The 115,560-nt window shown below is 44.1% G+C and overlaps 2 protein-coding genes, 1 long non-coding RNA gene and 1 pseudogene across 5 annotated transcripts in view; 1 reads left to right on the top strand and 3 right to left on the bottom strand.

The window, feature by feature from the left end:
* Positions 1 to 8,073: 8,073 nt before the first annotated feature.
* On the bottom strand, positions 8,074 to 41,033 carry LOC708725 (prostaglandin reductase 1). 2 transcript variants are annotated; one of them, XM_077968341.1, is made up of 10 exons: positions 40,668 to 41,033; positions 38,684 to 38,799; positions 36,368 to 36,413; positions 35,116 to 35,172; positions 31,497 to 31,664; positions 27,203 to 27,320; positions 23,844 to 23,999; positions 19,728 to 19,836; positions 15,230 to 15,348; positions 8,074 to 8,332 (listed from the first exon to the last, which is right to left on the bottom strand). In XM_077968341.1, the coding sequence occupies exons 1-10, from the start codon at positions 40,817 to 40,819 to the stop codon at positions 8,222 to 8,224; spliced, it is 1,152 nt and encodes a 383-aa protein (XP_077824467.1). In that variant the 5' UTR covers positions 40,820 to 41,033; the 3' UTR covers positions 8,074 to 8,221. The 2 variants fall into 2 exon arrangements, with proteins under 2 accessions (XP_077824467.1, XP_028690820.2); XM_028834987.2 differs by having other exon boundaries at positions 40,989 to 41,033.
* Positions 41,034 to 54,022: 12,989 nt separating this feature from the next.
* Positions 54,023 to 89,468, bottom strand: LOC711690 (prostaglandin reductase 1). The gene is made up of 10 exons (XM_015117105.3): positions 89,331 to 89,468; positions 87,075 to 87,190; positions 84,606 to 84,651; positions 83,364 to 83,420; positions 77,937 to 78,104; positions 74,678 to 74,795; positions 69,430 to 69,585; positions 66,060 to 66,168; positions 61,352 to 61,470; positions 54,023 to 54,280 (listed from the first exon to the last, which is right to left on the bottom strand). The coding sequence occupies exons 2-10, from the start codon at positions 87,178 to 87,180 to the stop codon at positions 54,170 to 54,172; spliced, it is 990 nt and encodes a 329-aa protein (XP_014972591.2). The 5' UTR covers positions 87,181 to 87,190; positions 89,331 to 89,468; the 3' UTR covers positions 54,023 to 54,169.
* A 20,051-nt stretch (positions 89,469 to 109,519) lies between these two features.
* LOC100423664 (iron-sulfur cluster assembly 1 homolog, mitochondrial pseudogene) lies at positions 109,520 to 109,885 on the bottom strand (annotated as a pseudogene).
* A 3,091-nt stretch (positions 109,886 to 112,976) lies between these two features.
* LOC106993652 (uncharacterized) overlaps positions 112,977 to 115,560 on the top strand; it is a 19,568-nt gene continuing 16,984 nt past the window's right edge. For both annotated transcript variants that reach the window (XR_001439935.3, XR_013405653.1), the window contains exon 1: positions 112,977 to 113,107. This is a non-coding gene — a long non-coding RNA (uncharacterized LOC106993652). The remainder of the gene's footprint in view (positions 113,108 to 115,560) is intronic.

Here is a 115,560-nt window from a genome sequence, read left to right as displayed (position 1 = left end):
GAGGCTGAGGTGGGAGGATCGCTTGACCCCAGGAGTTCAAGGTTGCAGCGAGCTGTGATGGCACCACTGCACTCCAGCCTTGGTGACAGAGTGAGACCTGTCTCAAATATATATGTATGTATATGCATATGTATGTATATGTGTGTGTGTGTGTGTGTGTGTATATATATATATGTAATAAGTATGCTCAACTTCCAGTTTCTGTTCAGCATGAAAGGTGCTTGGTCATTGTCACCCCACCCTAACAACAAGAAAAATGTCAAATTAACTGAAACATCAACAACTTTTTCTAGATGCAGCAAAGAACTGAGGGCACAAAGTGGGGAGACAGACAGGCAGATACGGAGAATTACAACTTACTGGAATAAAAACCCAAGAGCAAAATTCCACAGGAAACAGGCGGGCATGGTAGCTCACGCCTGTAATCCCAGCATTTTGGGAGGATGAGGCAGGCGGATCACCTGAGGTCAGGAGTTCAAGACCAGCCCAGCCAACATAATGAAACTCTGTCTCTACTAAAAATACAAAAATTAGCCGGGCATGGTGGCACATGCCTGTAGTCCCAGCTACTCGGGAGGCTGAGGCAGGAGAATCGCTTGAACCCAGGAGGTGGAGGTTGCAGTGAGCTGAGATTGCACCATTGTACTCCAGCCTGGCGACCACGTCTCTACTAAAGAGATTGTCTCGATCTCTTGACCTCATGATCTGCCTGCCACAGCCTCCCAAAGTGCTGGAATTACAGGCGTGAGCCACCGCACCCGGCCTATTTATTTATTATTTTACATGGCATCTCACTTTGTCATCCAGGCTGGAATGCAATGGCTCGATCTCGGCTCACTGCATCTCCCCCCTCCCAGGTTCAAGTGATTCTCCTGCCTCAGCCTCCCAAGTAGCTGGGATTACAAGCACCTGACATCATGCCCAGTTAAATTTTGTATTTTTGTAGAGATGGGGTTTCACCATGTTGGCCAGGCTGGTCTTGAACTCCTGACCTCGGATGACCTTCCCACCTCAGATGACCTTCCCGCCTCGGCCTCCCAAAGTGCTGGAATTACAGTCGTGAGCCACTGCGCCCAGCCTGCACTTTTTATTAAGGCTTTCCCTCAAGAGAAACTATTTTACTAGAGCCTAACCAACCTAGAAGAAGGGAAATACCCAATGGCAGCCTTCTTGGGTCTTCCTGTACCACATAAAGGTGGGGAGTGACAGAGAAGCCCTTGTAAAGGTCACCACACAGGGACATGGCCCACTGAAAGGCTGAGACCTTATCATAGAGAACACCTCCTCTGCCAACACTGCATCTATAGGGCTCCTGTACAACAGGGGAAACCACATCTACAGGGCTACTGAACAACAGAAGAAACACGACAAAACCCTCCAGAGGAAATTTTTACCCCTGACAACTACAGCTAGAACAAACCAGGATCATTAGCATTGTATCAGGTGCCATGCAAATTTGATTTGTCTCATTATTATTATTATTCTTTGGAGAGAGTCTTGCTCTGTCTTTTGCAGATACAAGCAAGAACCCGCAGATATGGGCAAGAAGCCATATCTGCAAAAAAATTAAAAATTAGCTAGGGGTGGTATGTGCCTGTAGTTTCATCTACTTGGGAGGCTGAGGCAGGAGGATCACTTGAGACCAGGAGTCCGAGGTTGCAGTGAGCTGTGACTGACACCTTGCCTCTTAAAAAAAAAGAAAGAAAGAAAGAAACAAAACAATAACAAAAACAATATTACTGATGAACACAAAAGAAGCCTTGAGGCCGGGCACAGTGGCTCATGCCTGTAATCCCAGCACTTTGGGAAGCCTGGGCAGGCAGATCACAAGGTCAATAGATCGAGACCAGCCTGGCTAGCATGGTGAAACCCTGTCTCTCCTTTAAAAAATACAAAAATTAGCTGGGCCTGATGGTGCACGCCTGTAGTTCCAGCAACTCGGGAGGCTGTGGCAAGAGAATTGCTTGAACCTGGGAGGCAGAGGTTATAGTGAGCCGAGATTGCGCCACTGCACTCCAACCTGGGAGACAGCGCGAGACTCCATCTCAAAAAAAGGAAAAAAAAAAAAAAGAGGCCGGGCACTGTGGCTCGCACCTGTAATCCAAGCACTTTGGGAGGCTGAGGTGGGTGGATCATGAGGTCAGGAAATCAAGACCATCCTGGCTAATGGGGTGAAACCACATCTCTACTAAAAATCCAAAAATTAGCCGGGCATGGTGGCATGCACCTGTAATCCCAGCTGCTCGGGAGGCTGAGGCGGGAGAATTGCTTGAACCCAGGAGGCAGAAGTTGCAGTGAGCTGAGATGGCGCCACTGCACTGCAGCCTGGGTGACAGAGCAAGACTGTCTCCAATAAAACAAAGAAGACGAACATATGGAAAGGTACCATGCTCTTGGACAGGAAGATTCAATATCTTTTTTTTTTTGGAGACAGAGTCTCACTCTGTCTCTCAGGCTGGAGTGCAGTGCGTGATCTCAGCTCTCTGCAACCTCTGCCTCCCGGGTTCAAGTGATTCTCATGCCGAGTGGCTGGGATTACAGGCTTGTGCCACCATGCCCTGCTAATTTTTGTATTTTAGTAGAGATGGGTTTTCACTGTGTTGGACAGGCTGGTCTTGAACTCCTGGCCTCAAGAGATCTGCCCGCCTTGGCCTCCCAAAGTGCTGGAATTACAAGCGTGCGACACTACACCCAGCTGATTTGTCTCATTATTGATGACGTTAACCTTGACCACTTGATTAAGTGGTGGTAGGCTTCTTCACTTTAAACTTCTCCTTTACTCTTGGTAATTAAAAAGTATTCTCTGGAGAAGTAATTTAAAACTATGAAAGTAGGGCTGGGGGCGGTGGCTTGTAATCACAGCGCTTTGGGAGGCCGAGGCAGGCGGATCACTAGGTCAGGAGTTCAAGGCCAACCTGGCCAACATAGTGAAACTCTGTCTCTACTAAAAATACCAAAATTAGCCAGGTATGGTGGTGCGCCTCTGTAGTCCCAGCTATTCAGAAGGCTGAGGCAGGAGAATTGCTTGAAACCGGGAGGCAAAGTTTGCAGTGAGCCGAGATTGCACCACGGCATGCCAGCCTGAGTGACAGAGAAAGACTCTGTCTCGGAAAAAACAAAAACAAAAACTGTGGAAGCACTCCATTCCTCATCAAGCTTTCAGCGTATTCAGGTATTTATCTCAGTACAGACTCATGGTTTCCCTTTTTAATTCAATGGTATATAATCTGTAATTATCATTGTCTACATGGAGCTCAAATTTTCCATGATTTGTCTAGTGGGAGCCCTTTCAAACTGCTTGTGTTCTTTTGACATGACCTCATTATTCTTTGAGCATTCTTTGTTTTATGGTATAAGATGCTCCAGGCTGGGCATAGTGGCACATGCCTGTTGTCTCAGTCAACTGGGAGGTTGAGGCAGGAGGATCACTGTACCCTGGGAGTTTGAAGCCAGCCTGGACAATATAGCAAGACGCCTCTTAAAAAAAGAAAACTGAAAATGTTGCAAGTTCATCTTGTATCTTCCCTACCCCAGCCCCAGAACAAGCCATTTCTGGTTCCTTTTAGTAGAGAATAACATAAAAGTCACAATCTAGAATTTAGGTATGCTCATTGCTATTGGAGTGTCACTACTTTCAGGTCCTCTTAGTGGACAGAGTTATATATATATATGTACACACACTTTCATTTATATGTGTGCCTATGTACATATGATATATACACACACATCTATTTTTTGTCTCATATACATTGAAATTCATGAGTTCATACCAATACCTTCAATTCCAATCTAACGCCACAAGGTTCTTCCCATGTTTGTAACTCCCTTCTCTGACAGTGAGAAACTCTGGCTTCCCTTATCTTTAATTTACTTGTTTGATCAAACCTTCTGTATGTAACCATCTTCTGTCGCCACCACTACCCCCTCTCCTGCAGATGCTCCTCCATTCCTCTCAAGCTCTGACATCCTGCAGCTCCCAGCCCCTACTCTTGCCTCCCCATGTGGTTAGTCTTTCCTTGCCAAAGCTCTGTCCACTCATGCTGGGCCATGCTGCCAGGTAGAAGCTCCCCTCAGGCTCTGCCCTCCGTGCCAAGCTATCCATGCATCAGTACCTCCTCAGCCTCCTTGGGATCCAACCACCCATACCAGGTCACTCACTCCCAAGTAATGCCTTCCTACTGCTTCTAGGGATCACATACTCCACACCAGGCCACCCCTTCACATGCACACCTTCCTTATTCTGGGCCCTTACACTCCATGCTGAGCTGCCCCCAGGAGCGATGCCTTCCATACTCTGTGTGGACTTTGACTCCTCACACCAGGCAGCCCTGCGATTCCAATGCCCTTCTCACCCTACTTGGACTCTGACACCCTCAATCAGGCCCTGCTGTCACTCCCCTACCCACACTGATGACTTCACTGTTCTTGGGCTCTGATACACCATCTGGGAAGCCCCGCTATGACTCGAGCCATGTTCATTTTGCTTAGGCTCCAACTCCCCTCATCAGGCCACAATGCACTGCCCAACCCCTCCTTCTTCCTGCTCACCAGTGCCACACACACACTCACACACACATATACAACACACACACATATATAACACATACACACATACAACACACACACACACAGCGTTGGGCTATGACTCCCTGTGCCAAGCAGCCAGCCTGGGTGCATGACCTCTTTGCTCTGCTCTGGGCCATAGAGGCTCTCCCACCCCAAACCCCAGCAGATAGTCACCTTCTTGGCTCCCTCTAATGTCTTTAGGATGGAATAGTTTGATAAGAAAAGAGGACATGGGCAGAGATTTTTTTCTCTTATCCCTGTCCTTCAGGCATTCCTTAGTTATCTTCCTTGAAGACAAACCATATTAAAAGTTTATTACATCTTTCCAGAGCTTTTGTACAGACACTCTTTTCCCCGTTGTTTCATTGCACTATAATTTATTTAACCCCTTATCTCTATGATGGCAGAATTGATCAATAGAATTGACATCTTCCTGACTGATATTGAATCTTCTGGCCGGGCACGGTGGCTCATGCCTCCAAAAGTGCCTCATCCCAGCACTTCCGGAGGCCGAGGTGGGTGGATCACCTGAGGTCAGGAGGTTGAGATCAGCCTGGCCAACATGGCGAAACCGCATCACTACTAAAAATACAAACATTAGGCTGGGCGCGGTGGCTCACGCCTGGAGTCCCAGCATTTTGGGAGGCCGAGGCAGGTGGGTCATGAAGTCAGGAGATCAAGACCATCCTGGCTAACACGGTGAAACCCCGTCTCTACTAAAAATACAAAAATTAGCTGGCCATGGTGGCGGGTGCCTGTAGTCCCGTCTACTCTGGAGGCTGAGGCAGGAGAATGGCGTGAACCTGGGAGGCGGAGGTTGCAGTGAGCCGAGATCGGGCCACTGCACTCCAGCCTGGGTGACAGAGCGAGATTTCATCTCAAAAAATAAAAAAAATGGCCGGGCACGGTGGCTCAAGCCTGTAATCCCAGCACTTTGGGAGGCCGAGACGGGTGGATCACGAGGTCAGGAGATCGAGACCATCCTGGCTAACACGGTGAAACCCCGTCTCTACTAAAAATACAAAAAATTAGCCGGGCGTGGTGGTGCGTGCCTGTAGTCCCAGCTACTCGGAGGCTGAGGCAGGAGAATAGTGTGAACCCAGGAGGCGGAGCTTGCAGTGAGCCAAGATGGTGCCACTGCACTCCAGCCTGGGCGACAAAGCGAGACTCCGTCTCAAAAAAATAAATAAATAAATAAATAAATAAAAATAAATAAAAAATAATAAAATTAGCTGGGCGTGATGGTAGGTGCCTGTAATCCCAGCTACTTGGGAGGCTGAGGCAGGAGAATCACTTGAACCCAGGAGGCAGAGGTGGCAGTGAGCGGAGATCGTGCCACTGCACTTCAGCCTGGGAGACAGAGAGAGAGAGAGACCGTCTCAAAAGAAAAAGAAAAAAAAAAAAAAAAAGGACTGTGTGCAGTGGCTCACACCTGTAATCCAAGCACTGGGAAGCTGAGGTGGGTAGATCACAAGGTCGGGAGTTCGAGACCAGCCTGACCAACATGGTGAAACCCCGTCTCTACTAAAAAATACAAAAAATTAGCCAGGCGTGGTGGCTCATGCCTGTGATCCCAGCTACTCAAGAGGCTGAGGCAGGAGAATCGCTTGAACCTGGGTGGCAGAGGTTGCAGTGAGTGGAGATCTCACCACTGCACTCCAGCCTGGGCGACAGAGTGAGACTCCATCTCAAAAAAAAAAAAAAGATATTGACTCTTCCTGTCCAAGAGCATGGTACCTTTCCATATGTTCAAGTCTTCTTTCATGTTCATCAGTAGTGTTGCTTTAATTGTTGTTTCGTTTTTAATTTTTTTTGGACACAGGGTCTTACTCTGCTGCCCACGCTGGAATGCAGCGGTACAGTCACAGCTCACTGCAACCTCGGACTCCTGGTCTCAAGTGATGCTCCTGCCTCAGCCTCCCAAGTAGCTGAGACTAGAGGCACACACCACCGCGCCCAGCTAATTTTAAAATTTTTTGCAGATACGGGGTCTTGTTCAGTCTGGTCTCAAACTCCTGGACTCAAATGATCTTCTCACCTTGGCCTCCCAAACAGCTGAGATTACAGGTGTGAGCCATCATGCTTGGCCCCTCAGTAATGTTTTAAATTTTTCTTCATATAAATCGTGCACATTTTTGTAGATGTATAGACATTTCCATGTGTTATCTTTTGTGCAGCTCTTGTGAATGACAGATTCCTTCTTTGATCTGTTGTATAATTAGACTCATCTGTAGAGGACCAGTACGGACTGGCTGTAAGACCCTTGTACACCTGCAATGATTATTTCTTCTGGCATGATCACAAGCAATAGGGGTGGTAATCTTAAGACTTCAAAATCACTGATATCGGCAGGGAGGTAGCTAACACTTACCTAATATATGCCAGGCATTACGCTGGTGTTTTTTGTTTTGTTTTGTTTTGTTTCTGAGACAGAGTTTTGCTCTTGTTGCCCAGGCTGGAGTGCAATGGCACGATATCGGCTCACCGCAACCTCTGTCTCCTGGGTTCAAGCGATTCTCCTGCCTCAGCCTCCTGAGTAGCTGGGATTACAGGCACCTGTTACCATGCCCAGCTAATTTTTGTATTTTTAGTAGAGACAGGGTCTCGCCATGTTGGCCAGGCTGGTCTTGAACTCCTGACCTTGGGTGATTCATCAGCCTCCACCTCCAAAAGTGCTGGGATTACAGGTGTGAGCCAACGCGCCCAGCCTATGGTGGTGTTTTAAATAAATGTATAACATGTATATGAAACAGATGTTATTATTCTCACTTTAAAGATGAAAAATCAGAAGTCTAAGGTCACAGAAGCAGTCAACTTTTTTTTTTTTTTTGAGATGGAGTCTCACTCTGTCATCCAGACTGCAGTAAAGTGGTGCACTCTTGGCTCACTGTAGCTTCCGCCTCGCAGGTTCAAGTGAGTCTCCTGTCTCAGCCTCCCAAGAGGCTGGGATTACAGGCGTGTGCCACCACGCCCAGCTAATTTTTGTATTTTTAGTAGAGACGGTGTTTCACCATGTTGGTCAGGCTGGTCTTGAAACTCCTGACCTCGTGATCCACCCACCTCAGCCTCCCAAAGTGCTGGAATTACAGGCGTGAGCCACCACGCCCGGCTAACTGTTTTAAAATTTAATTTAATTTAATTTTAAGTTCTGGGATAATTGTGTGGGACGTGCAGGCTTGTTACATAGGTAAACGTGTGCCATGGTGGTTTGCTGCACCTATCAACCCATTACCTAGGTATTAACACCCGCATGCATTAGCTATTTATCCTGATGCTCTCCCTCCCCCCGCCACGCTTCCACAGGCCTCGGTGTGTGTTGTTCGCCTCCCTGTGTCCATGTGTTCTCATCGTTCAGCTCCCACTTATGAATGAAAGCATGCAGTGTTTGGAAAACCTTCACATTTCAAAGCCATTATTTTCTACCACAACTCAGAAGAAGCTGTAGTGAACAGTGAGGTGACTGGTTGTTGTTGATTGTGAAACTTCCATCCTCCATCACTAATTACATACCACTTAAATGTATTTTATTAAGTAGATCAAACTCATTACCAGTACTGTTTCTTAGACATTTAAGGTAGTATACATTTTTGCTAAATGGTGAAAAACAAATTAAGTAATCATCTAAATGGCCTCCAGATTCCATTTGTCCTTTTTTTCATACTTTCACTATTGTTTTCCCCAAATTATCTCCGTTCAGCATTCCCATAAATGCAGCTGGCATGTTTTCAAATCCTTTGATGATATATTCCTTGTCCTGGATTTTACCCTGTATCAAAGCAATAACAAATTTCAAAACTTAAGTTAATATTCTCAATGATATACTGTTCTCATCCTAGCAACAAATGTATCAGGTACATCATTGGAAACCTTGAAAATAAGAGATGGAGGTCCTGTCCTCCATGAACTTGAAGTCAAGGGGGGGCAAGATCCACTTACACAGTACATGTAAAAGATTACAAAGTACACCTAAGAAGAACTTAATAATAGATGTCAGATCATAGTGTGAAGTGTCATAAGGCAGCGATTAAGCAATTTCTTTTTCTTTTTTTCTTTCTTTTTTTTGAGACGGACTCTCACTCTGTCACCCAGGCTGGAGTGCAGTGCCGCGATCTTGGCTCACTGCAAGTTCACACCATTCTCCTGCCTCAGCCTCCCGAGTAGCTGGGACTACAGGCGCCTGCCACCATGCACGGCTAATTGTTTTGTACTTTCAGTAGAAATGGGGCTTCACCATGTTAGCCAGGATGGTCTCCATCTCCTGACCTCGTGATCTGCCTGCCTTGGACTCCTGAAGTGCTGGATTACAGGCGTGAGCCACCGTGCCCAGCATGATTAAGCAATTTCTAAGTAAGCTGCACAGTAAAGTTTAATAACACAATGATCTCAGAGGAGGTGGAAATAGATAGAGAAAGGAGCACCCTTCATTACCTCTGGCCCTGAAGAGGCAGGTCCTATTCAGGAAATACAAATGGCAGGACACTCTAATAATCTGTCTCCCCTTTAAGCCAAGGTTCTTTCAACATGTGTTTAACCTTTTTCTGGGAGTGTGGGACGGAAGGGTGCATGTTAGTGAGGAAGGATCTTCATTTCTCTTTCTACTACAAGGCACAGCCTGCTAATGGGAACTAATTTACATTTTCAGATTTTTTGAAGGGGTCTTATACAGAGACCTGAGTTACCTGGTACAAGCTTTTCCCTAATGCATTCCAGTGATGGCTTAGCACTCTTTATGGATTTATAGACAAGATTATTTGCTTGAAGTCAGTCAATTACAAAGTAGGGAAACTGAGATTTAAACTTTTATTATTATTATTATTATTCTGAGACAGGGTCTCACTCTGTCACCCAGGTTTGAGTGCAGTGGCACAATCAGCTCAGTGCAGTCTCAACCTCCTGGGCTCCAGTGATCCTTCCACCTCAGCCTCCTGAGTAGCTGGGACTACAGGGATGTGCCACCATGCCCAGCTAACTTTTTTAGTTTTTGTAGAGATGGGATCTTGCTAGGTTCACCCAGGTTGGTATCAAACGCCTAGGCTCAAGTGATCCGCCCACCTCAGCCTCCCAAAGTGCTAGGATTACAGGCATGAGCCACCGCTCCTGGCTGAGATAGGAACTTTTGACTTGAAAGCCCCAACTCATTCTTATTCTTGAAAAAGAAAGGAATCTGGATAGTGTGGAAAGGTAGAATCCAGTTCAGAGGTTAAAAATAGAGAACGATTACTGTTATGGACTGAATTGTTTGCCCCCAATCCAAATCCGTATGTCTAAGTCTTAATCACCAGTGCCTGACAATGGGACTGTATTTGGAGACAGGGCTTTAAGAAAAGCTAATTAAGAGGCCGGGTGCAGTGGCTCACGTCTATAATCCCAGCACTTTGGGAGGCCGAGGCAGGTGAATCACCGGAGGTCAGGAGTTCAAGTCCAACCTGGCCAACATGGCAAAACCCCGTCTCTACTAAAAATACGAAAATTAGCCAGGTGTGGTGGCGTGCGCCTGTAATCCCAGCTAGTCAGGAGGCTCAGGCAGGAGAATTGCTTGAACCTGGGAAGCAGAGGTTGCAGTGAATGGAGATCACACCATGGCACCCCAGCCTGGGCAACAAGAACGCAACTCCATCTCAAAAAAAAAAAAAAAAAAGTAATTAAGGTAAAATGAGGTCATATAGGTGGGCCTTAATCAATATGACTGGTGTGCTTATAAGGAGGTTAGGACACAGACACACAGAGAGAAGGCTACGTGAAGATGCGGGGAAAGGAAGCCATCTACAAGTCGAAAAGAGAGAGGCCTCCAAAGAAACAACCCTGCTGACACCTTGATCTTGGACTTCTAGCCTCCAGAACTGTGAGAAAATAAATTTGTTTAAGCCACCCAGTCTGTGGTGCTTTATTTTGGCAGACCTAGCAAACTAATACAAATACTAATGGAAAATATTAATAGGGGAAATTAGGGTATAGGATGCAGGGTATATGGGAGCTCACTGCACTATCTTCCCAATTTTCCTATAAATCTAAAACTTCTATTTTTATTTTTGTTTTTGAGACAGGGTGTTGCTCTATTGCCAAGGCTAGAGGACAGTGGCGCATTCAGAGTTCACTGCAGCCCTAGAACTCTTGGACTCTGGTGATCCTCCCACCTCAGCTTCCCGAGTAGCTGGGACTACAGGTGTGCACCACTGCACCCAGCTAATTTTTTTACTGTTTGTTTTTTGTAGAGTCTCATTGTGTTGTCAGGGCTGGTCTTGGACTCCTGAGCTCAACCAATCCTCCTTCCTCACCCTCCCAAAGTGCTGGGATTATAGGCATGAGCCACCACACCCAGCCTAAAACTTTTCTAAAATAAAAAGTGAATTTTAAAAAATAGGGAATGAGATTAAAAAGGGAGGATGAGAAAGAAATTAGGCCAACTCACAACTTAAAACCCAACTAGGGCCAGGCGCCGTGGCTCACGCGTGTAATTCCAGCACTTTGGGAGGCTGAGGCAGGAGAATCACTTGAGGTCAGGAGTTTGAGATGAGCCTGGCCAACGTGGTGAAACCCTGTCTCTACTAAAAATACAAAAAGTTAGCCAGGAGTGGTGGCAGGCGCCTGTAATCCAGGCTACTCGGGAGGCTGAGGCGGGAGAATCACTTGAACCCAGGAAGTAGAGGTTGCAGTGAGCCAAGATTGCGCCACTGCACTCCAGCCTGGGCGACAGAGTGAGACTCCATCTCAAAAAAAAAAAAAAAAACACAACTAACTATGATCAGCTTCACTTTGTTAGAGGGAAGCATTGGGGACACCAGCACAGTGGTTTCCTGTTGTCAACTGTGATCACGGATGGGCTCCATTAGATTTCACCAACCGGGACAACCTAGATTCAGCTTTTTGCAGCTCCCTGGAGAGAGCCCAGCCCAGCACTCCAAGTGCTAGACTGGGAAGAGCGCCAAGCTCCAGTGGCTGCCGGAGGAGCAATGTATTCCTTTGAATTGGGAAATGATCACTGCCCAGGGATTAGGAAGTACGGTATCATTTTTCCCCTGTAAAACTAAAATAATGCAACTTGATTGTTCAGATTTCTGTTGACTAAAACTTTACATGGTGTAAAGTTTGAAAATTATCATAGCACAGGACTAGCGGATTGTCTTCTTTGCTACTTTGGACCTGGAAGAGCCATGGTACATGTATGCTACCCTCTAACATTCATTTATTCAGCAATATTTATCCAGTGCCTACATCACTTCATCTACTCTTCTGGGCGCTGGAGATACACCAGAAAGCAAAATGTATGAACGTGCTGCCTTCATGGAGGTTACATCCTCAAGAAGGGAGATGGGCAATAAATATAAATGAATAAGTGAATTATAGTATATATTATATAAAAGATGATTAATTGCTATGGATAAAAGTAGGATAGGAGCTTGGGCAACATGGTGAAAGCCCATCTCTATGAAAAATACAAAAAAGTTAGCCAGGTGTGGCGGCACATGACTGTTGTCCCAGCTACTCAGGAGGTTGAGGTGGGAGAATCACCTGAGCCTGGGTGAAGGCTGCAGTGAGCCATGATCATGGCACTGCACTCCAGTCTGGGTGTCTGAGTGAGACCCCGTCTCAAAAAAAAAAAAAAAAACCCAAAAAAACAGGGGCTGTGGGATATGGAAGATCAAGAATGAAGTGGGAATGCAACTTATAATAGGGTCATTTAAAAAGTTGCCTCACCCAGAAGGCACTCCCTTTTTTGTTGTTTGTTTTTTTGGTTTTGAGGCAGAGTTGCGCTCTGTCACTGGGCTGGAGTGCAGTGGCACAATCTCGACTCACTGCAACCTCCGCCTCCCACGTTCAAGTGATTCTCCTGCCTCAGCCTCCCGAGTAGCTGGGACTATAGGTGCATGCCACCATGCCCGGCTAATTTGTGTATTTTTAGTAGAGACGGGGTTTCACCATGTTGGTCAGGATGGTCTCGATCTCTTTGCCTTATGATCCGCTTGCTTTGGCCTCCCAAAATGTTGGGTTTATAGGTGTGAGCCACCATGCTTGTCCAGAAGGCACTTTTTAGCAAAGACTTGCAGGATGTGAGAGAGTTCAGCAAGCAGTTACAGAGCGGTGGAGTGGTGGAGGAGACTGGGAGAAGTAAACAAGGCAGTGAATACTAAGAAATGAAATCAGAGAGATATCAGGGGTCAGATTTTGTGTAAGCTTGCTGAATATTCGCACTTTGGTTTACGCTAAGTGAAATGCAGAGCTTTGCATGGTTTAGATCATAAGAACGGCAGGATTTCATTTGTGCCTTAACAGATCGCTATGGCCACCACATTGGGAATTGTCTATAGGGGTGCGAAGATGGGAGTCCAGATAGAGTCCACTACTGCTGTGGGAAGTCAGGGACCCCAAACGGAGGATCCGACTGGAGCCATGGCAGAGGAACATAAATTGTAAACATTTCATTTTAATATGGACATTTATCAGTTCCCAAATTAATACTTTTATAATTTCTTATGCCTGTCTCACTTTAATTTGTTAATCCTGTTAACTTTGTAAGCTGAGGATGTACATCACCTCAGGACCACTGTGATAATTGTGTTAACTGTATAAATCGATTGCAAAACATGTGTGTTTGAACAATATGAAACCAGTGCACCTTGAAAAAGAACAGAGTAACAGTGGTTTTCAGGGAACAAGGGAAGACAACCATAAGGTCTGACTGCCTGTGGAGTTGGGCAAAATAGAGCCATACTTTTCTTCTTGCAGAGAGCCTATAAACGGATATGCAAATAGGGAAGATATTGCTAAATTGTTTTCCTAGTAAGGAATATTAATAATTAATACCCTGGGGAAGGAATGCATTACTGGGGGGAGGTCTATAAACGGCCGCTCTGGAGTGTCTGTCTTATGCAGTTGAGAGAAGGACTGAAATATGCCCTGGTCTCCTGCAGTACCCTCAGGCTTATTGGGGTGGGGAAAAAAATCCGCCCTGGTAAATTTGTGGTCAGACCGGTTCTCTGCTCTTGAACCCTGTTTTCTGTTGTTTAAGATGTTTATCAAGATAATACGTGCACAGCTGAACATAGACCCTTATCAGTAGTTCTGATTTTCTCCTTGTCCTGTATCCTCAGAAGCATGTGATCTTTGTTCTGCCTTTTGCACTTTGAAGCATGTAATCTTTGTGACCTACTCCCTGTTCATACACCCCTTCTCCTTTTAAAATCCTTAATAAAAACTTGCTGGTTTTGCAGTTCAGGTGGGCATCACAGTCCTACCCATATGTGATGTCACCCCCAGCGGCCCAGCTGTAAAATTCCTCTCTTTGTCCCAGCAGCCCAGCTATAAAATTCCTCTCTTTGTACTCCTTCATTTCTCAGCCAGCCGACACTTATGAAAAATAGAAAGAACGTACATTGAAATATTGGGGGCGGGTTCCCCCGATACACTACAAACATCCAGGCTAGATGGCACAGTTCCTGGACCAGGGTGGTAGCAGGGAGGTGGGAGAAGTGTTCAGATTCTGATATAATTTTGAAGATAGAACCACCAGAATCTCCTTAGAGATTAGACATGGGTACGAGAGAAAGACATCAAAGAGGACTCCAAGGTTTTTGGATTGAGAAACTAGAAGTATAGAATTGTTATAACTGAGATAGTAAAGTCTGAATATGGAGCATGTAGAGTAGGAAAGATCAAAACATATTTAGCTTTCAAGATGTTATGTCAGAGATGTGTATCAGGCATCCAGGTGGACATACTAATCTAGAGTTAAGAGGAGAGCCAGGCTGGAGATAGAGCTGGGAGCTCTCAGCATACTGAGCCCAGATGAGCTAAATAAGGGACAGCTCGAGTGTGGATAGACAAGAGAAAAGGCCCAATGACCAAGACCTGGGGCACTCTAATATTTATTTGGAGAAAAGAAAAGCGAGCAGGAGTCTGAGGAGGACCAATCAGTGAGGAAAACCAAGAGTTAAGGGAAACCAATGGAAGAAAGCATATCAAGGAGAGAATGATCACTATTAAATATTTCCCATAGCCAAGAGGCTAAGAATCAACCAGTGGACTTCACTATGTAAGGGTCCCCTGTGACCTTGACAAAAGTTAATTTTGGCCAGGTGTGGTGGCTCACATCTGTAATCCCAGCACTTTGGTAGGCTGAGGAGGGCACATCACTTGAGACCAGCCTGGCCAACATGACGAAAACCTGTCTCTACTAAAAATACAAAAAGTTAGCTGGGCGTGGTGGTACACACCTGTAGTCCCAGCTACTCGGGAGGCTGAGGCATGAGAATTGCTGGAACCCCGGAGGCAGAGGTTGCAGTGAGCCGAGATTGCACCACTGTACTCCAGCCTGGGCAACAGAGTGAGACTCTGAAAAGCCTGATATGTTGGTTTCAGGAAGAATGGAAAGAGAGGAACGGCAGACAGTGAGTGTAGACAGCACTTCCAGGTATTTTGTTACAAAAGAGAGAGAAGGGAAATGGATCTGCATTTGCAGTGGAAATGAACTTTAGAGAGGGTTGTTTTGTTTTCCTTTCAAAGATGGGAAAAGTAAGAATATTTATATTCTAAGCACAAGGACCGAATAGGGAAAAACTGATGTTGCAGCAGAGAGAGGGAAGAATTGCTGGAACAAAAGACTTGAGATGCAAAAGGGAATGGGACCTAGTGTACAATTGGAAGGGGTGGCTCCGGAGCTCCTTACCTCTGAGACCCATTTCAGCAAGTCCTTCAGAGCTTTTTGGCGGACATCTCCTTGCCAGCGGTAGACGACAAAGCCTTGTATGTGAAGCTCCTGAAAGATAACAATCTCTGGGGGTGGACCTGTGAAGAGAAGGGCACATTTGGGTGGCAGGATCCAGGGAGGTGGTTGCAGTGAAACAAGTAGTACAGGTCACTGTCACTACACTTGGTGCTTGGAGTTTCCTGGTGCTTCTCTCATTCTGTTTCCTCCTTTCTGATCCACGTGACTGCTGGCCCATCAACATGCACTCTGCAGCAGGCAGAATAATGGCTCCAAAGATGTTCATATCCAAAAACCCCAGAACCTGTTACCTTACGTGGCAAAAAGGACTTTGCAGATATGATTAAGAACTTTAGTGGGGACGCAGTGGCTCATGCCTGTAATCCCAGCACTTTAGGAGGCCAAGGCGGGCAGATCCACAAGGTTAGGAGTTCGAGACCAGTCTGGCCAACATAGTGAAACCCCCATCTCTACTAAAAATTAAAAAAAATAAAAAAAAATTAAAAAATCTGGGCATGGTGGTGGGTGCCAATAATCCCAGCTACTTGGGAGGCTAAGGCAGGAGAACTGCTTGAACCTGAGAGGTGGAGGTTGCAGTGAGCCAAGATTGTGCCACCACACTCCAGGCTGGGTGACTGTATGAGACTCTGCTTCAGAAAAATAAAAATAAAAAAAGAACCTTGAAATGGGAAGATTATTCTGCACTATAAAGATGGACCCAATATAATAGCAAAGGTCTTCGTAAGGGAATGAGGGACACAGGAAAGTTATAGTCAGGAATGGAATATGGGGTGATAGAAGCAGAGATGAGAGAGAGGAGGAGAAGGAAGATCCTATGCCACTGGCTTTGAAGACAGAGGAAGGGGCCACATGCCGAGAAATACAGGCAGCTGCTAGAAGCTTGAAAAGGCAAAGAAACAGATTCTCCTCCAGCGTCTTCAGAAGGAATGCAGCCCTGCCAACCCACTTTACTTTTAACCTCCAGACCTCCAAGAATAAGTGTGTGGGGTCGGGTGCATGGCTCATGCCTATAATCCAGCATTTTGGGAGGCCGAGGCAGGCAGATCACTTGAGGTCAGGAGTTTGAGACCAGCCTCGCCAATATGGTGAAACCCTGTCTCTACTAAAATACAAAAATTAGCTGGGCGTGGTGGCACATGCCTGTAATCTCAGCGACTCAGGAGGCTGAGGCAGGAGAATCGCTTGTAGCTGGGAGGGGACTGCAGTGAGCTGAGATTGTACCACTGCACTCTAGCCTGGGTGACGGAGCGAGACTCAGTTTGAAAAAGAAAAAAAAGAAATTTTTTAGGTTTTTTGTTTGTTTGTTTTTTTTGGTCAGAGATGAGGTCTCACTCGACCTGGTTTGAAACTCCTGGGACAAGCAATTCTCCTGCCTCGGCCTCCCAAAGTATTGGGATTACAGGCATGAGCCACTGCACCTGGCTAAGAATTGGTATCTCTAATAAGCTCCCAGGAGATGGTGATGCTGCTGGTCCTTGGCCCACACTTTGAGAACCAGCACCCCAGAAATAGCACACAGCTCTCCTGCTGCCTGTAAAGAAGGTACTCCCCTTCTGTGTGTGAGAAAGAAAAAGTTTTTTGGTTGCCTGGTTGATTTTCCCAAGTGTCCTAATTGACTAGAAACTGAGAGAATGACACCTGAGCATAGGCTTTCAAGTTCAGGAAGTCAGGTGAAGATGCCTAGGGAATATCAGAGCCAGCGGTGCTAAGACGAGTGGTGGAATCTAGCTTCAGCATCTTTGACCACTGGCACCACTCAGCCTAAAGTTCCCACTCACTACTTTGAGGAAAGTAACATTAGCAGTTGGAAATATGAAGCTTTGTCCTGAACCAAAAGAAACTAATGCAAGAGAATGAGACAGAAAGAGTGTTTCTTCAGAAGACCCACGTCAACTATTCTTTGTGAGTGAGCGATTGGAACTCTCACTTCCTCATCTTAAATGAAAGTGGGCTGGGCATGGTGGCTCATGCCTTTAATACCAGCACTTTGGGAGGCAAGGTGGGAGGATCACTTGAGTTCAGGTGTTCAAGACCAGCTTGGGCAACACAGAAAGACCTCATCGCTTCTAACAAAAATAACGATTGGCCAGGAGCGGTGGTTCACGCCTGTAATTCCAGCACTTAGGGAGACCTAAGGGAGTGGATCACAAGGTCAGGAGATCAAGACCATCCTGGCTAACACGGTGAAACCCTGTCTCTACTAAAAATACAAAAAATTATTCAGGCATGGTGATGTGTGCCTGTAATCCCAGCTAGTCGGGAGGCTGAGGCAGGAGAATCACTTGAACGCGGGAGGCAGAGGTTGCAGTGAGCCGAGATCGCGCCATTGCACTCCAGCCTGGGCGACAGAGTGAGACTCTGTCTCAAAACAAAACAAAAAACAATTATCCAGGTATGGTGGCACATGTCTGTAGTCTCAGCTACTTGGGAGGCTGAGATGGGAGGATCACTCGAGCCTGGGAGGTGGAGGCTGCTGTGAGTCATGTTTGTGCCACTGCACTCCAGGCTGGGTAACAAAGGGAGACCTTGTCTCAAAAAACAAACAAAAACTCCAGTCTGGGAAACAGAGTGAGACCTTGTCTCAAACAAACAAACCAATAAACGAAAAAGCAAAATGAAAGTGAAATGCTGTTTCTGGGTTTATGCATGTTGATGAGAATGTCGGTTTTTGTTTTCTTACTGAGAGCAAAAAGGCAAATGTGGCATTAAACATGGAGGAAATCATTGCTTGCCTCTCACCTATCCTAACACTGGAATATGTTAGAATTTCTGGGAATCTGTGGCAGGGCAGAATTCCATCTGATTAAAATGGAATGGACAAGGCCAGCTGACATCTCAAAGTGCTGTCTGAGCAGCTGAGCTTCCAAAGACTAATTGCTAAAAAGACTAGGTCGAGTTACTGTATCCAAAATAGCTGGCTCTTCCTAATTGGACTGTGGTTAAGAAAAGGCCTCCTGCAGCTTTGCTCAGTTGGCAGGCAGACAGTTTCCCATGATTCCAGCTTAGCACCAGTTAGAAAATTACAGAGGGAAAAAAAGTCCCTAACAGTAAGATTGTCAAGTAAATCTGGAGTTTCCTTCTGGTAATGGTTTTAATTTTTCACAGCCTAAGAGGGAGTCAACAAGTTGCCCTTTGTCAGCCCCTTCCTCTGTAGCCCCCATCTCCATACGGTTGTGGGACGGTTAACTAGCGGGGCCATAAGGTTTCATTCCCTTTAGTCAAGCTCATCATAGAATAAATAACCAATTGATTTATGGTTGCCTGGATCCTCATTAGAGTCTGGAACATTCCTTTCTTCCTTCTTTCTCCTTTTTTGGGGGTGATCACAGGTAATTTGTGATCTCTCTTAATAGCACAGGATCATTGTAGCAGAAACAGACTCTAAATGAGGCGCTTAGAAGACTGGTCTTTGTTTTGAGTCTGTTGCCAATAGGAGTTAAAGAGTCTCTGGTCCTCTCGGCCATTCATCTCCCCACCTGTAAAACGAGCGGCCTGTACAAGGCATCTCACAGGACAGGGATTTAATGAATATGGTTCTCCGGTTGATACTGCGTTTGGACCTCAGAGTGTGGAGTGGGAGGGGCGTGGTTTCAGCATAAGAGAGTAGGGAGTGGGGAATGGAGTACATGGCAGGGCACCAGAGAAATAAAACAAGGACACTCGAGGAATGGAGGGAAGCTGCTGCCGCCTTCCTGTTTAGTGGCAATTGTCAGCCTGCTGAGGCCAAGGTGCCCTACTGCTCCAAGAAGCACTGCCCAAGATTTCTGAAGGACATGGCAACCTGCCCTTCCCTTCACCCACAGCAAGTCACCCTTTATTCCTCTCGCACCTCCAGCAATGTCTCTCATATCCAGAGGACCCTGAATATTTTACCAGCCAGACCAAGGTGTTCTGTTTCTAAATCAAATCATCACTGTCTTTTTACAACTTTGCATTAAATGATAGGTAAAAACTAAAACTTTTAACAACTGTTTCTTCTATATTTGTGGATCCTGCTATTTCTCTATATAAAAATCAAATATAAGCTGATTTAGCACAAAATACATGAAATTGTTGTTGTTATTATTATTATCTTGAGACAGGCTATCACTTTGTCACCCAGGCTGCAGTGCAGTGGCACGAACACAGCTCACTGCAGCCTCAGCCTCCCAGGCTCAAGCAATCCTGCCACTTCAGCCTCTTGAGTAGCTGGGACTACAGGTGCACACCACCACGCCCGGCTTAGTTTTGTATTTTTTTGTAGAGATGGCATTTTGCCATGTTGCCCAGGATGGTCTCAAACTCCTGAGCTCTCTCAAAGTGAGACTCTATCTTAAAAGAAAAAAGAATATATGAAAATCTTTCTAATAATTTCAGAGTCACTGGCCTATGGCATATCTGTGAATTTTCTCCTTGTGCAGCCTTGTGACATGTGGGATCGTGTGCATGTGCTCATTACCTGGGGGAAGTGGGCCGGTTCTGTTATATGTAGAGATGGCTCCACATATGGCAATCCTTCCAAATTTCTTCATCTGGCCGATAACAGTGTTTGAAAACTCTCCACCTACCTAAACAGACAGGAAATACAAAACCAAAGACAAAACGTTAAATCGTCTAAATACTAGAGATTCAGGAAAATCATTGAGTCACAATCATTATTTTAAAATACTCGTTTTAGCAGCAACAACACTGATTGAATGAGCCCAACTGTGCAGAAGGTTGCAATGAGAAAAAGACATTAGAAACAGGCATTTTCGGCCGGGCGTGGTGGCTCACACCTGTAATCCCAACACTTTGGGAGGCTGAGGCGGGTGGATCGCCTGAGGCGGGTGGATCACCTGAGGTCAGGAGTTCAAGACCAGCCTGGCCAATATGGTAAAACCCTGTCTCTACTGAAGATACAAAAAATTAGAAGGGCATGGTTGTGGGCCGCCCTTAATCCCAGCTACTTGGGAGGCTGAGGCAGGAGAATTGCTTGAACCCGGGAGGCAGAAGTTGCAGTGAGCTGAGATCACACTACTGTACTCCAGCCTGGGCAACAGAGCAAGACTCCATCTCAAGAAAAAAACAAAAAATAAATAAACAGGCATTTTCATTTGACTCTAAGACCATACCTTTTATAACTTATACATTTTACTTTATTATATATTGAGGTTCTCTGATCAGTCCAATAACGTCATTGTCTTATAATTTAAAGGTATGTAAAAATACTCAAAAGGTGTATAAAGAACAAAGCTGGAAGACTGGCATTTTTCAATTTCAAAACTTAATACAAAGCTAATTTAATTAAGATAGGGTGAGAATAGAAATATAGATCAATGTAACTGAATCACGAGTCCAAAAATGAACCCTCACATTTATGATCAATTGGTTTTTTTACAGAAGTACTAAAGCAGTTCAACAGAGGAAAAATAGTCCTTTCAACAAACGGTGCCCAACAACTGGATTTCCACATGGAAAATAATGCAGTTGGGCCTCTTCCTTATACTACACACAAAAATTAACTTCAAATGCATGGTAGACCCGAATATAGGAGCTAAAACTATAAAACTCTTAGAAGAAAACACAGGAATAAATCTTCATGGCTCTGAGAAAGGAAAAGCCTTCTTAGGCATGACACCAAAAGCTCAAGGAACAAAAGAAAAATAGATTAATTGGGCCTCATCAAAATTTAAAACTTTTCATGCTTCAAAGAATACCATCAAGAAAGTGAAAGCCAGCCTGGGCAACATAGTGAGACTCCACCTCTACAAAAAAAAAAAAAATTAAAAATTAGCTGGGTATGATGGTTCATATCTGTCGTCCCAGCTACTTGGGAGGCTGAGGCAGGAGGATCACTTGAACCTGGGAGGTCAAGGCTGCAGTGAACTGTGATCACACACTGCACTGCAGCTTGGGAGACAGAGTGAGACCTAGTCTCAAAACAAACAAACAAACAAAGGGCAAAAACAAAAACAGAAAGAAGGTTAAAGGCAATTCACTGAATAGGAGAAAATATTTGCAAGCCATACAGAGTTGGTCCTCATTATTAGTGGATTTCATATTTGCATATTGTGAACTACTTGCTAAAATTGTATTTGTAACCTCAAATCAGTACTCACTAAGCTTTCCCTGGTCACTTGCAGGCATACACGGAGCAGAAAAAAAGATGCAGATATTCGCTGAGGCTGAATAAGGCCATGCTCTGCCTTCTTGTTTCAACTGTTACACAGAGAAGACCAGAGGATGAGGCCACTGCAGCATAGTTCAAGAGGCTCTGGTTCTGGGAAGAGTTGGATGGGGTATGAATCCCAACTCTGGGGGTATTAGCTAGTGGGGTGGCCACAGGCCTTTTGTCCTTCATAAAATAAAACCATAAAATAAAATTGAACCTCCTTTTGTCTTGCATAAAATAAAAGCTACTGGGATGAGTTGTTTTAAGGATTTAAGATTATAGTCTATGTGAGATATGTACACACACGTACATATTTCCCCTAGAAGCAATGGTTCAGCTTTGGTGGTGACCTTATAGAACATAAATATTGCGAATAATGAAAATCCACTGAATCTAAAAAGGGACTTGTAAGATGTACAGAACTCTTGGCCAGACGTGGTGGCTCATGCCTGTAATCCCAGCGCTTTGGGAGGCCAAGGCAGGTGGATCACCCGAGGTCAGGAGTTCGAGACCAGCCTGGCTAACATGACGAAACTCCATCTCTATTGAAAATACAAAAATGAGCCGGGTGTGGTGGCTCATGCTTGTAATTCCAGCTACTCAGGAGGCTGAGGCAGGAGAATCACTTGAACCCAGGTGGCAGAGGTTGCAGTGAGCCAAGATTGCGCCACTGCACTCCAGCCTGGGTGACAGAGCAAAAATCTTTGTCTCGAAAACAAACAAACACAAAAACAAAACTCTTACAACCTCACAAATAACCTAACTGAAAAATGGGCAAAGATTTTGACCTGACATTTCTCCAAAGAAGATATAAAAATGGCAAATACATACAGTGAAAGATCCTCAATATTGTTAGCCATAGGGAAATGCAAGTCAAAATCAAATCACAATGAAATATCACTTTGAACCCACTAGGATGGTTATAATAAAAAAGACAGACAATAGCAAGTGTTGGTGAGTATGTAGAGAAGGTGGAACCCTCATACACTGCTGGTGGGAATGTAAAGTAGTGTAGCCACCTTGCAAAACAGTTTGACAGCTCCTCAAAATGTTAAACATGAAGTTATCATATGACCCAGCAATTTTACTCATAGGTATATACTTAAAAGAAATGAAAACATCCACACAAAAACCTCTGCATGAATTTTCATAGTAACATTATACATCATAGCCAGAAAGTACAAGCTGATACCCATCAGGCTGGGTGTGGTGGCTCACACCTGTAATCCCAGCACTTTCGGAGGCTGAGGTGGGAGGATCCCTTGAGCCCAGGAGTTCCAGACCAGCCTGGGCAACATGGCAAAACCCCATCTCTACTAAAAATATATAAATTAGTTGGGTGTGGTGGCACAGCCCTATAGTCCCAGCTACTTGGGAGGCTGAGGTGGAAGGATTGCTTGAGCCAGGGAGGTCAAGGCTGTAGTGAGCCATGATCACACCACTGCACTCCAGCCTGGGTGACAGAGTGAGACCCTGTCTCAAAAAAAGGGAATAAAGCACTGATAAATTCTACAATATGGATGAAACTTGAAAACATTTTGCTAAGTGAAAGAAGCCAGTCATAAGAGACCACTTTTAGTGGGGAGGAGGGTGGGTAATGGAGAGTGACTGCTAATGAGTAGCGTTTTTTTGGGGGGTGATGAAAATATTCTTAAACTGGTTGCGCGATTTTGCCAATATAGTAAAAATCATTGACTTCTACACATTAAATGAGTGAATTACATGGTAGATGAATGATATCTCAATAAAGCTGTTTTTTAAAAAAGGCATATATACTTTGTTCATGTATCCCAAATGCAAACTCTAGGAATATATTTCCTTGTATCAGCGGTCCTCAACCTTTTTGGCACCAGGAACCAGTTTCATTGGAAGAGAATTTTTCCACCGACTGTTGGGCGACGATTTCGGGGATGATTCAAGTACATTGTGTTTATTGTGCACTTTATTTCTATTCTTATTACAATGTAATATATAATGAAATAATTATACAAGTCACCATAACATAGAATCAGTGGGTGAGTTTTCCTGCAACTACACGGTCCCATCTGGGGGTGATGGGAGACAGTGACAGATCATCAGGCATCAGGCGTCATCAGGCACGTGAGTAGTGCGATCCCCATAAGGAACACACAACCTAGTTCCCTCACATGCGTAGTTCACAACGGGGTTTACACTCTTATGGGAATCTAATGCCGCCGCTGGTCTGACAGGAGGCGGAGCTCAGGCAGTAATGGGAGTGAGGGGGAGGGGCTGTAAACACAGATGAAGCTTTGCTTGTTCACCTGCCCCTCACCTCCTGCTGTGCATCCCAGTTCCTGATAGGCTATGGACCACTAACCACCCATGGCCCAGGGGTAGGAGACACCTGTGTTATATAATACTCCATTAATAAATCAGATATTAAGTCCAGTTGGTACTTACATTATCAAAATAACAATCGTAACCATCAGGAGAGGCTTTCTTCAAGGTTTCTTCCAAAGACTCTACTGTCTTGTAGTTAAAGACAACATCAAATCCAAGCTTTTGAAGGTAGGCAACCTTTTTATCAGACCCTGCTGCTGCAACAACTTTGCAGCCCTAAATAGAAACAAACAAAAACAAACAAACAAAAAAGAAAACCATGAATAAGCCACAAGCACGGACCATGGACCAACACTACTTTCCTGGTCCAGCACGCCTAGGTTCCCTAAGAACACTCTGTTAGGTGCTGAGCCACATATATAAGGAATACCATAATGGGCCAAAAGATCCCATAGGTGAAATTCATCCCTGGACCATCCTACAACTCAGCTTCAGCTTGCTTCTGACCACCCAGCAGGTCTCTTCTGTATTTATTTGGTTCATAGCTCCACCAGCTGGTTTAACAACCGATCCATTTGACTTCCTTGGTTCTTGGTTTCTGGGCTTCTCTTCCTGCAATGCAGTGTATGCCATCTCTTGGTACGGTCCTTCTTCAGACTATTATTTTGTCTCAGCTCTGTGACTCCCACATCACAAACGGTCCTCCTGATAACTGCCCCCTTATCCTTTCTTGATTTTTTAAATGTTTATATTTTTTTGAGACATGGTCTCACTCTGTTGCCCGGGCTGCAGTGCAGTGACACAAACATGGCTCACTACAACCTTGACCTCTTAAGCTCAAGTGATCCTCCCACCTCAGCCTCCTGAGTAGCTGGGACTACAGGTGCATGTCACTATATCTGGCTTATATCGTTTTAAATTTTCATAGAGACAGGGTCTCACTATGTTGCCCAGGCTGATCTTGAACTCCTGGGTTCAAGTGATCCTCCTGCCTCGGCCTCCTAAAGTTCTGGGATTACAGGCATGAGCCACGGCACCAGGCCCTTTGATTTAGTCCAAAACACCAGACTAGATGCTTCCTAATCCCAGAGCAGCTAGGAAGCATTCTGAAAAGCACTTTCAGGATGAGACTATAGATTATATTGGTTCATAGAAACTATTGCAAGAGAGCCATCCTTGGTCCTTTTTCCTTCTAAGACTATGGACTATCATAGGATGATCTCTTGTACTCTTATGACCTCCTTTAAGGAGATTATTAATTCATCTATTAATTCTATCTATTAATTCTAACCCATTGTTCTCTCCTGAGTTCCAAATCAGTATTTCCAACAACCTATAGATGTCCTCACACTTGGATGTCCTATAGGTCCCTCATAATTAGTGTGTTCAAAAGGGAATATACTTTTTTCCTTGCTTCTTACTTATTTTCTATCCATTATTGTAGAGAATGATATCACCCAGTTATCCAAACCTGAAGCATGGCTCAAAGGAGAAGCTTTCCTTTGTCTTATGATCCATGTCCAGTCACTTGGTTTTCTTCCTCTTTTTTAACCAAACACCGTTAAAAGCTGACTCTGGGCCAGGCGCGGTGGCTCATGCCTGTAATCCCAGCGCTTTGGGAGGCTGAGGCGGGCGGATCACCAGAGGTCGGGGGTTGGAGACCAGCCTGACCAACATGGAGAAACCCCGTCTCTACTGAAAATACAAAAGTAACCAGGCGTGGTGGTGCATGCCTGTAATTCCAGCTACTTGGGAGGCTGAGGCAGGAGAATCGCTTGAACCCAGAAAGAAATAACTAATAAATGAAAAACAAAGTAAGATAATATAAATATGACCAAACATTCCAGTTATGACAATTAATATGAATGGCTTAAATTTAACTATTACAACACTGAGACTTTCAGATAGGTTAAGAATTAAATGCAAATAGCTGCATTTTACAGAAACACACATAAAATGGACAGAAACGTTGAATATAAAAGAATAGGTTTGGCCGGGCGCGGTGGCTCAAGCCTGTAATCCCAGCACTTTGGGAGGCCGAGACGGGTGGATCACGAGGTCAGGAGATCGAGACCATCCTGGCTAACACGGTGAAACCCCGTCTCTACTAAAAAAAAATACAAAAAACTAGCCGGGCGAGGTGGCGGGCACCTGTAGTCCCAGCTACTCGGGAGGCTGAGGCTGGAGAATGGCGTAAACCCAGGAGGCAGAGCTTGCAGTGAGCTGAGATCCAGCCACTGCACTCCAGCCTGGGCGACAGAGCGAGACTCCGTCTCAAAAAAAAAAAAAAAAAAAAAAAAGAATAGGTTTAAGCGCAGGTTCTATCAAACTTACAGGATAAAAGCCCCTTATGGCTTTAATAGGATATTTGAAATTGGAATATTTAGAAATAATCCTAATTCATTTTGTAATTTTAGCATAATCCAAGCTTAGCTAAATTCCAGAACAAAAAGTAAACTTTAAACCAAACTCACTTGTGAATATAGATGCAAAAATTCTTTTTTAAATGTTGTTAAGTCAATTCCAAAGGTATAAGCCCATAATATAGCATACACAGGTAAAGCTTATTCTGGAAATGTTAGAATGGTTCGACATTGGAAAACTAATGTAATTCATTCACTGAGATGTGAACCTGATAAATGTTGCAATGGCATTTGATAAAATTTAATATCTATTCCTATTTGTTTACTTACTTAAACAAATTATTCTACAACTTCTATGTAGCCTCATATTTGTATTCCAAGCTCCTATTAGCACCAGAGACCAGTCCAAACCCTTGGCCATTGGTTGTAGCCCTGTACTCATCTGTACCCCATCTAACTTGTCCCCTAGGATCTAGGTCCTGAATCCTGCATCCCAGCCTTGGGCAAAGGATCAGTCAAGCCGCATCGCCTTGCCACTATGTAATAACAAATCCCTACTGTGTCTGAGTTGTCGCCTACTCTATACACTCACCATCAGATTGGATCCCTTGAGCAGACATCTGCCTAAATTAGAGCCAATGTTTCCTTGTCCTAGGTACTGCCAGGAGTTAGTTCCCAAGCCATGGCCCCACTGCTCCGGGCTGAATGCCCATTTCTTTCTGGTACAACAGCCTTTGCAGTGGGGCCACGTGAGTGATGACTCTTAGTTGGCTGATCTCAAGTCCCTTCTTCTGTTGCTAAGGACAATCATGAAGAAAGAAGATTAAGCTGTAGCGATAGAATGTTCAGTAGAAAATATGAAAATGATAAATGCTGATAAACTCACTACTCTAGACAGAGGCCATTTCTGACTTGATTGTCTACAATGTTATCAAATAACAATGTTCAGCTTATCTTTGGTCTAGTTTTCCTCATTCTTCCAATTTCTCAATCTCCAACTTCTAAAGAAGACCACTGGACTATAAATTCCCTGAGGCCAAGGAAGATCTGCTGTGTTCACTGTTGCATTCCCAGTGGGTTTAGAATACAGGCTTGTTACTGGAGAAAGGCACTTACCTTGAGCTTTGCAATCTGCCCCACAACAGAGCCCACAGCTCCAGCTGCTGCATTAACCATCACTGTTTCTCCACCCTTCACACCACAGATTTCAAGTAGGCCAAAGTAGGCAGTCAGGCTAAAGGAAGAAAATTAAGGATATATGAATAGAGTTGTTTCTTTCCTCTATAACTCATTTATATAAATCTTGTAGGCCTTCTCAATGGCCCAGTGCCATAGGTCTGAGTAAAAGACAAAAATATAGGAAATAAATATTGCCAGTCACTGTTGCTTTACCTCCTCCATGTCTACTCTCAGATAGGAGTAAGATGATGTGAACTAGGGAGGGAAGGGAGAGTTGGCTAGAAAGGGGCTGTATCCTGTCCATTCACAGGCCAAATTTCAGGGACAAAAGATAGATCATCTTTCTCAAACTTTGGGGATTCAAGAAGAGAGAGCTATGCATCATTCCCATATAAGTTCTATGGAGATGATGAGCTTCATGGGAGAAGCCCCTATGTTATCATGGTGACATAGCCACAGATAGCTACGATGTGGGATATTAGGCATGAGAGGGTCACAGGGAGCATCTGGAGCTTTCCATGACTCCAAAGTGGTCTGGAAGACCTTCCAGAATTTCTCCGTATTACCCTAAGTAAGATGTCAAAGTTAGCTTGCAGGAAAAGAGCTACTGGATATACAAAGATGCAGCACTGGCAGTACTGATGGGGACTGGGTGAAGACACCACCACACCTCTTTGGATTGTGAGTTTGGAAGGTGATAGGATTGAAGACTCTCTTCACCACCAAAGTTTCCTCGTGTCTCCCTTCACCTCTTCTCCCCTACACCTGGTTCGCAGTCCAGAGGGAATGATGGATAACAGAGGAGAACAGAGAGGAAGAGCCTTCATCCGTAGAGGGTGCAAGGCAGGCAGGAAACACCCAGAAGTGCTGGAATTGTTTAGTGCTCACTAATTTCATGGAAGATGGTATTCAGCATCCTCTACTTTCACAATGATGTCCTTGGCAGTGGCAATTTTGAGGAGTTCAAATTCAAAGTGAAATATGAATTTGGGGTACCTAGGAGTTGTGTTTGTTTAGAGTCTGATCATTTGATGGTATATATGTATTTCCATTTCATTCCTCAGAAAACCTTCAAAGTGTAAAAAAGGAAGGGGAAGGAAGGGTGGGAAGAAGGAAGGGGGGAAAAGATCTCAAAACTTAGAGAAAGGAAGTAACTTTGAGCAGGAGACCAGCTTAAGACCAGTACAGATCGAGATCAAGAAATTGTTGTTGTCCCTCTTCTACTGACACTGAACTTCTATTATCCTTGGAGCTTTGCAACAAACCCAGGGAGAAGAAAAGAGAAATCCTGAGTTTTATATTTGAAATGATGTGAGAAATCACTGAATTCAACTGAGGTTTTCTCTTATTACACCAGCCAAAAGGAGGGGTTGAGATAGAAATGAAGTTCAGTAGTGGACAAGTTAAGCTATATTTTTGCAGCCCTGGATCTGAGCCAATAAAATCCGGACCCATTATAGTGATTGTTAAGGCACTTGCAGAATTTCAGACAAATTCATGTAAAGTTATTTCTGCATTAAAAAAAAAAAACAACTACATGTTGACATTAGTTAGCTTATACAGCCTCTGACTATATTTGGGGCCCATGAGAGGTTGGCATTGAATAGAAGGCAGTGACAGGCACAGGCACAGGCAGCACTTTTTCTGAGAATCCAAATATCTCCCTTAACACAATGTTTTTCAAAATAGCGAGGCAGCACCAGGTGTCTCAGAATCACCTGAATTGTTTTTGTTTTTTTTTTTTTCTTTAGACAGAGTCTCGCCCTGTTGCCCAGGCTGGAGTGCAATGGCGTGATCTCGCCTCACTGCAACCTCTGACTTCCGGGTTCAAACGATTCTTCTGCCTCAGCTTCCCCAATAGCTGGGATTGCGGGCATGTACCATCACGCTCAGCTAATTTTTTGTGTCTTTAGTAGAGACGGGGTTTCACCATGTTAGCCAGGCTAGTCTCGAAGTCCTGACCTTGTGATCTGCCCGCCTGTGCCTCCCAAAGTGCTGGAATTACTGGTGTAGGCCACCGTACCCGGCTGAAATGTTTGTTTAACATTTAGATTCTCAGGCCTCACCCTAGACCCACTGATTCAGAAATAATCCAAATGTTAATAAGACTCTAGGTGATTCTTATGAATGCTAGCAATTCAGAACTACTCCCTTTACAAAAAAAATTTTTTTGAGACAGGGTCTTGCGCTGTTGCCCAGGCTGGAGTGCAGTGGTGAAATCACAACTCACTGCAGCCTAAACCTCTAGGGCTCAATGGATCCTCCCACCTCAACCTCCCAAGTAGCTGGGACTACAGGCACATACCACCACACCCGGCCAATTTCTGAAATTTTGTAAAGACAAGGTCTCACTATGTTGCCCAGGCTGGTTTCCAACTCCTTACCTAAGACGATCCTCCTGCCTCAGCTTCCCAAAGTGCTGGAATTACCAGCATGAGCCACCATACCTGGCTGGGATGGGTCAACTCTCAAGAATGCTAGCACTTCTGATATAGATTAAAAGAGAAGTTGAACTTTGAAACCTAGGGTGTCTTTTAGCTGTCCAGACTCCACAGATTTAACATTCCCCCAAAGTTTTGCATCTTTTCCTTCAATTAAGTTGGAAGAGCACATGTATTCATGTATTTGCTCTCCAAACCACTGATTCTATTAAGTCCTTCTTAGTCCAAAGTACAACATTCATTTTCCCTCAAGGATTTCTTTACTTTTGGCTTTCTTCATCTTATCTCCATTTTACTTTATTTTATTTTATTTATAATTTTTTTTAATTATATTTTTGAGATGGAATCTCGCTCTGTCACCCAGGCTGGAGTGCAGTGGTGCAATCTTGGCCCACTGCAATCTCCGCCTCCGGGGTTCAAGTGATTCTCCTGCCTCAGCCTCCTTAGTAGCAGAGATTACAGGTACATGCCACCATGCCTGGCTAATTTTTGTATTTTTAGTAGAGACATGTTGGTCTCTGCATGTTGGTCAGGCTGGTCTCGAACTGCTGACCCGGTGATCCTCCTGCCTCGGCTTCCGAAAGTGCTGGGATTACAGGCATGAGCCACCGTGCCCATCCTCCATTTTATTTTAAAAGGAGATAATGTTTGGGAAAGGCTTTGTGTATCTTAGATCAGAATATATAATTGAAAGCCAACTCTGGAAATATCTAGAAGGTATATTGGGAGAGGGGGATGCTGGTTGTCACAGGTGGAATAACTCAATCAGAAAGTATAACCTCTGCTTCTCTTTTGGGGTTAGGTGAACTGGCCCAGAAAACTCTGGCATTAGCAAAGAAGACCCATCCCATTGGTCAGTGACTCATAATGACAGGAATTCTCATTGAAAGGGTGATGTGTTGCCAGAGGATTCTTAGAAACGGGCATGTATGACTCCCCACCTCGGTCACTGAGAACCACTGTTGTTTAGAGTAAACGTACATTAACATGCACTCCTTAGTGGCTTGGATCAGATGAATAAGAAATATACACGAGTGAATAAATCACCTTCTCCTTCAGGAGTTAGGATCTCCTAATATATTACAAATTACCTTCTCAACAACCAAAGTTTCCTCGTGTCTGCCTTCACCTCTCCTCCCCTACACCTCGTTCACAGTGCAGAGGGAAGGATGGGTGGGATAACAAAGGAAGAGGAAGAGCTCTCACCCGTAGAGGGTACAGGGAAGGCAGAAAAGAACAAGAAGTGCTGCAATTGTTTAGTGTCCACTAATTGAATGTAAGAAGGTATTAATTTTAGCAAATATTAATTACTAAAATATTTGTTCATGCCAGGCATGGTGGGTCTAACTGAAATTTTGTATCCTTTGACCAACATCTCCCCAACCCTTCAGCCTCCCGGCCCCTGGTAACCATCATTCTACTCTCTAATTCTATGAGTTCAACTTTTTTAGATTCCACATTTAAGTGAAATAATGTGGTATTTGCCTTTCTGTGCCTGGCTTATTTTCCTTAACATAAAGTCCTCCAATGGTGTCACAAATGACAAGATTTTCTTCTTTTTTAAGGCTGAATAGTATTCCACTGTGTATATAGACCATGTTTTCTTTATCCATTCACCCATTGATGGACACTTAGGTTGATCTTCCTGCTTAGTCCTGCCATCTTCTCTAATCAGCCCCTGAGCCTATCGTGCATCAAATATCTTCCTGTTGACCAAGTTCTGAACAAACCATTTTGGAAAACCAGAGTGTCAGACATTCAAACAAATGAAATATATTCATGAAACTCACCCTGGCATGCCAACTGTCCCCAGAGCCAAAGACACTGGTATTGTGTCTGGCCACTCTGTCAGCAGCTTTTCCAGATCTTTCCCATCAGAAATGGAGTGTGTTGTCCAGCCTGGAGAAGTCAGTACAATAGTTCCTTTTGGTAGGTCTGCATTTTTACTTTCCACAACTCTGAAAGATAAAGCACATTAAGACATTAAGGCATGGGACATGTCTTCCCTTTCAAGGGAGTCAGGATGCTGTGGGGTTAGTGTTGACAAAAGGGCACTGAGGTTGATATTCCACGACTGATAGTCCACCACCCCCTCCATCTTAATTCTTAGCCATCGGCACAGGGATCATCAGAGAACTCTCAACTTACCCAGCCACTTGAGGAGTGGCTCATGGGGTGAGGAGCGCCTGTTCTCACCCACTTCTCTTCCTTTTAAGCAAGAGGCCTCTGTCCTCTGGCTCAAGGTGACCTGGACACTAGCCTTCTCTTCTTCAGGTGTCACTCTCTTTCCCTTGGCCTTCCACTCTCCAGAATCTTTGAGATTTTCCTCTCTACTCTCCCTTTCACTCAACATATAAGTATGCTCAACCCTGCCGTCTTATAATCCCATCCCTCCCCTATCTCCTTGCTCCTTCATCTTCCTTTTTCAGCCCAACTTCTTCACTTTCCATTCATGTGCTAACCCACTGCAACCTGCCTTCCACCCCTACTACTCCATTAAGGTCGCAAGAACCTCCTGAGCACAAAATCCAGTGGATATTCCTTAATCATTGTCTGGTTTTACTTTTCCACTCTCTCCCCCACCGGTCTCTCTCTCTCTATCTCTGTCTCTGTCTCTCTCTCTCTCTCTCTCTCTATGTATATATATATATGCTTTTTTTTTTTTTAAGATGGAGTCTTGCTCTTGTCGCCCAGGCTGAAGTGCAATGGTGTGATCTCGGCTCACTGCAACTTTCACCTCCTGGGTTCAAGCAATTCTCCTGCCTCAGCCTCCTGAGTAGCTGGGATTATAGGCGCCTACCACCACACCAGGCTAATTTTTGTCGTTTTAGTAGGGATGGGGTTTCACCATGTTGGCCAGGCTGGTCTCGAAATCCTGACCTCAGGTGATTCACCTACCTTGGCCTCCCAAAGTGCTGGGATTACAGGTATGAGCCACTGCGCCCGGCCTACCCTTTTCCACTCTATTAACACAGGGTCACCCAAAAGTCTCCCCTCATTGGTTCCCAGGATACTAATGATCTCTGCTGGCTTTTTGCCTCCTCCTCTAAGTGCACCCTTTCTGTCTCATTTACTGATTCCCTTTTCTTCATCCAACTCTTTATCCTTCTTTACCATCTTTCGTCCCCAGATCATAAAGTTATATAACACATATTTATTCTAGAAAATTTTAAACATATAAAATAAAAATATCAGTTCTAATCTCACAGCACAAAGACAACTGCTAACATTTGGGTATATTTTATGTCAGTCTCAATGGTGAATTTTAAAATATGTACTATACGTATTTTTTAATTTTTTATGTTTATTGTTTGAGACAGAGTCTTGCTCTGTCATCTGGCTGGAATGCAATGGTGCCTTCTCGGCATACTGCAACTTCTGACTCCCGAGTTCAAGCAATTCTCCTGCCTCAGCCTCCCGAATAGCTGGGACTACAGGCGCCCGCCACCACGCCCAGTTAATATTTTGTATTTTTAGTAGACACGAGGTTTCACCATGTTAGCCAGGATGGTCTTGGTCTCCTGACCGTGTGATCCGCCCGCCTTGGCCTCCCAAAGTGCTGGGATTACAGGCGTGAGCCACCGTGGCCCTCCAATTTTTTTTTTTTTTTTTTGAGACAAGAGTTTCAATCTATTGCCCAGGCTGGAGTGCAATGGTGTGATCTCAGCTCACTGCAACCTCCGCCTCCCAGGTTCAAGCAATTCTCCTGCCTTGGCCTCCTAAATAGCTGGGATTACAGGCGACCACCACCACGCCCAGCTAATTTTTGTACTTTTAGTAGAGACCAGGTTTCACCATGTTGCCGAGGCTAATTTAGAACTCTTGACCTCAGGTGATCCACCCACCTCAGCCTCCCAAATTACTGACATTACAGGCGTGAGCCACTGTGTCCAGACTTTTTTGTATTTTGTTGTAGAGATGGGGTTTACCACGTTGCCCAGGGTGGTCTCAAACTCCCAGATCCACCCACCTCGGCCTCCTGAAGCGCTGGGATTATAGGAATGAGCCACTGCACTTGGCTCAATACTGTTTCCTTAGTCAGGATTTCTATAAATGGTATTACTAGGTCAGAGTATTAAAACGTTTGTAACTCTTGCTGCATGTTGCCAAATTTCCAAATTCCTTTCTAGAAGGTTGTGCCAACTTCCCCTTCCACCATCTATGTATGAGTGTATCATCTCCATTACTATAATATTTTTAAAAAGTTTGCCAATCCAGCAAGCCTAAATACATGTTCATTTCTTTAATTGTTAGCAAGAAACATATAAGACCTACATGAAGAAAACTGTTAATAGGATATAAGACAAAATGAATAAATGGAGAAGCATACCTTGTATTTGGAGAGAGAAATTGTAAAGATGTCAGTTTCCTCTAAATAGATCAGTAAGGTCATTGAAATCCCAGGAAATATCCATGTAAGATTTCTACAAATGGTATTATAATAACTGGCTAGTCATTGAGACACACAATTTAAAAAAATAAAGAATGAGATGCTTGGTTTTTTTTAGAGACAGGGTTTTGCCATGTTTCCCAGGGTGGTCTCGAACTCTTGAATTCAAGCAATCCATCCACCTTGACCTCCCAAAGTGTTAGAATTACAGGTGTGAGCCACTGAACCTGGCCCCACTCATTATTCCAATATAAAAACTAAATGACTCAAAATTTTTATCGTAAAAAATTAAACTATAAAATACAGAAAACATGAATAATTTTTTTTTTTTTTTTTTTTTTTGAGACAGAGTCTTGCTCTGTTGCCCAAGGCTGGAGTGCAATGGTGCGATCTCTGCTCACTGCAACCTCCACCTCCTTGGTTCAAGCGATTCTCCTGCCTCAGCTTCCCAAGTAGCTGGGATTACAAGCGCCTACCACTGTGCCCAGCTAATTTTTGTATTTTTAGTGGAGACGGGGTTTTGCCATGTTAGCCAGGCTGGTTTTGAACTCCCGACCTCAGGTGATCCACCCGCCTTGGCCTCCCAAAGTGCTGGGATTACAAGCGTGAGCCAACGTGCTGGCCCACAATTTTTGAAATAATAATATATTATCAATAGTTGTCTTTAAGGTTCAGATGATGGGGGAACTTTCAATTTCCAAGATAAAAATTTTTGTTTTGTTTGAATTTTTACAATAATCATGACCTGGATGAAATTTTTATTTTTTATTTTATTTTATTTTTTAGTGATTAAAAGTAAGGATAGCAAAGCGAAGCTGAAAAAATGACAATTTCACATCCTTCCCTCCTTTCCAGCTAGTCAGGAAGAGAACAGGATTTCCCAAGTTGATTCTAAGATCACACAGTGAGTGACCCACACAGGCTGAAGAAATTGTAGGAGTGATGGACAGAGACAGGATGCAGCAGGAGGTAAAGAGGAGACATATTTTCCAAGCATTGGGACAAATGGAAATAATTACCTGGCCACTTGCTGCCCCATCATTCTATCACCTTCTTTCAATGTTTTGGCTAAAATTCTGAAAAAAAAAAAAAATTCCATTCTTAATACATAAGAGCATCGGGTGACTGTTTTGAGTTTCAAGCTAATGGAAAACTGCTGGGTAAGTGTATGCGGCAATAAAACCCAGACAGACGAAGGGCTACAACTAGGTGAGATGCAGGAGGAAAGCTGTTAGAGGAAGTTCTGCTCTGTGACCTCAGATAAGCACTCCGATTGGATTTTTTAATGAGTGAACACAAAAGTCTTACCGCCATGTTCCAGTAAAGATGAATTTCTACCAATGACTTAAAAAATATAACCCAGGCACCACTGCATAGTTATATTACCCAAAACACTAGTTACACAAAAAGATGCCAATTAACATTTTTAACTGTGTTTTCCACTTCAGATTTGAGTCTTTATCAATGAGCTATGAAAAAAATGTAAAAGAATGATGGCTATGTTATTTACCTGGGCAAAAAAATACTGAGGACTTAGTGGTCAATAAAGCCTTTTGATTTCCTCCCCTCCCTGAGTTGTTTGCTGAATATATAAGTTTGAGTCAACTGCAGATTTACCTACATTAAAAGAATACAGGTAAATGGAAGGCCAGAAAAGCTGATTTTAATCTTAGCATCTTCCTCTATCCAAATTATTTGCCAGTAGTGAAATAGACAAATTTGGATTTGGCTTCTTTTTTCTTTATGAGATGGGGTCTTACTCCGTTACCTAGGCTGGAGTACAGTGGCACGATCTCGGCTCGCTGCAACCTCTGCCTCCCAGGCTCAAGTGATCTTTCTGCCTCATCCTCCTGAGTAGCTGGGACGATAGGCATGCGCCACCACGCCCAGCTAATTTTTTGGATTTTTAGTAGAGACAGGGTTTTGCCATGTTGTGCAGGCTTTATTTTTCATTTTTTTCTTTTAAAGTTTTTTTTTCTTTCTTTCTTTTTCTTTTTTTTCTGGAAGTAATTCTGTTGAGCAGCGAAAGGCAAATTGTGCAGGGCAGATAGGAGATGGTTGGGACAAAGGAACCGAGGTGATCCCTCACTAAGCTACTTAGACCTTTGCCTGCAAAAGATGAACGTGCATGAATCCCATCACTGTTACTGGCTGGGAGAAACAGAGGGAAAGCGACAATGTTTTAAGTCAGTTGGATATTTTAAAAGACGGACTACTTTCAAATAGCATGTAACACAGCATTAGCCATATGAGGGGAGAAATAAATAATACCTCATGTAAGGATCCACGGTGAGGAACAAAGCTTCAAGCAGGACCTCTACAAAATAAAGCATTCCATAGGCAATTAGAAACTCAAGGCCTGAGAGGAACAATAGACACTAAGCACCACTAGAAAGGGCAGGGTGAGACCGGGACGAAGGTTGAGAAACTACCTATGAGGTAGCATGCTCTCTACCTGGGCGACAGGATCATTCGTACACCAAACCTCAGCCACATGCAATTTACCCATATAACAAGCCTACATATGTATCCCTAACACTAAAATAAAAGTTGAAGGATAAAAACAGAACTCAAAAAACAGAACTCAAGGCCTGATGCCTTTGTTTGGCATTTTTTTTTTTTTTTTTTTGAGACGGAGTCTCGCTCTGTTGCCCAGGCTGGAATGCAGTGGCTTGATCTCTGCACACTGCAACCTCCATCTCCCAGGTTCAAGTGATTCTCCAGTCTCAGTCTCCTGAGTAGCTGGGATTACAGGCGCCCACCACCACACCCGGCTAATTTTTGTATTTTTAGTGGAGACGGAATTTCACCGTGTTGGCCAGGCTGGTCTTGAACTTCTGACCTCAAGAGATCTGCCCGCCTTGGCCTCCCAAAGTGCTGGGATTACAGGCATGAGCCACCACGCCCAGCCTCTTTTTGGTATTCTAAAACAACACAGATAATACTCTGCTTCGGGAATGTCTTCCTATCTGTGCTTCTATAGCAGACACAAGAAGGGGTTCTCGTTTTTGGCCCAGCCCAGTTAAGAATAACAATAATAAAAATAAAAATAATAATAATAATGCTATTTACTCAGCACTCATTCCATGCTTTACATGAATTATGTCATTTGATATTCAACAAATATTGTTTCCATTTTATTTAAGGTTAGGTTAAGTAACTTGCCCAAGGCCACATTTAAACCATTATGTTCCAGTGCTCACCATATGGTTTCACCACCAGCCCCAGTGAGTGTTAGAGAACATGCATTTTGCTGGAGTGACGCTCATGTACACATTCTTTGGAATTTTGAATTTGAGTCAGAGCCATCACAGCTTAGATGGGACTGATCACTTTGCCATGCTACTTGATTGCATCCCCTTTTCTCAAAAGCTTATACCTACCTGTAAACACTCCTTAGAGACTCCTCTTATAGTCTGAACTCTTCATATAGCTACTGGGCAGTGCTTACCTCACTGCCATCATCAGGCTCATGAGGATACAGAGGACATCCTCCCCATAGTCTGGTCAAAGCCAGGAAGAGTAACGCACTCAAGCATGAATTTCAATTATCAATGAAAGCAGGGGAATCCTGCCACGTGACATCGAGGCTTCACACAGAAAACCCTGGAAAGGTCTATGTGGCATTTGCAAAATGGCCACAAATAAGTCCCACCCTTGTGTGCTGGTCTCCTTGCCATTTCTCCCATCAAGAAATCTATTTTCTGCCTTTCAAATCTGAGCTGGTTTTGTGATTTGCTTTCACCGTGGGATACTAGCAAACGTGGCACAGGTAGAGGCTTGAAAAGCGCTTGCACAGCGGGGCATGGTGGCTCACACCATTAATCCCAGCACTTTGGGATGTCGACGCGGGCTGATCATCTGAGGGCAGGAGTTCAAGACCAGCCTGGCAAAGATGGGGAAACACCGTCTCTCCTAAAAATACAAACATTAAGGCCAGGCACTGTGGCTCACGCCTGTAATCCCAGCGCTTTGGGAGGCTGAGGCAGGTGGATCACCTGAAGTCGGGAGTTCGAGACCAGCCTGGCCAACATGGTGAAACTCTGTCTCTACTAAAAATACAGAAAAAAAAAAAAATTAGCTGGGTGTGTTGATGGGTGCCTGTAATCCCAGCTACTCAGGAGGCTGAGGCAGGAGAATCACTTGGACTTGGGAGGCAGAGGTTGCAATGAGCCAAGATCATGCCAATGTACTCCGACCTGGCCAACACAGCAAGACTCTGTCTCAAAAAAAGAAAAAAAAAGTGCTTGCACATTGGAGCTTGCCAATGTTCTTACCACTATAAGAACAGAGCTCAAACTAGCCTGCTAGAAAGGCCACATAGATAAGAACTAAGGCATGCACCCCAACAGAAAGCCTGCTAACCAGCAGACATGTGAGCAAGGCCCATCCTAAATTCACCATTTATCCCAGATGAGACCTAAGAAGAACTACCCAGCTTAACTCAGCCCAGATGGCCAACCCAAAGATTTGTGAACTAATACACCTTGTTGCTTAAAGTCACTAGACTTTGGGGTAGCTTGCTATGCAGCAAAAGCTAACTGATACAGTCCCTTCCAACTCTGAAATATTTTGAGTATGGCTTACCTCCATTTTTTAAGGGTGGTAGCTCAGCTGTCTTCAACTCAAAGTCACTCTTAGTAGGATGGCCAACAAAGTGCTTCTTCAGGGTCCATATCTTAGTACGAACCATCCTGAAGCTCCTAGAACACAGTAAATATGTAGTCAACTGCCATGCTTTCTAACAGTTCCCTCGCCATCAAACTGAGCCCAGATAGCACAACTACAATATCCTCAAATCCCATCATTATCAGATAACGCCAATCACATTCATTTAATATTTACTATGTTTCTGGTGCTGTGCTAAGCACTTCATACAGATTACCTCATTTTATGCTTATAACTTCCCTATAAGATAGACATTAGTATCATTGCCAGTGTAGGGATGAGGAAACTGAGGTTTAAAGAAATCTTCAAGACAAGGAAAAAATATACATCAGCAAAGAAATTCTTCCCAGCCACTGCTAGGCTAGAGTTTCTTTATGGCACTGAACAGTTACGGGGAGTGCGAATATTCCATTCCGTTTCAAATCTCACATGGAGTGAATTCTAAGAAAAAGCATCAAACACAAAGAACCCCATAGAAAGAAGTCCATGCACCTCTTTCAGAAAGAAGGAGCCAGACATTTCAAGGCAGTCTCAGAACTCCCGAAAACCACCGGGGGGCGCCGCTGCTCCGCTCCGTTTTCAGGTGCGGTTTTTTTGCTTGTTTGTTTTCATTTATTATTATTATTTTTAATACTTTTCTCTCTCTTTCCTGTAGAGAGGAGCCACACTGTGTTGCCTAGGCGATCCGCCCGCCTCCACCTCCCAAAGTGCTGGGATTCCAGGTGTGAGCCACTTGAACTCAGCCATTGGATGCGAATTTTCTTTGGCCCAGGAGGGATTTGAGTTTAAACTGCACACCAAACCGATTTTGAGCTTAAACTCTACACCAAAGCAAGCGAAGATGATGAAGGCTGCCCCGAGCTGGGGGTTCAGGACGTTCTGCTTGGACCGAACTCGGCCGCATCACTTGGGACCCGCGCCTTCCCGCGTGTGCATCCGCTACAAATAATCCAGTATCAAAACGTTCTGGAGCTGCCGCTGACCTTCCCAGCTCCCCACCGGTGCCGCGGGGAGGGGACACGGGTGGCTGGGAGCCAGGGGGGCGGTCCGATCTGCAGCCCGGGGTTGTTCCTTCTTGTTTTTTCTTTTTTAATAAAGACTTTTTTTTTCTTTTTTCTTTTCTTTTTTTTTTTTTTTTTGGTGACGGAGTCTCGCTCTGTCGCCCACGCTGGAGTGCAGTGGCGCCATCTCAGCTCATTGCAACCTCCGCCTCCCGGGTTCAAGGGATTCTCCTGCCTCAGCCTCCTGAGTAGCTGGGATTACAGGCGCCCGCCACCACGCCCGGTTAATTTTTGTATTTTTAGTAGAGACGGGGTTTCCCCATGTTGGCCATACTGGTCTAGAACCCCTGAGCTCTAATGATCCGCCTCGACCTCCTAAAGTGCTGGGATTACAGGCGTGAGCCACCGCGCCCGATCCTAAGTATGACTTTTATGATGAGACATTTGAAGTTTGCTCTTAGTTATTTTGAAATCACATTATTGGCTCTAGTCACCCTGCAGTGCAACAGATCTCAGAACCTACTCCTCCCGTCTCTGAACTTTGTACCCTTTGACCAACAAGCTCCCATTCACCCGCGAACCCGCTCCCAGCCTCTGGCAACCATCATTCTAGTCGTTACTTCTACGAGTTGAACTTTTTAAGTGTCCACACATCTTTGTCCGTTTTTCCTAGAAAGCAACCGCTGGACATTCCAAACTCGCTACAAGTCCACAAGCCCTTCTGGAAAGGGTCTGGCCCCAGAGGGGCGAGGTCCCGGGAAGGTCTCGTCCGCCCGAGGAGGGGGCCTGGCGCGGCGACCGGCCTTTGCCCGCTCGCCCTTTGCTCCCACCCCCGCCGCCCGCCACTCGTCACCCACCGCCTGCGTGCCCATTCCCAAATCCCCACCCCGATCTTCTTCTACCCTCGCCGAGTTGTGCGGTCCCACAAGTTCCCTGGCCAGCCCCTTGCCGGGTGCAGGCAGCTGCCGGGTGTCCGGGATTGTAACCAAGCTTCCCTCCTGCGCGCGTCTCCAAACTCTCCAAGGAACTGCAGGGCCGGGAGGCGTCCGGACATCGGCTCCCAAGATCCTCGGAGTGCAAGACTCAGCGGTCATTTCGGCGTAAGGGGAGGAGGGCTAAGCGCAAACCTCCTCCACTGGCGCGTCTAGAAACTTGGCAGGAAGAAAGCAAGGGGGTTAAGGGAGGGAGAAAAGCGAAGGAAAGAAAACAGGAGGTCTACTTACAGGAGCCCGAGGGTTCCACTGCCTGGGGAAGGCGGCTGGGACGGCGCGGCCGGGCGCCCGAGGACCGCTTTATGACAGGTCCCAGGAGAGGGTGGGGCCACTCCAAGGCGGGGCTGCTTCTGGGGGATGAGAGCCCCGCCCCGAAAAGGTCTCAGGAGGAAAACCAGGGTCCGGGGAATCTGAGTGCGTTTGTGTGTGTGTGTGCGCTTATCTGTGTGTGCCTATGTGCATGTGCGCGAGCGTGTGTGTGCATGTGTGTGTGTGCGCATATGTGTGTGTGTGTGTGCATATGCGCGCGTGCGTGTGCATGTGTGTATGTGTTTGTGTGTGTAGGGGCGTTGGGGACTTCTGATAGTAAAACCCCTAACAGAGCTTTGTCCAGGTGACACTGGACCTGCGCCTGGGGTCCTAATTTGGAGCCCTGCGGAAACATGACCCGTGGGGGAACGAGCCGAAGGGTGCCCGGCAGGCCAGAACGGGCCAAAGGCAGGGCCTGGGGCGGCCGCAGCCCTAATCAGCCCCCGGTGCTGGTTCCGATTCCCGGGCTCCTGTAAGGAGTGCAAGCTTTCGCCCAGGGCTGGGGTGCAGACACTCTGCCTGTCCGTCCCCAGTACACCGGCTGAACACCTACTCGCCTTCTAGGAGCCAATTCAAGGTCACCTCTAGGAACCCTTGCCAGACGCCCCCAGGCAGGAGTGAGCGCTCTTGCCACTGAGGCACCCCACACATCACACCCTAGCAAACATCAGGCCTTGACCCGGCCTCTGCAAGGAGAGGCGGTATCAGGCAGGGGTTGAACGTGAAGCTAAGTGGTTGGTATTAGACGGCTGCAGGTTCGAAGCCTGCGCCTGCCACTCACTAGTTGTGTAGCTTTCCAAGACTTACTTACCTTCTCTTTGCCTCACTCAGTTCAGCCATCAGAAAGATGGGGATAAGAACAATGCCTAACTCCCAGTCATTATGAAGATTCAATGTCTTTTATTTATTTACTTAATTTTAATTATTTTGAGGTCTCGCTCTGTCACCCAGGCTGGAGTGCAGTGCTGGGTATCACAGCTCATTGCAGCCTTGAACTCCTGGGCTCAAGTGATCGTCCTTCAGCCTCCCTAGAAGCTGGGATTACAGGCCCACCACCACACCCGGCTCAATGTCTCTCCTTGTGAGGGTACCTGTCATGTTGGATTAGAGCCCCACTTGTCAGCCTCAGTTTAGCTTAATCACGTCTTCCAAGGCCTTGTCTTCAAATACTGTCAAATGGATTAGGGCTCACTAATATGGCCTCATTTAACCTTAATTACCTCTTGAAAGGCCCTATCTCCAAATACAGTTACATTGTGAGTACTGGTACTTGGAGACTTCAACACATGAAATTGGGGAAGACACAGTCCAACCCATAACAGAGTGTGTGGACCAAGTGTGGTGGATGCATACCATGGGATATATGCAGCATCAGAAGCACTGGGATCGATGTACATAAAGCGACTTGGATGGACCCTAAAAACAAAATGCTGAGAGTTGAATTCTTCATACTCATCAGAGTTTGTTGCACTTTATCCCCACTGGGCTGCCAAATTCTTTCTTTCTCACTCACTCTCTCTCCCTTATTAATTTATGTAACCTAAAATAAAACAAAACAAAATTCCATTCCCAGGCTGGGTTCTTTGGCTCACGACTGTAATCCTAGCACTTTGGGAATCCAAGGCAAAAGGACCACTTGAGGCCAAGCATTCAAGACTTGCCTGGGCAGCATAGCTTGAACCTGGGAGGTGGAGGCTGCAGCGAGCTGCGATTGTGGCACTGCACTCTACCCTAGGTGTCTAAGTGAGATCCAGTCTCCAAAAACAAACAACAACAATAACAAAAAATAACTCCGTTCCCTACTTTTCTTCTCCTACTATAGGTAACTACTGTGATTTCTTTGATGTGCATAGAGTTTTGTTTTGTTTTTTTTCCCATGTTCTTACATAATGTGCACTGTGGGCGTATACTTTTAATTTATAGAAACAGTATTGGGTTACATATCTCATTCTGCTTGTCTTTTTTTGTTTTTTCTTTTAAAATATCTTGTTATAGAATCACTCTGTTTCTTTTGGATATTAGAAGTGTTAATAAAATTGCAGGCATAAAAAGTCTTTGTAAAGTAAGAATAACAGAAAAAAAGTGCCAGAAACACAGAGTGGCTCACATATTTACTCACTTGTCATTAAATAGAAGATGTCGATAATACTTGGCAGCACCAGGACAAATAAAATCTCTTTCGCAATTATTGACTCAGTCAGTCTTAAAGGCTGCAGTTTGTCAAGTCATGGTGATCAAGTTAATCATGACTGTTACATAATCACACACACAGTCAGAATATGGAATAAAGGATCAACGAAAAAGATTTTTCTTTGCTTTTCCCTGAGACAAAACTCTATTCAATTCAGTTCTCTGATCTTAGGTTTCAATGAGTTCTGATCTAACTGTGGAGGGAACAGTTCACTTAAAACAATAAAGTAATAACAAACAAGTAATTTAAAAATGCTTTTTATCAAATAATTCAGACAATACAGATGTGTATAATATAAAAAACAAAAGTCATTGTTATCCGTTTGGTGGAAATTTCTTCTGGATCTTTCTTGTACTTTAAAAACAGACAGACTTAGTCAGGGGTGGTTGCTCACACCTATAACCCCAGCACTTTGGGAGTCCGAGGCAGGCGGATCACTTGATGTCAGGAGTTCGAGACCAGCCTGGCCAACATGATGAAACCCCATCTTGACAAAAATACAAAAATTAGCTGGGCATGGTGGCACGCACCTGTAATCCCAGCTCCTCAGGAGGCTGAGGCTGAAGAATCACTTGAACACAGGAGGTGGAAGTTGCAGTGAGGCAAGATCATGTCACTGCACTCCAACTTGGGTGACAGAGCAACACTCTCTCAAAAACAAACAAAGAAACAAACAAAAACAGACAGACTTGTCGCCCACTTTCTTCTCTACAACTTCCATTTCATTGGTCAGGTGAGATAATGCTTGAGAAATAATGATAACAACAAACAGTAATATTTTTCTCCTAATTGTAGGAATTCCTGAATACAGATGGGACACTGCATTTGGAGAGAGATTGATTATCCTCTCTGCACAGCACAGAGGAGATGCAACCTTGCACTAGAGTAGCCCTTGGTATCCCGTATTTGTAGTCCTTATGACCACCCAAGGAAGGGTTATGTTATGGGACCAACAAGTTCGTATGCCCACTGCATAGTAATAGACCAATTACACTAAGACAGCGGGGATGCAGCAAAGAAAGAGTTTAATGATCACAGGGCACCTAGCAAGGAAGTGGAAGGAAACCCTCAAATTCATCTCCCAAGAAGTTCTGGCCTGGGGCGTTAAGAGGATTGTGGAGAGTGAGGGGTTGGAAAACCGGGGTTGCTGGTTGGTTGGGTCAAGGGGGATAAAATCATCATAAATTGGAAACTATACGTTGGTGAGGTAGCCCCTCGGGGAGTCCTTCAGGTCAGCTGCATCAGTGGTTTCATCTGTATGCAGGACCTGAAGGAATATCTCAAAGTGAAAACAACATTTCATAATGTTCGAGTTGTTATTTAAAGAGCAGTTAAGGGAAACTATAATCTTGTATCTAGGTCTAGTGATTCTAGGAAAACAGGCACCAAACTGTAAGGAAGCAGATCGGAGAGTGTGCCGACTTAATGATGAATGCTGGACATGCTACCAGCTTGGTTTCTTTTTGTTTCTCCTTCCCTCCTTCCCTGATTAATTTTATGTATTTTTCGAGATGGAGTCTTGCTCTGTCTCCCAGGCTGGGATGCAGTGTCATGATCTCAGCTCACTGCAACCTCCACCTCCCTGGTTCAAGCAATTCTCCTGTCTCAGCCTCCCGAGTAGCTGGAACTACTGGCACATGCCACCACGCCTGGCTAATTTTTGTATTTTTAGTAGAGACAAAGTTTCACCAATTGGTTAGGCTGGTTGTGAACTCCTGACCTTAGGTGATCTATCAGCCTCAGCCTCTGAAAGTGCTGGGATTACAGTCATGAGCCACTGTGCCTGGCCTACATTTATAAAGTTTATAGGGGCAGTTTCAGAAGCACATATTACCATCGTCTTCCTTGGAGCCTCAGGAAACTGAAATTCTGAGAAGTAAAACAACATAGACAAGATTGCATAGGTAGTCAGTAGCAGGGTTGAGATTTGAATCTTATTCCATGTCAAAGTCCTACACTTTTCTCTGTTCCATTCAATTCGATTGCCCAATTCTGTCGCTCTTGGGGGTGCCACTATGCCGCAGACCTATTGGACTGAACAAAGGGGGCAAAAGTGGTAATAAAATACAAGAGACAAAAGAGTATATTTGGAAGAAGGGGTCGGGGGCACCTTGCCTCTACTGGACAAGGGCCCTGAGCTTTACACAGCCCTCCGTATTTATTAGACAAAAGAGATAGCGAGAAGTGGATGTGATTGTCAGGTAATTGTCAGTCGGCCGTTTGGTTCACAGCAGGCTTGCGAGACTGCATCCTTTGAACCATAGGCGTTAATTTTCTCAGTAGATTACTTCAAGGAGCCTGGCACCAGGGAGTGATGGCCCTCAGCAAACATTTTGGCGCCAGGGGAGTGTGAGTTTGCCGGCAGCCTGCATTCATGATAAACAGTTTGCTGTTTGCTCATATAGCCTCCAGCAGAATACTGAGTTGGTTACTTCCCATGGGCCTTCTGCTCCCTGCATATCCCCCTTTTTGTTTATGTATTAATTGAAAGAATGTAAGGCTAGGCTGGGCAGCTCTCATTCTCCAAATGGCAGTTAATCCGATTCTACAGCAAACATAGCATTAGAACCGTGTCATGACTCTGGTCAGCCTTCTCTCTGTCTTTGCACTCAGTCTCAGCTGGTTCATAGGTCGTACCAGAGGAACCATGCCCATGGTTGGCCACTCTGGGTTCTTCCAATCTCCTGTTCCCGTTCCATGGTCGCATGCATCTTGAGGACACCCACGCAGTTTGTCCATCTCCTGTAAACACACAAGCACACCCTCTTCCCTTGTCAGTAAATCCACTGGACATTTCACTGTCCTTCTTTTGGGGATTTCCATAACACTTTCGGATAAAATTTTCTCTTTTCCTCTAACACTTGCCAATATCTTTCTGCTGGAGCCTTACCATCCATACTGTAATGTCTAAGGTTCTTGCCTAGCCACGCCAAAGAATTGTGTGGCGGCTGACCGCGGCAAGTGATAGAGACACAGACCTAGAGAGAGAAAAAGCTGTAGGCTTTATTGAGCAGAGTGAAAGTACAAAGCTTCCACAGCGTGGAAGGGGTCCCAAACGGGTATCCAGAGTTAGATTACGTAATTGCCTTTTAAACTCTTTAAGGCGGGAAATAAGTGTGGCAAGAAGATGTTACCAGAGCGAGAAACAAAGGCAATTAGCCATTTATGAGATGTCTTAGATCTTGAGAAAAACTGGACTTGCAAATTAAGTTTTATCTATTTCATGACCTTGCAGCAGCATGGCAAAAGAGACAGGATCTTACAGGACTTCACAAAGTATGTTCACAAGGAATTGGAATTGGGAGGATAGATAAGGTCTGCTGGTCACAGGAAAATGGACAGTTAACATTCTTTTTAACTTTAGTTTCGGGGGATGGGGAAGGGAGAGAGGGAGAGATGTTGCGGGAAGTCAGGGACCCTGAATGGAGGGACTGGCTGGAGCCGTGGCAGAGGAACATAAATTGTGAAGATTTCTTTTTAATATGGACATTTATCAGTTCCCAAATAATACTTTTATGATTTCTTACACCTGTCTTACTTTAATCTCTTAATCCCGTTATCTTCATAAGCTCAGAATGTACATCACCTCAGGACCACTGTGATAATTGTGTTAACTGTACAAATTGATTGTAAAACATGTGTGTTTGAACAATATGAAACCAGGGCACCTTGAAAAAGAACAGAATAACAGTGATTTTAGGGAACACGGGAAGACAACCATAAGGCCTGCAGGGTCGGGCAAAAAGAGCCATATTTTTCTTCTTACAGAGAGCCTAGAAACAGATGTGCAAGTAGGGAAGAGATCACTAAATTCGTTTCCTAGCAAGGAATATTAATATTAATACCCTGGGAAAGGAATGCTATCCTGGGGGGAGGTCTATAAATGGCCGCTCTGGGAATGTCTGTCTCATGCGGTTGAGATAAGGACTGAGATATGCCCTGGTCTCCTGTAGTACCCTCAGGCTTACTAGGGTGGGGAAAACCCCGCCTTGGTAAATTTGTGGTCAGACCAGTTCTCTACTCTCGAACCGTTTTCTGTTGTTTAATGTGTTTATTATGACAATATGTGCACCGCTAAACATACACCCTTATCAGTAGTTCTGCTTTTTGCCCTTTGAAGCATGTGATCTACTCCCTGTTCTTACAGCCCCTCCCATTTTGAAACCCTTAATAAAAAACTTGCTGGTTTGAGGCTCAGGTGGGCATCACGGTCCTACTGATATGTGATGTCACCCCCGGCGGCCCAGCTGTACAATTCCTGTCTTTGCACTCTATTTATTTCTCAGCTGGCTGACACTTATGGAAAATAGAAGGAACCTACATTGAAATACTGGGGGCGGGTTCCCCTGATTGAGAGAGGGAAAGAACAATACAGGGAAACATCCAGTAAAATTTTTGCTGTTTATAGTTTTCTTGGGGAAGAAAACACATGCACAAATCCTGGTGCTAGGAATATTTTAAGCATATACCTTCAATATTATTCATCCAGAACCAAAGCAAGCCCTGATGCAGGAAATGAGTGAGTTTCACAGCTTTCTGAGCCCCTACTCGACCCAGGAAGCCCAGCTGGCACCTCCTCTCAGTCCCCCCTCTAAACAAGACACCCCAACTGCTGTTGGGAGCTGGGCAGCGGTTGTTCTGGCTACTTCCTGCTGGTTAGGGGTGAAGAAGGGGCTCTGCAGTTGTGGTGTCCTCCAGAGGGAACTTTCTAGGCCAGTCAAGGGACCAGTGGGTCAATCTAGGGTTCCTCAGTAGAAGCCATGAGATGAGCTAATTTGAGGTTCTATTTGTAAGACTATTTGTAGCTTGATGGCCTCAATTCTGGAGGCAACAAATTTGACAAGGAGGTTAAAAATGCAAGGATTAAAAGTGAGTAATAGTAGGATGGCTGTCACAGGGCCTAGAAAGGGAAGGAGCTAAGGTATCTATTGGTTAAACTTGTTTCAGGGTCCTGAGTGTTCAAGCTCCATTTTCCTACTTTTTATCAGTTTTTTTTTTTTTAAATTTCTTTGACATTTTCAGTAATGATTCTTGACTGGTTAACAAAATAGCAACATTCTTATGTTAAGAGGCAGGTTCCTCCTTTTTCAGCTGTTAATATGTTTAGGGCTCTTCAGTTTTGGAGAACTACTGCAGCTAGAGAATTAAGCTGGCTTTGTAGGGTCCCTAGGGAGTCGGCAACTCATTCTGTCATCATTTAATTTTTGTGATAATTTATAATAGAACTGGGTGGAGGAGGGTTATACCTACAATTCCAGTACTAAGCCCACCTCGTAATCTGGCTCCTACAATAAAAGGGACAATAAAGGCTCATGTGTGGTAGGATTGGGGTATAAGGAGACTTTGTAACTCTTTTTCACTATATATGGACATGGGAGGTGCTAGAAAGGAGAGAAAGATAGTTCTTTTGGAGTGCCATTTAGGCATTGATAGACTGTGTTATCACAAATGAAAATGATGCCTGAAGTTAGACAGGTGAAACCTGAGGTTACTGATATCCAGGACTGACATCGGGAGGTGTTCTTATTGAGAGTCATGCTGAAGTTTATGCATGTGAGATTTGAGGCCTGTGTGGCTGGTACATTGGGGGACTGATTAATTTGGCGGTGTTTAGGAGTGGGGTGGATAAGTTCTACTGTCTGGGGACAGGGACTGGGACATATGGTTGAAAATGCAACGGGAGATACATCTAAGAGTTGATTGGGTTCCTAGGAGAGGCCTCTTTTATTCCTCTAAGGGTGGTGTTAAACAGCCTCTAGAGACAAGAATGAGAGTTAAGGGTTTCTTGTACCCTGGAAAGGTCTAATTTCTTGTATGGACTGGGAGTACTGGAGAGCTGGACTAAGTTTTTAATCACGTGTTGGATATGCCAATCTTTAGTACCATCTTGGATGCCTCTTCTGTCAGACATAGCTACATGGGTATGATATGTCTGACAAGCACTGGCCCCCGATTTCTCAGGGTGGTCAGCACGGATCATTTTTCCTTGGTGATATGTATAGCTATTGTGAGAGCAGAAAGAAGCAGTTTTATAACGTTTTTTTCTCATGTAAGTATACGCGGCAAAAGATGCAGGTGCTCGGAAAGGGCTACCTAATCTCTTAGAGTTTCTGAGAGAAGCCAGTTGACTCCTCCAGGGGAAGCACAGTGACACAGCATGTCTGTTATAGTTGGAGAAAGGGACATAAGTAGGAAGAGGGTGGCCAAAACCTCAGAGGAGTCATGACATGTTGTAGGTGGAACAGTTGTAGGAAAGAGGAAGGAAAAAGGAGTAAATTTTCATTAGAAGGAAGGACGATAGAAGAAAGGTTGATGTAATTGAGTGCTTTGTCCCGGCTGGAGCTACAGTATATAATCCTACTGCAAATAATATAGTTAGTATACTGTTTTATAATGTAACGAAGCAGTAGAAGGATTCTATTAAAGAGAGCAAGGAGAGATGTCAAAGATCATGCAGGTTTTCTATTTATCCTCCTTTAGGTAGGGACAAATTTCTCTTCAGGATTAACTGCAAGGAGTCTTTTTAGTCTGAGGTGTTTTCTTCCAAAATAGGAGATGCAGGTCCTCTGGTGGCTGACAGGTGTATTGAGGCTGGTCTGGCTGACCTTGTGTCGCTTGAGTTGATGATCCTGTAAGTTCTTCAGGAGGTGTCCAAGGTTTAACTCGGGTGTGGTGAATCCAGGATTCCACCCCTGCCACTTTTACTGCAGTGGGGATAGAGAGGATTACTGAGTATGGTCCTTCCTATAAGGGATCCATAGATGGAGAGGTAAAGGGGACCAATTGACTAATATTAGATCTGGTTGAACAAGTCTATTCCTTCTTCCTTGTCACACTTTTTGGGTAAAGTATTAAGGTTTTGTTGATATTTTGCTAGAGATGTTATGTCTTTGACTAAATTGGGCATTTCCTGATTGAGCAGGAGGTCATTTGTGAGAAAGGGATGTCCACACAGCATTTCATATGGAGTGAGCCTCATTCTGTAAGGGGAGTTTTGAATTCTTAATAAGGCCATGGGCAAGAAATTGGGCCATGGGAGATGAGTTTTTTGCTCTAGCTCTAACAACATCCTGTAATCCTTTATGAACTTTAGACCTTAAGGGATATTGCCTTTGATAAGGAAAAGTGGTGGGGTCTTTTAACCTGATTTGAACTGGATGGGCATTTTTTGCTCTTCCAAATTGTCCTTCTCAGGCCTAGACTTCAGAGTTGATTCTTTCTTTAAGTAGGGGACAACAAATCGGTAATTTTTCCTCATGTTTATGTAGATAATAGCCCCAGCTTTGGCTAATATGTCTCTCCTTAATAAGGGTGTGGGACTTTCGGGCATAACAAGAAAGTCATATGAAAAGAGCAAAGTCTCCTAATTGCACCTGAGGAGGCAAAAGAAATACCTGGTTACTGGCTGTCCTAAGATTCCTCGGATAGTAACAGACTTTCAGGACCGTCATGTGGGGCAGGAGATTAAAACTGAGAATGTCATGCCAGTGTCCAGGAGGAAATCAACTTCCTGGCCCTCAGTGGTCAGACTTACCCGGGGCACTGTGAGGGTGATGGCATGAGCTGGCGCTTGCCCCAGGCACCCTCAGTCCTGTTGCTGAATCATCTGGTTGGGTGCATCTGGTCCAGAGGGCCTTTGTCCTCTGGGGCAGTGTGCCTTTCAGTGACTACCTTGGCATATTGGACATGGGTGAGGAGGTGGTTTGTTTCTTGTTGGATAATCTTTCTTAAAACGTCCTTGCAAACCGCACTGATAACAAGTCCTCATAGGCAATTGACCTGCTCTTCTTTTGGTCACAACTGAGCCACCAAGGTCTGCCATGACTAAGGCTTCAGCCTTTCTCTTTGTTGGGAACAGGCCCCCAAATCTGGCCAAAAACTGGCCCCAAAACTGGCCATAAACAAAATTTCTGCAGCCCTATGGCACACTCGTGATGGCCAAGACACCCACACTGAAGGTTGTCAGTTTACTGGAATGAGGGCAAGGAACACTTGGCCCACCCAGTACGGAAAATCGCTTAAAGGCATTCCTGAACCACTAACAACAGCATGAGCGATCTGTGTCTGAAGGACATGTTCCTGCTGCAGGCAACTAGCCAGACACATCTCTGTATTTCAGCCCATGCCTTTATTTCCTGTAAGGAATACTTTTAGTTAAGCTACAACCTGTAGAAACGATGCTTACCACTGGCTTGCTGTCCATAAATATGTGGGTAAATCTCTGTTCGAGGCTCTCAGCTCTGAAGGCTGTGAGACCCCTGATTTCCCACTCCACATGCTATATTTCTGTGTGTGTGTCTTTAATTCCTCTAGCGCCCCGGGTTAGGGTCTCCATGACCCAGCTGGTCTTGGCACTCTTATCTCGCTTTTCCCTTTTGGCCTGTTCTTCTTGGTCCCTGTTATAGAACACTAGGTTGCTAGGTTTAAGAATGTCTCCAAATTTTGTTTTGGGCCTAAGGCAGACTTTGGGAGTTTTCTCCTAATGTCAGCTGCTGATTGGGTGAAAAATTTATCTTTTAAAATAAGTTAGCCTTTTACAGAATCTGGAGTTAGGGAGGTGTGCTTTCTTAGGGCCTCCCTTAGCCTTTCTAGAAAAGCAGAGGGGTTTTCCTGTTTTCCTTGCATAATTGTGGGTAGCATTGAGTAGTTCATAGGCTTTTTCCTCGTCTCCTTCAACCCTTCTAACATGCAAGTTAGCAAATACCTGTGGCTCTAATCCCCACAATCTGAGTCAGTATCCCAGTGAGGGTCTACAGTGGGGACCGCCTGTTGCCCTGTGGGGAGTTTTTCCCTCTCCTCCAGGGCTTTTGGACTGTTTACCTGGCTCAGGTACCACAGATTCCTAAATTGCCAGGCTGCTGCTAAAGCTGCTTCCTTATCAGTAGGACTTAAGGTCTGATCAAGAGGTAAAATGATATCTCTCCACGTTAGATTAAAGGACTGCCCCAATCCTTGCAGGACATTTATGTAGTTATGAGGATCATCGGAGAACTTCACTAAATGTCCCTTCATTATCAGTAATGTTTTAAATTTTTCTTCATATAAATCGTGCACATTTTTGTAGATGTATAGACATTCCCATGTGTTATCTTTTGTGCAGCTCTCGTGAATGACAGATTCCTTCTTTGATTTGTTGTATAATTAGACTCATATGTAGAGGACCAGTATGGACTGGCCCTACAACCCCTGTACACCTGCAATGATTATTTCTTCTGGCATAATCACAAGCAATAGCATGGTAATCTTAAGACTTCAAAATCACTGACATAGACAGGGAGGTAGCTAACACTTTCCTAATACATGCCAGGAATTATGCTGATGTTTTTAGTTTAGTTTAGTTTTGTTTTTTTCTGAGACAGTGTTTTGCTCTTGTTGCCCAGGTTGGAGTGCAATAGGCACGATATCGGCACACCACAACCTCCGCCTCCTGGGTTCAAGCGATTCTCCTGCCTCAGCCTCCTGAGTAGCTGGGATTACAAGCACCCGTTAGCATGCCCAGCTAATTTTTGTATTTTTAGTAGAGATACGGTCTCGCCATGTTGGCCAGGCTGGTCTTGAACTCCTGACCTTTGGTGATTCACCAGCCTCCACCTCCAAAAGTGCTGGGATTACAGGCGTGAGCCACTGAGCCCACCTATGCTGGTGTTTTAAATAAATGTATAACATGTATATGAAACAGATGTTATTATCCTCACTTTAAAGATGGAAAATCAGAAGTCTAAGGTCACAGAAGTAGTAAACTTTTTTTTTTCTTTTAAGATGGAGTCTCACTCTGTCGCCCAGGCTGCAGAAGAGTGGTGCAATCTTGGCTCACTGCAACTTCCGCCTCCCAGGTTCAAGTGTGTCTCCTGCCTCAGCCTCCCAAGAGGCTGGGATTATAGGAGTGTGTCACCACGCCCAGCTAATTTTTGTATTTTTAGTAGAGACGGTGTTTCACCATGTTGGTCAGGCTGGTCTTGAACTCCTGACCTCGAGATCTGTCCACCTCATCCTCCCAAAGTGCTGGAATTACAGGCATGAGCCACCACGCCTGGGTAACTTTTTAATTTAATTTAATTTAATTTAATTTTATTTTATTTTTTATTTTGAGATGGAGTCTTGCTGTATCACCCAGGCTGGAGTGCAGTGGCGGTATCTCAGCTCACTGCAAGCTCCTCCTCCTGGGTTTATGCCATTCTCCTGCCTCAGCCTCCCGAGTAGCTGGGACTACAGGTGCAACAGGTGCCCACCACCTCGCCCGGCTAGTTTTTTGTATTTTTTAGTAGAGACGGGGTTTCACCGTGTTAGCCAGGATGGTCTCAATCTCCTGACCTCGTGATCTGCCCATCTCGGCCTCCCAAAGTGCTGGGATTACAGGCTTGAGCCACCACGCCCGGCCTAAATTTAATTTAATTTTATTTTAAGTTCCGGGATAATTGTGTGGGACGTGCAGGCTTGTTACATAGGTAAACGTGTGCCATGGTGGTTTCCTGCACCTATCAACCCGTCACCTAGCTATTAACATCCGCATGCATTAGCTATTTATCCTGATGCTCTCCCTCCCCCACCCACGCTTCCACAGGCCCAGGTGTGTGTTGTTCGCCTCCCTGTGTCCATGTGTTCTCATCGTTCAGCTCCCACTTATGAATGAAAACATGCAGTGTTTGGAAAACTTTCACACTTCAAAGCCATTAGTTTCTATCACAACTCAGAAGAAGCTGTAGTGAACAGTGAGGTGACTGGTTGTTGTTGACTGTGAAACTTCCATCCTCCATCACTAATTACATACTACTTAAATGTATTTTATTAAGTAGATCAAACTCATTACAAGTACTGTTTCTTAGACATTTAAGGTAGTATACATTTTTGCTAAATGGTGAAAAACAAATTAAGTAATCATGTAAATGGCCTCCAGATTCCATGTGTCCTTTTTTCATACTTTCACTATTGTTTTCCCCAAATTATCTCCTTTCAGCATTCCCATAAATGCAGCTGGCATGTTTTCAAATCCTTCGATGATATATTCCTTGTCCTGGATTTTACCCTGTATCAAAGCAATAACAAATTTCAAAACTTAAGTTAATATTCTCAATGATATACTGTTCTCATCCTAGCAACAAATGTATCAGGTACATCATTGGAAACCTTGAAAATAAGAGATGGAGGTCCTGTCCTCCATGAACTTGAAGTCAAGTGGGGGCAAGATCCACTTACACAGTACATGTAAAAGATTACAAAGTACACCTAAAAAGAACTTAATAATAGGTGTCAGATCATAGTGTGAAGTGTCATAAGGCAGCGATTAAGCAATTTCTTTGTCTTTTTTTTTTTTTTGAGACGGAGTCTCGCTCTGTTGCCCAGATTGGGGTGCAGGGCCGCGATCTTGGCTCACTGCAAGCTCCGCCTCCCGGGTTCACACCATTCAGCTGCCTCAGCCTCCCAAGTAGCTGGGACTATAGGCGCTTGCCACCATGCCCGGCTAATTGTTTTGTATTTTTAGTAGAGACGGGGCTTCACCATGTTAGCCAGGATGGTCTCGATCTCCGGACCTCTAGATCTCCTGACCTCGTGATCCGCCTGCCTTCACCTCCCAAAGTGCTGGGATTACAGGCATAAGCCACCATGCCCAGCACAATTAAGCAATTTCTAAGTAAGATGCATAGTAAAGTATGATAACCCAATGATCTCAGAGAAGGTGGAAATAGAGAAAGGAGCACCCTTCATTTACCTCTGGCCCTTGAAGAGGCAGGTCCTATTCAGGAAATATAAATAGCAGGACAGTCTAATAATCTGTCTCTACATTAAGACAAGGTTCTTTCAAGATGTGTTTAACCTTTTTCTGGGAGTGTGGGAAGGAAGGGTTCATGTTAGTGAGGAAGGTTCTTCGTTTCTCTTTCTACTACAAGGCACAGCCTACTAATGGGAACTAATTTACATTTTCAGATTTTTTGAAGGGGTCTTATATAGAGACCTGAGTTACCTGGTACAAGTTTTTCCCTAATGCATTCCAGTGATGGCTTAGCACTCTGTATGGATTTATAGACAAGATTATTTGCTTGAAGCCAGTCAATTACAAAGTAGGGAAGCTGAGATTTAAACTTTTATTATTATTATTATTCTGAGACAGGGTCTCACTCTGTCACCCAGGTTTGAGTGCAGTGGCACAATCATAGCTCACTGCAGTCTCAACCTCCTGGGCTCCAGTGATCCTTCCACCTCAGCCTCCTGAGTAGCTGGGACTACAGGAATGTGCCACAATGCCCAGCTAACTTTTTTAGTTTTTGTAGAGACGGGGTCTTGCTAGGTTCACCCAAGGTGGTCTCAAACACCTAGGCTCAAGTGATCCGCCCACCTCAGCCTCCCAAAGTGCTAGGATTACAGGCGTGAGCCATGGCTCGTGGCTGAGATTGGAACTTTTGACTTGAAAGCCCCAATTCATTCTTGTTCTTGAAGAAGAAAAGAATCTGGATAGCGTGGAAAGGTAGAATCCAGTTCAGAGATTAAAAATAGAGAACGATTACTGTTATGGACTGAATTGTTTGCCCCCAATCCAAATCCATACGTTTAAGTCCTAATCACAAGTGCCTGACAATGGGACTGTATTTGGAGATAGGGCTTTAAGAAAAGGTAATTAACAGGTTGGGCACAGTGGCTCACAACTGTAATCCCAGCACTTCGGGAGGCTGAGGCAGGTGGATCACCTGAGGTGAGGAGTTCAAGACCAGCCTGGCCAACATGGCGAAACCCCATCTCTACTAAAAATGCGAAAATTAGCCAGGCGTTGTGTCGTGTGCCTGTAATCCCAGCTAGTTGGGAGGCTGAGGCAGGAAAATCGCTTGAACCCGGGAGGCGGAGGTTGCAGTGAACGGAGATCGCACCATGGCACCCCAGCCTGGGCAACAAGAGCGAAACTCCATCTCAAGAAAGAAAAAAGGTAATTAAGGTAAAATGACATCATACAGGTGGGCCTTAATCAATATGACAGATGTGCTCATAAGGAGGTTAGGACACAGACACACAGAGAGAAGTCCATGTGAAGATGCGGGGAAAAGGAAGCCATCTACAAGTTGAAAAGAGAGAGGCCTCCTAAGAAAAAACCCTGCTGACACCTTGATCTTGGACTTCTAGCCTCCAGAACTGAGAAAATACATTTGTTCTGTAAGCCACCCAGTCCGTGGTGCTTTATTTTGGCAGACCTAGCAAACTAATACAAATACTAAAGGAAAATGTTGATAATAGGGGAAATTAGGGTATAGGATGCAGGGTATACGGGAGCTCTCTGTACTATCTTCCCAATTTTCCTATAAATCTAACACTTCCATTTTTAGTTTTGTTTTTGAGACAGGGTCTTGCTCTATTTACAAGGCTGGAGGACAGTGGCGCATTCAGAGTTCACTGTAGCCCTAGAACTCTTGGACTCAGGTGATCCTCCCACCTCAGCCTCCCGAGTAGCTGGGACTACAGGTGTGCACCACTGCACCCAGCTGATTTTTTTACTTTTTGCTTTTTTGTAGAGTCTCATTATGTTGCCAGGGTTGGTCTCGGACTCCTGGGCTCAAGCAATCCTCCTTCCTCACCCTCCCAAAGTGCTGGGATTATAGGTATGAGCCACCACACCCAGCCTAAAACTTTTCTAAAATAAAAAGTGAATTTTCGGGAGGCTGAGGCCGGAGAATGGCGTGAACCCGGGAGGCGGAGCTTGCAGTAAGCCGAGATTGCGCCATTGCACTCCAGCCTGGGCGACAGAGCGAGACTCCTTCTCAAAAAATAAATAAATAAATAAATAAAAAGTGAATTTTAAAAAATAGGGAATGAGATTAAAAAGGGAGGATGAGAAAGAAATTAGGCCAACTCACAACTTAAAACCCAACTAGGGCCGGGCGCCGTGGCTCACGCGTGTAATTCCAGCACTTTGGGAGGCCGAGGCAGGAGAATCACTTGAGGTCAGGAGTTCAAGATGAGCCTGGCCAACGTGGTGAAACCCCGTCTCTACTAAACCTACAAAAAGTTAGCCGGGAGTGGTGGTGGGCGCCTGTAATCCCAGTTACTCGGGAGGCTGAGGTGGGAGGATCACTCGAACCCAGGAAGTAGAGGTTGCAGTGAGCCAAGATCGCGCCACTGCACTCCAGCCTGGGCGACAGAGTGAGATTCTGTCTCAACAACAAAAAAAAAAAAACCCAAAAAACCACAACTAACTATGATCAGCTTCACTTTGTTAGACGGAAGCATTGGGGACACCAGCACAGTGGTTTCCTGTTGTCAGCTGTGATCATAGATGGGCTTCATTAGATTTCACCAACTGGGACAACTTAGATTCAGCTATTTCCAGCTCCCTGGAGAGAGCCCAGCCCGGCACTCCAAGTGCTAGACTGGGAAGAGCGCCAAGCTCCAGTGGCTGCCGGAGGAGCAATGTATTCCTTTGAATTGGGAAATGATCACTGCCCAGGGATTAGGAAGTACGGTATCATTTTTCCCCTGTAAAACTAAAATAATGCAACTTGATTGTTCAGATTTCTGTTGACTAAAACTTTACATGGTGTAAGGTTTGAAAATTATCACAGCACAGGGCTAAGGGATTGTCTTCTTTGCTCCTTAGGAAGAGCCATGGCACATGTATGCTCCCCTCTAACATTCATTTATTCAGCAATATTTATCCAGTGCCTACATTGCTTCATCTACTCTTCTGGGCGCTGGAGATACACCAGAAAGCAAAATGTATGAACATGCTATCTTCATGGAGGTTACATCCCCAAGAAGGGAGATGGGCAATAAATATAAATGAATAAGTGAATTATAGTATATATTATATAAAAGATGATTAATTGCTATGGATAAAAGCAGGATAGGAGCCTGGGCAACATGGTGAAAACCCATCTCTATGAAAAATACAAAAAAATTAGTCAGGTGTGGTGGCACATGACTGTTGTCCCAGCTACTCAGGAGGTTGAGGTGGGAGAATCACCTGAGCCTGGGTGAAGGCTGCAGTGAGCCATGATTGCGCCACTGCACTCCAGTCTGGGTATTTTCGTGAGACCCTGTCTCAGAAAAAAAAAGAAAAAAGCAGGGTGGCTGTGGGATATGGAGGATCAAGAATGAAGTGGGAATGCAACTTATAATAGGGCAATTTAAAAAGTTGCCTCACCCAGAAGGCACTTCTTTTTTTTTTTTTTTTTTTTTTTTTGAGACAGAGTTGAGCTCTGTCACTGGGCTGGAGTGCAGTGGCACAATCTCGACTCACTGCAACCTCCGTGTCCCAGGCTCAAGCGATTCTCCTGCCTCAGCCTCCCAAGTAGCTGGGACTATAGGCGTATGCCACCATGCCCAGCTAATTTGTGTATTTTCAGTAGAGATGGGGTTTCACCATGTTGGTCAGGATGGTCTCGATCTCTTGACCTTGTAATCTGCCTGCCTCTGCCTCCCAAAGTGCTGGGATTACAGGTGTGAACCACCATGCTGGTCCAGAAGGCACTTTTTAGCAAAGACTTGCAGGATGTGAGAGAGTTCAGCAAGCAGTTACAGAGCGGTGGAGTGGTGGAGGAGACTGGGCGAAGTAAACAAGACGGTGAATACTAAGAAATGAAATCAGAGAGATATCAGGGGTCAGATTTTGTGTAAGCTTGCTGAATATTCGCACTTTGGTTTACTCTAAGTGAAATGCAGAGCTTTGCATGGTTTGGATCATAAGAATGGCAGGATTTGATTTGTGCCTTAACAGATCGCTATGGCCATCACATTGGGAATTGTCTATAGGGGTGCGAATATGGGAGGCCAGGTAGAGTCCACTACTGCTGTGGAAAGTCAGGGACCCCAAACGGAGGATCCGACTGGAGCCATAGCAGAGGAACATAAATTGTAAACATTTCATTTTAATATGGACATTTATCAGTTCCCAAATTAATACTTTTATAATTCCTTATGCCTGTCTCAATTTAATCTCTTAATCCTGTTATCTTTGTAAGCTGAGAATGTACATCACCTCAGGACCACTGTGATAATTGTATTAACTGTAGAAATTGATTGTAAAACATGTGTGTTTGAACAATATGAAACCAGTGCACCTTGAAAAAGAACAGAGTAACAGTGATTTTCAGGGAACAAGGGAAGACAACCATAAGGTCTAACTGCCTGCGGAGTTGGGCAAAAGAGAGCCATACTTTTGTTCTTGCAGAGAGCCTATAAACGGACGTGCGAGTAGGGAAGATATCGCTAAATTGTTTTCCTAGCAAGGAATATTAATAATTAATACCCTGGGGAAGGAATGCATTACTGGGGGGAGGTCTATAAACAGCCACTCCGGGAGTGTCTGTCTTATGCAGTTGAGATAAGGACTGAAATATGCCCTGGTCTCCTGCAGTACTCTCAGGCTTATTAGGGTGGAGAAAAAAATCCACCCTGGTAAATTTGTGGTCAGACCGGTTCTCTGCTCTTGAACCCTGTTTTCTGTTGTTTAAGATGTTTATCGAGATAATACGTGCACAGCTGAACATAGACCCTTATCAGTAGTTCTGATTTTGTCCTTGTCCTGTATCCTCAGAAGCACGTGATCTTTGTTCTGCCTTTTGCACTTTGAAGCATGTAATCTTTGTGACCTACTCCCTGTTCATACACCCCTTCTCCTTTTAAAATCCTTAATAAAAACTTGCTGGTTTTGCAGTTCAGGTGGGCATCACAGTCCTACCCATATGTGATGTCACCCCCAGTGGCCCAGCTGTAAAATTCCTCTCTTTGTCCCAGCAGCCCAGCTGTAAAATTCCTCTCTTTGTACTCTTTCTCTTTGTTTCTCAGCCAGCCGACACTTATGAAAAATAGAAAGAACGTACATTGAAATATTGGGGGCGGGTTCCCCCGATACACTACAAACATCCAGGCTAGATGGCACAGTTCCTGGACCAGGGTGGAAGCAGGGAGGTGGGAGAAGTGTTCAGATTCTGTATATATTTTGAAGATAGAACCACCAGAATCTCCTTAGAGATTAGACATGGGTATGAGAGAAAGACATCAAGAACGACTCCAAGGTTTTTGGACTGAGAAACTAGAAGTATAGAATTATTATAACTGAGATAGTAAAGTCTGAATATGGAGCATGTTGAGCAGGAAAGATCAAAACATATTTAGCTTTCAAGATGTTATGTCAGAGATGTGTATCAGGCATCCAGGTGGACATACTAATCTAGAGTTAAGGGGAGAGTGAGGCTGGAGATAGAACTGGGAGCTCCCAGCATACTGAGCCCAGATGAGCTAAGTAAGGGACAGCTTGAGTGTGGATAGACAAGAGAAAAGGCCCAATGACCATGACCTGGGGCACTCTAATATTAATTTGGAGAACAGAAAAGTGAGCAGGAGTCTGAGAAGGACCAATCAGTGAGGAAAACCAAGAATTAAGGGATGCCAAGGGAAGAAAGCATATCAAGGAGAGAATGATCACTGTTAAATATTTCCCATAGCCAAGTGAGGCTAAGAATCAACCAGTGGACTTCACTATGTAAGGGTCCCCTGTGACCTTGACAAAAGTTAATTTTGGCCAGGTGTGGTGGCTCACATCTGTAATCCCAGCACGTTGGTAGGCTGAGGAGGGCACATCACTTGAGACCAGCCTGGCCAACATGACGAAAACCTGTCTCTACTAAATATACAAAAAGTTAGCTGGGCGTGGTGGTACACACCTGTAGTCCCAGCTACTCGGGAGGCTGAGGCATGAGAATTGCTGGAATCCCGGAGGCAGAGGTTGCAGTGAGCCGAGATTGCACCACTGTACTCCAGCCTGGGCAACAGAGTGAGTGTCTGAAAAGCCTGATATGTTGGTTTCAGGAAGAATGGAAAGAGAGGAACGGCAGACAGTGAGTGTAGACAGCAATTCCAGGTATTTTGTTACAAAAGGGAGAGAAGGGAAATGGACCTGCATTTGCAGTGGAAATGAACTTTAGAGAAGGTTGTTTTGTTTTCCTTTCAAAGATAGGAAAAGTAAGAATATTTATATTCTAAGTACAAGGACCCAATAGGGAAAAACTGATGATGCGGCAGAGAGAGGGAAGAATTGCTGGAACAAAAGCCTTGAGAGGCAAAAGGGAATGGGACCTAGTGTACAATTGGAAGGGGTGGCTCCGGAGCTCCTTACCTCTGAGACCCATTTCAGCAAGTCCTTCAGAGCTTTTTGGCGGACATCTCCTTGCCAGCGGTAGACGACAAAGCCTTGTATGTGAAGCTCCTGAAGGATAATAGTCTCTGGGTTTGGACCTGTGAAGAAAAGGGCACATTTGGGCGGCAGGATCCAGGGAGGTGGCCATGGTGAAACAAGTAGTACAGGTCACTGTCACTGCGCTTGGTGCTTTAAGTTTCTTGGTGCTTCTCCCCTTCCATTTCCTCACTCCTTTCTGATTCACACGACTGCTGGCCCATCAACATGCACTCTGCAGCAGGCAGAATAATGGCCCCAAAGATGTTCATATCCAAAAACCCCAGAACCTGTTACCTTACGTGGCAAAAAGGACTTTGCAGATATGATTAAGAAACTTAGTGGGGATGCGGTGGCTCATGCCTGTAATCCCAGCACTTTAGGAGGCCAAGACGATCAGATCACAAGGTCAGGAGTTCGAGACCAGCTTGGCCAACATAGTGAAAACTCCGTCTCTACTAAAAATACAAAAAAAAAAAAAAAAATTAGCCAGGCATGGTGGTGGGTGCCTATAGTCCCAGCTACTTGGGAGGCTGAGGCAGGAGAACTGCTTGAACCTGAGAGGTGGAGGTTGCAGTGAACCAAGATTGTGCCACTGCACTCTAGGCTCTGTGACCGAATGAGACTCTGCCTCAGAAAAATAAAAATAAAAAAAGAACCTTGAGATTAGAAGATTATTCTGCACTATAAAGATGGACCCAATATAATAGCAAAGGTCTTCGTAAGGGAATGAGGGACACAGGAAGGTTATAGTCAGGAACGGAATATTCGGTGACAGAAGCAGAGATGAGAGAGAGGAGGAGAAGGAAGATCCTATGCCACTGGCTTTGAAGACAGAGGAAGGGCCCACATGCCAAGAAACACAGGCAGCTGCTAGAAGGTTGAAAAGGCAAAGAAACATTCTCCTCCAGCGTCTTCAGAAGGAATGCAGCCCTGCCAACCCACTTTACTTTTAACCTCCAGACCTCCAAGAATAAGTGTGTGGGGTCGGGTGCATGGCTCATGCCTATAATCCAGCATTTTGGGAGGCCGAGGCAGGCAGATCACTTGAGGTCAGGAGTTTGAGACCAGCCTGGCCAACATGGTGAAACTGTGTCTCTACTAAAATACAAAAATTAGCTGGGCGTGGTGGCACATGCCTGTAATCTCAGCTACTCAGGAGGCTGAGGCAGGAGAATTGCTTGAAGCTGGGAGGGGACTGCAGTGAGCTGAGATTGCACCACTGCACTCCAGCCTGGGTGTCAGAGCAAGACTCAGTTTCAAAAGGAAAAAAAAAAAAAAGAAAACAAACAAAAGAATAAACATTTGGGTTTTTTTGTGTGTGTTTATTGTTGTTGTTGTTGTTTTCAATTTGAGACAGGGTCTGGCTCTGTTTCCACAGGCTGGAGTAAAGTGGTGCCATCACTGCTCAATGCAACCCTGACCTCCTCGTTCAAGGGATCTTCCCCACCTCTGCCCCACAAGTAGCTAGGACTACAGGTGCATGCCACCATACCTGGCTAATTTTATTTTATTTGTTGTCAGAGATGAGGTCTCACTCTATTGCCCTAGTTTGAAACTCCTGGGCCAAGCGATCCTCCTGCCTCGGCCTCCCAAAGTATTGGGATTACAGGCATGAGTCACTGCACCTGGCTAAGAATTGGTATTTCTAACAAGCTCCCAGGAGATGGTGATGCTGCTGGTCCTTGGCCCACACTTTGAGAACCAGCACCCCAGACAAAGCACACAGCTCTCCTGCTGCCTGTAAAGAAGGTACTCCCCTTCTGTGTGTGAGGAAGAAAATGTTTTTTGGTTGCCTGGTTGATTTTCCCAAGTGTCCTAATTGACTAGAAACTGAGAAAATGACACCTGAGCATAGGCTTTCAAGTTCAGGAAGTCAGATGAAGATGCCTAGGTAATATCAGAGCCAGCTGTGCTAAGACGAGTGGTGGAATCTAGCTTCAGCATCTTTGACCACTGGCACCACTCAGCCTAAAGTTCCCACTCACTACTTTGAGGAAAGTAACATTAGCAGTTGGAAATATGAAGCTTTGTCCTGAACCAAAAGAAACTAATGCAAGAGAATGAGACAGAAAGAGTGTTTCTTCAGAAGACCCACGTCAACTATTCTTTGTGAGTGAGCGATTGGAACTCTCACTTCCTCATCTTAAATGAAAATGGGCTGGGCATAGTGGCTCATGCCTGTAATACCAGCACTTGGGGGCAAAGTGGGAGGATCACTTGAGCTCAAGTGTTCAAGACCAGCTTGGGCAACACAAAAAGACCTCATCGTTTCTAAAAAAAAATCACAATTGGCCAGGCGCGGTGGCTCACACCTGTAATCCTAGCACTTAGGGACACCGAAGGGAGCGAATCACGAGGTCAGGAGATAAAGACTATCCTGGCTAACATGGTGAAACCCCGTCTCTACTAAAAATACAAAAAATTAGTCAGGCATGGTGGTGTGTGCCTGTAACCACAGCTACTCGGGAGATTAAGGCAGGAGAATCGCTTGAACCCGGGAGGCGGAGGTTGCAGTGAGCCGAGATCGCACCATTGCACTCCAGCCTGGGCGACAGAGCGAGACTCTGTCTCAAAACAAAACAAAAAACAATTATCCAGGTATGGTGGCACATGTCTGTAGTCTAAGCTACTTGGGAGGCTGAGGTGAGAGGATCACTTGAGCCCGGGAGGTGGAGGCTGCTGTGAGTCATGTTTGCACCACTGCACTCCAGGCTGGGTAACAAAGCGAGACCCTGTCTCAAAAAAAAAAAAAAAAAAAAGGTCCAGTCTGGGAAACAGATCGAAACCTTGTCTCAAAACAAACAAACCAACAAACAAAAAAGCAAAATGAAAGTGAATTGCTGTTCCTGGGTTTGTGCGTGTTGATGAGAATGTCGGTTTTTGTTTTTTTACTGAGAACAAAAAAGCAAATGTGGCATTAAACATAGAGGAAATCATTGCTTGCCTCTCACCTATCCTAACACTGGAATATGTTAGAATTTCTGGGAATCTGTGGCAGGGCAGAATTCCATCTGATTAAAATGGAATGGACAAGGCCAGCTGACATCTCAAAGTGCTGTCTGAGCAGCTGAGCTTCCAAAGACTAATTGCTAAAAAGACTAGGTCGAGTTACTGTATCCAAAATAGCTGGCTCTTCCTAATTGGACTGTGGTTAAGAAAAGGCCTCCTGCAGCTTTGCTCAGTTGGCAGGCAGACAGTTTTCCATGATTCCAGCTTAGCACCAGTTAGAAAATTACAGGGGGAAAAAAGTCCCTAACAGTAAGATTGCCAAGTAAATCTGGAGTTTCCTTCTGGTAATGGTTTTCATTTTTCACAACCTAAGAGGGAGTCTACAAGTTGCCCTTTGTCAGCCCCTTCCTCTGTAGCCCCCATCTCCATACGGTTGTGGGACGGTTAACTAGCGGGGCCATAAGGTTTCATTCCCTTTAGTCAAGCTCATCATAGAATAAATAACCAATTGATTTATGGTTGCCTGGATCCTCATTAGAGTCTGGAACATACCTTTTTTCCTTCTTTCTCCTTTTTTGGGGGGATCACAGGTAATTTGTGATCTCTCTTAATAGCACAGGATCATTGTAGCAGAAACAGACTCTAAATAAGGTGCTTAGAAGACTGGTCTTTGTTTTGAGTCTGTTGCCAATAGGAGTTAAAGAGTCTCTGGTCCTCTCGGCCATTCATCTCCCCACCTGTAAAACGAGCGGCCTGTACAAGGCATCTCACAGGACAGGGATTTAATGAATATGGTTCTCTGGTTGATACTGCGTTTGGACCTCAGAGTGTGGAGTGGGAGGGGCGTGGTTTCAGCATAAGAGAGTAGGGAGTGGGGAATGGAGTACATGGCAGGGCACCAGAGAAATAAAACAAGGACACTCGAGGAATGGAGGGAAGCTGCTGCCGCCTTCCTGTTTAGTGGCAACTGTCAGCCTGCTGAGGCCAAGGTGCCCTACTGCTCCAAGAAGCACTGCCCAAGATTTCTGAAGGACATGGCAACCTGCCCTTCCCTTCACCCACAGCAAGTCACCCTTTATTCCTCTCGCACCTCCAGCAATGTCTCTCATATCCAGAGGACCCTGAATATTTTACCAGCCAGACCAAGGTGTTCTGTTTCTAAATCAAATCATCACTGTCTTTTTACAACTTTGCATTAAATGATAGGTAAAAACTAAAACTTTTAACAACTGTTTCTTCTATATTTGTGGATCCTGCTATTTCTCTATATAAAAATCAAATATAAGCTGATTTAGCCCAAAATACATGAAATTGTTGTTGTTATTATTATTATTTTGAGACAGGCTATCACTTTGTCACCCAGGCTGCAGTGCAGTGGCACGAACACGGCTCATTGCAGCCTCAGCCTCCCAGGCTCAAGCAATCCTGCCACTTCAGCCTCTTGAGTAGCTGGGACTACAGGTGCACACCACCACACCCGGCTTATTTTTGTATTTTTTTGTAGAGATGGCGTTTTGCCATGTTGCCCAGGATGCTCTCAAACTCCTGAGCTCTCTCAAAGTGAGACTCTATCTTAAAAGAAAAAAGAATATATGAAAATCTTTCTAATAATTTCAGAGTCACTGGCCTATGGCATATCTATGAATTTTCTCCTTGCCCAGCCTTGTGACATGTGGGATCGTGTGCATGTGCTCATTACCTGGGGGAAGTGGGCCGGTTCTGTTATATGTAGAGATGGCTCCACATATGGCAATCCTTCCAAATTTCTTCATCTGGCCGATAACAGTGTTTGAAAACTCTCCACCTACCTAAACAGACAGGAAACACAAAACCAAAGGCAAAACATTAAATAATCTAAATACTAGAGATTCAGGAAAATCATTAAGTCACAATCATTATTTTATGATACCTGTTTTCGCAGCAACAAAACTGATTGAATGAGCCCAACTGTGCAGAAGATTGCAATGAGTAAAAGACATTAGAAACAGGCATTTTCGGCCAGGGATGGTGGCTCACACCTGTAATCCCAACACTTTGGCGGGTGGATCGCCTGAGGCAGGTGGATCGCCTGAGATCAGGAGTTCAAGACCAGCCTGGCCAACATGGTAAAACCCTGTCTCTACTAAAGATACAAAAAATTAGAAGGGCATGGTTGCGGGCCGCCCTTAATCCCAGCTACTTGGAAGGCTGAGGGAGGAGAATTGCTTGAACCCGGGAGGCAGAGGTTGCAGTGAGCTGAGATCACACTACTGTACTCCAGCCTGGGCAACAGAGCAAGACTCCATCTCAAGAAATAAAGAAAAAATAAATAACCCAGCATTTTCATTTGACTCTAAGGCCATACCATTTATATCTTATATATTTTACTTTATTATATATTGAAGTTCTCTGATCAGTCCAATAACCTCATTGTCTTATAATTTAAAGGTATGTAAAAATACTCAAAAAGTGTATAAAGAACAAAGTTGGAAGACTGGCACTTTTCAGTTTCAAAACTTAATACAAGGCTAAATTAATTAAGATAGGGTGGGAATGGAAATACAGATCAATGGAACTGAATCACGAGTCCAAAAATGAACCCTTACATTTTGATCAATTGGTTTTCTAGAGAAGTGCTAAAGCAGTTCAATAGAGGAAAAATAGTCCTTTCAACAAACGGTGCCGAACAACTGGATTTCCACATGGAAAATAATGCAATTGGGCCTCTTCCTTATACTACACACAAAAATTAACTTACACTGCAGTGTAGTTCAAGAGGCTCTCGCTCTGGGAAGAGTTGGATGGGGTATGAATCTCAACTCTGGGGGTATTAGCTAGTGGGGCGGCCACAGGCCTTTTGTCTTTCATAAAATAAAACCATAAAATAAAATTGAACCTCCTTTTGTCTTGCATAAAACAAAATGAGTTGTTTTAAGATTTTAAGATTATAGTCTACATGAGATATCTACATACATGTACATATTTCCCCTGGAAGCAGTGGTTCAGCCTTGGTGGTGACCTTATAGAATAAAAATATTGCGAATAATGAAAATCCACTGAATCTAATAAAGGACTTGTATTGGTAAGATGTACAGAACTCCTGGCCAGGCACGGTGGCTCATGCCTGTAATCCCAGCACTTTAGGAGGCCAAGGCAGGTGGATCACCTGAGGTCAGGAGTTCGAGACCAGCCTGGCTAACATGACGAAACTCCATTACTAAAAATACAAAAATGAGCCAGGTGTGGTGGTGCATGCCTCCAATCCCAGCTACTCGGAAGGCTGAGGCAGGAGAATCACTTGAACCCAGGAGGCGGAGGTTGCAGTGAGCCAATATTGCGCCACTGCACTCCAGCCTGGGTGACAGAGCAAAAATCTTTGTTTCAAAAAACAAAAAACAAAACAAAACCCTTACAACCTCACAAATAACCTGACTGAAAAATGGGCAAAGATTTTGAACAGACATTTCTCCAAAGAAGATATACAAATGGCAAATACATACATTGAAAGGTCCTTAATATTGTTAGCCATAGGTAAACGCAAGTCAAAATCAAATCACAATGAAATATCACTTTGAACCCACTATAATAAAAAAGACAGACAATAGCAAGTGTTGGTGAGTATGCAGAGAAATTGGAACCCTCATACACTGCTGGTGGGAATATAAAGTAGTGTAGCCACTTTGCAAAACAGTTTGACAGCTCCTCAAAATGTTAAACATGAAGTTATCATATGACCCAGCAATTTTACTCATAGGTATATACTTAAAAGAAACGAAAACATCCACACAAAAACCTCTGCATGAATTTTCATATTAACATTATACATCATAGCCAGAAAGTATAAGCTAATATCCATCAAGCTGGGTGTGGTGGCTCACGCCTGTAATCCAGCTCGCTGGGAGGCCGAGGTGGGAGGATTGCTTGAGCCCAGGAGTTCCAGACCAGCCTGGGCAACATGGCAAAAACCCACCTCTACTAAAAATATATAAATTAGTTGGGTGTGGTGGCACAGCCCTATAGTCCCAGCTACTTGGGAGGCTGAGGTGGAAGGATTGCTTGAGCCAGGGAGGTCGAGGCTGTAGTGAGCCATGATCACACCACTGCACTCCAGCCTGGGTGACAGAGTGAGACCCTGTCTCAAAAAAACAAACAAAAAAAGGAATAAAGCACTGATAAATTCTACAATATGGATGAAACTTGAAAACATTTTGCTAAGTGAAAGAAGCCAGTCATAAGAGATCACTTTTAGTGGGGAGGAGGGTGGGTAATGGAGAGTGACTGCTAATGAGTAGCGTTTTTTTGGGGGGTGATGAAAATATTCTTAAACTGGTTGTACAATTTTGCCAATATAGTAAAAATCATTGACTTCTACACGTTAAATGAGTGAATTACATAGTGCATGAATGATATCTCAATAAAGCTGTTTTTAAAAAAGGCATATATACTTTCTTCATGTATCCCAAATGGAAACTCTAGGAATATATTTCCTCGTATCAGCGGTCCTCAAACTTTTTGGCACCAAGAACCAGTTTCATTGGAAGACAATTTTTCCACCAACTGTTGGGTGGATGATTTCGGGGAAGATTCAAGTACATTGTGTTTATTGTGCACTTTATTTCTATTCTTATTACAATGTAATATATAATGAAATAATTATACAAGTCACCATAACATAGAATCAGTGGGTGAGTTTTCCTGCAACTACACGGTCCCATCTGGGGGTGATGGGAGACAGTGACAGATCATCAGGCATCAGGCGTCATCAGGCACCTAAGTGGTGCGATCCCCATAAGGAACGCACAACCTAGTTCCCTCACATGCGTAGTTCACAACAGGGTTTACACTCTTATGGGAATCTAATGCCGCCGCTGGTCTGACAGGAGGCGGAGCTCAGGCAGTAATGGGAGTGCGGGGAGGGGCTGTAAATACAGATGAAGCTTTGCTTGCTCACCTGCCCCTCACCTCCTGCTGTGCATCCCAGTTCCTGATAGGCTATGGACCACTAACCACCCATGGCCCAGGGGTAGGAGACACCTGTGTTATATAATACTCCATTAATAAATCAGATATTAAGTCCAGTTGGTACTTACATTATCAAAATAACAATCGTAACCATCAGGAGAGGCTTTCTTCAAGGTTTCTTCCAAAGACTCTACTGTCTTGTAGTTAAAGACAACATCAAATCCAAGCTTTTGAAGGTAGGCAACCTTTTTATCAGACCCTGCTGCTGCAACAACTTTGCAGCCCTAAATAGAAAAAAACAAACAAAAAAGGAAACCATGAATAAGCCACAAGCACGGACCATGGACCAACACTACTTCCCTGGTCCAGCACGCCTAGGTTCCCTAAGAACACTCTGTTAGGTGCTGAGCCACATATATAAGGAATACCATAATGGGCCAAAAGATCCCATAGGTGAAATTCATCCCTGGACCATCCTACAACTCAGCTTCAGCTTGCTTCTGACCACCCAGCAGGTCTCTTCTGTATTTATTTGGTTCATAGTTCCACCAGCTGGTTTAACAACCAATGCATTTGACTTCCTTGGTTCTTTGTTTCTGGGCTTCTCTTCCTGCAATGCAGTGTATGCCATCTCTTGGTACAGTCCTTCTTCAGACTATTATTTTGTCTCAGCTCTGTGACTCCCACATCACAAACGGTCCTCCTGATAACTGCCCCCTTATCCTTTCTTGATTTTTTAGATGTTTATATTTTTTTGAGACATGGTCTCACTCTGTTGCCGGGGCTGGAGTGCAGCGACACAAACATGGCTCACTACAACCTTGACCTCTCAAGCTCAAGTGATCCTCCCACCTCAGCCTCCTGAGTAGCTGGGACTACAGGTGCATGCCACTACATCTGGCTTATATTTTTTAAATTTTCATAGAGACAGGGTCTCACTATGTTGCCCAGGCTGATCTTGAACTCCTGGGCTCAAGTGATCCTCCTGTCTTGGCCTCCTAAAGTGCTGGGATTACAGGCATGAGCCACGGCACCAGGCCCTTTGATTTAGTCCAAAGCACCAGACTAGACGCTTCCTAATCACAGAGCAGCTAGGAAGCATTCTGAAAAGCACTTTCAGGATGAGACTATAGATTATATTGGCTCATAGAAACTTCCTTTTCAGAAAGTTCCTTATACTCTAAATGTATCATGAAGACCAGAATATGTGCCACTGTGCATTTTCAATCGAGGAAAAACCCCAATTGGATTTACATGAATCTCTGTACAAATAGTGACAGCCATATGCTTTTTCCATTCCTTCATGATTCCAGAAAAAACTATTGCAAGAGAGCCATCCTTGGTCCTTTTTCCTTCTAAGACTATGGACTATCATAGGAAGATCTCTTGTACTCTTATGACCTCCTTTATGGAGATTATTAATTAATCTATTAATTCTATCTATTAATTCTAACCCATTTTTCTTTTTTCTTTTTTTTGAGACGGAGTCTCGCTCTGTCGCCCAGGCTGGAGTGCAGTGGCCGGATCTCAGCTCACTGCAAGCTCCCCTTCCCGGGTTTACCCCATTCTCCTGCCTCAGCCTCCAAAGTAGCCCGGACTACAGGGGCCCGCCACCTCGCCCGGCTAGTTTTTTGTATTTTTTGTAGAGACGGCGTTTCACCGCGTTAGCCAGGATGGTCTCGATCTCCTGACCTCGTGATCCACCCCTCTCGGCCTCCCAGAGTGCTGGGATTACAGGCTTGAGCCACCGCGCCCGGCCTCTAACCCATTTTTCTCTGCCGAGTTCCAAATCAGTATTTCCAACAACCTCTAGATGTTCTCACACTTGGATGTCCTATAGGTTCCTCATAGTGTCTTCAAAAGGGAATATACTTTTTTCCTTGCTTCTTACTTGTTTCTTTTCTATCCACTATTGCAGAGAAGGATACCACCCAGTTATCCAAACCTGAAGCATGGCTCAAAGGAGAAGCTTTCCTTTGTCTTATGATCCCCGTCCAGTCACCTGGTTTTCTTCCTCTTTTTTAACCAAACACCCTTAAAAGCTGACTCTCGGCCGGGCGCGGTGGCTCATGCCTGTAATCCCAGCACTCTGGGAGGCCGAGACAGACGGATCACGAGGTCAGGAGATCGAGACCATCCTGGCTAACACGGTGAAACCCCGTCTCTACTAAAAAAAATACAAAAAACTAGCCGTGCGTGGTGGCGGGCGCCTGTAGTCCCAGCTACTCGGGAGGCTGAGGCAGGAGAATGGTGCAAACCCAGGAGGCGGAGCTTGCAGTGAGCTGAGATCTGGCCACTGCACTCCAGCCTGGGTGACAGAGCGAGACTCCGTCTCAAAAAAAAAAAAAAGCTGACTCTGGGCCAGCCGCCGGTGGCTCATGCCTGTAATCCCAGCACTCTAGGAGGCTGCGGCGGGCGGATCACCAGAGGTCGGGGGTTCCAGACCAGCCTGAGCAACATGGAGAAACCCCGTCTCTACTAAAAATACAAAAGTAACCAGGTGTGGTGGCGCATGCCTGTAATCTCAGCTACTTGGGAGGCTGAGGCAGGAGAATCGCGTGAACCCAGGAGGCAGAGGTTGCAGTGAGCTGAGATCATGCCATCGCACTCCAGCCTGAGCAACAAGAGCAAAACTCTGTCTCAAAAAAAAAAAAAAAAAGCTGACTCTGACTTCCAATCTCTGTTGATGCATCAAAATTTTCATCTGAATTATTATAAGAGCCTCCTAAGTGGACTTCTTGTCTCTAGTATAGTGTCCATAGGAACTATTCTCCTACCAAGGCCTAAGTGATGTTTCTAAAAAGCAGAGCCAATCATGTCTCTTCCTTAAGGATTGAGTATAAATTCCTTAGCATGGCAGTCTCCAGTGGAATTTCTACAGAGAAGAGTAGATATTTTAAAAGATGCCTTCATACCATTTCAAGTTTCTCAGTGAAATTCAAAAGGATACTGCATTAGTCAACAAGTGCAGGTTATGGGGAAAGAATCCCAGAATATGATGATCCTCAGCTATGAAAAACTTAACCGCTAATCTAGAAACCGATGCTGCTGCAAGTCATGTAATTCAATTGGAGGACCAGATTAAGAAAGTACAGAATTCAGAGCAAGAAGTACAAAAGATGTAATGATGAGAGCAAAGATAGAATACAAGAATAGTCCTAAAGGAAACAGAATGAATATATACCATTCCTCATGAAGAAAACAGAATAGATGAAAAAAATAATTAAATAGAAGAAGAAAACTGTTCTGCATCTGAAGGAAAACGTTGACCTTCAGATTATAAAGGCTAACTAAGTTCCAGGTAGGATTAAACAAAGACAGATATAGACATTTCCTGCTGATATTTCTAAATTCAAAGAAAAACAAGAAATACTTATCAGCACCTAAAAGAAAAGTCTAATTACCTACAAAGGAAAGAGAATCAGATTGGCTTTGAATGTCTCATCTGCAACACTAAATAGAAATAGAAAAAGTAGAATAATTTTATAGAGCTTTGAGGGTAAAAGATTGGGTACTTTGAATTTTTTTTTTTTTCAAATTTAGAGACAAGGTCTCACAACATTGTCCAGACTGGTCTTGAACTCCTGAGCTTAAGAGATCCTCTTGCCTCAGGCAGAATTCTGAAAAGATGGGATTATAGGCAGACACCACTGCACGTGGCAGGTCCTTTGAATTCTATATGCATCCAAATTAAAAGGCATTTTCAGATGTCATAACCAAAAGGTTTTCATAATAATATGAGATTTTTACTATTTATTAGATTATTGAATAAAAATCTAGGATGTAGGGGTATAATATGGGGAAAAATATACTGTTAGAAGTTCATATACATATATTGTATATATGTTTATTTTTTGTATGTAAAATATGTATATGAAGAGAAGCAGGATACAAAAAAAACAGATTTTAAATAATTGGTAAAAAGGTAAACACTAGCAGAATGTAATAAAACTTAAGATTCTCAGTAATTAGAGGAAAAAGAACAAAGAAAATAACACAGAAAGAAATAACCAATAAATAGAAAACAAAGTAAGATAATATAAATATGACCAAACATTCCAGTTATGACTATTAATATGAATGGCTTAAATTTAACTATTACAACACTGAGACTTTCAGATGGGCTAAGAATTAAATGCAAATAGCTGCATTTTACAGAAACACACATAAAATGGACAGAAAGGTTGAATATAAAAGAATAGGTTTAAGCGCAAGTCCTTTCAAACTTAAGAGATAAAAGCCCCGTAAGGTTTTAATAGGATATTTGAAATAGGAATATTTAGAAATAATCCTAATTCATTTTGTAATTTTAGCATAATCTAAGCCTAGCTAAATTCCAGAAGAAAAAGTAAACTTTAAACCAAATTCACTTGTGAATATAGATGCAAAATTTCTATTTTAAATGTTATCAAGTAAATTCCAAAGGTATAAGCCCATAATATAGCATACACAGGTAAAGCTTATTCGGGAAATGTGAGAATGGTTTGACATTGGAAAACTAATGTAATTCATTCACGGAAATGTAAACCTGATAAATGTTGCAATGGCACTTGATAAAATTTAATATCTATTCCTATTTAGTTACTTACTTAAACAAATTATTCTACAACTTCTATGGTAGCCTCATATTTGTATTCCAAGCTCCCATTAGCACTGGAGACCAGTCCAAACCCTTAGCCATTGGTTGTAGCCCTGTACTCATCTGTACTCCATCTAACTTGTCCCCTAGGACCTAGGTCCTGAATCCTGTATCCCAGCCTTGGGCAAAGGATCAGTCAAGCCGCATCGCCTTCCCACTATGTAATAACAAATCCCTACTGTGTCTGAGTTGTCGCCTACTCTATACACTCACCATCAGATTGGATCCCTTGAGCAGACATCTGCCTAAATTAGAGCCAATGTTTCCTTGTCCTAGGTACTGCCAGGAGTTAGTTCCCAAGCCATGGCCCCACTGCTCTGGGCTGAATGCCCATTTCTTTCTAGTACAACAGACTTTGCAGTGGGGCCACGTGGGTGATGACTCTAAGTTGGCTGATCTCAAGTCCCTTCTTCTGTTGCTAAGGACAATCATGAAGAAAGAAGATTAAGCTGTAGCGATAGAATGTTCAGTAGAAAATATGAAAATGATTAATGCTGATAAACTCTCTACTCTAGACAGAGGCCATTTCTGACTTGATTGTCTGCAATGTTATCAAATAACAATGTTCAGCTTATCTTTGGTCTAGTTTTCCCCATTCTTCCAATTTCTCAATCTCCAACTTCTAAAGAAGACCACTGGGCTATAAATTCCCTGAGGCCAAGGAAGATCTGCTGTGTTCACTGTTGCATTCCCAGTGGGTTTAGAATAGAGGCTTGTTACTGGAGAAAGGCACTTACCTTGAGCTTTGCAATCTGCCCCACAACAGAGCCCACAGCTCCAGCTGCTGCATTAACCATCACTGTTTCTCCACCCTTCACACCACAGATTTCAAGAAGGCCAAAGTAGGCAGTCAGGCTAAAGGAAGAAAATTAAGGATATATGAATAGAGTTGTTTCTTTCTTCTATAACTCATTTATATATGTATCTTGAAGGTCTTCTCAATGGCCCAGTGTCATAGGTCTGAGTAAAAGACAAAAATATAAAAATAAATATTGCCAGTCACTGTTGCTTTACCTCCTCCATGTCTACTCTCAGATAGGAATAAAGATGATGTCAACTAGGGAGGGAAGGGAGAGTTGGCCAAATTTCAGGGGCAAAAGATAGATCATCTTTCTCAAACTTTGGGGATTCAAGAAAAGAGAGCTATGCATCATTCCCATATAAGTTCTATGGAGATGATGAGCTTCATGGGAGAAGCCCCTATGTTATCATGGTGACATAGCCACAGATAGCTACAATGTGTGATATTAGGCATGAGAGGGTCACAGGGAGCATCTGGAGCTTTCCATGGCTCCAAAGTGGTATGGAAGACCTTCCGAAATATCCCCATATTACCATAAGTAAGATGTCAAAGTTAGCTTGCACGAAAAGAGCTACTGGATATACAAAGATGCAGCACTGGCAGTACTGATGGGGACTGGGTGAAGACACCACCACATCTCATTGGATTGCGAGTTTGGAAGGTGATAGGATTGAAGACTTTCTTCACCACCAAAGTTTCCTCGTGTCTCCCTTCACCTCTTCTCCCCTACACCTGGCTCACAGTCCAGAGGGAATGATGGATAACAGAGGAGAATGGAGAGGAAGAGCCTTCATCCATAGAGGGTACAGGGCAGGCAGGAAAGACCAAGAAGTGCTGGAATTGTTTAGTGCCCACTAATTTCATGTAAGACGGTATTCAGCATCCTCTACTTTCACAATGATGTCCTTGGCAGTGGCAATTTTGAGGAGTTCAAATTCTCAGTGAAATATGAATTTGGGGTACCTAGGAGTTGTGTTTGTTTAGAGGCTGATCATTTGATGGTATACATGTATTTCCATTTCATTCCTCAGAAAACCTTCAAAGTGTAAAAAAGGAAGGGGAAGGAAGGGTGGGAAGAAGGAAGGGGGGAAAAGATCTCAAAACTTAGAGAAAGGAAGTAACTTTGAGCAGGAGACCAGCTTAAGACCAGTACAGATCGAGATCAAGAAGTTGTTGTTGTCCCTCTTCTACTGATACTGAACTTTTATTATCCATGGAGCTTTGCAGCAACCCCAGGGAGAAGAAAAAAGAAATCCAAAGTTTTAAATTTGAAATGATGTGAGAAATCACTGAATTCAACTGAGGTTTTCTCTTATTACACCAGCCAAAAGGAGGGCTTGAGATAGAAATGAAGTTCAGTAGTGGAAAATTTTAAGCTATATTTTTGCAGCCCTAGATCTGAGCCAATAAAATCCAGACCCATTATAGTGATTGGTAAGCCACTTGCAGAATTTCAGACACATTCATGTAAAGTTATTTCTACATTAAAAAAAAAAAAAAAACAAACAACTACCTGTTGACATTACTTAGCTCACACAGCCTCTGACTATATTTGAGGCCCATGGGAGGTTGGAATTGAATAGAAGGCAATGACAGGCACAGAAAGCACCTTTTCTGAGAATCCATATATCTAACATTCCCTTAACACAGTGTTTTTCAAAAGGGGGAGGCAGCACCACCTGTCTCAGAATCACCTGAAAAATTTTTTTTTTTTTTTTTTTTGAGACAGAGTCTTGCCCTGTCGCCCAGGCTGGAGTGTAATGGCATGATCTTGGCTCACTGCAACCTCAGACTCCTGGATTCAAACAATTCTCCTGCCTCAGCCTCCCCAGTAGCAGGGATTGCAGGCACGCGCCACCACACCTGGCTAATTTTTTGTATCTTTAGTAGAGACGGGGTTTCGCCATGTTAACCAGGCTAGTCTCGAACTCCTGACGTTGTGATCTGCCCGCCTCTGCCTCCCAAAGTGCTGGAATTACTGGTGTGAGCCACCGTACCCAGCTGAAATGTTTACTAAACATTTAGATTCTCAGGCCTCACCCTAGACCCACTGATTCAGAAATAATCCAAATGTTAATAAGACTCTAGGTGATTCTTATGAATGCTAGCAATTCAGAACTACTCCCTTTACAAAAAAATTTTTTTTGAGACAGGGTCTTGCGCTGTTGCCCAGGCTGGAGTGCAGTGGCACAATCATAGCTCTCTGCAGCCTCAACCTCTAGGGCTCAATGGATCCTCCCCCCCCAACCTCCCAAGTAGCTGGGACTACAGGCACATACCACCACACCCAACTAATTTCTAAATTTTTTTGTAGAGACAAGGTCTCATTATGTTGCCCAGGCTGGTTTCCAACTCCTTACGTAAGACGATCCTCCTGCCTCAGCCTCCCAAAGTGCTGGAATTACCAGCATGAGCCACCATACCTGGCTGGGATGGGTCAACTCTCAAGAATGCTAGGACTTCTAATGTAGACAATAAGAGAAGTTGAACTTTGAAACCTAGGGTGTCTTTTAGCTGTCCAGACTCCACAGATTTATCATTCCCCCAAAGTTTTGCATCATTTTCTTCAATTAAGCTGGAAGTGCACATGTATTTGCTCTCCAAACCATTGACCAAAGTACACCATTAATTTTCCCTCAGGAATTTCTTTACTTTTGGCTTCTTCATCTTATCTCCATTTTATTTTATTTTATTTATTTATTTTTTTATTTTTTGAGATGGAATCTCACTCTGTCACCCAGGCTGGAGTGCAGTGGTGTGATCTCGGCCCACTGCAACCTCTGCCTCCTGGGTTCAAGCGATTCTCCTGCCTCAGCCTCCTTAGTAGCAGAGAGTACAGGTACATGCCACCATGGCTGGCTAATTTTTGTATTTTTAGTAGAGACATGTTGGTCTCTACATGTTGGTCGGGATGGTCTCGAACTGCTGACCTCGTGATCCGTCTGCCTCGGCTTCCGAAAGTGCTGGGATTACAGGCTTGAGCCACCGTGTCCGGTCTCCATTTTATTTTAAAAGGAGATAATGTTTGGGAAAGGCTTTGTGTATCTTAGATCAGAATATCTAATTGAAAGCCTACTCTGGAAATATCTAGAAGCTATATTGGGAGAGGGGGATGCTGGTTGTCACAAGAGGAATAGCTCAATCAGAAAGTATAACCTCTGCTTCTCTTTTGGGGTTATATCCATGAAACTCACCCTGGCATGCCAATTGTCCCCAGAGCCAAAGACACTGGTATTGTGTCTGGCCACTCTGTCAGCAGCTTTTCCAGATCTTTCCCATCAGAAATGGAGTGTGTTGTCCAGCCTGGAGAAGTCAGTACAATAGTTCCTTTTGGTAGGTCTGCATTTTTACTTTCCACAACTCTGAAAGATAAAGCACATTAAGACATTAAGGCATGGGACATGTCTTCCCTTTCAAAGGAGTCAGGATGCTGTGGGGTTAGTGTTGATAAAAGGGCACTGAGGTTGATATTCCACAACTGATAGTCCACCACCCCCTCCATCTTAATTCTTAGCCATCGGCATAGGGATCATCAGAGAACTCTCAACTTACCCAGCCACTTGAGGAGTGGCTCATGGGGTGAGGAGCGCCTGTTCTCACCCACTTCTCTTCCTTTTAAGCAAGAGGCCTCTGTCCTCTGGCTCAAGGTGACCTGGACACTAGCCTTCTCTTCTTCAGGTGTCGCTCTCTTTCCCTTGGCCTCCACTCTCCAGAATCTTTGAGATTTTCCTCTCTGTCCCTTTCACTCAACATATAAGTATGCTCAAGCAATTCTCCTGCCTCAGCCTCCTGAGTAGCTGGGATTATAGGCGCCCACCACCACACTAGGCTAATTTTTATGTTTTTAATAGGGACGGGGTTTCACCATGTTGGCCAGGCTGGTCTCGAACTCCTGACCTCAGATGATCCACCTGCCTTGGCCTCCCAAAGTGCTGGGATTACAGGTGTGAGCCACTGCGCCCGGCCTACCCTTTTCCACTCTATTAACACAGGGTCACCCAAAAGTCTCCCCTCACTGGTTCCCAGGATACTGATGATCTCTGCTGGCTTTTTGCCTCCTCCTCTAAGATGCACCCTTTCTGTCTCATTTACTGATTCCCTTTTCTTCATCCAACTCTTTATCCTTCTTTACCATCTTTCGTCCCCAGATCATAAAGTTATATAACACATATTTATTCTAGAAAATTCTAAACATATAAAATAAAAATATCAGTTCTAATCTCACAGCACAAAGACAACTGCTAACATTTGGGTGTATTTTATGTCAATCTTAATGGTATATTTAAAAATGTGTACTATACATATTTTTTTATGTTTATTTATTTTCTTTGAGACAGAGACTTGCTCTGTCACCTGGCTGGAGTGCAATGGCGCCTTCTCGGCTTACTGCAACCTCTGACTCCCAGGTTCAAGCAATTCTCCTGCCTCAGCCTCCCGAATAGCTGGGACTACAGGCATGTGCCATCACACCCAGCTAATTTTTGTATTTTTAGTAGAGACGGGGTTTCACCATATTGGGCAGGATGGTCTTGATCTCTTGACCTCGTGATCCATCTGCCTTGTCCTCTCAAAGTGCTGGGATTATAGGCGTGAGCCACGCACCCGGCTGTTTTATACATATTTACATAATTGAAGTAATTGTATATGTTTTATAACCTATAATTTATCTGTCAACATTACATTGGTCTACATAATTTATACTTTTTTCCATGTTAGTAAGAATCCTTCAAAAAATGTAATGAATTTAATTATGCCCCCTTTATTAGGATACTTTCAGTATTTTTCCCAATGTTAATTATTTTTTCCTTTTTTCTCTGAGTCTGCTTGCTAGGAAATATATTTTAATTAATATTCATAAACATTATTATTTTCTTTCTTTTTTTTTGAGACACGGTCTCTCTCTGTTGCTCAGGCTGGAGTGTAGTGGTGTGATCATGGCTTGCTGCAACCTCAACCTCCCCTGAGCTCAAATGATCCTCCTACCTTGACCTCCTGAGCAGCTGGGACCACAGTAGCACACTACCACATCCAGCTAATTTTTTTTTTTTGAGACGGAGTCTCGCTCTGTTGCCCAGGCTGGAGTGCAATAGTGCAATCTCGGCTCACTGCAAGCTCCGCCTCCCAGGTTCACACCATTCTCCTGCCTCAGCCTCCAGAGTAGCTGGGACTACAGGTGCCCGCCACCATGACCAGCTAATTTTTTGTATTTTTAGTAGCGATGGGGTTTCACCGTGTTAGCCAGGATGGTCTCGATCTCCTGACCTCGTGATTTGCCTGCCTTGGCCTCCCAAAGTGCTGGGATTACAGGCGTGAGCCACCATGCCCAACCAATTTTTTTTTTTTTTTTGAGACAAAGAGTTTCAATCTGTTGCCCAGGCTGGAGTGCAATGGCATGATATCGGCTCACTGCAACCTCCACCTCCCAGGTTCAAGCAGTTCTCGTGCCTTGGCCTCCTGAATAGCTGGGATTACAGGCGACCACCACCACGCCCAGCTAATTTTTGTATTTTTAGTAGAGACGAGGTTTCACCCTGTTGCCCGGGCTAATCTTGAACTCCTAACCTCAGGTGATCCACTCACCTCAGCCTCCCAAAGTACTGAGATTACAGGCGTGAGCCACTGTGCCCAGACTTTTTTGTATTTTTTTGTAGAGATGGGGTCTCAAACTCCCAGATCCACCCACCTCGGCCTCCTGAAGTGCTGGGATTATAGGAATGAGCCACTGCACTTGGCTCAATACTGTTTCCTTAGTCAGGATTTCTATAAATGGTATTACTAGGTCAAAGAGTATTAAAACGTTTGTAACTCTTTTTTGTTTTGAGACGGAGTCTTGCTCTGTCGCCCAGGGTGGAGTGCGGTGGCTGGATCTCAGCTCACTGCAAGCTCCGCCTCCCGGGTTCACACCATTCTCCTGCCTCAGCCTCCCGAGTAGCTGGGACTACAGGCGCCCGCCACCTTGCCCGGCTAGTTTTTTGTATTTTTAGTAGAGACGGGGTTTCACCGTGTTAGCCAGGATGGTCTCGATCTCCTGACCTCGTGATCCGCCCGTCTCGGCCTCCCAAAGTGCTGGGATTACAGGCTTGAGCCACCGCGCCCAGCCCAAAACGTTTGTAACTCTTGCTGCATATTGCCAAAATCCCAAATTAAACTATAAAATACAGAAAACATGAATAATTTTTTTTTTTTTCAGACGGAGTCTCGCTCTGTCGCCCAAGGCTGGAGTGCAATGGCGCGATCTCTGCTCACTCCAACCTCCACCTCCTTGGTTCAAGCGATTCTCCTGCCTCAGCTTCCCAAGTAGCTAGGATTACAAGCGCCTACCACTGTGCCTAGCTAATTTTTGTACTTTTAGTGGAGATGGGGTTTTGCCATGTTAGCCAGGCTGGTTTTGAACTCCCGACCTCAGGTGATCCGCTCGCCTTGGCCTCCCAGAGTGCTGGGATTGCAAGCGTGAGCCACCGCCCCCGGCATAAATAAATATTTTAGTAATTATGGAGTGGGAAATCCCTTTCTAAGCATGAGATGAAACCGAAGGACCATAATTATAAATACTTATAATTTTATCACATAAAATTTTAAACTGTAATTGGACACAGAAGGAAGATCAACAAATACGCGAACATTTGCAACACTAATATCCTGAACATACAAGAAGCTTTTACAAATCAATATAACAAATGATAAGACCTAAAGGAAAAGGGCAAAGGATATAAACAGACAATCCACAGAAGAAAATTGAGAATTAACCTACAAAAAGAAGATCAACATCACTAATAATAAAAGAAATGCAAACTAAACTAAGCATAAAGTATCAATATATTCATCTCAGGTTGCTGAGACTGATGGTGAACAGTATAAGGGAAACAGGTTAATACTATTTGTAGGAGTGAACATTCATACTTTTTTTTCTTTTTTTTTTTTTTTTGAGACCAAGTGTCACTCTATTGCCCAGGCTGGAGAGCAGAGGTGTGTTCTCAGCTCACTGCGACCTCTGCCTCCTGGGTTCAAGCGATTCTCATGCCTCAGCCTCCTGAATAGCTAGGATTACAGATGCCCACCACCACACCTGGCTAATTTTCGTATTTTTAGTAGAGATGGGGTTTTGTCATGTTGGCCAGGCTGGTCTCAAACTCTTGACCTCAAGTCATCTTCCTGCCTCGGCCTCCCAAAGTGCTGGGATTACAGGCATGAGCCACTGCGTCTGGCCTTCATAAAATTTTTCTGAAGAACAATTTGTCATCATCTTTTCAGATTAAAAATATACATTTCTTTAGGTCTAGAATTTATACTTCTGGGAATTTAATGTAAAGCAATACTCATCCAAGAAGGCAAAGAATACACAGATACACACATATAAATACATACATGCTCCTTCAAGAATTATTTGTCATAGAAAAAATTGAAAACAGTTGTTATCAGTAGTAGATTAGTTAAATAGTGGAATATAATAAAATAACTTGCAGCTATTAAAAAGTAGGTGGTATATTTATATACTGTCAATAAAATATATCCTTAACATACTAATTGAGAGAAAGCAGTTTTCTGAAGGGCATATAATTCCATTTAAAATTCATATATAGGCCGGGTGTGGTGGCTCATGCCTGTAATCCCAGCACTTTGGGAGGCTGAGGCGGGAGGATCAGCAGAGGTCAGGAGCTCTAGACTAGCCAGACCAACATGGAGAAACCCCATCTCTACTAAAAGTACAAAATTTGCGGGGTGTGCTGGTGCATGCCTGTAAACCCAGCTACTCAGGAGACTGAGGCAGAGGAATCAGAATCGCTTGAACCTGGGAGGTGGAGGTTGCGGTGAGCCAAGATTGTGCCATTGCGTTCCAGCATGGGCAACAAGAGCAAGACTCTGTCTCAAAAGAATAATAACAAAAAAAAAAGCGAAATTTATATATAAAAGTATGTGCACTGAACAATTTTTCTTTTTCTTTTTCTTTTCTTTCTTTCTTTATTTTTTTTGAGATGGACTCTTGCTCTATCGCCCAGGCTGGAGTGCAGTGGTGCAACCTTGGCTCACTGCAACCTCCGCCTCCCAGGTTCAAGCGATTCTCCTGCCTCAGCCTCCCGAGTAGCTAGGATTACAGGCATGCACCACCACACTCAGTTAATTTTTATATTTTTAGTAGAGACAGGGTTTCACCATGTTGGCCAGGCAGGTCTCCAACTCCTGACTTCAAGTAATCTGCCCACCTTGGCTTCCCAAAGTGCTGGGATTACAGGCATCAGCCACTGTGCTGGCCCACAATTTTTGAAATAATAATATATTAACAATAGTTGCCTTAAGGTTCAGATGACAGGGGAACTTTCAATTTCCAAGATAAAAATTTTTGTTTTATTTGAATTTTTACAATAATCATGACCTGGACGAATACTTTTTTTTTTTTTAAGTAATTAAAAGTAAGGATGGCAAAGTGAAGCTGATTTCACACCCTTCCCTCCTTTCCAGCTAGTCAGAAAGGGAACAAGATTTCCCAAGTTGATTCCAAGATCACACAGTGAGTGAACCACACAGGCTGAAGAAATTGTAGGAGTGATGGACAGAGACAGGATGCAGCAGGAGGTAAAGAGGAGACATATTTTCCAAGCATTGGGACAAATGGAAATAATTACCTGGCCACTTGCTGCCCCATCATTCTATCACCTTCTTTCAATGTTTTGGCTAAAAATCTGAAAAAAAAAAAAAATCCATTCTTAACACATAAGAGCGTCGGGGGACTGTTTTGAGTTTCAAGCTAATGGAAAACTGCTGGGTAAGTGTATGCGGCAATAAAACCCAGACAGATGAAGGGCTACAACTAGGTGAGATGCAGGAGGAAAGCTGTTAGAGGAAGTTCTGCTCTGTGACCTCAGATAAGCACTCCGATTGGATTTTTTAATGAGTGAACACAAAAGTCTTACCGCCATGTTCCGGTAAAGATGAATTTCTACCAATGACTTAAAAAATATAACCCAGGCACCACTGGGTGGTTATTACCCAAAACACTAGCTACACAAAAAGATGCCAATTAACATTTTTAAACTGTATTTTCCTCTTCAGATTTGAATCTTTATCAATGAGCTATGAAAAAAATGTAAAAGAATGATGGCTATGTTATTTACCTGGGCAAAAAAATAATGAGGACTTAGTGGTCAATAAAGCCTTTTGATTTCCTCCCTTCCCTGAGTTGTTTGCTGAGTATATAAGTTTGAGTCAACTGCAGATTTACCTACATTAAAAGAATACAGGTAAATGGAAGGCCAGAGAAGCTGATTTTAGTTTTAGCATCTTCCTCTATCCAAATTATTTGCCAGTAGTGAAATAGACAAATTTGGGTTTGGCTTCTTTTTTCTTTATGAGATGGGGTCTTACTCCGTTACCTAGGCTGGAGTACAGTGGCACGATCTCGGATCACTGCAACCTCTGCCTCCCAGGCTCAAGTGATCTTTCTGCCTCATCCTCCTGAGTAGCTCGGACGATAGGCATGCGCCACCATGCCTAGCTAATTTTTTGTATTTTTAGTAGAGACAGGGTTTTGCCATGTTGCCCAGGCTTTATTTTTTATTTTTTTCTTTTAAGGGTTTTTTTTCTTTTTCTTTTTTTTCTGGAAGTAATTCTGTTGAGCAGTGAAAGGCAAATTGTGCAGGGCAGATAGGAGATGGTTGGGACAAAGGAACCGAGGTGATCCCTCACTAAGCTACTTAGACCTTTGCCTGCAAAAGATGAATGTACATGAATCCCATCACTGTTACTGGCTGCAAGAAACAGAGGGAAAGCGACAATGTTTTAAGTCAGTTGGATATTTTAAAAGATGAACTACTTCCAAATAGCATTTGACACAGCATTAGCATTTTGAGGGGGGAAATAAATAATACCTCATGTAAGGATCCACGGTGAGGAACAAAGCTTCAAGCAGGACCTCTACAAAATAAAGCATACCATAGGCAATTAGAAACTCAAGGCCTGAGAGGAACAATAGACACTGAGCACCACGAGACAGGGGAGGGTGCGACTGGGATGAAGGTTGAGAAACTACGTATGAGGTACCTTGCTCTCTAACTGGGCGACGGATCATTCGGACACCAAACCTCAGCCACGTGCGATTTACCCGTATAACAAGCCTGCATATGTATCCCTCAAAATAAAAGTTGAAGGAAAAAAACAGAGCTCAAGGCCTGATGCCTTTGTTTTGGCATTCTTTTTTTTTCTGAGACGGAGTCTTGCTCTGTTCCCCAGGCTGGAGTGCAGTGGCTTGATCTCTGCACACTGCAACCTCCATCTCCCAGGTTCAAGTGATTCTCCTGTCTCAGCCTCCTGAGTAGCTGGGATTACAGGTGCCTGCCACCACACCCGGCTAATTTTTGTATTTTTAGTGGAGACAGGGTTTCACTGTGTTGGCCAGTCTGGTCTTGAACTTCTAACCTCAAGAGATCTGCCTGCCTTGGCCTCCCAAAGTGCTGGGATTACAGGCATGAGCCACCACGCCCAGCCTGTTTTTGGTATTCTAAAACAACACAGATAATACTCTGCTTCAGGAATGTCTTCCTATCTGTGCTTCTATAGCAGAGACAAGAAGGGGTTCTCGTTTTTGGCCCAGCCCAGTTAATAATAATAATAATAATAATAATAATAATAATGCTATTTACTCAGCACTCATTCCATGCTTTACATGAATTATGTCATTTGATATTCAACAAATATTGTTTCCATTTTATTTAAGTAACTTGCCCAAGGCCACATTTAAACCATTATGTTCCAGTTTCACCACCAGCCCCAGTGAGTGTTAGAGAACATGCATTTTGCTGGAGTGACGCTCATGTACACATTCTTTGGAATTTTGAATTTGAGTCATAGCCATCACAGTTTAGATGCGACTGATCACTTTGCCATGCTACTTAATTGCATCCCCTTTTCTCAAAAGCTTATACCTACCTGTAAACACTCCTTAGAGACTCCTCTTATAGTCTGAACTCTTCATATAGCTACTGGGCAGTGCTTACCTCACTGCCATCATCAGGCTCATGAGGATACAGAGGACATCCTCCCCATAGTCTGGTCAAAGCCAGGAAGAGTAACGCACTCAAGCATGAATTTCAATTATCAATGAAAGCAGGGGAATCCTGCCACGTGACATCGAGGCTTCACACAGAAAACCCTGGTAAGGTCTTTGTGGCAGATTGCAAAATGGCCACAAATAAGTCCCACCCTTGTGTGCTGGTCTCCTTGCCATTTCTCCCATCAAGAAATCTATTTTCTGCCTCTCAAATCTGAGCTTGGTTTTCTGATTTGCTTTCACCGTGGGATACTAGCAAATGTGGCACAAGTAGAGGCTTGAAAAGTGCTTGCACAGTGGGGCATGGTGGCTCACACCTTTAATCCCAGCACTTTGGGAAGTCAAGGCGGGCTGATCATCTGAGGTCAGGAGTTCAAGACCAGCCTGGCAAAGATGGGGAAACACCGTTTCTACTAAAAATACAAACATTAAGGCCGGGCAATGTGACTAATGCCCTAATTCCAGCACTTTGGGAGGCCGAGGCGGGTGGATCACCTGAAGTCAGGAGTTGGAGACCAGCCTGGAGTCAGGAGTTCGACACCAGCCTGGCCAACATGGTGAAACTCCATCTCTACTAAAAATACAAAAAAAAAAAAAAATTAGCTGGGCGTGTTGGTGGGTGCCAGTAATCCCAGCTACTCAGGAGGATGAGGCAGGGAGAATCGCTTGAATCTGAGAAGGAGAGGTTGCAGTGGGCCGAGATTGCTCCACTGCACTCCAGCCTGGGTGACAGAGCAAGACTCCGTCTCAAAAAAAATACAAAAATTAGCAGGGCATGGTGGCGCATACCTGTAATCCCAGCTACTCAGGAGGCTGAGTCAGGAGACTCACTTGGACCTGGGAGGTAGAGTTTGCAATGAGCCAAGATCATGCCACTATATTCCAACCTGGGCAACAGAGCAAGACTCTGTCTCAAAAAAAAAAAAAAAAAATGCTTGCCCACTGGAGCTTGCCAACTCCTGCTGCTCTAGATCTATGGCACCACTATAAGAACAGAGCTTAAACTAGCCTACTAGAAAGGCCACATAGATGAGAACTAAGGCATGCACCCCAACAGAAAGCCTGCTAACCAGCAGACATGTGAGCAAGGCCCATCCTAAATTAACCTTACCCCAGATGAGACCTAAGAAGAACCACCCAGCTTAATGCAGCCCAGATTGCCAACCCAAAGAATTGTGAACTAATAAACCATTGTTGCTTAAAGTCACTAGACTTTGGGGTAGTTTGTTATGTGGCAAAAGCTAACTGATACAGTCCCTTCCAACTCTGAAATATTTTGAGTATTGCTTACCTCCATTTTTTAAGGGTGGTAGCTCAGCTGTCTTCAACTCAAAGTCACTCTTAGTAGGATGGCCAACAAAGTGCTTCTTCAGGGTCCATATCTTAGTACGAACCATCCTGAAGCTCCTAGAACACAGTAAATATGTAGTCAACTGCCATGAAATGACTGCATTCTAACAGTTCCCTAGCCATCAAACTGAGCCCAGATAGCACAACTACAATATCCTCAAATCCCATCATTATCAGATAATGCCAACCACATTCATTTAATATTTACTATGTTTCTGGTGCTGTGCTAAGCACTTCATACAGATTACCTCATTTTATGCTTATAACTTCCCTATAAGATAGACATTAGTATCATTGCCAGTGTACGGATGAGGAAACTGAAGTTTAAAGAAATCTTCAAGACAAGGAAAAAATATAAATCAGCAAAGAAATTCTTCCCAGCCACTGCTAGGCTAGAGTTTCTTTATGGCACTGAACAGTTACGGGGAGTGCGAATATTCCATTCCGTTTCTCATCTCACATGGAGTGAATTCTAAGAAAAAGCATCAAACACAAAGAACCCCATAGAAAGAAGTCCATGCACCTCTTTCAGAAAGAAGGAGCCAGGCATTTCAAGGCAGTCTCAGAACTCCCGAAAACCACCGGGGGGCGCCGCTGCTTCGCCCCATTTTCAGGTGCCTTTTGTTTGTCTGTTTTGTTTTGTTTTTTTAATACTTTTTTCTCTCTCTTTCTTGTAGAGACGAGCCTCACTGTGTTGCCTAAGCGATCTGCTATAGCTAGCCTCGGCCTCCCAAAGTGCTGGGATTCCAGGTGTGAGCCACTTGGTCTCAGCCATCGGGCGCGAGTTTTCTTTGGCCCAGGAGGGATTTGAGTTTAAACTGCACACCAAACCGATTTTGAGCTTAAACTCTACACCAAAGCAAGCGAGGATGATGAAGGCTGCCCAGAGCTGGGGGTTCAGGACGTTCTGCTTTGACTGAACTCCGAAGAATCACTTGGGACCCGAGCCTTCCCGCGTGTGCATCCGCTACAAACAATCCAGTTACAAACGTTCTGGAGCTGCCGGTGACCTCCCCAGCTCCCCACCGGTGCCGCGGGTGGCCGGGAGCTAGGGGGGCGGTCCGATCTGCAGCCTGGGGTTGTTCTTTCTTCTTCTTCTTTTTTTTTTTTAATTAAGACTTTTTGTTGTTGTTGTGGTTGACGGAGTCTTGCTCTGTCGCCCACGCTGGAGTGCAATGGCGCCATCTCAGCTCAGTGCAACCTCTGCCTCCCGGGTTCAAGGGATTCTCCTGTCTCAGCCTCCTGAGTAGCTGGGATTACAGGCGCCTGCCACCACGCCCGGTTTTTTAGTAGAGATGGGGTTTCCCCATGTTGGCCAGACTGGTCTAGAACCCCTGAGCTGGAATGATCCACCCGCCTCGACCTCCTAAAGTGCTGGGATTACAGGCATGAGCCACCGCGCCCAACCCTAAGTATGATTTTTATGGTGAGACATTTGAGTTTGCTCTTATTTTGAAATACATATTATTGGCGCTGGTCACCCTGCAGTGCAACAGATCTCAGAACCTACTCCTCTAGTCTCTGAACTTTGTACCCTTTGGCCAACAAGCTCCCATTCACCCCCGAATCCGCTCCCAGCCTCTGGCAACCATCATGCTAGTTGTTATTTCTATGAGTTCAACTTTTTAAGTGTCCACACATCTTTGTCCGTTTTCCCTAGAAAGCAACCGCTGGGCATTCCAAACTCGCTACAAGTCCAGAAGCCCTCCTGGAAAGGGTCTGGCCCCAGAGGGGCGAGGTCCCGGGAAGGTCTCGCCCGCCCGAAGAGGGGGCCTGGCGGGGCGACCGGCCTTTGCCCGCTCGCCCTTTGCTCCCACCGCCGCCTGCGTGCCCCTTCCCAAACCCCCACCCGGATCTTTCTTCTTCTACCCTCCCTGAGTTGTGCAGTCCCGCAAGTTCCCCGGCCTGCCCCTTCCCGGGTGCAGGCAGCTACCGGGTGTCCCGGATTGTAACCAAGCTTTCCTATTCCCTCCCGCGCGCGTCTCCAAGCTCTCCAAGGAAGTGCAGGGCCGGGAGGCGTCTAGACTTGGGCTCCCAAGATCCTCCGAGTGCAAGACCCAGCGGTCATTTCGGCGTAAAGGGAGGAGGGCGAAGCGCAAACCTCCTTCACTGGGGCGTCTAGAAACTTGGCAAGAAGAAAGCAAGGGGGTTAAGGGAGGGAGAAAAGCGAAGGAAAGAAAGCAGGAGGTCTCCTTACAGGAGCCGGTGGGTTCCACTGCTGGGGAAGGCGGCTGGGGCTGCGCGGCCGGGCGCAGGAGGACAGCTTTATGACAGGTCCCAGGAGAGGGTGGGGCCACTGCAAGGCGGGGCTGCTTCTGGAGGGTGAGAGCCCCGCCCCGAAAAGGTCTCAGGAGGAAAACAAGTGTCAGGGAATCTGAGTGTGTTTGTGTGTGTGTGCGCGTTTCTGTGTGTGCCTAAGTGCATGTGCACGCGCGTGTGTGTGCATGTGTGTGTGTGTGCATGTGCGCATGTGTTTATGTGTGTAGGGGGGTTGGGGACTCCTGGCCTCGCCTTCCAGGAGCCAATTCAAGGTCACCTCAAGGAACCCTTGCCAGACGCCCCCAGGCAGGAGTGAGCGTTCTTGCCACTGAGGTGCCCCACAAGTCACATCCTAGCAAACATCAGGCCTTGACCCGGCCTCTGCAAGGAGAGGTGGTATCAGGCAGGGGTTGAACGTGAAGCTAAGTGGTTGGTATTAGACGGCTGCAGGTTCGAAGCCTGCACCTGCCACTTACTAGCTGTGTAGCTTTCAAAGACTTACCTTCTCTTTGCCTCACTCAGTTCAGCCATCAGAAAGATGGGGATAAGAACAATGTGTAACTCCCAGTCATTATGAAGATTCAATGTCTTTAATTTATTTACTTAATTTTAATTATTTTGAGGTCTCGCTCTGTCACCCAGGCTGGAGTGCAGTGCTGGGTATCACAGCTCATTGCAGCCTTGAACTCCTGGGCTCAAGTGATCGTCCTTCAGCCTCCCTAGAAGCTGGGATTACAGGCCCACCACCACACCCGGCTCAATGTCTCTCCTTGTGAGGGTACCTGTCATATTGGATTAGAACCTCACTTGTCAGCCTCAGTTTAGCTTAATCACGTCTTCCAAGGCCTTGTCTTCAAATACTGTCAAATGGATTAGGGCTCACTAATATGGCCTCATTTAACCTTAATTACTTCTTGAGAGGCCCTATCTCCAAATACAGTTACATTGTGAGTACTGGTACTTGGAGACTTCAACACATGAAATTGGGGAAGACACAGTCCAGCCCATAACAGAGTGTGTGGACCAAGTGTGGTGGATGCATACCATGGGATATATGCAGCATCAGAAGCACTGGGATCGATGTACATAAAGCGACTTGGATGGACCCTAAAAACAAAATACTGAGAGTTGAATTCATACTCATCAGAGTTTGTTGCACTTTATCCCCACTGGGCTGCCAAATTCTTTCTTTCTCACTCTCTCTCTCTCTCTCATTAATTTATGTAACTTAAAATAAAACAAAACAAAATTCCATTCCCAGGCTGGGTTCTTCGGCTCATGCCTGTAATCCTAGCACTTTGGGAATCCAAGGCAAAAGGACCACTTGAGGCCAAGCATTCAAGACTTGCCTGGGCAACATAGCTTGAACCTGGGAGGCGGAGGCTGCAGTGAGCTGCAATCGTGGCACTGCACTCTAGCCTGGGTGTCTAAGTGAGATCCAGCCTCAAAAAAAGAAAAAACAAAAACAAAATAACTCCATTCCCTACTTTTCTTCTCCTACTATAGGTAACTACTGTGATTTCTTTGATGTGCATAGAGGTTTTTTTTCCATGTTCTTACATAATGTGCATGGTGGGCATATACTTTTAATTTCTAGAAACAGTATTGGGTTACATATCTCATTCCGCTTGTCTTTTTTTTTTCTTTAAAATATCTTGTTATAGAATCACTCTGTTTCTTTTGGATATTAGAGGTGTTAATAAAATTGCAGGCATAAAAAGTCTTTGCAAAGTAAGAATAACAGAAAAAAAGTGCCAGAAACACAGAGTGGCTCACATATTTACTGACTTGTCATTAAATAGAAGATGTCGATAATACTTGGCAGCACCAGGACAAATAAAATCTCCTTCCCAATCATTATGACTCAGTCAGTCTTAAAGGCTGCAGTTTGTCAAGTCATGGTGATCAAGTTAATCATGACTGTTACATAATCACATACAGAGTCAGAATATGGAATAAAGGATCAAGGAAAAAGATTTTTCTTTACTTTTCCCTAAGACAAAACTCTATTCAATTCAGTTAGATCAGAGAGAGTTCTGATCTAACTGTGGAGGGAACAGTTCACTTAAAACAATAAAGTAATAACAAACAAGTAATTTAAAATGCTTTTTATCAAATAATTCAGACAATACAGATGTTTACAATATAAAAAGCAAAAGTCATTGTTATCCGTTTGGTGGAAATTTCTTCTGGATTTTTCTTGTACTTTAAACACAGACAGACTTAGTTGGGGGTGGTTGCTCAGGCCTATAATCCCAGCACTTTGGGAGGCCGAGGCAGGCAGATCACTTGATGTCAGGAGTTCGAGACCAGCCTGGCCAATATGGTGAAACCCCATCTTGACTAAAAATACAAAAATTAGCTGGGCATGGTGGCACGCACCTGTAATCCCAGCTCCTCAGGAGGCTGAGGCTGGAGAATCGCTTGAACACAGGAGGTAGAAGTTGCAGTGAGGCAAGATCATGTCACTGCACTCCAGCTTGGGCCACAGAGCAAGACTCTGTTTCAAAAATTATCCCGGCCCGCGGGATAGTCAGAGCAGGCCCTGGAGGAGGGGGTGGGAATTTGGGGAACAAGAGACACGAGAAATGGAGACAAGACAGTGCTCTGATCAAGTCTCGTTTAATGGCGGTAATGCAGTGCCTTATATACACTTGGAGGGGAAGGGGTTGGGCTAAGGCGGAAATGATCTCATTGCCGAGGGCGTGGCCAGGTTAGTTTCGTTTTTCGGGTGGGACGTCATGTTGCGCTTGCGCTGTTAAGTAACAACTAAGTAACAATTTTCGCGCGTGCGGGAAAAGTGGGTGAAGAAGAAGCAGGAAGAGCGCCATCTTTAATGAGGTATTAGTACAGGGGAAAAAAGGCAAAGATAGGGAGAAGGTGTGGGGTGGAAATGAATATAGCTCAGGCATTTAATCCTTAATTATTATTTGCTATGGCCGGGGCGTGCAGCTCCGGACAGGTCCCCCTTTTTATATTTTTATGATAAGAAAACCCCTCGGGAACTGCACCTGTCTTAGGTTGGGTCAACTCACCCCCACCTTCTAGGCCCGTCATGGGATAAGGCAGCAGCAAAGGCGGCCCTCCTGTCTTAGGCTCCGATGGAGATAGTGTCCTCTTACCCGTCATTGACTGTCCAGTTCAGCACACAGGGGAGGTGGTCTTATTAAGGTAAATAAGACTCACCATTTTCAGTCATCTCAAGGCGATGATAATGGACCTGTATAGGTTTGGCCTGGAAGGCCTCGATTTGTTGTCTGACAAATGCCATAAGCTTATTAAGGATTATAGGCCCGAGAGTGAGGAAGAGTAGAAGAGTGAGTAAAGGACCAAGAAATGGCAGGAGATAGGGGAGAAGTCCATCGAGTCCAGTCCATAGTGGATTGGCGGCCAAGCCTTTTCTGCGCTTTTCTAGTTCTTCTTGCAAAGTTTTTATCTTATCTCTGACGATTCCGGATTTGTTGGCGTAAAAACAGCACTTTTCCTGTAAAGCCAAACATATCCCTCCCTGTTCTGCCGTTAACAAATCTAGACCTCTTCTATTCTGGAGAACTACTTCTGCTAACGAGTCTACTTGGTCTTGTAAATCTTGTATAGTACTGGATAAGGTCTGTACATCTGAGATTAATTGATTGGATAATTTAGTATATTGGGTTAGTGAGACTCCTAGGCCTGTGGCTCCTGTAGTAAAAGCAGTGGTGATTCCTAGTCCAGCCAACAAGGGAATAAATTGTATGGCTCGTTTCGGTCTATAAATAAAATGTTCAATAGCGGGGATGGGGATAGGTTCATCTCCAGGGATGATATCAATGTCGGGGAGAAGAGTGGCCAGAACACAAAGCCCTGTCCAATGTGTAGGTAGATAAGTATATGCCATGTTGTTTCCACAAACGAAAACCGAGCCATTTACAGCACACAAAGGGTTGGTGGCATTGATTATGGAGGTACAGTTGTCAAACACAACATAGCCTAAATCGATCTCTTTAGTGTTATTATATGATGGTGAAAAGAGGCAAGTGGAATTAGAAAACGTCATCGGTTGAACTAAGAGGGGGGGAATAATAGGACAGGAATTATTTACTAAGGATTCATTTGAGTAATTGGCATAGGACAATAAAAGGTTAGGTATAGCTAGAGGAATAGGGGGGCCCATCTTAAGGCAAAGCCAACAATCATGGGCCAGGCTTGTATTGGACATTTGAAGTAAATTGTAAGTAGCATTGAGGATATCAAAGGTTTGGGCATCGAGCCTAAAATTATCTCTAAGCTCAGGCAGGGCTAAAGGGTGATATTGGAGTTCAGGATAAGAAGCTTTATGAATTTCTTCTAATTTTTTCTGGACGGTTTTAATTCTTGTAATATCTAATGGGCCTCCTCCATCAGAAATGTGAATGGGGGCGGTAGTGCTCCAACAAACAGGCTTTCCTTTTTGGCCGTTACAAGGAGATTGTACAAGTTTATTAGTGGATCCTAATACTTGTATGTCATTAATGCCTCCAGTTTGTGTTTTTAGTAACGTGGCCGTATAATATGTTCTATTGCCTGATTTGCATTGTTGATAGGATGTATAACAGGAACTATGTACAGAAGATTGGAAAGAGCTACAAGGGCATTCTAGGAGCGGCCCGCTAGGTGAGGTATCTCTTGGGGTAGACTTACATTTCCATAACTGGTTTGGCATTAGGTAAGCTGTCTTGCCCGTGCAGGTCACCTGGGTGATTCTATCTGACGGAGGTTCAGATATTTGTCCCCCTCTGCAGTCACAAGGCTGGCCGTATTGTTTTCGTAATAATTCTCTTGCCTTACGAGGGTCACCAAAACCTGCATAGACTGTCACTATGTTGTATAGAGTGATTATTCTCCAAAGGAATTTCATGTTAGGCTTCATTTTCTGAAAAACAAGAAGGAAAGAACTTCTCAGGGAGATTTATCTTCCCTGGACTGACAATGGTTATGATTTATTTGTCTTACCAATCTTTCAGGCAGCCATCTGGCTGCATCATTTTTTTGTGAGAAGATGCATACTGAGCCTCTTCCCCAAATTAAAACTGGATCGGGGCCATGCCATGAATTATCGAGTGGATCTTTCCATTTTACCATTGCAAACTGTTTTTGAGATTCAGGATGCCAGAAACGGTCGGCAGCCGATTTTCCATGACTGTCCAAATTTAAAAAATTAAGGATAAACAGGGCATGATTGAGTATGTTTCTGGGGGTACCCTTCACGGGGTACCAGCTCCCCCCTTTTAATTTTGTGATAACAGTTTTTAATGACAGATGAGCTCTTTCTACTATACCTTGTCCTTGGGGATTATAGGGAATGCCTGTGGTATGTTTAATTTGTAGGGTATTACAAAATTGTAAGAAGGTTTTGGATATATAACCGGGGCCATTATCTGTTTTGATTTGTTTGGGTATTCCTAAAATAGAAAAGCAGTGTAATAAATGAGCTATGACATGTTTGGTGGCCTCTCCTGTTTGGAGAGTTACACTGATGAATCCACTATAGGTGTCTATGCATACATGGATATATTTTACTTGACCGAATTCTAAGTGGTGAGTAACGTCCATTTGCCAAATTTCATTGGGGATGAGTCCTCGGGGGTTAACTCCTAGATGGGGAACAGGTAAATATGTTATGCAGTTGGCGCATTGTTTAACTATTTGTCGAGCTTGTTCTCTGGTAAGTTTAAACATAAGCCTTAAGGTTTGGGCGTTTAAATGATGTAAGGCATGTGCTTTTTGTGCTTGTTGCAAATTGTCTGTAGTGACTGTGGCTATGGTTTTTGTTGCCGTGTCGGCTGTTGCGTTACCTTGAGTTAAAGGTCCCGGTAATCCTGAATGTGCCCTAATATGCCCAAGAAAAAAGGGAGTAGTCCTTTTTTGAATAAGTTGTTGACATTGTAAAAATAGGTTAGCTGTGTCTGAAATATGTTTAATTTGAGACACGGTCTCTAAGAGGGGTATTGAATGAGCCAGGTAGGCGCTCTCTGTATAAATGTTAAGTGGCTGACAAGGAAAAGCTGATAGTGCTGCAATTATAGCTTGCAATTCGACCAGCTGAGCTGATGTATAAGTGGTCTGGAATTTAACGACTACATTATTGTAAGTGTAAGCGGCAAGTCCTGTGGAAGATCCATCAGTGAAAATTAGTAATGCGTCATTGAGAGGTTCTTTACTGGTAATATGGGGAAATACAAACGCATGAAGTTTACAAAATTGAATAAGTTTGTTAGGTGGGTAATGGTTGTCAATCGCGCCAGTATAAGAAGCGCAAGCAATTGGCCAGGCTTCCGTATTTTGTAACAGCCAATGGATGCGTGATTGAGTGTAGGGCTGTATAATGGTAGAGGGTTCTATTCCAAAGTATTTTCTACTGTTTTCTCTTCCCAAGATAATTAGATCAGCTATGGCATCATAATAAGGCAACAAAACCTTTTTAGGGGAGGAGGGCAGGTGTACCCACATAATGGGATTGTTCTGCCAAAATAGGCCAGTAGGGGTTATTGTTGTGTTAAAAATAAGGAATATTAATGGCTGAGAATAATCAATACCGGTAACAAATTGTGTTGCAATGGCATGTTCTACCTGTTGGAGTGTTATTAATGCTTCTTTAGTAATGGACCTGGGGGATTTTGGATTAGAGTCTCCTTTTAATATATCGAAAAGAGGTTTTAACTCTCCTGTGGTGAGCTTTAAGTACGGCCGAAGCCAATTTATGTCTCCCAGTAATTTTTGGAAATCATTTAAAGTTTTTAAATGATCACGACGTATAACGGCCTTTTGATTAATGATTTTGGGTCCATTAATTTGAAAACCAAGATAGGTGTATGGATCTTGTAATTGTACCTTTTCTGGGGCTATTTGTAGTCCGGCTGCTGTTAACTCTTGTTTGAGTTGGGCGAAGCACTGTAAGACTTGTTCGCCAATTTCTCCTGCTATTAAAATATCATCCATATAATGTATAATATACATTTGTGCCCATGTTTTTCTGACTGGCTCTATAGCGGCAGCTACATATTTTTGACACAAGGTAGGACTATTAGCCATACCCTGAGGTAAAACTTTCCATTGATAACGCTTCATTGGTTGTTTAAAATTTGTGGATGGAAGACTAAAGGCAAATCTTTTTTGGTCAGCAGGGTGAAGGGGAATTGTAAAAAAGCAATCTTTAAGGTCAATAACGATTTTAAAATATTTTTGAGGAATCGCAACCGGTGAAGGCAATCCTGGTTGTAAGGCACCCATAAGGATCATAGTGATATTTACTGCTCTTAAATCTTGTAAGAGTCTCCATTTACCAGACTTTTTTTTAATAACAAAAATAGGTGTATTCCAAGGGGAATTACTTTCCTCAATATGTCCTGCTGCTAGTTGTTCCTGCACTAACTGTTGGGCAGCACTTAGTTTATCATTGAGTAAAGGCCACTGATCAACCCAAACGGGCTCATCTGACTTCCAAGTAATGGGGTCAGCGCACCTTTGGGGTGCAGGTATGTCAGTGGCCTGAGCTAAAAATTTCCAAACCTCTTTTTATCAAGTTGTCCTGAAACCAGTATAGGCTGTGGGATACCGTTCTCTCCTTTTCCAAGACCTTTACCAGGGGTGTATCCTTGAGTTAACATTTGTGCAGTAACTATATCATTTGGACTACACATTATAATTTTCATTTGAGAGAGCAGATCTCGCCCCCAAAGGTTAACAGGTAGGTAAGGGATGACAAATGGCTTAATGAGGCCTGAATTGTTTTCTTTATCTGTCCATGTTAGGTATTTAGAACTTTGTTTAGGATTACTGCTTTGTCCAATTCCTCTCAAGTGAGTTAAAGTTTCTGTGGTAGACCAATGAGAGGGCCAATCTTCCTGTTTAATGATAGTTACATCAGCCCCTGTGTCTATTAGTCCAGTGAATGCCTTCCCGTCTAACCATAAGGTTAGAGAGGGTTTTTGATTTGTAATTGGTTGCACCCAATATATCTCTGATGATCCGAAACCTTTTATATTTCTATTAGAGTATTGGATATTATTATCTGTTTTAACCAAAGGTAGCAGGAGTAACTGAGCTATTCTAACTCCTTGAGGGACAGTAATAATACTATCAATAGCTCTGGCCATAATTTTAATTTCTCCTTCATAATCATTATTGATAACTCCAGGGAGGACTTGTAAGCCTCTCATGGTGACACTACTTCTTCCTAAAAGTAGCCCAAAAGTGTTAGGTGGTAAGGGTCCATATATTCCGGTATTTAAGGTTTGTGGTCCCATTTCAGGTGTTAGTATTGTGTGGGAGGTGGAACCGAGGTCCAATCCTGCACTTCCTGGGGTTGCTCTACTAAGTTTTGAAATGGATTGCTGTTGCTGGCTGGAACAAAACTGACTGCCCCATATGCTTGTTTCGGGGCCTGAGGCTGGCCCCTCATCCCGTTTCCCTGCCTGGGGGGTAAAGGATTTCCTTGACTGTCAGTTTTAGATTTACATTCGTTTGCCCAGTGCCTTCCTCTTTTACACCTTGGGCAAAGGCCTGGGATTTTTGCTTCTGGACTCCTATTTTGGTTTTCACAGCAATCTTTTGCAAAGTGTCCCCTTTTACCGCATCTAAAACATCCCCCTTTATCTTTACCTTTGTTAATGAGGAAATCTCTTACTGTTTGGCCGCTAAAAGCGGCGGCCATTGCTAGGCCTTGTTGATATGAGGGCCCAATATCTGAACAAAGGCGAATGTATCCTGTTAAATCTGTTTTCTTTCGATAAGGTCTGATTGCCGCTTGGCAGGCGGGGTTAGCATTTTCATAAGCTAACTGTTTAACATAATCTACACCCGTTTCTGCATTTCCAAAGATTCTACCTGCCGTGGTCATAAGCCTATGCACAAAGTCTGAAAATGGCTCATCGGGTCCTTGTTTAACCGCTGTGAGCGAAGCCCCTGGATCTCCTTTAACGGGAAGTTTTCTCCAGGCTTTTGTAGCAGCAGCCTGGATTTGTGAGAACAGTCCAGGGTCATATTGCATTTGGGCCTGAGTGTCTGCATAATTACCTGAACCTGTTAACATATCAAAATCCCAACCGTTGCCTGCCTGTTGATTTCTTTTAGCTGTATCTCTACAATTTTCAAAGAACTCTGACTTCCAAATTAAGTGGTCTCCCCCAGAAAGGACTGCCCTAACTAAGGTATTCCAGTCTGTAGGAGTGAGCCAATTCTCAGCTACAGATTCCACTATAGCAAGAGTATATGGAGCAGTAGCCCCATACTGAGAGGCAGCAGTCTTTAACTCTTTTATAATAGTAAAATCAAATCCAGTATGATGCCTCCAAGCCTGTCCCTGTTCATCTATGGTTTCAGTGACCGGAAAAACGTCTTTGGGGGAGGAGTCTTCTCTATGTCGGCTAGCGACTAACCCCCCTCTCGGAACATGTTGTCCAGGCCGCTGAGGTGGGCGCAAGGAACCCTCCATAGCGTCTGAGTTGGGTATTTTTTCATTTCCTGTTTTTAGCTTTTGGAGCCTAATTATCAATGATTGATGTAACTCTTCAAGTTTAATTTGCTCTTCTAGTTGAGCAATCTTTTGCTTTAATTCTTCTTTGGGATCTATTGCTGCCATAACAATAGGCGCAGAAGCCTCATTATGCGTCTTATTATATGGGGGTGGGTATGAAGTAAAGGGAGGCAAATCAGGGTTGTGATATTTAGCTGCCTCTTCCTCTAAATCATCCCAATTTATGTCCAATTGATTAGGCTTATTAATTTCCTCCTCTTTTTGAAGCATCTGTAAAATTGGGTATTTTTTTGGTTTGTTTTCGTGTGGCATTTCTTTATCTGTTACAGAAGGAGACTTAATTTCCTCATGATCACTTTCGAGGGAAATGAGATCTTCCTCCGTATCTTGCGGAGGTTTTGTGAGGTTAGAGCGGGAGCTAACCTTTAAAATATGCTCTGTCTGAGCGACCGCAGCCATGACTTGCGGATTGGCCTCCTTCTTATCTATTAAATCTCTAATGAGGTTCCAATAAGAGAAGGCGGTTACAGGAATTTTTTCTGGCCCAAAAGTATTATAATAGTCCTGAAAACAATCCCCTACTCTACGCCATCTTTTAATATCAATAGTTCCTTCCTGTGGGAACCAAGGGCAAGTGTCTTTTACAAAATCAAAAAATTTAAACAAATCATTACCTTTAACCTTTACTCCTCGTGTCTTTAAAGCCTCTTTTAATTGTCCTACATATATTTGATGTTGGCTTAATTCTTGTCCCATTTGGGACGCATCACTTACCTTCGATTCTGACGCGGCAGGTTCCCGCGGTGATCGGAAGAATTTGACTCCTTTTGTCTTTATTAGCGGTCGACCGTCCTTTGGCGTCCTCTTCCTCACGGAGTCCCTCGTTTCCAGGTCCCTGTTCGGGCGCCACGTATCCCGGCCCGTGGGATAGTCAGAGCAGGCCCTGGAGGAGGGGGTGGGAATTTGGGGAACAAGAGACACGAGAAATGGAGACAAGACAGTGCTCTGATCAAGTCTCGTTTAATGGCGGTAATGCAGTGCCTTATATACACTTGGAGGGGAAGGGGTTGGGCTAAGGCGGAAATGATCTCATTGCCAAGGGCGTGGCCAGGTTAGTTTCGGTTTCTCAGGTCGGACGTCATGTTGCGCTTGCGCTGTTAAGTAACAACTAAGTAACAATTTTCGCGCGCGCGGGAAAAGTGAGTGAAGAAGAAGCAGGAAGAGCGCCATCTTTAATGAGGTATTAGTACAGGGGAAAAAAGGCAAAGATAGGGAGAAGGTGTGGGGTGGAAATGAATATAGCTCAGGCATTTAATCCTTAATTATTATTTGCTATGGCCGGGGCGTGCAGCTCCGGACAAAAAATGAACTAACAAATGAATGAACAAAAACAGACAGACTTGTCCCCCACTTTTTTCTCTTCAACTTCCATTTCATTGGTCAGGTGGGATAATGCTTGAGAAATAATGATAGCAACAAAGAGTAATATTTTTCTCATAATTGTAGGAATTCCTGAATACAGATGGGACATTGCATTTGAAGAGAGATTGATTATCCTCTCTGCACAGCACAGAGGAGATGCAACCTTGCACTAGGGTAGCACTTGGTATCCAGTATATCTAGTCCTCATGATGATCCAAGGAAGGGTTATGTTATCAGACCAACAGGTTCGTATGCCCACTGCATAGTAATAGACCATTTACACTAAGACGGGGGGATGCAGCAAAGAAAGAGTTTAATGATCACAGGGCACCCAGCAAGGAAGTGGAAGGAAACCCTCAAATCTATCTCCCAAGAAGTTCTGGCCTGAGGCTTTAAGAAGATTGTGTAGAGTGAGGGGCTGGAAAATTGGGGTTGCTGGTTGGCTGGGACAAGGGGGATAAAATCATCACAAAGTGGAAACTATAGGTTGGTGAGGTAGCCTCTCGGGGAGTCCTTCAGTTCAGCTGCATCAGTAGTTTCATCTGTATGCAGGACCTGAAGGAATATCTCAAAGTGAAGACAACATTTGATAATGTTTGAGTTGTTATTTAAAGAGCAGTTAAGGGGAACTATAATCTTGTAACTGGATCTAGTGATTCTAGAACAATAAGCACCAAACTGTGAGGAAGCAGTTTGGAGAGCTTGCCGACTTAATGATGAATGCTGAACATGCTGCCAGCTTGGTTTCTTTTTGTTTCTCCTTCCCTCCTTCCCCGATTACTTTTATGTATTTTTCGAGATGGAGTCTCGCTCTGTCTCCCAGGCTGGGATGCAGTGTCATGATCTCAGCTCACTGCAACCTCCACCTCCCAGGTTCAAGCAATTCTCCTGTCTCAGCCTCCCGAGTAGCTGGAACTACTGGCACATGCCACCACGCCTGGCTAATTTTTGTATTTTTAGTAGAGACAAAGTTTCACCAATTGGTCAGGCTGGTTGTGAACTCCTGACCTTACGTGATCTATCAGCCTCAGCCTCCGAAAGTGCTGGGATTACAGGCATGAGCCACTGTGCCTGGCCTACATTTATAAAGTTTATAGGGGCAGTTTCAGAAGCACGTATCACCATTGTCTTCCTTGGAGCCTCAGGAAACTGTAATTCTGAGAAGTAAAACAACATAGACAAGATTGCATAGATAGTCAGTAGCAGGGTTGAGATTTGAATCTTATTCCATGTCAAAGTCCTACACTTTTCTCTGTTCCATTCATGTTGACTGCCCAATTCTGCTGCTGTTGGGGGTGCCACTATGTCGCGGACCTACTGGACTGAACAAAGGGGGCGAACGTGGTAATAAAATACAAGAGACAAAAGAGTATATTTGGAAGAAGGGGTTGGGGGCACCTTGCCTCTACTGGACAAGGGCCCTGAGCTTTACACAGCCCTCCGTATTTATTAGACAAAAGAGATAGCGAGAAGTGGACGTGATTGTCGGATAATTGTCAGTTGGCCATTTGGTTCACAGCAGACTTGCTAGACTGTATCCTTTGAACAATAGGCGTTAATTTTCTCAGTAGATAATGTCAAGGAGCCTGGTGCCAGGGAGTGATGGCCCTCAGGAAACATTTTTGTGGCAGGGGAGTGTGAGTTTGTCCACAGCCTGCATTCATGATAAACAGTTTGCTGTTTGCTCATATAGCCTCCAGCAGAATGCTGGGTTGGTCACTTCCCAGGGGCCTTCTGCTCCCTGCATATCCTCCTTTTTGTTTACGTATTAATTGAAAGAATGTAAGGCCCGGCTGGGCAGCTCTCATTCTCCAAATGGCAGTTAATCCGATTTTACAGAAAACATAGCATTAGAACCGTGTCATGACTCCGGTGGGCCTTCTCTGTCTTTGCACTCAGCTCGGCTGACTCATGGCTTGTACCGGAGGGACTGTGCCCATGGTTGGCCACTCTGGGTTCCTTCGGTCTCCTGTTCCATGGTCGCACGCACCTTGAGGGCACCCACACGGTTTGTCCATCTCCTGTAAACACACAAGCATACCCTCTTCCCCTGTCAGTAAATCCACTGGACCTTCCACTGTCCTTCTTCTGGAGATTTCCATAACACTTTCGGATAAAATTTCCTCTTTTCCTCTAACACTTGCCAGTGTCTTTCTGCTGGAGCCTTACCATCCATACTGTAATGTCTAAGGTTCTTGCCTAGCCACGCCAAAGAATTGTGTGGCGGCTGACCACAGCAAGTGATAGAGACACAGACCTAGAGAGAGAAAAAGCTGTAGGCTTTATTGAGCAGAGTGAAAGTACAAAGCTTCCACAGCGTGGAAGGGGTCCCAAACGGGTAGCCAGAGTTAGATTATGTAATTGCCTTTTAAACTCTTTAAGGCGGGAAATACGTGTGCCAAGAAGATGTTACCAGAGCGAGAAACAAAGGCAATTAGCCATTTGTGACATGTCTTAGATCTTGAGAAAAACCGGACTTGCAAATTAGGTTTTACCTATCTCATGACCTTGCAGCAGCATGGCAAAAGAGACGGGATCTTACAGGACTTCACAAAGTATGTTCACAAGGAATTGGAATTGGGAGGATAGATAAGGTCTGCTGGTCACAGGAAAATGGGCAGTTAACATTCTTTTTAACTTTAGTTTTGGGGGATGGGGAAGGGAGAGAGGGAGAGATGTTGCGGGAAGTCAGGGACGCTGAATGGAGGGACTGGCTGGAGCCGTGGCAGAGGAACATAAATTGTGAAGATTTCTTTATAATATGGACATTTATCAGTTCCCAAATAATGCTTCTATGATTTCTTATGCCTGTCTTACTTTAATCTCTTAATCCCGTTATCTTCATAAGCTGAGAATGTACATCACCTCAGGACTACTGTGATAATTGTGTTAACTGTACAAATTGATTGTAAAACATGCGTGTTTGAACAATATGAAACCAGGGCACCTTGAAAAAGAGCAGAATAACAGTGAATTTTAGGGAACAAGGGAAGACAACCACAAGGCCTGCAGGGTCGGGCAAAAAGAGCCATATTTTTCTTCTTGCAGAGAGCCTAGAAACAGATTTGCAAGTAGGGAAGATATCAGTAAATTCTTTCCCTAGCAAGGAATGTTAATATTAATACCCTGGGAAAGGAATGCTCTCCTGGGGGGAGGTCTATAAATGGCTGCTCTAGGAATGTCTGTCTCATGCGGTTGAGATAAGGACTGAGATACGCCCTGGTCTCCCGCAGTACCCTCAGGCTTACTAGGGTGAGGAAAAACCCAACCCCGGTAAATTTGTGGTCAGACCAGTTCTCTACTCTCAACCCTGTTTTCTGTTGTTTAACATGTTTATTATGACAATATGTGCACCGCTAAACAAACACCCTTATCAGAAGTTCTGCTTTTGCCCTTTGCTTTGTGATCTTTGTTGGACCCTTATCAGTAGTTCTGCTTTTTGCCCTTTGAAGCATGTGATCTACTCCCTGTTCTTACAGCTCCTCCTGTTTTGAAACCCTTAATAAAAAACTTGCTGGTTTGAGGCTCAGGTGGGCATCACGGTCCTACTGATATGTGATGTCACCCCCGGATACCCAGCTGTAAAATTGCTGTCTTTGCACTCTTTCTCTTTATTTCTCAGCTGGCCGACACAGAAAATAGAAACAACCTACATTGAAATATTGGGGGTGGGTTCCCCTGATACAGAGAGGGAGAGAACAATACAGGGAAACTTACAGTAAAATTTTTGCTGTCCAAGGTTTAACACGGGTGTGGTTTAACACAGGTGTGGTGTCCAAGGTTTAACATGGGTGTGGTGAATCCAGGATTCCACCCCTGTCATTTTAACTGCAGTGGGGATAGGAGATTAAAACTGAGAATGCCATGCCAGTGTCCAGGAGGAAGTCCACTTCCTGGCCCTCAATGGTCAGACTTACCTGGGGCACTGTGAGGGTGATGGCATGAGCTGGCGCTTGCCCCAGGCCCCCTCAGTCCTGTTGCTGAAACATCTGGTTGGGTGCATCTGGTCTAAAGGGCCTTTGTCCTCTGGGGCAGTGTGCCTTTCAGTGACTACCTTGGCATATTAGACACGGGTGAGGAGGTGGTTTGTTTCTTGTTGGACAATCTTTCTTAAAATGTCGTTGCAAACCACACTGAAAACAAGCCCTCATAGGCAATTGGCCGGCTCTTCTTTTGGTTCCTTCTGAGCCACCAAGGTCTGCCATGACTAAGGCTTCAGCTTTTCTCTTTGTGGGGAACAGGCCCCCAAATCTGGCCAAAAACTGGCCCCAAAATTGGCCATAAACAAAATTTCTGCAGCACTGTGGCATGCTTGTGATGGCCAAGACACCCACACTGAAGGTTATCAGTTTACTGGAATGAGGGCAAGGAACACTTGGCCCAACCAGGGCAGAAAACCGCTTAAAGGCATTCCTGAACCACTAACAATAGCATGAGCGATCTACATCTTAAGGACATGTTCCTGCTGCAGATAACTAGCCAGACCCATCCCTTTATTTTGGCCCATCCCTTTATTTCTTGTAAGGAATACTTTTAGATAATCTACAGTCTATAGAAACTATGCTTACCACTGGCTTGCTGTCCATAAATATGTGGGTAAAACTCTGTTTGAGCCTCTCAGCTCTGAAGGTTGTGAGACCCTTGATTTCCCACTCCACATGCTATATTTCTGTGTGTGTCTTTAATTCCTCTAGTGCCCCGGGTTAGGGTCTCCACCACCCAGCTGGTCTCGGCACTCTTATCTTGCTTTTCCCTTTTGGCCTGTTCTTCTTGGTCCCTGTTATACAACACCGAGGTTGCTAGGTTTTATAATGTCTCCAAATTTTGTTTTGGGCCTAAGGCAGACTTTGGGGGTTTTCTCCTAATGTCAGTGGCTGATTGGGTGATAAATTTATCTTTTACAATCAGTTAACCTTTTACAGAATCTGGAGTTAGGGAGGTGTCCTTTCACAGGGCCTCCCTTAGCCTTCCTGAAAAGCGAAGGGGTTTTCCTCTTTTCTTTGCATAATTCTGGATAGCATTGTGTAGTTCATAGGTTTTTTCCTGGTCTCCTTCAACCCTTCTAAAATGCAAGTTAGCAAATACCTGTGGCTCTAATCTCCATGATCTGAGTCAGTATCCCAGTGAGGGTCTACAGTGGGGACCGCCTGTTGCCCTGTGGGAAAATTTTCCCTCTCCTCCAGGGCTATTTGATCGTTTACCTGGCTAAGGTACCAGGCAAATTGCCTAAATTGCCAGGCTGCTGCTAAAGTTGCTTCCTTATCAGTAGGACTTAAGGTCTGATCAAGAGGTAAAATGATATCTCTCCATGTGAGATTAAAGGACTGCCCCAATCCTTGTAGGACATCTATATAGTTATCAGGATCATCTGAGAATTTCCCTAAATCTGCCTTTATTTGTTTTAAATCTGAGAGTGAGACGGGGGCATGGAAATCATACTGCTTATAAGGGACATAATTTGGGTTGCTTAGCTTGTGGAGTTTATGTTCTCTTTCCAGGGTGCCTTTAACACTTCAGTGGGGCTGGATGGAGGAGAGTCAGTGGGGGAAGAGAGTGGGTCTGAGGGAAGAGGCAGTGAGTATGGAGGCAATTGTGGGCCTCCGTCATTTGGGCAAAGCTTGCAGGCTTGGCACAGGGCAATATTTTTACAAAGGGCAAAGAAAATCTGTACATAAGGGACTTCACTCCATTTACCTCCTTGTTTACAGAAAAGATCTCATTGTAGAAGGGTGTTCTATTTAATCCTTCTCTCAGGGGGCCAAGTTTCCTTATTTTGTAAGGAATACTGTGGCCAAGCAGTGGTACAGAAGAAAATCAGCCACTTCTTTTTTAAGGTTTCAAGGTCAAATTTGTCTCAGTTATTTAGGATATATTTTAGGGGAGTGTCTGGTTCTGAAGGTGTAGTTCCCATCTGGAGTTTTAAACACAGGGATGCTGGCACCCCTGTTTAGTCCTGGGACTTGTCTTCCCTTAGGGCATCTCCTAAGGCTCAGGTCCAGTTGTGCTCAAAACTCATTGCCGCTTTTTCTAAGCTCTCCATCTACCAGATTTAACCATGCTTACCGGTGGGATGGAAACTTTCCTTCCCCTGTCATGTGCCCATTGACCACTAAATGGGGCACAAGGTCTGTTGGATTTATTGTGGTAAATACAAAAAAAATTTTTTTTAAATTAGCCGGGTATGGTGGCAGGCACCTGTAGTCCCAGCAACTCAGGAGGCTGAGGCAGGAGAATGGCATGAACCCGGGAGGTGGAGCTTGCAGTGAGACGAGATTGGGCCACTGCACTTCAGCCTGGGTGACAGAGTGAGAATCTGTCTCAAGAAAAGAAAAAAATATATATAGTAAAAAACATAACATTTACCATGTTAACCATGTGTGCAGTTCAGTACTGTTAAATATATTCACACATTTGTGCAACATATCTCTAGAATGTTTTAATCTTACATGACTGAAATTCTACACCCATTGAACAACTGCTCAATTCCACCTCCCACTAGCCCCTGGCAACCATAATTCTACTTTGTTTCTGAGTTTGACTACTTTGCATGCGTCCTATAAGTGGAATCGTGCAATATTTGTCCTTCTGTGACTTATTTCACTTAGCATCATGTCCTCAAGTTTCACTCATATGGTAGCATTTGGCAAGATTTCCATTTTAAAAGCTGAATAATATTTCCTTGCATGCATGTACCATATTCTGTTTATCCATTTATTTGTTCATGGACATTTAGGTTGCTTCTACCACTTGGCTATTGTGTATAATATGGTAATGAACATGGGTGTATGAGTATCTCTTTGAGATCCTGCTTACAATTCTTTTGGCTATATATCCAGAAGTGGGATTGCTGGCTTATATGGTAGTTCTATTTTTACTCTTTTAAGGAATATCCATTCTGTTTTTCCATAGCAGCTGCACCATTTCACATTCCCACCAACAGTGCCCAGGGATTCCAATTTTTCCACATCTTTGCCAACATTCATGATTTTCTGAGAGTGGCCATCCTAATAGGTGTGAGGGGATATCTCATTGCAGTTTTGATTTTCATTTCTATGATGATAGTGATGTTAAGCATCTTTTTATGCTTGTTTGCCATTTGTGTATTTTCTTTGGAGAAATGTCTATTCTTTTTTTCAGTTTTTAAACGGGGTTATTTTTGTTGTTGTTGTTGATTGTAGAGTTCTTCATATACCCTGGATAGTAACCTGTTATTAGATATATGATTTGTATATATTTTCCCCCTTTCCATGGGTTGCCTTTCAATTTTGTTTAGTTGATGTGGTTTTTACATTTTTAATAGTTGAAAAAAATCAAAAGAATATTTCTGGCTGGGCGCGGTGGCTTACGCCTGTAATTTCAACACTTTGGGAGACCAAGGAGGGCGGATCACCTGAGGTCAGGAGTTTGAGACTAGCCTAGCCAACATGATGAAACCCCATCTCTACTAAAAATACAAAAATTAGGTGAGCATGGTGGTGTGCACCTGTAATCCCAGCTACTCGAGAGGCTGAGGCAGGAGAATCACTTGAACCTGGAAGGCGTAGGAAGCAGTGAGCCGAGATCACACCACTGCACTCTAGCCTGGGTGACAGAGCAAAACTCTGTCTCAAAAAAAAAAAAAAAACCAAAAAACCAAAAACCCCAAAAAAACAAAAAAGACCACCGTTTACTTTCACAGATTGCCTCAGAGTGCGGAGCACATGTTTCTGTCACCTATAAGGAAGAAGAGATGTGGGTTGGTCCCAGCTATGTCTCACCCTGTGGACTAAGGGTAGACAAAAGCCCTTTGGCCTCCCCAGGGTTTTGCTTCCTCACATACAGAATTGAGGGGGGTGGGCTAGATGACTTTTAAAAGACCTTTCAACTAAAATAATTTAAGTCGTCTTGAGATCCTTTCTTCGACCAGACATTTAGGATGGCAAAAGGAATGGATAAAAAATCAGGTGGGGCCGGGTGCAGTGGCTCATGCCTGTAATCCCAGCACTTTGGGAGGCTGAGGCGGGTGGATCACTTCAGGTCAGGAGTTCAACACCAGCCTGGCCAATGTGGTGAAACCCCATCTCTGCTAAAAAGACAAAAATTCACTGGGCTCGATGGCGGGTGCCTGTAGTCCCAGCTCCTGGGGAGACGGAAGAAGGAGAATCGCTTGAACCTGGGAGGCAGAGGTTGCAGTGAGCTGAGATCTCGCCATTGCACTCCAGCCTGGGAGACAGAGTGAGACTCTGTTTCAAAAATAAATAAAATAAAATAAAACCAACCAACCAACCAAACAAGGTAAATAAAATATTTCTCACTGTTTCATACTGTCACTCAGAACTATTCTGCCCTACAGTTCAAGGAAATCTTTGCTGACTACTGCTAAAGGGTATGTAAATGAAGCATCTGACAATGAAATTTTTAATAAAAAAGTAAAAAGTCTATGCCAAGTTTGAATGGAAAAGCAATGTACCACTGTGTTACTACCAGCAGTCCACACTCTCTGCCTCTGAATTTTAAGAGTCACCAATGTGGTTGGGAAAAATGCCAGGGAGATGCACATTCAAGCCATTCTATAGAGACCTAATGAGTGCACATCTGTTGATGCATTTTCTGAACGGATTAACAGGATGAAGCCTGACGCAGTGGCTCACACATGTAATCCCAACCTTTTGGGAGGCTAAGGCAGGGAGATCCCTTTGAGTTCAGGAGATGGAGACCAGCCTGGGCAACATAGCAAAACTCCATCTCTCCAAAAAAAAAAAAAAAAAAAAAAAAACGATTAGTGGTGGCACACGCCTGTAGTCCCAGCTACTCAGGAGGCTGAGGCTGGAGAATCACTTGAGCCAAGGAAGCAGAGGTTGCAGTGATTGTGCTGAGATTGTGCCACTGCACTCCAGCCTGGGCAACAGAGTGAGACCCTGTCTCAAAAAAATAAAAATAAAAGAAGGGATGCAAGAGAGTTAACTGCAGAGCAGGATTTTTTTCTTTACAGAACAGAAAAATAATCCAGAGAGCAATGGCTTCTCATTTTCAGTCTTCTGCAGAGAATACAAATATCACTTCTTCTGAATCTAACACACTAGCTTCCTTTCCAAAATGCATCACTTTATTTCCCTTAAAAGGCAGCCACAGATGATAAACCATAAGCACGTGACAGTCACATGATTTCTTCAGTAAGAACGAAGACTTTCACACACTCTCCTGGAGCTTAGAGCCAGAGGAATCCTGAGCTGTCAAATATTAAAGCTTTCTCCACAGCCACACATTCCTTTGATGATTGGGTTATTGAACACAAGCTTACTGGATAATTTGTTTTCAACACAGTCCATTTCTGTTCCTAAAAGTGTTAGCTGTGCTTTTTTTTTTTTTTTTCCAGTGGATACTCTGATTTCATCTTGAACAACTTCTTCATCAGAATCTCCATTTGTCTTCCTACATTCTAGAGAATAAGCAAGTCGCTGGTATGGACCTCAGGCTTATCTATATAAAGTTGTTTTATCATTCACTGCTGAAGGTGTCAAGAGGAGGGTGGCCCAGGTGGCCTACAGCTTCCTGTTGCTCACAGCCGGGACAGTGGCCCGAGGTAAAGAAGCTCGCATCTTCTGGGTCCTGGCACCTCTGTGCTTCAGGCTGGAGCTTGGGCACCTCAGCCTCTCTCTATAGATACTGTGGGCAATTCCCAAGTAACACATTTTTGATTTGGCTCCAGCAAAATTTGTCTTTGCAAATAAGTTATCCATTGGTCTTTTTTTTGTTTTTCCCTTATGGGAGGAGGTTGGTAGGTAAGAAAATGAAAAAATCAAAAAAGTGCATGTCTGTGTGTGTGTGTGTCTGTGTGTGTCTGGCTGTGTCTGTGTGTGTGTGTGTGTGTGTCTGTGTGTGTTTGTGTGTATTTTGTAAATTGTCTGCCATGATTTCCTCCTGTACATTAAAGCCAAGAGACTTAGATTCATGTAATCAACCCAGTAGTTGCCTGGTTATATTTCCTTTGCTGCCTATAAGTTTCTGTCTTTTAAAAAATTACCATTTGGTCATATTTAATCGATATGCTACAAATCCTTTTCCGAATGGGTAGTATTTGTCTGAATTTTAAATTAAAAAAATTCTCCCTATACAAATTTTAAAAAATTCTCCCTTAAAAGCCCTAGATGGCTTTTAAGAGATCTTTCAACTAACATAATCGAAGTCAGCTTGAGAGCCCATCTTTGACCAGACTTTTAAGGTGGCAAAAGAAATGGATAAAAAAAACAGCAGGTGGGGCCAGGCGCGGGGGCTAATGCCTGTAATCCCAGTATTTGGGAGGCTTAGTTGGATGGATCACTTCAGGTGAGGAGTTATAGAATAGCCTGCCCAACATGGTGAAACCCCATCTTTGATAAAAAGACAAAAATTAGCTGGGCATGGCGGCAGGTGCCTGTAATCCCAGCTACTCAAGAGGCTGAGGCAAGAGAATCACTTGAACCTGGGAGGCATAGGTTGCAGTGATCTGAGATAGTGCCACTGCACTCCAGCCTGGGTGACACAGTGAGACTGTCTGAAAGGAAAAAAAAAAAAAAACAGCAGGTGGATCCTGCACTCATATGTTTATTACAGCACAATTCACAACAGCAAAGTCTTGTCCAAAATGGTTGATTGGATAATGATGTGTCCAACACATCTTTAAAGATACCAAAGATCTGGATGCTGAGGCAGGAGAATGGTGTGAAACCAGGAGGCGGAGTTTGCAGTGAGCCGAGATAGCGCCACTGCACTCCAGCCTGGCCGAAAGAGCGAGACTCCATCTCAAAAAAAAAAAAAGATACCAAAGATAAAGATATTTGGTACACATACATCATCATTGCAATGACTGTCAGAGGCAAGATTGAGTGACAGCTGTATCAGACAATAAAGGTTTTATTAGAGTGTTTAAAATATACCAAAATATCCTTCAGGCAGTCCTCAATGCCAAGGATTAGAACATTCCCAAAAGAAAAATATAGACAAATGGATAAAAGAATTCAAGAGAGGCTGGGCATGGTGGCTCACGCCTGTAATCCCAGGACTTTGGGAGGCCCAGACGGGTGGATCACCTGAGGTCAGGCATTTGAGATCAGCCTGACCAACATAGGGAAATCCCGTTTCTACTGAAAAGAAATACAAAAAAATTAGCCGAGCGTGGCAACGCATGCCTGTAATCCCAGCTACTCAGGAGGCTGAGGCAGGAGAATCTCTTGAACCCAGGAGGTGCAGGTTGCAGTGAGCCAAGATCACACCACTGCCCTCCAGCGAAACTCCATCTAAAAAAAAAAAAAAAAAAAGAATTCAAGAGAAAAGTGTGAAAGAAGCAGGACAAACAGCAAGCTTCAAATTTTTATTCAAAGCTAGAAAGTACAAATGATAAATTATTATCAATTATTCATTATTATATTGATTCCTATGAACCACTTTTCAATGACAGCTTTTGATGTATCAACCTAGTTCACAGGAAAACTTGTGTCCCGAGAGTAGGTATAAGGAGGAAGGAAGAGAGGAAAGATGGAAGGAAAAAGAGAGGAAAGGAAGGAGGGAGGGAGGTTAAGGAGTCAGAATAAGAAAAAAAAAAAAAAAGAAAAGAAATTACCTCAAAATTTGAAGGGTGGGGAGGCAGGCAGGATTCCGAGACATTTCAAATCTGCCCCAGCTTCACATTATCATAGAACAAAATCTGTCTTAAAGTTTCTCTAGCTTGTTTTAAACCAAAAGAATTATGGGTGAAGGTGAAACAGTTTTTTCTTTGTTTATTTTTTATTTTATTTTATTTATTTATTTTTTTGAGATGGACTTTTGCTTTTGCTGCCCAGGCTGGAGTGCAATGGCACGATCTTGGCTCATTGCAACCTCTGCCTCCTGGGTTCAAGCGATTCTCCTGCCTCAGCCTCCTGAGTAGCTGGGATTGCAGGTGCACACCACCATGCTCAGATAATTGTTCTGTTTTTAGTAGAGTGAGAGTTTCACCATGTTGGCCAGGCTGGTCTCAAACTCCCGACCTCAGGCGATCTACCCACCTCGGCCTCCCAAAGTGCTGGCATTACAGGCGTGAGCCACCGCACCTGGCCACAACAGTTTTAGATTGCTCTTCCTATTCAGGTTGAAGTTACCAATGATACAGAACACGTACATCATATGGTAGCAATTTGCTTTTCTTATCATAACATTAAAACTAATATAACAAAAGTTGAATGTGCTGAAACAGAGAGTAAAAGGGTGATTATCAGAGACTGGGGATGGAGGAGTTGGGGACGTATTGGGCACAGGACACAAAATTTCAGTTAGACAGGAGGAATTAGTTCTAAAAATCTATCATACATCACAGTGACCACCGTTAAAAACAACATATTGTCATTAAAATTGCTAAGAGACTAGATTTTAAGGGTTCTCACTACAAAAAATAGGTATGTGAGGTGAAGGGGAGGCAGAATTCCCCTTCCATTCTCTTGGGGTCCCGGTTGGGTCCAATAATTAAACTGACATAAGATAAATTAGCAGGAGAAATGCATACAAATTTAGTTAATACAAGTTTTATGTGGCATGGGACCTTCTAATAAGGAAATGAAGACCCAAATAATCAGTTAGAGTCAGTAACTTAAATACTGACTTGGACAAAGTGTAAGATTCTCCCCGGGGCCTGAAAGCTTAAGGAGATGAATAACTCCTCCCTTCTCAGGCCCAGTCCCAAGCACAAGGGCACTTGTGTCAGCAGCATGAGTCAGCAAGAGAGCAGAAGCAGGAAGAGAGCCGGCTGGAAGACACCTACCCTGGCCGGAAGGCACCTATCCCTGAAGATCAAGAAAGAGGCCATCCAGGTACAATGTAGCAGTTACATCAGACTAGGACACTTCCTTTTTACAGGAGACTAAAACCTTTGTCCCATCCTCACTTGGGGCTGTCGCCATTTTAAGCCTCAGCCCGCCTGCACCCAGGCGCTCCTTAAAACAGCATGTTGCTCCACACTGCCTCGTGTTGTCTGTTGGTGCGCTCCTGGGGTTCGAACCGATACAAGAACCTTACACAAAGTATACTCAGTTATGAAGAAACAACTAAGTTATGTGGGGAGGCTTAAAAGAGAAAAGTTATTTTAGCAAGATCCATAGGGAATTCTCTCCGTCTCAACTTCTTATTCTTAAGGATAAGGACGTTACCTCTTTCATATGGGAGTTTTACCTTCTGCTTTTAAGAAATAGCGTGAAGAAGGCTGGGCACGGTGGCTCACACCTGTAGTCCGAGCACTTTTGGGAGGCAGAGGTAGGTGGACCACCTGAGGTCAGGAGATCGAGACCAGCCTGGACAACATGGTGAAATCCTGTCTGTACTAAAAATACAAAAATTAGCTGGGTGTGGTGGCAGGTGCCTGTAATCTCAGTCACTCAGGAGGCTGAGGCAGGATAATTACTTGAACCCTGGAGGCAGAGGTTGCAGTGAGCCAAGATGGCGCCACTGCACTCCAGCCTGGGCAACAGAGTGAGACTCCATCTCAAAAAAAAAAAAGAAAAATAGCATGAAGATCAGAGCTATCTTCTTGCACCTGCTGTCTTTCAAATGCATTTAGCTTAACTAGTCTGTGCACCAGACTAGCATATTTTAACCTCATCAGAGGTAATAGAATGTTAAGAAGCTTGATGTAGCCATTCCACAATGTACACAGATATCAAAACATCATGTTGTACTCCATAAATATATGTAATTTGTACTTGTTGATTAATATAAATTTTAAAAATATAACTAGGTGCAGTGTTTCTGTGTCCAGGCATTTGTGGAATGAGAGGAAGGTAAATTTAAATTGAGAGCCTCCCTGTGGTTCTAATCCACTTCAGGCAGAATCTCTCTGAAGCAGCCTCTGACTTGGCAATTTTCTATGAAAGAATTAGGGAATGGTGACTGGGTGCAGTGGATCACTCCTGTCATCCCAGCACTTTGTGGGGCCAAGGTGAGAGGATTGCTTGAACTCAGGAGTTCAAGACCAGAGTGGACAACATAGCGAGACCTCATCTCTATCAAAAATTTAAAAAATTACTTAGGTGTGGTGGGGCATGCCAGTAGTTCCAGCTACTTGAGAGTTTGAGGTGGGAGGCTCACCTGAAACTTGGGAGATTGTGGCTGCAGTGTGCTGTGATTGTGCTACCACCTTCCAGCATGGCTGACAAAGTGAGACCGTCTCAAAAAAAAAAAAAAAAAAGGATCTAGGGAATGAATCAGGAATAAGATTAATCGAAGTTTTTTGCTTTTTTTTTTTTTTTTTTTTTTGAGATGGAGTTTTGCTCTTGTCACCCAGGCTGGAGTGCAATGGTGTGATCTCAGCTCACTGCAACCTCCGTCTCCTGGGTTCAAACGATTCTCCTGCCTCAGCCTCCCAAGTAGCTGGGATTATAGGCATGTGCCACCAAGCCCAGCTAATTTTTGTATTTTTCGTAGAGATGGGGTTTTGCCATGTTGGTCAGGCTGGTCTCGAACTCCTCACCTCGGATGATCCACCCGCCTCGACTTCCCAAAGTGCTGGGATGACAGGCATGAGCCACTGCCCCTGGCCAAATATTTTTTAACTGCTCCCCGACCACCCACAGCCTTATTAATTTGCTTATTTTAAGTTGTGAGTATATGCAAATGATGTTTACTTTTCTTTTTTCTTTCTTTTTTTTTGAGACATTCTCAACTCTGTAACCCAGGCTGGAGTGCAGTGACACAAACCTGGCTCACCTCAACTCCCGCTTCCCAGGTTCAAGAAATTCTCATGCCTCAGCCTCCCGAGTAGCTGGGATTACAGGCATAAGCCACTATGCCCAGCTAATTTTTGTATTTTTAGTAGAGACGGGGTTCTGCCATGTTGGCCAGGTTGGTCTGGAACTCCTGACCTCAGGTGATCTGCTCGCCTCGGCCTCCTAAAGTTCTGGGATTATAGGCGTGAGCCACCATGCCCAGCCAATGTTTACTTTTCTCATGAAATACCTTGGAGAAAGACCAAACAGTATTTGTATATGTGGTGGGCAGAGCAGGAAAAACTGGATTTAAGTGCTGGTTTGTCTGTTGACAGCTATGTTCCTTTGGGTAGGACATGTTTTTTTTCTCAGAGTTTGTTGCTTCATTTTATCACAGGGTAGTACATATGTGTCCATGAGCTTGACTTGTGACATAATGTATATGAAAACAATGTACTGTACTTGCGACATAATGTTTATGAAAACAATTTCCGTCTTCAAAGTGCTGGACAAATTAGGGTATATTATTATTGATATTGTTATAAATAAAATTTTGGTGCCACAAA

Source organism: Macaca mulatta, chromosome 15 (assembly GCF_049350105.2).
Source record: "Macaca mulatta isolate MMU2019108-1 chromosome 15, T2T-MMU8v2.0, whole genome shotgun sequence".
Classification (NCBI taxonomy): domain Eukaryota; kingdom Metazoa; phylum Chordata; class Mammalia; order Primates; family Cercopithecidae; genus Macaca; species Macaca mulatta.
This window is presented reverse-complemented; position numbering and strand designations above follow the sequence as displayed.

Excerpts from the sequence above, each read along its gene's own strand:
- LOC711690 (XM_015117105.3), bottom strand. The coding sequence starts at position 87,180 with ATGGTTCGTACTAAGATATGGACCCTGAAGAAGCACTTTGTTGGCCAT. Across the intron at positions 78,105-83,363 it reads ATGGGGCAGCAAGTGGCCAG|AGTTGTGGAAAGTAAAAATG; the intron begins GTAATTATTTCC and ends TTTATCTTTCAG. Across the intron at positions 69,586-74,677 it reads GGCAGATTGCAAAGCTCAAG|GGCTGCAAAGTTGTTGCAGC; the intron begins GTAAGTGCCTTT and ends TTTTCTATTTAG.
- LOC708725 (XM_077968341.1), bottom strand. The coding sequence starts at position 40,819 with ATGTCCGGACGCCTCCCGGCCCTGCAGTTCCTTGGAGAGTTTGGAGAC. Across the intron at positions 38,800-40,667 it reads GACCGCACAACTCGGCGAGG|GAGCTTCAGGATGGTTCGTA; the intron begins GTAGAAGAAGAT and ends ACTGTGTTCTAG. Across the intron at positions 35,173-36,367 it reads ACCGTGGATCCTTACATGAG|AATTTTAGCCAAAACATTGA; the intron begins GTATTATTTATT and ends TTTTTTTTTCAG.